The following is a 144,179-nucleotide window of genomic DNA, read 5'->3' on the forward strand; positions in this document are numbered from 1 at the left end:
CACTGAGCAAGGCCAGGGATCGAACTCGAAACCTCATGGCTCCTAGTTGGATTTGTTTCCACTGTGCCATGATGGGAACTCTACAGGAGACTGTTACATAGGCACGGTTGACTAAATCACTGGTCATTGGCAATTGATTCAACCTTCAGCCCCTCTCGCCTCCCTAGAGGTCCGCCAGTGCAACAAAAAGCCTAACTCTCTAATCACATGAGGATGGCTCCTCTGGCAACCAGCCCTCCTCCTTCCAAAAGTCACTTCATTAACATAAATACAAGTGTGGTTGGAAGGGGCTTGTCATGGTGAATATGATGACACCTTTGTGTTTCTTACCACACTGGAAATTACAAGAGTTTTAGGAGTTCTGTGCCAGGAAAGAAGATGAAGGCCAAACATATATTTCTTATTATAAATCACAGTATCAACACTTGAAACCTCCCTTTCAGGGAGTTCCCCTATGGTACAGAAGATTAAGGATCCAGCAGGCATCACTGCCATGACTCTGGTTATAGTCATGGCGAGAGTTTGATCCTTGGCCCCCAGGAATTTCTGCATACCTCCATGCAGCCAAATAAATAAATAAACAAGTCCTCCCTTTTGTTAAGGTTCAGTGAAAAACTTACATTTGTTCAGAGAGAGCAAATCAGAAAAGTAGAGGTTATATCATTCCTGAGAGCCAAGCGTGCTCTGGGCCTCCTCCTTGGGGCTGCATCTTCCCCCCAGATCTAGATATGGGTCCAAGGGAATCAGGACCCTCAGTCAACTTCCTAAACAGACGTTCTCCATGCAGAGTGTTTTTCTCTGGTTCTAAGATATCTAACCCAGGAGTTCCCATTGTGGTTTAGTGGGTTAAGAGCCCTATTAGTATCCACGAGGATGTGAGTTTGATTCCTGGTCTTTCTCAGTGGGTTAAGGATCCAGCATTGCCGGGAGCTGTGGTGTAGGTCAAAGATGTGGCTCAGATCCTGAGCTGCTGTGACTGTGGCATAGGCCAGCAGCTGCAACTTGATTTGACCCCTAGCCTGGGAACCTCCATATGCTGCAAGAGTAGCACTGGAAAAAAAAAAAAAAAATTAACCAAGCAGTTACAAATGCAGGCCCTGGAGTCAGGTGGGCATAGGTTGAATTCTGATCACCCTTTCTAGATGTTGATCTTGGGCAAGTTAATGTTTAAACTCTCATGTAGGAATTCCTGTCATGGTTCAGTTGTTAACAAACCCAAGTATCCATGAAGATGCAGGTTCGATCCCTGGCCTCGATCAATGGGTGAAGGATCTGGCGTTGCTGTGATCTTTGGTGTAGGTTGCAGACACGGCTCAGACCCCGCATTGCTTTGGCTCTGGTTTAAGCTGGCAGCTATAGCTCCAATTGGACCCCTAGCCTGGGAATCTACATATGCCACAGGTGCAGCCCTAAAAAGACAACCCCCCCCCCAAAAAACCCTCATGTATGTCCTTTGATAGTGGCAATAACCATATCATTTATCTCCTTGTGTCACTATGAGCATTAAATGGAAAACACTGACTACAATGGCTGATGTTTAGTAACAACTCAGTAAATAGTAACTGGCATTGTCTTTAGAGGTAATAGTAAAACTTTTCAAATTTACAGATTCCCAAACTCTGTCCCAAACTGACCCCAAAGAACAAAGATATTAAAAACTACGCTGAATAATGATCTTCTATTTGCCTCTAAAATTGAATCATAAGATCTCTCACCGGAATCCATCCTACATCCTCTGTAACTGTTAGTGTTAGAATGAGAAACTCTCCCATTCATTTACAAAGGCTTCTAAAGAAAAGAAAAACGCAGATCTCAAGTTTGGTGATCAGTCCCCATAATGTATCCAGTAAGTTTATTAGTTGCCTGTGGTGGTATCTTGCCAAATCCAATTTACAAAGACAACAGCTTTAGAGCCATTTCTTTTAATCTTGTTTGTAATATTGCCCATTAAATAGAAGATGCACTGTGCCAGATCTTGTTCATTTTAAAGCAAATTATAGGAGGTGACTAAACTGTGAGCCAGTAGAAAGAGTCCAATGTTCCCCAGCAGGACCACAAAATCAGACATCTGCTTTCTGACAAGCTGACAGATCCGAAGAATTGAACCTTGATGAATCTTAATGCTGTCTGTCATCTACCACAATGTTCTTCAATTATTTCTTTGTGAAAGAATGACTAATGATAATTCTTACTAGAGGTTCATTTGCATATTCAAACTCAAGTGTTAGCCAGAGGAGAAGAGACATGTTGAGCAGACAAACTCCTTTCTCTCCAGATTAAAATGCTTCTTTGCTACCCATGGCTGAGGTAAGCTCGCTATTGGAACCCAGGGAGACAGAAAATATAATTCAGGAGCTGAGTCCAAATCTGTTTTCTCATTTCCAAGAAAAAGAAAAAATAGGATCTCTTCCCCCAATTTTAGACTAGTTTTTTGGGTTTTGTTTTGTTTTGTTTTTTTAAATGTGCTCTGCAGCTGCCATTGTTCATAGGGGAAAATGATCTGGATACAATTAGCCTAATCAACTCTTCATCTGCAGGCCCAAGTGAATGATTGCACCCTGTGTGACCTAACCAAGCAGCTGCTGACCCCAGGGGCCTTTTGAAAGTGTTGCCCCTAACATCAGTGCCAGGTTGGTGTCACGGGAGACTTTAGGCTCAGGCTCAGAGAAGCTGAGTCATTGCATCTGGTGGAACCAATCACAGTGCCACAAGCCTGTTCTATTCTCCCAGTGAACCAGCATCAAGATAGTTGTGCCTCTGAGACCCGAGCAGCTGCTGGCCAAGGCAGCTGCCTCCCCAAAGGGAGAGTTGGAAGGAATGAACCCAGGTTCTGCCAATCTAATTTGTTAGATAATTTGATGCTGGGAGCAGATCGGGACTTGCAGCAGCTACTAGCACACGGTTCTTCAGGATGACCCGGGTGGGAACAGGGGGAAGGCCGGGGACAAGGAGAGGATATAACGTTAGAAGTAGCAGCACCAAGTTCCCATTGTGGTTCAGTGGGTTAAGAACCTGATTAGTGTTCATGAGGGTGAGGGCTTGATCCCCAGCCTTGCTCAAGGATCTGGTAACACAGCAAGCTGAGGTGTAGGTTGTAGATGTGACAGATCTGGCATTGCTGTGGCTGTGGTATAGGCCGGCAGATGCAGATCTGATTCAACCCCTAGCCTGGGAACTTCCATATGCTGCAGGTGCAGCCCTAAAAAGCAGCAGCACCACCCTCTAGCTTGCCGTGTTCTCCTTTCTGCCTGCTCCCTCCCTTGGCATGAGGAAACCCATCTGGCTCTAGGCTGTCAACAATGTTCACTTGGAAGCAGTGAGTCCGATGTGAAGGATGATAGGAAGTATCCAAGTGGACAAAGAGAGTGTGTTTCTTGTAGAAAGGACTCATGAGTCAGCCCCAGGGGCTTGAAACATCATGATATGCCTATCGGTTTCCTAGGGCAGCCGTAAAAAACTACTGCAAGCTGGGTAGCATTTAAAACAAGAAAAATCTGTTGTCTTCTGTCTCTGGAGGCTTAAAGTCTGAAACCAAGGTGTAATCAGGGCAACGCTCCCTCTGCAGCTTGTAGGAAAGAATCCTTTCTTGCCTCTTCCAGCTTCAGGTGGTTCCCGGCATTACTTGGCTTCTGATAGCATCATTCCTCCAATCTCTGCCCTGGTCATCACATGGCCTTCCTCAATTTGTCACTCATGGCCTTCTTAGAAGCACACTTTTCATTAGATTAGGGCCCACCCTAATTCAGCAGATTTCATCTTCCCTTGATTACATCTGCAATGACTTTACTTCCAAATGAGGTCACATTCATACACACCCAAAGTTAGAACCTCAACATTGCTTTTTGGAAGACAGTATTCAACCCACAACATTCATAGATGTAGAACGAATAGGAAACATCTAACTGGACATAGAGAAGATATTTCTGATAGAAAGACTATCATTAAGTCAGGCCCAGGGAGACTTGTAACACCACGATGCTTGTGCTGAAAAACAAGCAATGTAGAAACTTGGGTTCTGCTCCCTCATGCTTCATTCTCATCAGCACCTTTCTTCCCCTGTGCTAGGACCTATGACACTAGTGTTTATTTGCTCAAAGCGTATAGACAGGGAGTTCTTGTTGTGGCTCAGCAGTAACGAACCTAACTAGTATCCATAAGGATGCAGGTTTGATCCCTGGCCTTGCTCGGTGGGTCATGGATATGGCATTGCCATGAGCTGTGGTGTAGGTCCCAGACGAGGCTCACATCTGGCGTGGCTGTGGATGTGGCGTAGACCAACAGCTGTAGCTTCGATTCAACCCCTAGCCTGGGAACTTCCATATGCCACATGTGTGACCCTTAAAAAACAGACAAAAAAATAGTTTAGAAAAGTCACTAATATAATCACAGTACACCAACTCACCCTTAACATCTGCCACGCTCAGGATTAAATGACAAATGGGGTCCCACATAGCATGTGTCTAATTATTTTAAGTTATATTTCATGCCACAAATTGTCAAATAAGTTATAGTCTCCTATTTTTGACAAATATACCTTCTTCACTACAAACTTTAAAAAGAAATTGAAAAGAGATTGTTTTGATTTAATAGAAAGTCAACAAAATATCACTGACAGTCCACCTGAGTGTTCTATAGAAGGGCTGGTGACGTTAGGAAGAGCAATAAAAGGAAGACATACATAATTCATAAATTATCATATATTTATCCCATAGAATTTATTTTTCTTGCCTTAATTTCAGAAAATGTACTAATTATATTGTTATCAAGCTTTTCACATCATTTGTGTTTTATTGACAGTATTGACAAATTAGACCAAATTCCATGAGTGATTATTGTTCTTAAGCAGTTTTTATGAATTTTAATCTTGAGAAAATTTGCAGAGGCATGAGTGACTGGAATCTTCAACAAAATGCTTAAAGCAACGCCTCCATTTATATAGGAACTATTTTCCTGTGGCGAGAACACTCAAGATTTACTCTTTTAGTAAATTTCAAGTGATCAAGATAGTATTATTAACTATAGTCAACATTTTGTACATTAGGTCCTCAGAACTTATCATTTTTTAGTTAAAATCTGTACCCTTTAACCAACATCTTATTTCCCCCACCCTGAGGCCATGGCAACCACTGTTCGAATCTCTGCTTCTATGCATTTGAGTTTTTTAAGTTCTTGTGGGTGTGGAGAAAAGGGAACACTTGTCACTGTTGGTAGGAATGTAAATTGGTACAGTCACTATGGAAAACAGGATGCGGGTTCCTCAAAACATTAAAAATAGAGCTACTGGGAATTCCCACTGTGGTTCATCAGGTTAAGAGCCTAACTAGTATCCATGAGGATGTGGGTATGATCCCTGGCCTTGCTTAGTGGGTTAAAGGATCTAGTGTTGCTGTGAGCTGTGGTGTGAACTGCAGACTCAGCTCAGATCCTACATTGCTGTGGCTGTGGCATAGGCTGGCAGCTGCAGCTCCAATTTGACCCCTAGCATGTAAACTTCCATATGCCACAAGTACAGTCCCACTTCTGGGTATATATCAAAAAAAAAAAAAAAAGTCAGATTTTTTTTTTCCTTTTCTTTTCACTGCTGCACCTGCAGCATATGGGAATTCCCAGGTGAAGGGTTGGTTTGGAGCTACAGCTCCTGGCCACAGCCACAGCCATTAGATCCCAGAAGCATCTACGACCTATACCGCAGCTTGCAGCAATGCCATATCCTTAACCCACTGCAGGAGGCTAGGGATTGAACCTGCATCCTCACAGACACTATGTCAAGATCTTAACCTGTTGAGCCACAATGGGAACTCCAAGTCAGATCTTGAAGAGACATCTTTGCTCCTGTATTCATTGCAGCATTATTTACAATGGGCAAGATATGGATGAAACTGGAGGACATCATACTAAGTGAAATAACCAAACATGGAAAGACAGATACTGCATGATCTCATTTGTATGTGCTATATTAATTTCCAAATTACTTTCATATGTCTCGTTTCCTCCATGCAGCCATAGAATTTTAAACATTAAAATACTCTTATGAAGTTTTATTGGATTTAGCTTTGCGTGTAGCTAAAGCTTCCTCCTGGCTGGAATATAACCTCAAAAGTAGGGATTTAGGTGTTAGATTCATCATGGTCTGCCTTAGGCATTTAGGAGGCAAATAGATAAAAGAGCATAGGTCAAGCTTTCCTTTGGTAAACTAGGAAACCTAGGGACTAGGAGTCATGTGTCAAAAATACTGACTAAAATAAAGCGCCAATGATACCCTTTAATCCAGAAATTACACTTGCCATTTTCTACAGGGAAATATGCACAAAAAAGCAGTATGTACATGAAATTCATTGCTTATAACATAGAAAAGTTCAAGAAATCAAATGCGTGCTTGACCATTCTTTCACTGACAATCTGCAGTGCAGTCTTACAGAATTCAAGGCAGTTTACAAAGGATGAAGCAGGTATGTTTATATTCACAATATGAAATTTTTAATAATGCATTATGCAAAATAACAACACATTAAAATCAAAATATATTTTGATTTCAAAGTTGATGCTTGGGTTATTGTTTGCAATTAAATTTTTTTCTAGACTATCTACCTACTTCTTGTTCCTCTACCCCTTCCTGAACAATTCAATTCTGAAGTCCTTAAGTGGGACAGAACAAGGTAGGCACCCACACCAGAGATAGGAGAGGCTGTAGTGGCGCAGAGTGGGGTGTCAGGGTCCAAATGGGATGAGGTGGATGACCACGTGAACTTGGGGGATGGCAGAGATAGGAGACTAGGAACACTCAAGAAAACTGACAGAATAACTAAATATATTAAAGATAATGGGAAATATGTTTATCACCAGCCAGAAAAGGGTCTATAATTGTGAAAGGGAAAACATTAAAATGAACCCTGTTGTTTAGTGTTGGATTTGGAAGTACTAATGTGACCCTGTGGTTTTCAAAATACACAGATGGAGGAGTTCCCGTCATGGCGCAGCGGAAATGAATCTGACTAGGAACCATGAGGTTGCAGGTTCGATCCCTTGCCTCGCTCAGAGGGTTAAGGATCCGGCGTTGCCATGAGCTGTGGTATAAGTCGCAGACAAAGCTCGGATCTGGCATTGCTGTGGCTCTGGGGTAGGCCGGCAGCTACAACTCTGATTTGACCCCTAGCCTGGGAACCTCCATATGCTGCGGGTGCAGCCCTAGAAAAGACCAAAAACAAAACAAAACAAAACAAAAAAACAAAACCCAAAGTACACAGATGGAAATAAAATAAGCACAGGAAAAAGATCTAAGTATATATGCATACGACATATATATACATACATATATATGTATGTATATGTATCACGTGTATGTGTACACGTACATATCACATCAATAGACATGTCCATATCCCCTCACTCAAGCCCTTAGAAGGATCTGGGAACAGAGATACTCCAGTGGTAATAAGCATGCCAAGTTCTTAGTCCTGGCTTCTACATACCATTCTCCCCGAAAGGAACTGAAGTTACTTGAAAAAAAAAAATAATAACCTGGTTCTAGGGCAGAGGCAGAAATGTAAGTCTGTAACACCTTACTGAATCAGGAATCAACAAATGTTTAAAGAATGTCAAGACATAACAAAATGACACAGAAGTCAGCTTGATGAAGCCCTCAATAGCCAAATCAAGGACAATCCGATTTTTTATTTTTATTATTATTATTATTTTTTGTCTTTTTGCCTTTTCTAGGGCTGCATCCTTGGCATATGGAGATTCCCAGGCTAGGGGTCCAAATGGAGTTGTAGCTGCTGGCCTACGCCAGAGCCACAGCAACATGGCATCCAAGCCTCATCTGCAACCTATACCACAGCTCACTGCAATGCTAGATCCTTAACCCACTGAGCGAGGCCAGGGATCAAACCGGAAACCTCATGGTTCCTGGTCAGATTTGTTAACCACTGAGCCACGATGGGAACTCCTCAGGGACAATATGATTATCAAAACAAATAATGATAGCAGTAGATTATAACCTGGTGAATCAAACAGAAAATCATATTCATACAGATATAAATAAATACATAACCAAGCAAGTAAAAAAGTTTCATGAAGTGTGGGATACATACATGTTTCAAAGTAACTCCTCCAAAAATGCTTATTGATTAAAAAAAGATTTTTAAAAGTTACATCCAGAGGTTCCCTGGTGGCTTAGGGGGTTAAGGATCTGGCTTTGTCACACTACTGTGGCTCAGGTTTGATCTCTGGCCCCAGGAACTTCCTCATGCTAAAAAAAAAAAGAAAAAAAAAAGAAAAAAAAAAAGAAAAGGAAAGGAAGTTACACCTCATTGGAAGAACCCAGCAGACAGTACCTAAATGAAATGATCAAGGTGTATATAATCAGTAATGGACAAATGGAAGTAATGTGACACCAGATATGATACAATGAGAGGAACACAGATTTCCTTCTCTGATACTCTTTCCAATGTATTCCTGCATGTAGTCTGAATTTAACCATGAGAGGAAGAAGAAAAAAAATCCAACCAACTCAAATTGAAGGACATTTTACCAGATAACTGGTCAGTAATCTTCAAAACTCTAAAGTTCACAAAACTCAAGGAAAGACTGGAGAGGACTCAAGGCATTACTACAACCAAACGCAATATGCAATGCTCAACTGGATCCTTTTATCATGAAAAACATTACCCCAAGACAATTGGCAAAATGAGAAAGTGGTGTCAGTTTAAATGGGTTTAATGTACTGATGTTGATTACCTGCTTTCAATGATTTTATTGGATAATATCCCTGATGTAGGAAACTTACACTAAAGTATTCAGGGTTATGGATATGATATGGGAGAATAAATTCTTTTTTCTGTGCTTGGAATTTCTAAGCTTGCAATTGTTTTCAAAAACATTTTCTTAAAGAAAACTATACAAAAGGATAGTAAAATATATTCCAAGTATGAAAATAGAAAAAAAAAAAAGAAACCTAAATATAACTACAGAAACATGCAGAAAGAGCTTTAAATCAACAGCATTTACATTTGGGAAAGATAGGTGGCGGGGGAAATTAGGAAGGATTCTTGTTTGTAATCCAAAATATTTCTGTATTGTTTGAATATTTTTCGTTGATAATATATTCATATATTGTTTGTGTAAAATGAGAAGGAGGAGACACAACCATCACTATTTGCAGATGATACAATTATATACTTGGAAAATAAAATTAACTTGAAAACCACCTCATGGACACAGTAAGAAAATTCAATAAGGTAGCAGGGTAGAAAATTAATATACACAAATCAATGGATTTCATATGTACCAGAAAAAAGTTACAAAATGTAATAGAAGAAAAAAAAATCCCATTTCTAATTGCAACAACAACAAAAAGATATAATTTCTAGGGGGAAAAGTAATAAGATGTCAGTTCTTCCTAAATTCATTTAGAAATGTATTATAATTTCAAAAGTGCTAACAGGATACTTAAAAAATTTTTTTCAAGGGTGATTCTAAAGTTTATATGGGAAAATAACCAAGAAAAATAGCTTGGAAAGTCAGAAAATGAGAAACATTGAAAAGGGTCTATCTAGAACAATCAGATGTTAAAACAGATAATAAAGGCGCTCCTCTTGTGGTGCTGTGGGTTAAGCATCTGACTGCAGTGGTTCTGGTCACTGCAGAAGTGTGCGTGCCATCCTTGTCTGGCAGTTCAGTGGGTTAAGGCTCTGGTGTTACTGCAGGAGCAAGCTGCAGACTGGATTCAGTCTCTGGCCTGGGGAGCTTCCGTATGTCACAGGTGTGGCCATAAAAAGAAAAGAAAAAAAAATAAAACAGATAATAAATTCTTCATAATGAAATCAGTGAGGTATAGGTGCAAGAATAGACAAGGGAACAAAATAAATCTCCAGAGATAGATCTACATAACGGTGGCATTTGCAATGAATGGGAACAACATGGGCTTTTCAATAGGTGATTTGGAAAAGCTAGATAATCACTTAAAAGTGTTGGTTTACATCTTAAATTCTATGATAAATTTCATATGAATCAAATAATTCAATGCTAAAAAATATATAAAGTTACTAGAGGAAAACTACAGCAACATCCTTTGCAAACTTGTAGTGAGTCCTTTTTTTTTTTTAAAGTGCCGTACCTGCAGTTTATGGAAGTTCCCAGGCTAGGGACTGAATCCTTAACCCACTGAACAAGGCCAGGGATCGAACCAGTAGCCTCATGGATACTAGTCGGGTTTGTTACCACTGAGCCACAAGGGGAACTCCCAGTAAGTCCTTCCTAATTCACAATCTAGAACTTATTAAAAAGAAAAGATGGATAAATGGTTACATTCACTTCCATAAAAATAAAAAATTTCTACTCAGTAAAAAACAAAAATACAAGCAAAGCCAAAATATAAGTAAATGGGAGAAGTATTTATTTACAATTTATATTAGAAGTATAGTGCTAATTTTCCTAATATATAAAGGGCTTCTATAAAAGTGATGAGATTAAGATCTACAACTTAACATTAAAGGGAAAAAAGAGATAATTAGGCTCTTCAGGGGAAAATTTTTTCTTAAATAAAAAAATTCTAAGTTTTTGGAGTTCCTGTTGAGGCTCAGTAGTAAGGACCCCAACTAGTATCCATGAGGATGCAGGTCTGATCCCTGGCCTCCATCATTGGGTTAAATATTTGGCTTTGCAGTGGCTGTGGTGTAGGCCGGGAGCTGCAGCTCACGTTTGACCCCTATCCAGGGAACCTCCATATGCCGCACATATGGCTCTACAAAGCAAAAAAAAAAGCAAAAAGCAAAAAAAAGAAAAGCCCCCAAACAGAAAAATTCTAAGCTTTAGTCATGGTAATTCAAGACCACACTAAAACACGTCTTTCCTCATATTTGCAAAAATGCCAACAATTTAACAATGTATCCTATTGGCGAGGCTATAGGGAAATGGCACTTTCATCCATGGGCTGGAGCAAAACTGTGGAGGCAACATGACTGTAACTGACAGAAGTGTAAATATATTTACCACTTGATTTAGGAACTTCATTTTTGAGAATGCATTTTTTTTTTTTTTGCAAGAAATAAATTTATTAGGATAGGACACTTGTGAGAGATGCACGGAAGCTCTGCCCTGAGAATGTATCTTAATCATACATCTGCACACATAGGACATAACATCAGCATTATCCATTACAACACTGTGTATGACAGTGAAAGATTTGCCTGATGATATCATAGTCATCTTAAAAATATCAACTTGAAAAGTGCATCAATCAGGGCTGATGAAATAAGTCATATTACATTTTTATAAGAAGAAACTTACATGCTTGTTTTGAAAAAGGAAGGGCAAGGGGGATGGGAATCTATTGACACATAAAGTATATTATGTTTTTTTTTAAATCAAGGCCCTTAGTGAATATGGTATACTTTTTTTGCAAGGACAGAAAAAATACGTATTTTTTATTTGCTTACTTTGATGCAAAGATATTCTGGAAGGAGACACAATAAATCATTACAAGGACCATTCAGTTTAGATGGAGATAAGAGTGAGAATAATTTTGCTTTTATTACTAATCTTGACCCCACGAGGCATGGGGTTATCCCACAAGAAATTGGCAATATTTAACTATTCTCACTACAAAAATGGAAATGGTGATTTCTAATAGGTATACTGTTGTTATCATTTTACAGATTTTGAAAGTGAAAGTGTTGAAGAACATGGGAGAAGCCAGTATCATTGGAAAGTTAAAATCTGATCAATTGCATTAAGAAATCAACATTCAGAAAGATGTCATCTGAGGAATTGGTATGTTTCCTTCTATTGGATAATGTTTATTCACCAGCCTTTTCTTTTTGCCTTGACTACCTGGAATCTCAAAAATGTATTGACATTTAATGGTGGTCATGTTTTCTCTTGCTTTTTTCTTCTTAATTTTTGTGTATATTTAAAAAATCCCTATAGTACTAAATTTCCTTCCAAAAGGTTATAATATAAAAATTATTGTAGCTGGCAGAACTGGTTATTTTTCCTATCTAGGGCAAATAGAAGACCTAAACAGTAGTGGGTTATACCCTGATAAATTAAGCCTTGAGTTCAGATAGTCACATAAGAGGTACTGGAGGTCACTGATTATTGTTCAATCAGAATCAATAAACACAACATTTTTGGTGTCATTGGGACCTGTGAAGATGTTGCAGTGGTTCCAGGTGGCTGCAATAAAAACAGGAAGATGTACTAGACAAACTATGAAGGAAGAACCTTGAGGACTAAGTAAGGAATGTGGATGAAACAAATAAAAATGCAAGCTGGACTTCAGGTTTAGGGGGCTGGAGAGACATATGATCTAATTTAGGTGTTTTCAAGGTATTTTGTACCATGAGTGAATATGCTCTCAAAATGCTGTCTTATGCAGGATTGGGGTGGCAGCTCTCTCCAAAGCAGAGAGATACATCTCCATTTCACAATTCTGAGAAACATTTCCCTCCCTAAACTGACCATCCCTCATTGGGCATTGGTGGCTTGCAAGTCTTCTTTCCTTATTGTGAGGTTCTGATCTCACCATTGGTTATGATTCAGCATTTAAGATTCAAGTGGTCTCTAGGCAGAAGCTGTCTTCTGCCTGATGTCATCATAGTCACCTGTTCAGGTGGACAGAGTCTCCTTCCAATCCCAGCAGACAGGATGAGAGCCCATGAATAATTTCTCTCTCTCCCAGTTTTTCCTGAACAACAATGAGATCAAGGGGAAGGGGCCAGGGAGAAGAAGAAAGGACAGAGGAGTGGAGAGAAAAGGAGGTGGGAAGGACCAATTAAAAGAGACAGGTTTGAAGGCTCTAAGTCACTTAACCTGAGACAATTTAGGGAAGAAATTCTCAGTATCCTTTTCATAAAGCAAACTCAAAACCCTAAGAGGTACAAATATTGACCAAGAAGATGGGAAATCACTAATCTTAACATGTAGATAAGAGTCAGAGATATGTGTTATCACTCCAAGAGTTACAGAAGGAATAAATATAGCCATCACTTAAAGCCCTTTCTACAAATCCGAAAATCAAGAAATATTTTGGAAAGAAAGGGAAGGAATAAAATGCTGCCTGACTGGAAAACACAAACAAGCAGATGTCTGATCCAGGAGGAAGGAATATGGACCATATGAGCTGTGTTGAATTTACAGATTAGCAAAACATTCAGCTTCATCCATTTGCTCTGCTGGTTTTTTAGTCCCATGGCTTCTAGTTCAGGAGGTTGGTTTAACATGCTTTTTTTGAGAAACTAAAGCACAAATCTTTTTATTTAAAAAACCCATTGGTTCAGCCTCAATAAAGTTAAAGGATACTTTTAAAATAATCAGTTATTCCTCAAATTGATCTGATCTTGTCCACTTCCTTTTTCTTTACTATCTGTGGTATTAAAAGTCATTTTTCGGGGAGTTCCCATCGTGGCGCAGTGGTTAATGAATCCGACTAGGAACCATGAGGTTGCGGGTTCGGTCCCTGACCTTGCTCAGTGGGTTAACGATTCGGCGTTGCCGTGAGCTGTGGTGTAGGTTGCAGACGCGGCTCGGATCCCGCGTTGCTGTGGCTCTGGCATAGGCCGGTGGCTACAGCTCTGATTCGACCCCTAGCCCGGGAACCTCCATATGCCGTGGGAACGGCCCAAAGAAATAGCAAAAAAAAAAAAAAAAAAGTCATTTTTCGGGAGTTCCCGTCATGGCGCAAAGGAAACAAATCCGATTAGGAACCATGAGGTTGTGGATTCGATCCCTGGCCTTGCTCAGTGGGTTAAGGATCCGGCGTTGCCATGAGCTGTGGTATAGGTCATAGATGTAGCTCAGATGTGGCATTGCTGTGGCTGTGGTGTAGGCTGGCAGCTACAGCTCCCATTCAGCTCCCAGACTGGGAAGCTCCACATGCTGCGGGTGTGGCCCTAAAAAGACCAAAAAAAAAAAAAAATCATTTTTCTCCTATGGAAACACCTAGGGATTTGCTTCTAGGATATCAGAAATTGATAACCTTAAAACTCTGAAGAGGATCACAGGAAACTACATGAGCTAGGATGACAACTGCTCCTTAAGTGATCCTACTGTAAATGAGCGTATTGGGCTGGCTTGCTCTTTACAATTCCGAGAAAAAAAAGATCACAGTGGAAACATAGTTTGTTTCTTAGTTTCAATTTTTGATAAGTAATTAATGACAAGGATTATAGAAGTTTACAGAAATTTTTGAAGGTTAGTAACACAGTGAGGTGAACAAATTCTTAATAGCAATTTGAATTTGAATTACATTGTGAATATCCACAATATCAATATTTCATTTGTAATCACTGTAACAAAGAGTAGCTGGTTTTTATCTCAGAAACAATTCAAGCCCAATTTTGGATTTGTAAGACTTAGAGAGGATTTCCTAGGTTTTCCCTCAATTGGAAAAAAAAAAAAAAAAAGAAAAAAGGGAAGAGAGAAATTAGGATAAATCTTTTCCTTAGAGCAATAACAAAGGGAACATTACAACTTTTCTTTGGTATCGCAAGGTCCTGTGTCCAGACTGCTCCATACTGCTGGAAGGAAAAAAAAAGCTTGAAGGTCTCATGCTAACTAGAAAGAGAAAGTCATTAAGCACAAGGGTACCCAAAGGTTTTGGCCAACATCTGCTCTAGGAGGCAGCTGATTCATTACGGAGAATTAAGAGTCCGTAGCTAGGTACTAAAAGAAAAGTCAATTTCTGAGAGTATCCCCATCTGTGGAATGATTCATTTGAGTTTAGTGATTAACTGGAAGCTCTCAGTGGCATCAGGAGTGAACTAATATCAGGAGTGAACAGAAAAACTGTTCTGTCCTGTACTACTTACCTGTCTAGGATGGTGTCAGGTTTTGTGAGGTTTGAAGTTTACACAATTTGTGGGGAGAGGGCACTTTAGGAAAAAAAAAAACAATTAATTATTGCAAAATATGTTAGGAAAGTGAATAATTTGAATGAGAAATCACAATAAATCACACTTAAAATCCTGATATAGACATCAGGGAATCAATAGAAACATTTTTATTAGTGAATTGCCTAACATACACTATCCTTCTCTTTTTCCTACAATTTGCATAACTTTTGAACACTTCTTCATATTGAAACTTTTCTAATAGCTCTAAAGAAGTGACAGAAACATAATTCAGTCTGAAATATGGCTGGTGAAATTTGTTACAATACTAATAGTTTTTAGGAGTTCCCATTGTGGCTCAGTAGTAACAAACCCGACCATTATCCAGAAGGATTCGGGTTAGATCCCTGGCCTTGTTCAGTGGGTTAAGGATCTGGCGTTGCTGTGAGCTGCAGTGTAGGCCGGCAGCTGCAGCTCCAATTTGACTCCTAGGCTGGGAACTTCCATATGCTATGGGCTCAGCCCTAAAAAGAAAAAAATATACTGATAGATTTCCCTAAAAAGTTCAGCCTCACAACTTGTTGGTAATGAGATGCGCTATGTTGAAATACATAAAACATGATTTCATACTCAGTTGTACCAAATCTGTAATACTGCTACAGGTTTTGTGCCCTATACAGATATTTTGATACATTTTACACACATTCCATCAAGAAAGAATGGTTGTGGTATAAAGTCCTATGTTCTCACAGATCACAACTTCTGCTTTTTTCCTAGATATTAATGAGAACTCAATTCACCTCTTGAAAATTTACACGTTGAGGGTTGGAAGAATTTTTCACAGGCTATGTGACTCCATACATTTCAAATACTGTTTCTCCTTTATCACCCATATTACTTCAATGCCAGTTGTAGAAGGATATGTTTGTATCACAATGCAGCACCTGGCCCTATACTTTCTTCTACATTGTTTCAGGAAATTGGGATGATGGGTAGTAGGATTATTCCTGGAAGTCATTTCCACACTAGACAGCTAGCAATAATTAACTGTATAGGGATGTCTGTGATCCTTCACAGGTACCACAGAACTTAGTGTTTTCCAAACTTATGTTTCCTTGGAGCCTTAAAATGCCTAGAGCCACTCCAATACTCCCCACCTCCCACCCCCTCACCACCAAGGGGAGAGTGTTAGAAAGTTGAAGTGAAAGAGGCAACAGTCTTAACCAATTGCAGTCAAAACATCTTATTTTGCAAATATGAAAACACAAGAATATGCAATTGCATTAGCAAAATCTGTCCCAGAGCCTTGGAAGGAACTCATCTGGGCAACTGAGGGCTTTGAAGCAGAAGCTTTATTAACTCCTTGGTAAACCAATATTTACGCACTGGCCACATGAGGACAGTTTGGAAATGGCCATCAACCCCAGTTAGGACCTTAGCATCTTTGTTCCGCAATTGCTCTCACACTCTTCTTTTGATTTCCAACCTCCAGTTCTCCATTTTCCTAAATTTCCACATTAGCCTCATCTTTCTCCATTTTGTTTTCAGATTTCCCACATCAGAACCTTAAACTAATGGCCCATTGTCGAATTGAAAAGTTAAATTTTTTTTTTTTTTGGTCTTTTAGGGGCCACACCCATGGCATATGGAATTTCCCAGGCTAGGGGTGTAATTGGAGCTACAGCTGCTGGCCTATGCCATGGCCACAGCCACAGCCATATCAGATCCGAGCCATGTCTGTGACCTACATACACCACAGCTCATGGCAACTCTGGATCCTTAACCCACTGAGCAAGGCCAGGGATCGAACTTCATGGATGCTAGTCAGATTCATTTCTGCTGAGACATGACAGGAACTCCAAATGATTCTCTAAAAAAGCAAGTTTCCTTAAACTTAGATGAGTTGATGTTTGAGCTACTGATTGATCCTGCGGTGGTAATGAGAGCTACTGTGCTCTGGAGCGAAGTATGTGCCTGCACATGTGTCATTGTGAGAGCTGCATTCACACCTACTCCATCATTCGATCCTCACAACATTCCTATAAGGTAACAGAGTTATTAACATTTTAAAATTGGGGCAAAAACCTCAGAGTTTAAGTACTTTGCCCTAAACACACAATTGGTAAGCACTAGAGGATTCCACCGCAGTGACACTGATCCCATTATTGAATTAAATCTGTGTGTGCTGAGGGCAGGAAACTACAGCTGGCTGGCAGACCCAAGTTCTGATCATATGGCTTGGATTGAGCATCCCTTCACTGTCTAGACATTATCAATTTCCCACTAAGAAAGATTAAGGGCTTAAAATCAGAGTTTGCATGGAATCAGAGTTTGTGGTTATGGCAATATTCAGTGTAAAAACACTATTCCCAGTTGAGCCATGTAATATGATCTGATTGCATTTCCTCTCTGTAGAACTCTTAGTTTCCCAGAGTTGACAAATATTTTTGTTTGTGTATTTACTTAGTTTTCTAGTTATCAATCGTTAACTTATCCACAAACTCTCTCCAGAACTCTCTAAATAAGTGCAAAAACAGTAGATGGAAACCAGATCTATAATAAGTAAAGAGCATTGAAATAGTAAATATGAGGGTAAATAGAAAATATTTTATTTTCCTTCTTTCAATTTCTTTAAAATATACTGTCTAGAATAAGAACTACAACATGATATTATAGGGCTTATAATGTATGTAGAAATAAAATATATGATAAGACTGCTACAAAAGATGGCGGAAGCAATAAACGAAGTTAAATGGTTGTACTTTTGTAGAGCTTACACGAAATAATGCAACATTAATTATAAGTAGACTGTGATGGGTTAAGGATATGTATTGTAAGTCTAAAACAACTACTAAAACGCAAAGAAGTATAGCTTTAAAAGTAAACAAAGGAAATAAATATTAAAAACATTTAAAAAAACTACAAGAGCAGAAAAGAAGCAACAGAGGAACAAAAAAAAAAGGAAGAAAAACACAGAAAAGTAAAGGAAGTAGATGTAAATTCAAACATATCAGTGATTACATAATGTAACTTATGTAATTTTTAGTTGACAAACACCAATTAAAAGGCATAACTTACTAGACTAAATAAAAAAGTAAGATGAAACTATATGTTGTCTACAGAAAATCACTTTAGATATAAAAACACAAATAGGATGAAAGTGATGGGGGAAATACATGCAACATGCTAATTATAAGCTTTAAATAGCTGGTGTGGCTATATTAATATTACTAAGGTAGACTCCAAGACAGTATCATCAGAGATAAAGAGGACTTTTATTATGATAAAAAGATTAAGTCATTAGAAAAACATAAATATCCTAAGTGAATGTGCATCTAATGAAAAGAAACTTCAAATACAAGAAGTCAACACTGACAGGACAAAGGAGAAATAAATATACTATTATGGTTGGTAATATGGAGATGAATATCCCTCTCTCAGAATGTTTACCTACTGAATAAAAAAAAGAAACAAAAATTAGTAAAGGTATAGAAGATCTGAATATAGAAGGTAAAATGAAATATTAAAACATGTGATTCCCTTAAGAGAAAGCCAGCAAGGAAGAAAAGAGAAACAAATGGATGAGATAAATATCAGATATCAGGACGGAAGTTAAACTCAAACATATCAATAATCACATTAATTGGAAATGGACTAAAAACTCCAAGTAAACTGCAGAGATCTTCACAATGGAACAAAAGCAAGATCTACCGATATGCTATTTATAAGACAGAGGCAGTCTGAAAGTAAAAAAATGGAAAAGATAAAGGTTGAAAACCATGTAAGAAAGCTGATGTGAAAATATTAGTCATCAAAGTGACCTCAAAAGGAATAGTATTACTAGAGATAAAGATATTTTATGAAGATAAAAGAATTGCTAGAAAATAGGTAGACAAAAACTGGTGAACATATAGAAGGCTCGAACATTACCAATCATCTTGCCCTAATATGTCATTTATAGCACATAGTACTCAACAACTGCAGAAAATACATTCTTTTCAAATGCATATGGAACCTTCATTGATAGATCACATTCTATGCTATGAAAGAGGTATCAATAAATGCCAATTTACTGAAATCATATGGAGTGTATTTTCTGACCACATAGATTTGCTAGAAATCAACAGAAATATAATACCTATACCCCCCCACCCCAAATATATGAAGTAAGCCCATAGGCCAAATAATAAATCACTAGGGATATTAGAAAATATTTTGAACAAGTGATAATGAACATACAAAATACAAAAAAATTTTTAAGATGTAATTAAGGCAGTGTTTAGAGAAAAATCAGTAACTTTACATGATTACTAGAAAATAAGAAAAATGTAAGAATAAAAAATCTAAGTTTCTACCTTAAACAAAGAGAGGATGAATAAGTAATAAAGGTAAGAGAGGACATCAATGAAGTAGGAAATGGACTAATAACAGAGAAAATCAACTAAGTCAAAAGTTTGGGAGTTCCCATTGTGGCTCAGCAGAAGCGAATCTGACATTTGAATGTGGGTTTGATCCCTGGCCTTGCTAAGTTAGTTCTCAGTGGGTCGGGATCCCTTGTTGCCTTGAGCTGTGGTGTAGGTTGAAGATGAGGTTTGGATCCCTCACTGCTGTGGCTGTGGTATAGGCCTGCAGCTGCAACTCCAATTTGACCCCTAACCTGAGAACTTCCATATACAGCTGGAAAAGCCCTAAAAAGCCTTTTTTTTTGTTTGTTTGTTTTTTGTTCTTTTTAGGGCTGTACCCGTGGCATATGGAAGTTCCCAGGCTAGGGATCAAATCAGAGCTGTATCAGCCAGTCTACACTATAGCCACAGCAACACCAGATCTGAGCCACGTCTGCAAACTACACCACAGCTCACAGCAACGCCAGATCTTTAACCCACTGCGTGAAGCCAGGGATCGAACCTGAGTCCTCATGGATGCTAGTCGGATTCATTACTGCTGAGCCATGACAGGAACTCCAAAAGTTTGTTTTTCATTCATCCAGCAAGACTGATAATTATTGATCCATGACTGTTTCTCTACAGATCTATGACCAAAGTGCATAAGAGTAAAGGCCTGTATTTGCATTTGTTTTACCATCACAGCATCTTAGAATAAGGGTTCAATCATATAATTATGATTAAAGAAAGCATTTCTCCCTTCAGCCTAAAACCTTAAAGCCCAGGAGGAATGGATCAGATCAAGACTCCAATGTGCCAGATTCTCCTAAGTTTGAGTATTACATACTTTTACTGTGTTCTTACATTTCCCCCAGGTATGTTTTTAAGTATCTCTCAATTTTTTGTCTCCATCCCAGGGCCCCTCGCCTAGCAGAAAACACTAGTGTCGCTCACTTTTTAAGAGGATGTCCCCTCTCCTCTAGCTCCCCTCCAGTCCATTTGAAGACTGACTTTTCTTTCTTCTTCTTTTTTTTTTTGGTTTTTAGGGTCACAGATGCAGCTTCTGGAAGTTCCCAGGAGCTACAGTTGCTGGCCTACGCCACAGCCATAGCCATGCCAGATCCAAGCCACGTCTGTGACCTACACCAGAGCTCACGGCAATGCTGGATCCTTGACCCACTGAGCAAGGCCAGGGATTGAACCCGCATCCTCATGGATACTAGTCGGATTTGTTTCCACTGTGCCACGATGGGAACTCCCAAGATTGATAGATTCTTGATCATGACAAAGCGCGACTTAAAATCATTGGTTAGGTTCGTCTCCTCTAATAAGATCTTTACAAAAAAATCATGATCTTCGCTAACTGGTTTACAACATGACACTTTTCTTCCCTTTACTCACTGGGATATAGCCATACTCATTTTTATTCCTGTATGTTCCATATAAACCTTGGCCAACACACAATCCATTGGGGTTGAAAGCTACCACCCCTTAGCTCCGTAACTTCCATTCAATTTAAAATTCACATCACTTCCTCAGGGAGGCTCTCTACCCCCACTCCGGATTAGGTGTCCTTTTTGTTTTCCTATCACAGTTCACATGCTTGTATTATATAATTGTGCTTTCTTCAATAATATAGACTTCTCAAAGACATGCGCCATTTATAACTTGTTTGTCAGTATAAACAAGTTCAGCACCGTGCCTGGCACTCCATTAAACTAATTGTTGATAAAAATTAAATGGAATCATCTTTATTTTCATCTCTCTATCCCTGTGCTTGTGATCTGGTAATATTTCTGAATCTTTAAATTTCTGCTTTATCATTTCTGATTTTTATCAAGTTTAATGCATCTAATTTCACTACTTTTTCAACTGCCTACCACTTTCATTTTTTGTCCAATTTCATAATGACACATTTCATAAGTGCACATTTTGTGGGCACTTTATAAACTATGCATTCTAAAAACCTTCCACTATTATTACTATGGCAGTAATATCACAGTCCTCAGGACAGAAGTTGCCTTTTTGTGTGGGTGTGTGCAGGCACTGAGATTGTTATTGCTAAATTCCAACATTTTTTTCTTTGCATTTATCTCGTAAGGCCTGGTTTGAATTTGGACAAAAAGGGTAAGATTAGATACCATAGGAATTGTTTGGTTCTGATGTCACAGGCTGGACCAGGCATATACTGGAATCCTTTACAGAGGAATTATGAGTTGAAGTGAAGAGACAGAGGGAGAGGTGGAAAGGAAGTACTCATAACAGGAAGGATGAACTTTTTTGCTACTATCCTCTGCAGATGCATGCAAACTTCCCTGGTACAGAAGAAGTCCACAACAATATATGATGTGAAAGATTTCTACCAATGTCCTCTATTTAAAAATAATGAGCAAAGCAAATGCCAGTCTTGGCCTTCTCTTAGAAACAAATGATTCTGAGAGCAACAGAAACACAGTATCCTAAGTTTTAAAACAAAAGTATTAAGGATGCTGGCTGCTGCTGAGTAAGGCAGAGGTTTACATGAAGTTCATTTAGTTTAGAATATGACCACTTGTGCTAGCCTACTGTAATTGTATAGGTAATATTTTAAGTATTTCAACACTTCTTTTATTCTTTTAAGGATAATTCAGTGTGTATGTGTGTGTTGGGTACACTGAAGGTTTTCATTGTGCATTTCTGGCACTGTGGCCATAATTTTAAAGCACTAGTTATGTTATTGTTACTAAACTGGTCCAGGAATATACTACCTCAAATTTGCTTTTTGATAGCAGCAAACGATCAGCCTGAAATTAAGAAAGGGTAGGAGGAAGTTCTCTTTGTGGCTCAGCGGAAACCAATCTGTGACAGTAACCATGAGGTTGTGGGTTCGATCCCTGGCCTCGCTCAGTGGGTTAAGGATTTAGTATAGTGTTGCCACAAGCTGCAGCACAGGTCACACACATAGATGCTGGTTGGCTGGTTGGATCTGGCATTGTTGTGGCTATGGTGTAGGCCTACAGCTGCAGTTCTGATTCAACCCCTAAACCAGGAACTTCCATATGCCACAGATTTGGCTATAAAAAGAAAAAAAAAAAGGGTAGGAGGACCAGGGAAAGGTGATCTTTTATTTACTTATTTATTTGTCTTTTGTTGGGCTGCATCCGCAGCATATGGAGGTTCCCAGGCTAGGGGTCTAATTGGAGCTATAGCTGCCAGCCTACACCACAGCTCACAGCAGGCGACGCTGGATCCTTAACCCACTGAGTGAGACCAGGGATTGAACCTGAAACCTCATGGTTCCTAGTCAGATTCATTTCTGCTGTGCCAGGACAGGAACTCCAGGAAAGGTGATCTTTTAAGTGCTACATTAAATTACATAAAATTAGCATAAGCCATTCAATACTGATATGTTATTGATATTGATATGCATATATTAAAGCGCATATACATGTAGTATCTCAGAGTTAAGGAGTAAGTCTTTAGTAGGTTTCAAAGAAAAAACCCCAGTAGCTTCCTATGTAGAAAAGATGATTATGCATAATGCTACAAATTATTGTATCAAACACATGGCTATTTCTGTAGAGCATCATAGTAAGTTGAAAAAGAATTTTTCATACTTTTCGAATAAACACAAAGCAACTAATTCTGAATAAGTAGTAACAACTTTATTTTAACTCAACGTGCTGAAATGCAAAAAATATTTTCAGCAACAAGATACAAAGTATGTATCTCATCATTGACATCAGCTGATTAAAAATGAGGCTGAAAAGTTCAATATAAGTCTTTACACATTTTAATCTTGAAAATTAATTTCCCCCAGAACTAATTTTTAAATAATTCCAGCAGAATTTTATTTTCAAAATTGGGACTCACTTAAGTTATATCTTCATTCTAAAAAACTGAAAGAAAATTAACTGGGTTACAGTATACAATGATAAACTCTCAACAACAGAAAAAGGTTTAAATATAAGAATTCCTTTTTAAACACAAAGTTCACATATTGCAAACAGAAGACACGGTGTGGTGATTTCATTCCTAGTAAAGAGGAAGTCTTGCATGGTAGGCACTCAATATTTGTTCAGCTGGACCTAAAATTTACATCATTTCATTTAACATTTAAACAAAGTAGAGCTCATAATCTGTATAAAAGAGGTTTGCAAAATACTCTTAAGTGTGCTGAAAGTGCTGTCTTTGTAATCTGAAAACACTAAAATCCACCCATCCACCTTGTTCTGCAAGAATACACTGAATATTTTTACTTTATCCATGAAAGAGCATGAACATCCAACTCAGAATAACTCACCTCTTTAAGTAGACTTGGCTTTGAGAAAAGATTGTTGATTTGGATTTTAACAAAACAACTTACCAAAGTCCCTAGTGTTCTCTTTTAGTAACACTTGGTAGCATCTATGATCTACAACTTCATAAAGAATTCTGCTTAGGTTCTGAATTTGTGCAAAACTTAAACGGGGAAATAAATTAGTCATTATACTTTTGGCAATTTAAGCTCTAACTCAGGTCTAGTTTAAAAATAAACCAAGAATGTTCATGACACCTTTTAAAAGATCTTCGTTAATATTTTAAAACTTAATTTTAAAATTGATGTCCTAAAAAGGCACTGTTTTCACATTTCATCATGCAGTAAATTGGTCACATTTTTGAGAATTATAATTTCCTCTCAATTTACCCCCCCCAAAAGCACATTTAAATGGAATACATTTCAACTAATCTAAACTTTCAACATTTAACTGAGTCCTATTTTAAGAAATTCACTCTTTTGAACATACCACACACAAGTCCAAGTGAATATAAGTACGTGAACACACATATACTTACACACACACACACACACGCACACGCCCAAAATACCACGTAATACATGCAAGGGTCTCCAATTACTATTTCAAGACAATGACACATGAGTATGCAAGGAGGTAACAATGGCAGGCCATAATGTTATGGCACCTTCATATTTGTGCTCCAAGTATCGATACAAGATAAAATTAAAAATGAAAAAGGCACAAATATAGTGTTTCTGTATCTCAATCTAAAGAACAGCTTTCCAATGGTTACTTTTATAATACTCAACATTTAAAACCAGTTACTACTTTTCTAAGAAAAAGCTCTGTCTAGGCGACAAAAGGGAAACAGGAGTAGGCTTATAGTTCGAAGTCTGTGCCTATTGAAAATAATGTGTGTAGTTTAAAAATGAAAGAAAAAAGGCTATTAGAGCACTCATGTCAGAATACATTAACATTTTGTATCACTGCCTCAAGAACCCACAATACCAAAAATATACATAATAAATAAAAAAATAAATCAATGATCATATGATTCTGTTAGTATAATAGGCATTATATTATCTGAGAAGTGGACATTTCTACAAATGTGGATCTTCTTACAGCACAGTGTTTGACATTTTTGGTACAAAATGTGCTACTAAAACTAAAAAAAAAAAACAAAAAACCAAACTTTATAATAAAACCCTTCAGATCTGCAAAAACACTAAGTAAATAAGGGTAAGTTGAAATGTTCATTATGTGTTATTACTGAAGTCACTATGGTTAGAAATGTAGATTCAAGCAGTGAATTAATTCACAATGTGCCTGTGTGCATGTGATAAAAATGGATACACCAGTACTTTTTTGATACATGACAATAAAATTCTATAGCCTGAGGAATAAAATAGCCTTGTTTTCTTATAAGACCCTGGCAATTTTTTTTTTTTTTTTGCCATGGCATGCAGTGGCTTGATGTGGGATCTCTGTTCCTAGACAAGGGGTTGAACCTGGGCAGCAGTGGTGAAAGTGCCAAATCCTAACCACTAGACCACCGGGGAACTCCCTTGGCAAAAATCTTAAATTCTTGAAGTGTGTGTGTATGTGCATGTGTTTTTAAATTGTACATTGTAAATTTAAAGGGCTCAATCTTATAATGAAGTTAAAGAAGTAATTTTTGCTCCCTATAATACTCTTACACAGGATGGAGTCCATTCACGTGGAAGAATCTTTCTTCTATCTTAAGGGGAGTTTTCCAATTATCTGGAAATAACATTATATATGCAAATACATAGGTATATGCATTTTTTTCTTTTCCAGTGACACCTTTTCCCTTTGTGGTCATACATAAATCTTGCCCAAGAAGCATACTGCCACTGATTAACAAACAAACAAAAAAAAAAAAAATGCAGTGATTTGACACTGATTGCTCCTGCTTTCTCCAGGACACTGCACCAGAACAGACCTCTGCTGTGAACAGAGCTATCAAAAACTGAAGATGTCTATGTGTTTAAAGCTAAAATTCATTTATAATAAAGAACTGGCCCATGAAAAGCAGTTTATAAATAGTTTATCCTGTTCACATTATGCAGAATTTCAACATCATCCATAATGTTGGTATAGTAACTGAGACAGAAAGGAGAAAGCTAGGGATGAAAATAGGTTTTAGAGTGTAATCTGACATATTTCTAAGGGTTCTCTCCTTTTGTCTGCAAATAATACCAGTTCATTGTTGTTAGGAGTACAGACTGGCCAGGATTCATCTACTGTTCAGGTGCCTTCTCCAAAGTATGATAAAACAGGAGTTAATTCAATAATGAATATCTGAAATTCAAACCAACTTAACTATAATGAAGAAAATCGTTCTTATCTGTTATCACAAACATCCCAGTTGCCTCCATCTGTCTTAAAAAAATTCTTTCCGAAGTTAAGACAGTTAATTATACCTTATTAATTTCCTCAAAAGCAAAAAAAAAAAAAAGTACCATTCAGCATACAAAAGTTACACATTAAAAGTGCATATATATCTTAATTGGCCCACCCATTAAATTTACATTTGGTCATCCTTACTTTTAACATGTACAGAATTCTTCATATAAATGTAGGTCACTATAAATTTAAAGAAATTAATTCAGCATAAAACATGCTTTCTTCTTACTGAAATCAGTTCTTAATCATTGTAAACTTGGATAAACTCACAAAGAAACACAAGCAAAGGTTTGCTATGCTTCTCTTAGTAGTTGGACAGTTAACATATAAACATCACAAATTTTACTAAAAATTTGGGCCAACTCATTGCATATTTGCCCCCTGAAATGAAAAATAAGTTAGAATTGAAGCAGTGTATTGCCATAACTTACCTTGAAGGTAAGCAGGTTCTCCTGTATTTATAGAACTTAGACTGGAGACATTACAGTAATCTCCAATACAAGTGCTTTTATAAGGAGAACCTAGTTTTAAACCCTAAAAGATAGCATAGGACAAACCCTAAAAAATTCATTTGCCTTTCTCAAACTAATGGAAGATCTTTTTGAAACTAAGTATCTTCAGTTATTGATATTACTGCATTATGGAGCTAGTGCAATCCTGCATAGCCTTGGTCACAATGACAAGGCACAATAAAAAAATTAAAGTAATTATATGAACAAGAGAAGTCATTGAAGATAATTTAAGGCCTTGAAGTGAATTAGAGTATAATCAGTCTAATTTAAAGCTGAAGAATAAACCATAAATTATCCACCTGAAATGCAAGCAATATGCTTTTTCAGCTTCTGTTCTGTGGACAAGACAACAGAAACAACTCTTGCTTATGGTTTGTGTATTAGAATCCTTCTGGACCTGGAGGAGTAAAAGTCAATTCCATTTTTCTACAGTTCGTGGAAGATTTCAAGACTGTTTTAGCCGTTTTCGTGGAATACCAAACTGTGGACACTGTGCAGATGCTAGCGCTCGGAAGGCTTCTGCTACCAAATGAGGGTGAGACTGAATCATGGACTTCCACCCTGATGTTTCCATTATGTCCGCTGCTTGGCTGAAAAATAAAATGAAGAGATGTTTACTAAAGAGTGCTTTTCAAAATGGGTTGTTGCACAGTCAAATTTTGTTTTAAAATTTACAGATTTCAAAACATTGTGGAACACTCTGTCTGCCTCTCTATGTATTCAAACAATTTGAGTTCATTAAAATATCTTTACCTGATATTTTCTGTTGCAACTAAACTATTCAATTTTTCTGGCAGCTCTACTCTCCTGAAGTGTGTGACAATTGTCTCCGCAGCTCTACTCTCATTGTTGCCATTTCTGTACCCACTCTTTCAAGAGCTCTTCTCCCTGGCTCTTACTGGCAGATTTTCTCTCAGTTTCCAAGTTTTACCCTTACTCTTCTCCCTTAACATTCATTACTCATCTTAACTCATCCACTCTTGGCAACAGTAATATATTCAATGATGATAAACACTTGATTTGCTAAATCTCAGGCCTTTCTACAAGGTTTGTTCCCAACCACTGTTCTCTTTTATTTGGATGTGCTTGGAGACCCATAAACTTGGGACTGTCAGATAAGAACCCAACGTCTTTTCCCAAGCCCCAAATTCCTCCTTTCTTATTTCTAATCAGCTAATGCTTTCACTGTCATCCAGTGATTCAAGTCAAACAGCTGGGAGTCATCTTTCTAATCAATCATCAAAGCCCTATTTTAATTCCCAAAGGTATCCTGAATTCCTAGTTAAGGCCCACATCATCTCACATTTGAATTATCACAACCATCTGCTAATCTGTCTTCACTCCCTTATCTTGTTCCTCTCAAACCAGCTTCCAGGCTGCCTTAGTAACACAAACATGTCTTCTTCTACTGTTCTCTGTTGCCAGCATACAAGTATCCTTCCTTGTCTGCTGTCTTCTCTCTTTTGTACCCACTCACCATCCGAATAATATCCAAATATTATAGACTGACCATTCAAAATATTATTTCCCGCTAGCCTCACTGACACCAAGTCTAATTTTACCCTACATCTTGTGCCTGAACTACTCCAGTAACTTTCCAACTGGTGGCCAACCTACTTATAACCTTGTTCAACTACCACCACCACCTCAACTTCCCCCCAATCTATTCGCCACCCTGCAACCAGAGAGAGTGCTAAAAACATACACCTGATCATGCCCTACCCTGCTTACATCAAAACCTTTTACCGGATGTCTGTTACTCTTTGAATAGGTCTGAAAGCTCCAACATTACTTAGATGACCTTCTGTGAACAGATGTCTGTCTTCTTTTTCCAGCTTCTCACAGAACTCCTCACCCCTATCCCAATTCTCTATTTTTGTTCTCATCACCAAAACTTTGCAAACCTTATTGCCTTTTCCTGGGATATACTTTCCCATCTCTTCCCTCTTTTTTTTTTTTAGGGCTGCACCCATGGCATATGTAAGTTTCCAGGCTGGGGTTAAATCAGCGCTGCAGCTGCTGGCCTATGCCACAGTCATAGCAGCTTGGGATCTGAGCCATGTCTGTAACCTACACAACAGTTCACGGCAACACCGCATCCTTAACCCACTGAGCAAGGCCGGGGATCAAAAGCTCATCCTCATGGTTTCTAGTTGGATTCATTTCTGCTGCGCCACAACAGGAACTCCCTCTTCCTTCTTCTTCATCAGAGAAACTCCAACTAATGTTTCAGGTCTTCATTTATACAACAATATTTTAAAAGAACCCTAAATTAGGCTGGGCCCCTTTGCTATATGGTTAAATGGATACGCACTACCTTACCTGTTACTACATTTTATTTCAACTACTGTTTAATTCTTATCTATCTCCTGCTAAATCATAAACTCCATGAAGCCAGGGAAAACATCTGTCACATTCATCGTTTTATTCTTTGCACTAAGCACAGTGCCTTGGTAATTTGCCATATAATAAAAATAAATATTTATCAAATGAATGACCAAATACTGCTTTATGCTTTTATACTTTGATTCTATCCTATCTGTCTGCAATGCCATTTTCTTCTTAGCTCTGGCTAGTTCCTTTTCATGTTTTATGACTCAGTTCAGTTACCTTCTTCCTAAACCTACAGCCTTAGTCAAATGTCCTGAACATACATAAACTTCTTTATCACCTTACTTACCATATTATAATAAAATGATATATTTACGGATCAGTTTCTTTCATCAGATAAATTTCCAAAGAACAAGGATTTTTCCTCATAATTGTTTTTATATGCAGCACTCTAGCATGGTACTTGAAACACAATAGATGCTAGATAAATGTTTGCTCAACCAAATGGTAGCTAATAACAATTTTTAAAAAATTTGCCTGACATCAAATTACCAATATGTTTATAATTTTAACTAGTTGTTTAGGATCACATAGATAAATTCTTAACATACCTGACATTTTCATTTATTCAACAAATGTCTCTTGAAGGGCCCTACATATAACACAGCTTCTTTAGGGGATATAAAATAAGCTTATATTTTTTGTCAACCAAAAAGTTATACAATGTAAAATATTTTCTTAATAGAATAAAACTAGAGCTTAAAAGTGGTTAAGGACAAAGAATTACAAAACTGTCATTTGATTTTTTTCTTAGGACCACATACCATGATGATAACATATTATCACATACTGACAAATATACAGAATGACTAATATCTTAGTCACTAATATTTACTTTCAGAAAGCAGAATTCACGAACTGTTAAAAATTTAGTTAACCACATTCATACCTCTCAGAATAGATGAAGGCAAAGGGAAATAAGTCAAATATTCATTTTCTTGTCTCTAACAGTGTTTCCCCCCACCACTTTCTTATAGCAACTTTTGATAATTTGCAAAAATAGAATTTAAAGATTTACAGAGAAAAAATAATCAAAAGCAGAGGCAAACTCTTCAACCTACTGACTCCTCTTTTTGATTTTGGGTAATTGTGACAAGTGAACAAGTCACTCTAAACATGAGTGAATAAGAAAAAAGAAGGGACTAAGTTCTAATAGTTATGTCATATTCTGAAGGCGCAGGCTCAGAAAGATGTCAAAACTACCCCATTCCGTGTAGTTTTACCAGGGAAAGGAAAGATCAAATTGTACCATTTCTGGAATGCTAGGCAATTAACCTAATATAGCATGTAATGCAAGGTACTTGGCTACCCTAAGAAGCAATGGGTAGCATTCGAATGTAAAGACTTTCTAGGCAAATCTAGAGGGTACATTCCACATAGGATAAAATGGATATTTCCCAGAGTTTTAGAAATGCTTTCTTAAGGGGCAGGGATAGGATCTCAAGTAGCCACTGAAATACTTGGGACTCAGCTAGCTATATACTACATGAACACATGTGCTTGAGAAATTAGACTGTCCGTTCCAGTTCACATTAGAAGCTGATCTACAAGGGAGCATAGCCTCAAGAATCCACTAAGTAGTCAAATTATTATTTTTTTAAACTGGCAGTTTGCTTAATGTAAGTTAATGTCTGGATTCGTACTTATTATAGATGAAAAAAAAGGCTATGCAAACACTTAATTTCATGTATGCAGATCAACTTTAAGTCAGAAACTGATGTTATCTTACTTGCTGTTCCAGTTTTTCCCATCTTTACACCCAAGCTGTCGAAGTACACTGCACCTGCATTGAAGATTTAAACACACTTAAGAAAAAGTCCGGTAGAAAAATTGTTGAAGGTGTCATGCCCACTGAAATACAAGCATAGCTTACCTATTAATAAAGTCTATGGCTTGTGCTTTCAACTGTTCTGCACTGTGCAAATCTGCAAGGACAAGGGTATCAGCAACATTTTCTACTGAGAGGTTACTACACAAAGCTTCTTCACACATGACTTTCAGCCGTTCCAGTGCATACTATCCAAAAGAAAAGTATAAACATTAAACATTTACTCAAACTACCAAGTTTTTTAAATACATAAAATTTGTAACTTAGAAAATGAAGTTAAACCACATTACACTTTGAGGGTACTTTAAAAGTCTTTAAATTATTTTAAACATAAAGAAAGCATGAATTAATGCATTCAAGAAAAAGACTAATTTTTTTAGGAAATTTCTTTTTGTGAAAAGCAGTTTTATTTTTTAAAGGTACCTGATTATTCAATACTCTTAATATATTTCTCTGTTCCACTATTTTAAACACCACCCAGTACAATGCATAATTAATCTTAGGCTGTCACTACTTAATCTTGAAGAATAAGGCTAAACAAATCATATTCATAACCATTAAAAACTTAGTATATATGTTATCAGAACATCCTGATAAAGTGAGTTATAACTGACATACAATAAACTGAACACATTTAACTTACACTTCGATAAGTTTATATAGTCACATAACCATCATTAAATCAAGATAGCAAACATATTCATTTTCCCCCAAAGTTTCCTTCTACCCTTTTTGTAATCCTTCTTTCTCAGACCACCTCAGGCAACACCTTTGTTTTCTACTGCTACAGTCTGTATTTTCAGGAGTCTTCTATAAGTGGAATGATCAACTTATATTAATAAACTGAATAACTAATGATGTTAAACACCTTTTGATATACTTTATGGAATTATTTTAGGAAGAGTCTGTGCAAATATTTTTATTTTTAGAAATAACATTGTTTACTTATAACTGAGTTTTGAAAGTTCTTTATATAGTCTGAATATTAGTCCTTTATCAGATATATTCTAGATAAAAGCTGTTCATCAAATATATGCTTTGCAAATATTTTCTCCCAGTCCGTGACTGTTCTTTTTAGTCTCCTGTATCTTTTGAAGAAAAGAAGTTTTAAATTTCACTGAAATCCAATTTACCATTTTTCCTTTTATGTATTATGTTTTTGGTGCCATAGCTAAGAAGTCTTTGCCTAATATAAGATCGTGAAGACTTCCTCATATGTTTTCTTCTAGAAGTTTTAGACTTTTAGCTTTATAATAAACCATTTTGTATTACTTCTGTATATGGTGTGAAGTTCACGTTCACAGTTTTTTTCCGAATGAGTTCAATCACTGTTCATTTTTTTGGGCATAGGGTATTCAAGTCCTCCAGCACCATTTATTGAAAAGATTATATCCTTTCTCCATTGAATTGTCTTTGTTTGCACTTTTATCAAAAATTCATACATGTGACAGTCTATTTCTGTACTATTTTAGAGTTGTCTGTCTCTTGTCATCAATGCAACAGTGTCTTAAATACTGATGCTTTATGAGTCCCCCACTTTGATTATTTTTTTTTAAAAATTACTTGCTACTTAAGGTCCTCATAAATTTTCAAATCAGCTTGTCAACTCTCCTCCCCCCTAAAAAAAAGAAAACAAAAAAACCTCATGCTAGGATTTTGATAGGCATATGTTGGTTCTACTCATCAAATGAGAATTGAAATTTTAACAATATTAAGATTTCTAGCCCATGAACAAGATTTCTCTCTCCATTTATTTAGATCTACCTGAATTTCTCTTGGCAGTATAACTTTCAATATACAGGTTTTGAACATCTTTTGTCAGACTTATAGCTATATATTTAATATTTTTGATGCTATTATAAGGGCATTTTAAAATTTAAAGGTCATGCACTGTATCTTGAGTCTATCTGAAAATTGCAATAAATTATATATGCTATGTGTTTTCATAAAACAGAATAAAAATACGCTCAAAACCACTGAGTCTACAGTTAATCTCCCCTTTCTTCTATATACTCTAAATTGACCCAAGATATTTTCATGTCTTACTGATTTAAAAAAAATTTCATTTCCATATTATCCTATTGTGTGTTATTTAATACTCTCAAGAGCTCTCCATAAATAGGATAAATTATTTCAATATTTCAAATTATTGGGGGTTTTCATTTGAGGATAGTTTTCTAGATACATCAAGCTTGGGACATTTTTCAGCTCTTTAAGAACTAATTACTTACTTTGTCTGCAGCTGCCAACAAATTGTCAGCCATTTTGTCAAGGTTTGGTGCTTTCCCTGTGTAAATGAATCTCATCATTTCTTTAAAAACCTCAGGGTCTACATCATTTATTTCCACTCGATTCTGGTATAAAAACAACACAAAAGAGTTATATTTAAAGAATACATACACAAATAAACCAAAGCAAAACTTTGACAGTAATTTAAAAGCCCCAAACCAGTACTCATGTACTGTACAACTCAAATATACATTAAAGTTTATTTTATTTTTTAAGTTTTTGTCTTTTCTGTCTTTTTAGGGCCGCACCTGTGGCATATGGAGGTTCCCAGGCTAGGAGTCTAATTTGGAGCTGTTGCTGCCGGCCTACGCCACAGCCACAGCAATGCCAGATCCAAGCCGCCGCGTCTGCAACCTACACCACAGCTCACAGCAACGCCGGATCCTTAACCCACTGAGTGAGGCCAGGAATCAAACCCGCAACCTCATGGTCCCTAGTCAGATTTGTTTCTGCTGCACCAAGACTGGAACTCCTAAAGTTTATTTTAAAATTGAGGTAGGCAAATCTTCAGTAAGCTAAGCAGGCAAAGTGAAACAGGCAAGTCTAAGAAGAAGCACACTTAGTCAAGCACTACCATGTAGGAATATAAACCCCAATTTCTCAATTAACAATAGTTCAAACAAAAGCAAAAACCCAGAGTTCCCGTTGTGGCCCAGCAGAAATGAATCCGACTAGGAACCATGAGGTTGCAGGTTCGATCCCTGGCCTTGCTCAGTGGGTTAAGGATCCGGCGTTGCTGTGAGCTGTGGTGTAGGTTGCAGACTCGCCTCAGATCTGGCATTGCTATGGCTCTGGAATAGGCCGGCAGCTGTAGCTCCAATTCAACCCCTAGCCTGGGAACCTCCATATGCCACGGGTATAGCCCTAAAAAGAAAAAAGACAAAACACAAAACAAAACAAAAAAACAAAAACAAACAAAAAACACCAAACCAAAAACCCTGTAAAGCCAAACAAAATGCATCTATATTCAGTTTCTGATCTCTCTCTTAGAGGAAGATGGTAATTAATTTTTTCTTTGTTGAAAAAAATTAGGTCATAATACAATGCCTAAGACCCTATAACCAATAGTTCTAGTCCCAGCTTTAAGTAAAGATAGGGTCAGGTATTTGAGATCATAACAGAGCTTACTCTCTCAGAACTCTTCTAAACAATGGCATGTGATATTATCTACTGCACCTTACTTCTTTGCTTGAGACATACTCAAGTCCAAAGAAGACTACTTGCATTTTTACTCCTGTATCTTTGTATTTGGTTTCTCTCTTGAGATTGATGAATATCTAAATATCCAATGCTAAACAACAATATTGCTAACAATAACATCTGACATCATTGATCACAAGACTGATCATACTACTGGCCCAGACTAACAATCAAAGGAAAGAAAGCAGTTATTCTTGTTGTAGCCTCTGGGTTCTACATGGAGAATAAAGCTGAGTCACATAAATCAACTCAGGAGTTACCCATTTGGAGCAGTAAGGCTCACACGGAATGCAACCAGCAAAAAGCCACCTCTGGTCTTTAATCTGACTTCATTTCAAAATGACAGGTCCAAGAGAAATATGTAGGAAAACCAAATAGGTAATCAATACCTGGATTGCACTTAATGTATACTAATAGTGACATGATTTATGTCCTTTATTAAATCTAATAAATATCCCCTTAAAATAGTGGTAAAAACAATGTAGGCATTATTTTTGTCCTAGAAGACAAATTCCAAAATCAACTCATAAAGTCTAGAAACAAAGAATAGACATCTTAACTGGAGAACTCTCAAATAATTATGGACTAGAACATCTTTTTGTATAGCTACCCTCTAGATAAAAACTACTCATTTATTTTGCTACCAGAAGGGTGTCAAAATAGCTGTTATTTGGGATATTCACCCACATTAAGCTATCTCTTCTTTTCTACTATAGAACACATTTCCCCATCTTTCTTTCTAAAATCATAAGAACATGCACCATTACTTTTAAAATATACATTCCACTATTTTACATTTATACAAATTAAATATTAGCCCTTTAAACTATGTTTACCTTTTTGCTTTCTTCCATTTCATGTTCAAACATTGCATTAAAAACTGGGGATCGAGCTGTAACAAGATTAAGCATCATTATTTAATGCACAAATTTATGAAAGAAACATAGTAGGTTACCCAAAAGTAGAAAGTACCTGCAAGTACAGATTTATGAGCTTTAAATTCTTGTCCTCTCACGAAAAAACTGCAATCTGTAAATCTTGTGTTTTCCCAGAGATTACCTAAATCTTCTGCTAGTCGACATTCAGGCACCTTCAAAGTATTTGTATTAGTATGTCCTGATATATTTACTGAATCTTGGACCACACTCACCTAATAAAAAAAGGAGAGCAAGAAAAAACACTTTCATAAATTAATACCAATAATTAGCTACTTAGTCTAACCTTTAATTTCTTATTAAAATCATGTGATTATTGTACTCCTGATAAAAAAGGCTACCTGGGAACTGAATTTAAGGACACAATTTAGTTTTCTTTTTCTGGCTGAGCTCATGGCCTGTGGAAGTTTCAGGGCTAGGGATCAACCCTGGACGATATCAAATCCGTAACCCACTGAGCCAGCAGAGAACTCCAGGACATAATTTAAAGGAGGGAAATAATACAGAAAAAAATGAAACAAACTGTGTCATTTAAAAAAAATTAATTTTGGCTGTATTCATGGCATGTGGAAGATCCTGGGCCAGGGACTGTACCTACACCACAGCAGTGACCTAAGCTGCTGCAGTGACAACCCGTGGTGCCACAAGAGAACTCCTAAAACAAACTAGATCATTTCAAAGCAACGTTTTATGTAAATAAATGGCTTACTGACTTGCTGGAATGGTTGGTCATTAAAGTAATCATAAAAACTATTTCTCAGAGTTCCCTGGTTGCTCAGCAAATTAAAGTTCTGGTGCTGTCACTGCTGTGCTGTGGGTTCAATCCCTGGCCCAGGAATTTTCTAATGAGGCAGGCACAGACAAAAAAAAAAAAAAAAAAAAAAAAATCAAACTATTTCTCAACAACAAAAAAGTCATAATATGATGACAAATTCAAACAAAGAAGATATTTGTAAGGAGAAAGAAATTTAAGGAGTTCCTGCCATGGCTCAGTGGTTAACGAATCCAACTAGGAACCATGAGGTTGCGGCTTAAATCCCTGGCCTTGCTCAGTGGGATAAGGATCCGGCCTTGCCCTGAGCTGTGTTGTAGGTTGCAGACGCGGCTCCGATCCTGCGTTGCTGTGGCTGTGGTGTAGGCCGGCGGCTATAGCTCCGATTCGACCCCTACCCTGGGAACCTCCATATGCCGCAGGTGTGGCCCTAAAAAATCAGAAAAAAAAAAAAAATTAAATAAAATACAGCCCACATTATGCAATTTTGGAAGTATTTTAAGTGTTGTCCCTACATGTTTCAATGCTAACAAAATTGATTTACATATCTGACAATATTGATTTAAAATTTAAAGTATAAGAATTCTCACACAACCAATGTACTTACTAATGTTCATGGAAATACTTTATAAAAAAAGAAAAATATAAATATAATTTGTTCAATTTGTAGACCTTTTATTTACTTTGGAAATAATTAATAATAAAAGTTGGTATAATTGCAACACTGCTGTTATATGGAATCCAATATAATAATGGATTAAACTATACCTCATTAAAGATGACTACATAGCCACCCCCTGAAAAAAAGACCAAAAAAATGGAGTTCCCATTGTGGCTCAGAGAAAATGAATCTGACTAGAATACATGAGGTCACAGGTTTGATCCCTGGCCTCGCTGAGTGGATTAAGAATCTGGTATTGCTGTGAGTTGTAGTGTAGGTCACAGATGCAACTTGGATTCTGTGTTGCTGTAGCTGTGGTGTAGGCCAGATGCTACAGCTCTGATTCGACCCCTAGCCTGGGAATCTCTATATGCTGTGGGTGCGGCCCTTAAAAAAAAAAAAAAAAAAAAAAAAGACAAAAGACGACTATATACTGAATTGAATCTTAAAATATTAAGGCTGGCACATCAATTTTAAGAAAAGGAAAATACTATTATTGGAAATTTCAAATTACATTTAATAAACTTAAGGAACTACCTCAACTGGTAAAGCAAATGTTTCAGAGTAAATGAATGATTTGTCACAAAAAGTGTTATATTAGTTACCTACTGTTTTTTTTTTTTTTTGTCTTTTTGCCACTTCTTGAGCCGCTCCCTCGGCATATGGAGGTTCCCAGGCTAGGGGTCTAATTGGAGCTGTAGCTGCTGGCCTACACCACAGCCACAGCAATGCAGGATCCGAGCCGCGTCTGCAACCTACACCACAGCTCATGGCAACGCCAGATCCTTAACCCACTGAGCAAGGCCAGGGATTGAACCTGCAACCTCATGGTTCCTAGTCGGATTCGTTAACCACTGAGCCACAATGGGAACTCCTTTACTGTTTTAAGCTATTATGTTTTGTGGTTATTTTTTATGCAGCAATAGATGACTATATTCATTCAAAAGACATTTCATAAGACTTTTGTTAAATAAAAGTAGTATAAATAAAGACATAAACTATAAACTATATAGAAATTATAAATGAAAAATGGATAAACTGAAACAACCTAGTAACCAGCTAATAGTGGTCCAATATAAAATGTTTGGAGAATATGAAATCTCCTTAGTCCTCATTCAGCCAGATTTAATAACATCCATATCATATGAATAAATGGACACTTCTAAAGAAAAAATTAATTTTCTGAGGATGTTTTTATTAATCACTCTGTTTTTCCAACTACTGAGTTTTTGGAATTGTATGTCACAGAAAAAAAACTAATCCAATCATCTTTTTATAAAATGATTTGAAAAAGTGAGATCAAGAAAATATAACTAGGAGTTCTGGTTGTGGCTCAGCGGGTTATGAACACCTGACTAGTAACCACAAGGATGTGGATTCTATCCCTGGCCTTGCTCAGTGCGTTAAGGATCTGGTGTTGCCATGAGCTATGGTGTAGGTTGCAGACGTGGCTTGGATCTGACGTTGTTGTGGCTGTGGAATAGGATGGCAGCTGAAGTTCCAATTTGACTCCTAGCCTGGGAACTTCCACATGTCACAGATGCAGTCCTAAAAAGCAAAACAAACAAAACAAACCAAACCCCATATTTGTTTTGGGAGGGGCTACCCTCCAGCATATGGAGTTACCAGTCCAGGGTCAGATCCAAGCCATAGATCTGATCTATGGTACAGCTGTGGCAACACTGGATCTTTAACCCACAGGGCTGGCCAGGGACTGAATCTGTGTCTGGTGCTGCAGAGATGCCCCCCATCCTGTTGTGCCACAGCAGGAACTCCCAAGATGGGATCCATTAACCTACTGTGCCAGGCCTGGGATGGAGCCCATGACTCCACAGTGACCAGAGCCACTGCAGTGGGATCCTTAACTCACTGTGCCATGGTGGGAGCTCCCCCAGATTCCTATTTATTTATTGTAGCATTCTTTGTATTACACTGTATTTCTTTGTTTCTTTTTTTCTTTTCTCTCTTTTTTTTTTTTAAATGAGAGTTGCAATGTTTATTTCAGGTCCTCTTTTGGGTTCTTTTTTTTTTGTATTTTTTTTTTCTTTTTTGCCACAAAGGCAGTATGTGGGAATTCCTGGGCCAGGGATTGAACCTATGCCTCACAGCAGCAACCAGAGCCACAGTGGTGGCTAGGCCATCAGAAAACTCCCTTTCTTCAGATATTTTTAAAATCTACTAATTTTAAATGCAGTTATGATTTTGAAGGGATTTTTCCCAATAATCTTGTAAGATGTTTTTCTGAATATAGGACCCCAGATATTGCACACATAAATAAATCTACCAATAGATTCTTCTATTAAGTTTTTTATTATTTAAGTTTGTTTCTAAAATTTCACAAATTACAAAACAGAAAAAAAGCCTCACTAATCCTTACCTGATTGCTGGTACACCATACATTATAACTTGATAACATATAAATCAAAAGTACTGTCATTAATATTAAGAGTTTAGTTAGGAGTCAGTTTTTTAAAACACAAAGATAGTATTTACTTGTTCATGTCAGTAGTGCTTTGAAATTTCTAAAGAGCAGAAACTGGATCAAACTGAACAGTTTAATTACTTGCAGTAAGTATGCTGTGGATTCAAAAATGTGACCATATATTTAAATTTAGGAAAGGATTTCTTAAATTCTATTTACTATTTAATTATCCTAACTCAAAACAATGTATTTAATGTAAAAATTTGGCAAAAAATCAGGTGATAAAAGTAAGGATAAAAAAATAAAGCCATTATTGGATTATATAGATATTGATGCTGTTATACTTTGTATACATAATCATAATTCAGAAGAATTTATATTATTGGTATACACATCTATGTAGTACTATCACTGCAACCACAAAATTTTAAGTAAGACATAGTTAACACTTCATAGTCCGAAAAGAGTATTCAAGGGACTATTTACAGAGCAGAAATTAATGATCTAATTAAAAATTATATACAATGAATTCTGATGATTATTTCCTTGATATCTATAATTAACTGATAAAATTTTAGTTTTTTCTAGTACATATTCAAGTACAGGTAATAAACATTCTTACTAAATGGAACCTAGAGTAAAAAATTCAGAAAAAAGGCTGAGATTCTTTTCTCAAGTTAAACTTGTTCTTTCAAAATAAAAAGGCAATTTCCCAATACTCAAAACCAACATGTGCTACAAAGTAAAACCTCAAACTCATTTGACATCTCTTTTTCAAATTTGCTTTTGGCCCAACTTTGAGAATATAATTTAGACTAAATATGAACTGTGCAGTCTTTAATCAGCTGTGACTGCCTTGGAAATCTGGGTCTCTTCTAGTGTGGATTAAGATGACTATTAGTTCAAATTTTTAAAGATCTCAATTCTCTAAACTAACTCTGAAAGCTAGGAATTTACAAAGGTACACAGTACTACAAAATTTGCTGCTCTAAGCAACTACATAATCATCCCTCAAACTAACTCCAAAGTGAGCAATTTCTAATAGTCCAATTTTGCATCATCTTCTAGAATAGTGGGTCTTAGACTTTCTGACTTTCATAGTTGGGTATCACTTTTCAGGTAGAAATAGGGTTGTCAGTTTTTTCATTCTGTCATTTTTAGAGAGTAAAACCCAACTTTGATCCTTTATCACAAGTATTTTAAAATAGAAAGGCTAACTTGGCAACAGAAAAATAGGAGAAAAAAAAGGTATGCTCCTCCAAACAAATTAAGTTTATGAAAAACTCATTACCTATATTCCATTTGTGTATATATATTCTTTTGTATACTATAGAATAGCATGGATCTACAGACTAAGATTAATAAAATCGGTTGGATTCCAAAGGATAAAATTAATCTAACCAATTTTCTGTTTTTCCTACTTTTTCTACAATTCCTGTTTTCTGCATCACTTTGGGAAAAGTGCCAGGAACTTCCACCTCTGACTACTTGATTCATAGTCTGAAACTTGAAAGGGTAGCACCAAACTGCCTTACCTGTCTACAGCACCACTTGCAGGGGAGGGGGAGGAGGCAGTTCTTTAGGTAGGGCAGTGCAATGCTTCCTCCTCTTCTGCAAGCAGTGCTGGAGATGCTGTAGAAGGAAGGGCATCAATGAGAGGTATGGAAGAAATGGTGGAGGGCACGAGGAATGTTTGTCAAAGCACTTTTTGCCCAACTAAGTTAAATACAGTGCCCAGAGTATAAATGTCTACATCAATAAAAATACATATTACAAAATCCAAAACTGAATCTGATCAATGACAACTTAAAATGTATGTCACGTTGAGTTCTACTTTTAGGAGGTCATTAGCATATATAATTTAGCATGTGGATAAAAGGTATACTTCAGCATCATGTATAAAAAAAATCTTAAGTTCAGCCTTTATTCTGAATTTCTTGGTTGGCTAGGTTCCAATAAAACATACTTAAGGGAATATACTTAGTAAACAAAATTTCAATTCTAAAAATAAAAATATTTTTTAAAAATGTTTATTCACAAAAAAGACTTTTTTAGCTGTAGTAGGCTTTTTTTCTTTTATTTGATTACACAGCTTTTAAGGTTGTTTATTTATTTATTTTAAAGTAACTCAAAATGCTTTTCTTGTATTAAAAGAAACAGATCACGGACAGCCACATGGTTCACACACAGTAGGAATGCAAAGATTGGTCAATATAATTTGTCTCATTAACAGTCAAAAGAAAAAAAGTCTCCTTAAATGCCAATCTTATTAAATTTCAACATTTATTCCTGACTTTAAGGTCTTTTGAATTTTAAGATTATGTAATTTAAAAAAATAATATGCTGAAACATAAGTGCAAAATTAAGAATGCTTAAATAATATAATCTATAACTACTTGAATACTATTTAGAATATCTATTGGCAACAAATGCTTTAGTATAAATTTTTATCAAATTATTTAATGATAAGCCCTGCTTAAGACACTGATGATATGCATTTTATCAACCAAATAATTGTATTCATAACAAATTCATCATGCAGTTCATTTAATTTGTCTAGGTAGAAATAAGATGCAGTATATTTGCACCATGTAGTCTCTGGGGCCACATTTCAATTATTTTTCTGGCACAGCATAGTGACATACAATTAGTCTGTAATCTTGCCAAGTAATTTTACACATTTTCTATAAAAAGATTAAAGCTAACTTAGCAGCAGTTAAGGATGTTATTGTGCTTCCAAGACACATATATCTATAATAATCTATTGAAATATGTTGAGGTTACACGATCATCTCAACAATTTGTATAGATAAAGCTACATGATGATAACAATGACAGAAGCAAATTCAAGCCTCAAATTATGACCAATCGTAAGTATAAATTATTGGAAGGGGCAATGCTGGTAACTTTCAAAGAAGATATTTTATGCATATGATTATATCTTACAAGTTCGTCAACAGACACGGACATATCTTAAAAATTTGAGATGGCGTTGCTTATAATGCTAACAATGCTAACATCTATTTGACTAAACGAACCCAACTGCTTAAATGAACAAAAACTTTCTCAATCTTTTCAGGCACTTTCACTACTGTTGAAGTATGGATTAAAATTGACAAACTCCTAATAATATTTAATATCATCAATCTGAATATGACAAAAATTGACCATCTGTTCAGAATTACTCAGAATGAAGATGATATTTAGCAATTTTCATATAAATCTAGATCCAGTCACAATCTTCCTAAGAAAGAAGTATTTACTATGTACTAGTATAACTGTAAATACAATTTATAGCTAAAGATATGACAATATTTTTTTCAGGCTGGGCTACAACATTGATTTCCATGAAAATCTAGTCAGCTTCTACTGGTAAGACACTTAACAATGAAACTTTACCAATTACACCAGTTACTTAATTTTAATATTATTCTGTGTATTTTTGCTTCATCACTAAAATAAAACTGACCACTGAATTCCTTGAAATAAAAGTTGTACTCACCTCACAAAATAATGTAAGCTTGTCATCTGGTAAAAGACCATTAGCTTCATCAAGCAAAAAATCCCTTCGAATGAATTTTTTAAAACCCCAGTCCTTCCCTTGTACAAATCGATATGCTCTTTGGCTTTCTGGTGGAAAACAGAAGTTTAAACAAAACAAGCATCCAAGAAACATTTTATTAACGATAACACAGTTAAATGAATGTATAAAAGTAAGACTTGGCCAATACCTCCATCATAAAAATTAGAGACATGTGTGTTCATAAATAAAATGTCCTAAGAGTTACATTTGGTAAAACCAGATCATTTCACAGCACTACTAAAATTTGGCCATCATTAATAAGCTTACTTTCAGATTCCAAGATATCTAAGAAAAGCCAGATCAAATCTCAAAGAGACAGAAGAGATCTTTCAAACAATCTAAGCCCTTCAATAAAGAAGTAGAATCAAAATACACTGATAGAGGAATACTATTTCTCATTAAACGTTAGAACCGAATTAGAAACATACCTATAATTTCCTGCTTCTCTCTTTAAAAATGGATGCTCTAAATCACCAGGACATGTTGTAAGCTTTACTGGGATAACCATCCCACTGATTTAAGTTTTACTGAACTAGAGAAAAATCTATTAATTGGTGAAAAAGCTACATAAAGCCCCTTATCATTCCTAGGTCTTTAGACATAATCCCCTCACCTCTAAAAACAATTTTCATAAAAGTCCAGAAGAGTTTTAGTACCATTAGTTAAAAAAAAGATTTAATAAATGTTTCAAATGCCTAACATACTGGCTAACAACTGTTTACTATGATGTAAACCAGATACTTAACTGAAAATATTCACTATCTGTTATATACACAAGCTGGAGGTAGAAAACAAGTAATAATTTTAATGGAAACACTCCATGTAATGGACTGAATATTTGTATTCCCTTAAAATTTTTATGCTGAAGCCCTGTCCCAATGTGATGGCATTAAGAGCCAGTGATTGGGCTTAGATGAGGTCATGAAGTTAGAAATCCTCATAAATAGAATTTGTGCTCTTATAAAAGAGACCCCACAAGTTCCCTAGCCCTTTTCACCATGTGAAGACACAAGGAAATGCTGGTGGTCTGTAAGTCTTCACCAGAATCTGACCATGCTGCTACCTTAATCTTGGATTCCCAGCCTCCAGACTTATGAAAAATAAATGTCAGTTGTTAATAAGCCACCCAGTCTGTTACTTTGTTACAGCAACCTGAACTAAGACACTCCCATATCTTAAATGTCAAACAACGTGAAAATACATGTGAAACTATGTATTACTCAGCAATAAGATATTTAAATGTATTTTTGGAGGGTTTTTTGGTAACCATGTACTTGATTTTGTCATTTACTTCTAGAAATCACTTAAAATTTAACGTGGCAGTTCACGATGTATTTTTCTACTCTGTACACAGTACATTTCCTACAAAGTTCTTAGGAAGTACCAGGTTACATGGTTTCAGTCGGCTATATGTTTCAGCTGCCTGTAATTCAGAAGCTAGAACTGAATTAATAGATTCTGAGACTAAGAAAAGCTGATTTCCTTTCAGTGTTAAGTCTACTGCTCAAAAAAAAATTCGAGTGACAAAGTATTAGGACATTCAAACACCTTTACACTGTTCTTCAGATTTTATTACCTGGCAAAAATGGCAAAGGAGAAAAAGAAATATTTCCTGAACACTTATTCTATGTGCCAGGCACTGAAACAGGCACCTTGTCCTAACAGTAGCTATTTTTAGAAGTGAAAAGTAAATGTTACTTTAGGACATTAAAAATGCAAATTTTAATATGATTTGCATGCCTTATGAAGTCTAAGACTTAGTAAAACATCTATAATTCTATATTGGCATTTAAAATTAACAGGCTGGAGTTTCCGTTGTGGCACAGTGGTTAACAAATCCGACTAGGAACCATGAGGTTGCAGGTTTGATCCCTGACCTTGCTCAGTGGGTTAAGTAACCAGCATTGCCGTGAGCTGTGGTGTAGGTTGAAGATGAGGCTCGGATCCCGCATTGCTGTGGCTGTGGTGTAGGCCGCTGGCTACAGCTCCGATTAGACCCCTAGCCTGGGGACCTCCATATGCCATGGGAGCAGCCCTAGAAAAGATAAAAAAGACAAAAAAAAAAATAAAATAAAATTAACAGCCTAAATAAGATGTTTTGGATTAACCAGATTTTAGGGGGGAAAAAACCCTAAATTTTCCTAGGTAAAAGTGCAGAAATCACAGCACATAGTTAGAGACTTGCTCAAATCATTTGGAATTCACTTACCCATTGCTTTTGTTTCTTCCCTTTTAGCATTCAGAAGGGAAAATTTGAATTTTGCTCGAACTTCACTTTTTGGACAGCTGACTAAAAGCAAATATAAGGACAAGTAGTCTTTACTTTCATCATCTAATCCCTTTGGATTTACCCTCAGGCACCTAAAATAAAACAACAGACTCACATGGAGGAACATAATACTTTAAACATTCAAGAGAGAGGCAATACTGAAATCATTTGTTAAACAATCTATATAATTGAACGATGTTCCCCTCAATGTCTCCCCACAGTTCTTTATAATTCTCTGTACTATCAGGAGCTTATGTAATCTATATGATATATTAGACTAAAATCCATTCAGAAACAATAGCATAACTGTGAAGCAGCTGATGATAACATCAAAAATGAACAGCCAAAACAAACAAAAATCTTACCATTTCATTTTGTCACTTGGGCTAGATGAGAATGTTGAACTTTTTAACACTTCACCCATTTCCTCTCGACAAAAACTGAAGTTATTAATGGTCCACATGTAGGAAAATTTTACTACTTTAACCTAAAATATTGAGAAAAGCACTTTTACCATGATGATTTTTATGTTCCTTAATTGTCACGTTAAACAGCTTATGACCCACTCTTCTAATAGTTCTAATAACAATGCCAAAGTTCTTCACAATACTCTGAGTACCATAAAATTTTTAAGTGACATAAAATAAGGCATTTCTAATAGCACGTACCTGTGTATAACACCAGCTTTCTGCTATAGGACCAGTAGACATATCTCCAGAGAGAGGTGGAGTGGGTTCCCGAGACATTGCCACTTTATTGCAGTCTTGTAAGATTTATGCAATATCCCATACAGATGAGACTTCACTACAAAGAAAGAAAGTTTAATTTACTATTCCCAAAGTTTAACCGACTCAATCAAGAGGGAAGTATTTAAAGAGTCATAAAACAATTACTTTCCCAAATCAGATTATGAGGAAATGTGAGGATTTCATTATTTTTAGTATTTTTTTTTCCTTTTTTTTCTTTAGGGTTGCACCTGTGGCACATGGAAGTTTCAAGGCTAGGGGTCAAATCGGAGCTGCAGCTGCTGGCCTACACCACAGCCACAGCAACGTGGGATCTGAGCTGTTGTCTGTGACCTACACCACAGCTCAGCAACGCTGGTTATTTAACCCAGTGAGAGAGGCTAGGGATTGAACTCACATCTTCATGGATACTAGCTGGGTCCATAACCTCTTAGCCACAATGGGAACTATGATTATTTTATTAATTTTTTAAAATAAATAAAATCATGTCTTTATGCCATATGATACTTGAAATCTATATGAAATCAATACTTACAGCTGTTACGTTACAAAGGCATACTTTTCAAAATTATCACAAATAAAAAACAGCATAGTAAGACCGTAACCATAAAATCAAAATGACAGGGAAATGTACTATCGGATTCACCTTCTTTCATCTCTTCATTGTCTTATTTATGAAAACCACAAGGGTTACAAAGTTAGAACAGCCCTGGGAACTACAATATTAGTCACTCATTTGTCAGACCCCAAAGTTTGACCAACTAAAAACACAGAATGGGACCTAACAGGCAATGCTAAATAATTATATCCCACAGAAATCTACCCCTATTTCAAGAAGGTTCTCTGATAAGACTGTTCTTATTTTGGAGTATTCCCTATCAGATAATATGTACCATACCATAAAATTTCCTCCAATTAGTTGTTCTTGAACTACATCCATTTGGACACATAATCAGTCATCATAACCTGGCCAGGACATTAACGACTAGATGGTACTTTGCACTTGGGAAAAAAGTCTATTAAAAAAGAGGTAAAATCCAAAAGAGCTATGTAAGTAGTATACCTTGCAGGGATGTGGGTGGGGATGTTTCAAGATTACATTCCAATAAAAGGACTCAAGTCTGGAGAACTAATTTTTTTTTCATTTTATGAATAAGGGAAGAAAACCACATGAGTCTCATAAAAAGAAAATACTACAGGAAAAAAGGGAAGGATTCATTCAAAATGCAGAAGAAAATATTTGCTCTGTATCTATACCCAATGAAACAATAATATGAAATAAGAAAACAAAAATTGAGGAAAGCTACCTGAAAGATATATAAAAACAAAAAGATCTACAAAAAGGTATGAAAAATGTGAAACAAGAAATGAATTAAGCACATTAAAAATTTGCACTATGAGAGTTCCCATCGTGGCTCAGTGGCTAATGAACCCGACTAGTATCCAGGAGGTTGTAGGCTCAATTCCTGGCCTTGCTCACTGGGGTAAGGATCCGGCATTGCTGTGAGCTGTGGTGTAGGTCAAAGATGTGGCTCCAGCTTGGTGTTGCTGTGGCTGTAGTGTAGGCCAACACCAGCAGTTCTGATTTTACCCCTAGCCTGGGAACTTCCATATGCCATGGATGTGACCCTAAAAAAAAAAAAAAAAAAAAAATTTGCACTATAAATAATGAATCAAAATAAGAAATCACCACTGAGATACAGTTATGTGAAATTCAAAATAAGAAAAAAAGTTCTAAGTATCATGTTCCACTAAAGGAACAAAATTCAAGATAGCCCCATTTTTCTCCTCATTGTTAAATATGTACAGAAAAGAGGACATTTTCCACAGAGTTCTAAGGGGAAAGGGGCTGTAGACAAGGATTCTATACAATATCACGTTTTTAATTCTTATAAGATTTCAATAGTGATATCTATACTAATAGACTGACCCAAATGTATTTACGTAGGTTCCTCACATACAAGAGTTTCTATCATATGATATACTTGCAGTACAACACAATGAACTGGGGAATAAGCAAAGTAGCCAGGGAAGAAAGTCAGGATGATAGCATTGGGAATGTTCTACTAGGAGCACTTGACAGTCATAATTATCATTAAAGGAGAGGTGAAAAAGAGGGGATGTTCCTTTATTAAGCAAGAAAGAACAGAGGAGATAAATGACTAAAGTAAGAGTGACTCAAAGAAAAGTGAATACACAATTTAAAGTACACTGTCACTTTAACAAGAGTTATTCACTTCTACCTAAAAATTAGGTACTGCTCTTAAGTACCTCCAGTTGTTATCTTCAATTATTTTTATAAACCACAAACGGTTACTTATGTTTGAAAACAGAACAGCAAAGAGGTAGTCACAACAGCAAGCTGAGATCACTGATAGAATACTGTCATTTTAAAGATGTTGGTTTCCCCTCCATATTTAATAGCTTTATTGAGGTATAACTTATATACCACAAAATTCATTCACTTAAATGTACAGATCAATGATTCTTAGTGAATTATATAGTTGTACATGCATCAATATCATTTTAGAGTACATCCAGCATCCTGAAAGGTCCCTCCCAACCACCAATTTAGGCAGCCAGTAATCTGCTTTCCATAGTTATACTTTATCTAGAAGTTTCATGTAAATAACTTTGCACAATATGTAGTTTTATGTCTGGCTTCTGCTTTTTTTCCCCCTGAATATGTATTGTAGTTTCCTATCTATTTACATATCTCCTAATATCTGGCTGAAAGCTGGACATTTTAGTTAATGTAGCAACTGCAGCAATTCTGGATTCTGATTTATTTTTCTATGGGTGGTTGTTCTGTAAAATGAAATTTGCCAGGACTTACAGTATCTGTCTCCCCCATATTGTGTAGCTGATGATACCTGTTTGGATTTTATTCTCAACTTTTTTTGCCTGGTTATCATAGCTGTTTTCGTTCTTTCGAACCAAGTTTGCTACTTTTAGCTGACAAAGCCACAAGTTCCCTCAACTTCTTCCTGGCCCCAAATCAAGTCCAACTGATCTGGCAGCAAAGCTGCCCCAGGCTAGTAAAACTACCACTGCTATCTACTGGGCTGAAGGTGGAAACAGGAACAGAAATATGAGTTGGATACTTTTCTCTCTTTTTTTGGGGGGGGGGGGGGGGGAAGGGCTGTGCCTGTGGCATGTGAAGCTCCCAGGCCAGGGACTGAGCCCATACCACAACAATAACCATAGCCATGGAAGTGACAGTGCCAGATCCTTCACCCACTGAGACATGAGGGAACTCTGGATATTTCTCTTAAGCAAATTCACAGCTAATATACGTACCAAAAGGGCAACGATTATTGACTTACCCATTAGGAATATATGAAATGGCCCTGTCCTAGGCAATACTAGGCCAGTGGTTCTGAAGCAGGCTAATAAAATAAGCCATCATGACCAATTTTGAAAACAATAAACCAAGAAAAGCATTTGCAGGGCATAAAGCACATAGGAATTTCCCTAATATATAAAGAATTCCTAAAAATTAGAAAGAAAAAGAATACAAATAATTCACCAAAAAAGAACGTTTTAGAGTAATATAAATTAAAATTAAATTAAGAAGCCCCCTCCCCCTTTTTTTTAACTTTTAGGGTCACACCCATGGCATATGGAAGTTCCCAGGCTAGGGGTCAAATTGGAGCTGCAGCTGTCAGTCTATACCACAGTTGCACCAATGTGGGATCTGAACTGCGTCTGAAATCTACATCACAGCTCATGGCAATGCCAGATTCCCAACTCACTAAGCAAGGCCACAGATCGAACCTCATCCTCAAGGATACTAGTCAGATTTGCTTCCACTGTCACAATGGGAACTCCACGAAGCCATTTTTTAACCTAGCATACTAGTAATAATACAAAAAATAGTTGAGAGTTTAAGGATAAAGTACTCTCACATTTCTTGTGAGAATACATATAAATTGTAAAGTTATTTTATAACCTCCCTTCTCATTTTTTTATGGTGAAATTTCTGGCAAAAAAAAGGAAAGGAAATTATGTTAATAAATAAGCTACTAATTTTATAAGTATAAACACGCTGATATTGTTATTTGATGTCCATGAGAACCAATTAAATGGTTTCTGGCAAATAAGAATGGTTTCCAAAAAATTTAGAAAAAGGCAGTAGGATGAAGAAGCAATCTGCAGGAGAAGTGCTAAAACGTGGAAAAGTTCAACCTCATTTGTAATCAGTGAAACATAAAAACAATCCATACCATTTTCATCTACACTACAGCCAAAGATTTTTTTTAAACTGTCAATTTCTATAGCCAGGAAAACTGGAGAGATGCAAATATTATTCTACTGGCAAGTCCTATCTTTTAAGACAATTTTACAATTAGTATCAAAGGAAAGTTTTTGTCAGATACATGCTAGACATTCATCTTGGGACAACTGTGGAGAAACATAATTAAGTATAAGCACAGTATGTTTTTTGTTACATTTTTATATACACAGAACTAAGGAACCACTAAGAGTACATTCAATTTTCTTAACGATAGGGAAAGTATTCAAGACATGTTTAAATTAAAAAATTAGACAAAGTATATCTAAAAGGACCTCATTTTCAATAGCATATACAGGCATACCTCAAGATATTATTGAGAGTCCAGTTCTAGACCACCACAAATAGAGCAAATATCATGCACACAAAAAAGTGAGTCATGTGAAATTTTTGGTTTCTCAATGTATATAAAATTATGTTGACACTATGATGTAGTGGATTAAATGTGCAAAGGCATTGTCTAAAAAAATACATACCTTAATTAATTGCTAACAAAAATGTAACTATCACCTGAGCCTACAGAGAATCACAATTTTTTTGTAACAGTAACAAAGATCACCAATCACAGATCACTGTAACAAATGAAAATGTTTGAAATATTTTAAGAACTACCAAAATGTAACACAGAGACATGACGTTTTACCGAATGCCATTTTCCAAGAAAAAGAGATTGAGACATGTTAGGTCAAAGAAGATGGAAAGTCAAAGAAAACTTTTAGGGAGTTCCCATCATGGCTCAGTGGTAATGAACCCGGCTAGTATCCATGAGGATGTGGGTTTGATCTCTGGCCTCACTCAGTGGGTTAAGAATTCAGCATTGCCGTGAGCTGTGGTGTAGGTCATAGATGTGGCTGTGGCGTAGGTTGGCAGCTGCAGCTCCGATTCGACCCCCAGCCTGGGAACCTCCATGTGCTCAGGTACAGTCCTAAAAAGCAAAACAAAAACAACAACAACAACAAAAAAACAAACAAACAAAAAAACCCAAGAAAAAAGAAAACGTTTAAACATAATCTTCAATATTTAAGTTTCTGTAAGAAGATGTTAATTTAGTACTAATACAGTATATAAATAAAAAAGTCTACAAAATCTGGGAGTTCCTGTTGTGGCTCAGCAGGTTAAGAACCTGACATAGAGTCTGTGAGGATGATGGTTCAATCCCTGGCCTTGCTTAGTGAGTTAAGGATCTGGCTTTGTTGTGGCTGTGACACAGGCCAGCAGCTGCAGCTTGATTTGACTCCTAGTCCAGGAACTTCTATATGCCACAAGTATGGCCTTTGAAAGAAAAAAAAAAAAAAAGGATCTATAGAGTAAAGAAGAGAAAGTTCTTTAATGCCTCTACAAGAGTTTTTACTTTGCTCAAGTGTAACTCACAACTTAATCCACATATGTAAGTGAACTAAATAAAAACTCACAAAGATTTTTGTCTTTTTTCCAACTACTCCTTCAAATGATGTAGTTATGTGATGGGGGTATGGAGAATGCTGGTGAGCAGACTGCATTTGTGCACACTTAGAAGACATTATGTACCTTATTTATTCTTCCTCAACTCTATGAGATGGGTATTAATAACTCCATCTTAACCACAAGAAAATGATTAGACAGGTTAGAAAGCTTTAGACTACAAGTAACCGAAAACTGGCTGAACATAAATTTGCCTAGCTCCAAAGTCTATACTCTTTCATGCTGCTGCTCTTATCATAGAGCTGAAACAGCCCTTACCTATCTGGCCCAGCTCTTATTTTATAGATGAGGACCAAGATGAAAGAAACAGACTAGACAAGTAAAATAAACTGTCCACATTTACACTGTTAGATAAATATTAGAAGGACAAAGATCTCCTAATGTCCACTTCAGTGTTATTTCCAGTGTTATTTCTTTTAAAAGGAAAAAAAAAACCCAAACATTCAGGATTTCCTATCCTTGTTTCTACAAAAAACAGTTGCAGAAAGAGAGCACAACCAAAATAAAATATAGAGAATGACTTTATATAATCAGTCTACAAAATTTAAAAAATAAAGGTTTCATCCATATTCTAAATATGCTTTAAAAATTTTAAGTGTGATGTTTTCTAGTTTTATTTATTTAATCTTTTTAGGGCTGCACCTGTGGCATATGAAGGTTCCCAGGCTAGGGCTCAAATTGGACTTGTAGCTGCAGGCCTAAACCATGGCCACAGCAACATAGGATCCAAACCACATCTGTGACCTAAACTACAGCTCACAGCAATGCTGGATCCTTTAGCCTACTGAGGGAGGCCAGGGATCGAACCTGTGTCCTCATGGATACTATTTGGGTTTGTTACTGCTGAGCCAGGAACTCCATCTAGTTTTATTTTTAAAAGAGCAAGATGTTAATGGAATAAACACATAGGTAGTTTTCCCTTCCTTCTGCCCACCTGCCCGCTTGCCTGCCTTTTTTCCTTCTTTTCCTCTCTCTCTCCCTTCCTTCCCACCATCCTTCCTCCCTCCCTCCTTCCTTCTTTCCTTCCTTTTTTTCTTGCTTTTTTTAGGGCGAAATTTGCAGCATATGGAAGTTCCTGGATTAGGGGTCAAACTGTAGCTGCCAGCCTATACCACAGCAACACCAGATCCAAGAAAGTCTGTAACCTACACCACAGCTCACAGCAATGTTGGATACTTAACCCGCTGAGCGAGGCAAAGGATCGAACCTGTGTCCTCGTGGATACTAGTCAGGTTCTTTACTTACTCACTGAACCACAATGGGAACTCCTGGTAATTTTCTACTTTAACAAAATGTTTGAGTGCCAGAATTAATGTTCTACCACGTCATGTCACAGACACATTCAGCTACAAAACTCATCCTAAAGAATTTCAAATATTCAGAATGTGTATAATCATGTCAAACAATCATCTTCCCAATATCAAATCTTTTCTTCCCAACAGAAGCTATCTGCATCCTAAATTTACTATCATAGCAATGAATTTTTTTCACATTCATATTGTGTATCTGTGAATTCCTAAATGATATAGATAGAATTTTATAGATGTAGTCAAGTATATGCACACAGACCTCACTAAAAATGGCGGAAGTGGAAAACTCCCAAACTCCATCCCTCCACAATATGAGTGAATAAACTGGCAAAACCTGTTAGCATCAACTTATCTGGAACTCTGGAATGGGAAAAACAAACAAACAAACAAACAAACAAAAAACAAAAAAACCCCCAACCTCAAACTCACAACCCAGGGAATGCTTAATAAAGAATGCAGCTGCTGAATTTCAGTGAGAAAGAGTGGTGGTATTTTAACACACTCACTTATCATCCCCCCTCCCCAGTACAGCAGCAGCTGTGAAGACATCAGCCCACATTCCCAGTGCAGGTTGCTGGTACACTGGAAGCTATATGGATTTATTCAAAAGAACTGTGATGTGTGCTTTGTCCAGGCTGGTAAGTTCCCTGAATTATCAGCTTAAGGGCTTGTCTTTGTTTCACCTGCCTTGGAGCTTCCCCAGGGTAAAAGCAGCATTCTGACTGGCAGCATTTGACAAAACCATTTAAAGGTAAATGTATTATTATACCTGTCTGGTACAGGGGTAAACGCTGGGACAACCAATAGCCAGATAGGAAAGCCTAAGGAGAAAGAAGCTGAAAAAGATACCTGTGGGAGTCTCTAGTTCCACCCAGTTGCTGCAAATGTCATTATTTTGTTCTTTTTTATGGCTGAGTAATAAATATTCCATTATGTATATATACCACATCTTCCTAATCCAATCATCTGTTGATGGACATTTGGGTTGTTTCCATGTCTTGACTATTGTGAATAGTGCTGCAGTGAACATGCAGGTGCATGTGTCTTTTTTAAGGAGTGTGTGGATATATGCCCAAGAGTGGGATTGCTGGGTCATATGGTAGTTCTATGTATAGATTTCTAAGGTACCTCCATACTGTTCTCCATAGGGGGAAATAACAATTAAAAAAAAAAAAAAAAAAGGTGGGGAGGTGGGGGGATGTGCCTGGGCTGTGGGATGGAAATCCTGTGAAATCAGATTGTTATGATCATTATACAACTACAGATGTGACAAATTCATTTGAGTAATAAAAAATTAAAAAAATATATATGTAAAATAAAATTTTTAAATGAAAATAATACATTTTTAAATTCTATCTAAAAAAAAAAAAAAGATACCTGTGGGGAAAGGTTTTAAAAACTTTTCACAAGTCAGAAGGCCATGTGTATACCCGGGGCTAAACATATGCTTGGAAAATACGTGAGAACATCCTAAACTATCAACTGTGGCTGATCTTTAGATGCCACACAAGCAGAAAGTGAAGACTAAGGCAGAGCTGTAAATGACCTAGCTAAGCACTCAAGCATGGCTCCAAAAGAAAGCCTATCTCTATAAAACAGAGAAATAATTTTTTGGCTCCATGTATTTATGTCAATATTTCCCATCCTATTGCTAAAGCTAAGTTCTCAAGTGAATGTGGCCAGGAGATGGGAGGAGGGGGCTCTTTTCTTCTCTGCAGCCCCCAACTGGAGGGATGTAGGCTCTACCTTGGCTGTAGTGCTGCTGTGGCACTGACTGCTCTTGTTTTAACTTGGAAAGAGGGTGTTTCACACTGGGAGAGCCAAGCCAAGAAGAACAGGATACTGTTCCTCTTCTCCTGCTCTCCCCATCCCACCAAGTGTTTAGGTATTAGAGTAGAGATATGACTGGGAAAGAAATACACCACTGCACTCACTCCATACTCAAGAGATCTGACTTGGAGATACTGCCTATGGGCAGAAGGGGGCCATAAAACAGCTCCAAATCTCTTCCAGAGAAACAGTGATTCACTTGTAAGGCAATGAGCAAAGGTATTCCAAAAAACAGTAGAAGTCCTGGTGAAAGGTAATTGAGAGGATATTGAAGGAATCTATGGACATAAAAAAATAACCTGTAAGCTGGTTTGTTTGCCAGAGGACAGGAAACAGCCAAGAGGAGCCTTCCTACAGTCAGGACAAATCTCAAGCAGTGATTTAGGCCACTATTCCTAACTTTGATTACTTTGGCGGGTGAAGCAATTAATACCTGAAGGCATCACTAAAAATTATGAAGCAACTAGCATAGATTGGTGGATCATAACATTTTGAAGTTGTCAGGAAGATAGTTAAGAAGAGCCCTGCCAATACTACTGTCATCAGGGTTAACTGTGAAAACACAGGGCTATGGCCCTAAAGGAGCAACATCAGAGGCTGTGCACATGCACTGGGGATAAAGACTGGGGCAGATGGAAAGACAGGAAAATGGACTCTACTAAAATAACCAGCCAGTCATTAAACAAACAAGCAAGTTAACAATAATATGCACTGGGAGACATCAGCTCCAAGAATTTCTACTTTTCTACATGTGTAACTGGGTCACCATGCTATATAGTAGAAAAAAATAAATAAAAGCAAAAACAACTTGCAGAAATAAAAACAACATACCAATAAAGAGGCAAAACAATTTTTTAAAGCAACCTTCAAGTGAAAAGCATATAATAACTGAAGTAGAAAAATGACAAAAGGGGCCATGCTCTAATATACATATTTATGAACTAGTAGAATTACTCAACTTGTTGAGAGATCAACAGAGATTACACAACCCATAGATAAAAGAAAAAAAATGAAGAGAGCGTCAGAGAAATGTGGGACCTTATTAAGTTAAGCACATTGACAAACATATAATGGGAGGACTAAAAGTAAAAAAGATAAAATGGAGAAGAAGCATATCCTAAGAAATAATGACTGAACATTTCCCAAATTTATTCAAGAATACTACTATACACACATTTAGAAAGCCCAACTAACTCCAAGTAGGATGTACACAAAGAGATCCATAGATGCATCATAATTAAAAAATGATGAAAGCCAGAGACATGGAAAAACTAGTCACTAGGACAGCTATAATTAAAAAATAGAAAATTACCAGCACTGGAGAGAATATGGAAGAAAAAAAATTTTTTTTTTGTCTTTTTGCCTTTTTCTTAGGGCCGCTCCTGTGGCATGTGGAGGTTCCCAGGCTAGGGGGCCAATCGGAGCTGCAGCCACCTGCCTACATCAGAGCTGCAGCAACGCGGGATCCGAGCCGTGTCTGCAACCTACACCACGGCTCATGGGAACGCGGGATCCTTAACCCACTGAGCAAGGCCAGGGATCGAACCCGCAACCTCTTGGTTCCTAGTCAGATTCGTTAACCACTGCGCCACGACGGGAACTCCATTGCTGGTAGAAATGAAAAATGGGTCAGCTACTGGAAAATTTGGCAGTTCCTCAAAAAAGTAATTCCATTCCTAAGTATACATCCAAAATAATAACAAGTATTCAAATAAAAACTTGTACATGAATGTTCATAACAATACTACTCACGACAGACAAGATTATTGGCTGATAATCCAATGGCCATCAACTGATAATGGATAAACAAAATGATTATATAGCCATAAAAACAAAGAAATATTGATATATGCTTCAACATGGATGAACCTCAAAATATGGTTAAGTGAAGAAATTCAAGGAGTTCTTGTTGTGGCTCAGCAGGCTATGAACACAACTAGTATCCATCAGATATGGGTTCTATCCCTGGCCTCGCTCAGTGAGTTGAGGATCTGGCACTGCCATGAGCTGTAGCGTAGGTCTCAGATGCAGCTCAGATCTGGCATTGCTGTGGCTGTAGTGTAGGCTGGCAGCTGTACCTCTGATTTGACCCCTAGCCTGGGAACTTCCATATGCCCATAAGCTGCAGGTGCAGCCCTAAAAAGCACAAACAAACAAACAAACCCCAAGGTAATGGAAATAATTATAAAGTTTCTTCTATAACCACTGAGATTAAATTACTCACTATTACAGAATAAAGTACCATACAGTTTATTTTTAATAATTCTCAAGAGAGTAATTTTCAATAACTGTATAGCAGCCTTAGCTTACCAAGCTTTAAGACAAATGGAATATATAAATTATTTAACAAAGTTCAGTTAAAAAAAAATCATTCTGTCTGAAAAATATAAAAATTCTATCCAGGTATAAAATGTGACTAGCATGTGTATGAGATACCTCTTTTGAACTGCCATCTGTAATCAGCTCAAGTCTTCTAGAAGCTATCTTAATCAACTGTGATGTTAATCACTGCATTGTTTATTTAATTCTTCAACTAACAAAAATGTAAATCACTCTGTAACTGTGAAATACTACCATATTTATCCTAAAAGTTATTGAAACCGCTTTATGAAGTTGTAACTGAAAACACTGTCTGAGGTCAATATATATAGACTATCAGTATTAAATCAAAGGAAATGAGTTAATATGTAACAATATATAATGTTCAAACTTTTGCTAAAACCTATCAGGAAGAATAAAGGTGATAAAATAATAACAATATGTATATCATAAATTCCTTAAATCTATTTAAATTACGCATGTGATGACTTCATGGAAATGCAATAAGCATTTATTATGTGCTTAGATATATAACACACATAATGGAACTTGAAGCACTACAAAGATAAATAACATATAGTCCCTGCTTTGTGTAGGTGGAGAGAGAGATACATGCTAGGTTACTTTCAATATAGTAATATGATATAAGAATGTACAGAGTAATAATGAAGCACTTTCAGGACAGGTAGGATGTCCTGAAGATGGTCTCTGAGCTGGATGCTAAAGGAAGCAAACAAATTATAGGAAGACCACGAACTACAGCACAGATTTTTAACAGCAAGGGTTATATACTAAGACCAATGTGAATGAATCACTGTTTTTGTCAAATTCCATAATGTTAAAGACACTGGGCCTTTACTTTGTCTATTTAAAGATTAGAACACCTCATTTCCCTATGGTTGGTGAGTGGATAACATGAAATTTCATATATATATATATATATATATATATATATGTAAAATTTATCTGTATTTATGCTTAGTACAATATCTATATATCTGTGCTTCTGCTTACCACAATGTGATTATTAGAATAGATATACAACAAGGAAAACTTCACAGGTGATATCTGAAGATAAATCATTTGGGCAGTGGTAGTAAGGGTGGTAATTTACAAAATAATTAACGTATACAGAAAGTACTTAGAGGCTATCATGCGGTCTTCTGCTTCTGAGTATGATGAAATAGCTGGCAGGTAAACTAAATTCTACTGTGAAGTAGAAAAATCTGGGTAAAAATAAAATATCTGTTTAAAAGCCATCCAGAGCTACTCAAGCAACCAGGACAGAGGGTCCCAAGACTCCGAAGAAGAATGAATAATCTAATGGTAAGCTGATGGACTACAGATACTTTTTTCTAAGAGCATATGTTGATTCTAGCCACAACACAGAGTGAGAATCCAGGCTTTGCCCAAGCTGAGGGCTGCTGCCAAGAGGCAGAAATATCAGCAAAGATTCTGTCGGCCTCACGGGGTAGAAGATAAAAATAGGTACCTGAGAGGCTAAGATCCTGATGAAAAATGTCCTTCAAGATTTCTGTGGAATGCTGATGTGCACGGAGCAGGAAGCCAAGAAGCTTCCCAAAAGTACAGCAAAGTTTTCAGATTATCTCATACTGCTAAGAAGACAAGGATTAGAGTTTAGGATCTGCCAGAGAGAGGGGCCCAAGTGAAAACATCAGGCCTTTAGTTGGAAGGCCTGGGAAGCTAGGCTGTATGAGAAGAATAAACCATATATACAAACAGCCTTAATTCAGTCTTAATTCACTACAGTCTCCAACTAACTCAAAGTTATCAGCCCCTCTGCTTTATATCTAAGAGAGGAAACGATGAACCTTTCATGAAAGATGATATCATGTGCAACCTTTACAATTTTCATAATGGCCAGTAGTCAATAAACAATTGCCAGGCTGCCAAAAGACAGAGGAATATGACTGAAAACTAGGAGGAAAAAATCAAAACCAAAACCAGGCACAGACCCAGACTCACAGAACCTTCAGGCATTCAGAAATCAACAGGCAGAAACTTTAAAATAATTATGATTAATATGTTGTATATTAATAATATGTAGTAGAAAGGAAAATATGGCGAAAAAATAGATGAAGTTTTATCAAGAATATAAGTCCTTGGGACATCACCTCCCTGTGAGTCACTGGGCCTTGTCCTACCACAGGGGCCACACTGCTGCTGGCCCCTTGTCCTGGAGCACGGCGTGGCAGCTGCAGTCCTGGCTTCAGCCTGGGGTAAAGAGAAGCCTCAGTGTGTCAGAAGCATGCAACCTCTTGCCCGACCCAGTGAGCCCCGGGTGTGAACCGCGCTGATGGAGGATGGCAGCATCCGGGGTGGAGAAAAGCAGCAAGAAGAAGACTGAGAAGAAACTTGCCACACAAGAGAAAGCTAAATTGTTGGCAGGCTTCATGGACGTCATGAATAATAGGCAAAAACAGAAAACATTGTGTGATGTGATCTTTAAGGTCCAGGAAAAAAAGATACCTGCTCATTGTGTTGTCCTTGCTTAAGCCAGTCATTTTTTTTAACCTAATGTTTACAACTAACATGCTTGAATCAAAGTCCTTTGAAGTAGAACTCAAAGATGCTGAACTTGACATTACTGAACAACTTGTGGAATTTGCCTATACTGCTAGAATTTCTGTGAATAGCAACAATGTTCCGTCTGTTAGATGCAGCAAACCAGTACCAGATTGAACCTGTGAAGAAAATGTGTGTTGATTTTTTGAAAGAACAAGTCAATGCTTCAAACTGTCCTGGTGTAAGTGTGCTAGCAGTGTCTAGACTCTCCTGAATTGAAAGCAACTGCAGATGACTTTATTCATCAACATTTTACTGAAGTTTAAAAAACTGATGAATTTCTACAGCTTGATGTCAAACGAGTTACACATCTCAACCAGGACACTGACTGTGAGAGCAGAAGACCAGGTTTATGATGCTGCCATTGCGTGGTTGAAATATGATGAACCTAATCGCCAGCCATTTATGGTTGACATCCTTACCAAAGTCAGGTTTCCTCTTATATCAAAGAACTTAAGCAAAACAGTACAAGCTGAACCGCTTATTCAAGACAATCCTGAATGCCTTAAGATGGCGATAAGTAAGTTGCTTTAATATCCACTTATAACCTGATGATGTAGCCAGTTTCTCATGGGCTTAAAACCCTTGAGAGGAGTTCCCATTGAGGGTCAGCAAGTAACAAACCTGAGTAGTATTCATGAGGACACGGGTTTGATCCCTGACCCTTCTCAATGGGTAAAGGATCCAGTGTTGCTGTGAGCCTCAGTGTAGGTCAAAGACATGGCTCAGATCCTGGGTTGCTGTGGCTGTGGCATAGGCTGGCAGTTGTTCTCCAACTTGACCCCTAGTCTGGAAACTTCCACATGCCATGGGTGTGGCCCTAAAAAGACCAAAACAAACAAATAAACAAAAAAAACCCTGAGAATGGATCAGACTCAGCAGCCAGGGAGAAATAGCTGAAACTTCGCTCTAGGTAATTAATCTGTTCAGTTTTTTAACTGTCTATCTGGAGGGAACTTAGCCTCAACCCTTATTTTATAGGGACATATGTGATAGAAGGTAAAAATTACTTACACTTTGTCTCCTTTTGTGTACAGTAACTTTCATACACATTGTTATTAGTTTCCTTTTTAAAGTAACTCAGTATTGTACTGTGATCACATTTTCATTCTTAGAGAAAAAGGTTGGTTTGTTTGCACCTGGAACACAACATTTTTCACCACACTTTTTCATTTACTTAATAATTTCTTGACTTGCAGGTTATGTTTCAATCTCTCTGTAAAATACCATTTTAATAAAACTGTCTGTACAATTAAAAAAAAAAAAAAAAGAATATAAGACCTTGGGAGTTCCCGTCATGGCACAGTAGAAACAAATCTGACTAGGAACCATGAGGTTGTGGGTTCAATCCCTGGCCCCGCACAGTGGGTTAAGGATACAGTGTTGCCATGAGCTGTGTGGAGGTCACAGACTTAACTCAGATCCTGCGTTGCTGTAGCTGTGGCATAGGCTGGCAGCTGTAGCTCCGATTTGACCCCTAGCCTGGGAACTTCCATATGCTGCACATGCAGTGTCTGTGCCCCTAATTGAAAAAAAAAAAAAAAAGGAAAAAGAGAAAGAAAAAAGAATATAAGTCCTTAACAAAGGATCAAGTGGAAACTCTAGAACAAAAACAAATAAATAAATAAACCAGCCCTGAAATTAACAACTTAATATGTAAGCTTAACAGAAAAAAAGATAGGAATAGAAGTCTTTTTTAAGAGGTCAATAAAAGAGGAGATCCCACAGTGGCTCAGTGGAAATGAACCTGACTAGTATCCATGAGGATGCCAGTTCAATCCCTGGCCCTGCTCAGTGGGTTAAGGATCAGGTGTTGCCATGAGCTGTGGTGTAGGGTCACAGATATGGCTCAGATCCGTGTTGCTGTGGTTGTGGAGTAGGCCAGCAACAGTAGCTCCAATTTGATCCCTGGCCTGGGAAATTCCATCTAACACACCCAAAGTCCTAAAGAAAAAAAAAATATATATATACATACACACACACACATATCCCCCCCCACACCCATATGATGGAGGGGAGGGAGGGAGAGAGGGGTGGAAAGAGAAAGGGAGGAAGGAAGGTGGGGGGGGGGGGAGACAAGAGGCAAGATCTAGTGTTCCATAGCAAAAGAATGTAAGTTATTTTCAAGGAAACAGAAAACATTTATTAAATGACAAGTCTTCTATCTAAAAGAAGCTAAGAAAAAATAAGTCAAACCCAGCGAAAGTAGAAGAAATAATATAGGTATAAGCAGCAGAAACCAATGACTAGGGAAAAAATGAACAACAGAAAAAATACAAAGCCAAAAGGTGGTTCTTCAAAAAATTAATAAAATTGATTCAGTTAGACTAATCAAGGGAAAAGAGAGAGGACACAATTTTACAACACCAAAAATGATGCCGTAAAAGATAATGAGGCTATCATGAAAATGTTTAACCAACTTAATTGAAAATTTGAATAAAATGAGAAAATTACTTAAAACGCATCACTTTCTAAAACTGACACAAATATGAAAATCATAAATAGTCCTATTTTTATTAAAATTTAACTATTACAAACCCTCCCACAAGGAAAATTTATAGAGATGGCTTCTTGTTTGATGAAACAAGCGTAACTTTTTTTTTTTTTTGTCTTTTTGCCTTTTCCAGGGCTGATCCCGAGGCATATGGAGGTTCCTAGGCTAGGGGGTCTAATCGGAGCTGTAGCCACAGGCCTATGCCAGAGCCACAACAACAAAGGATCCAAGCCAAGTCTGAAACCTACACCACAGCTCACGGCAACGCCGGATCCTTAACCCACTGAGCAAGGCCAGGGATTGAACCCGCAACCTCATAGTTCCTAGTTGGATTCCTTAACCACTGAGCAGTGACAGGAACTCTGGAACAAGTGTAACTTTTGTACCAAAACCTGTCAAGCACATTACAAGAAAGAAAAATATAGAAAAGTCTCTCTTGTGAACATACACGTAAAAATGCTAAGCAAACTAATAGTAGGTCAAACCTAGGATTGTATAAAAAGTTTATTTCACAACCAATGAAGTTGTGAATAATACAAGGGTGATCAACATCAGAATTTATTAGTTTATCCTATTAAACTAAAGTAGTGGCAAAGAGATTACCTTGATAGATGCAGAAAAGGCATCTGATAAAATTTAGTACCCATTTGGGATAAAAGCTCTTTAACAAACTGCAAATAAAAGAGAACCTCCCTAGTTTTACAGTGTCTTAAAACACATGTGCATATCTGTATAGAGTTCCGGGTGAGATGAGACTAGACTTGACAAAAAGACAAGAAAGATCAGTTCTTTTCATTCAACATTTCACCTGAAGTCCCAGCCAGTACCTTAAGGTAGGAAAAATTAAAGGCCTAAGAAATCGAAAAGAAGAAAGAAAATTATCACTATTCCCAGCTAACACCATGACTGTGTAGAAACTAATAGAATTATATAACCAACAGTATGCTATATACAAAGTCAACATACAAAAATCTAATGTATTTCTATATGCTAGCAATGATTAGAAAGTTAAAAAATTAAAAAGATACCATTTATAATATAATCTAAAAATCCACTTTTCCTAGAAATAAATCTAATGAAAGACACTTATAAACTCTACATGGAAAACTACAAAATGGTATTGAAAGTAAAGAGAAATAGGCTACAGTTCATGAAATATAAAATAAATCTTACAAAGAATTCTCCCCAGATTAATACATAAATTCAAGGTAACCACTACTAAAATCCCAAAAGTGCTTTTTGTGGAAATTGAAGATGAATTCTAAAATTTATATGGATATGAAAAAGGATCAAGAATACTCAAAATATTCTGTTATTTTGCTATTTAGGGCTGCACCTGCAGCATATGCAAGTTCCCAGGCTAGGGGTTTAACTGGAGCTGCAGCTGCCAGCCTATACCACAGCCACAGCAATGCCAGATCTGTGACCTACACCACAGCTCATGGCAATGCTGGATTCTTAACCCACTGCTCAGGGCCAGAGATTGAACCTGTATCCTCATGAATACTAGTCCAGTTTGTTTCTGCTGAGCCACAATGGGAACTCCCACCCAAAACATTCTTGAAGAACAACAGAGCTAAATGATTATAAGTACACCAAGTATAAAATATCAAGACTTAAGTATAAAAAAATAAGTATAAAATATCAAGACTTAAATACTGCTATGGAAATTAAGACAGTGGTACTAATGAAAAAAATTAGAGAAACTGATCATGGAAGAAAGTAAAAGAGTCCAGAAATAGACACATGCATATTCAGCCAGCTCATTTATGACAAAAGTATAATAAAAGGCAGTATAGAAAGTATGGTTTTTATGGTCCTGGGTCAAATGGATAGTCATACAGAAAAATAAAATCTTGACTCCTACCTCACATCACATACAATGATCAACTCCTGATGTACTTCAGATATAAACATGAAAGCAATGGAATAAAGCTTTGGTGGGTGGTAATGGGAGGACATCTTTACAACTTTGGGGCAGGCAAATATTTCTTAAGCAGGATGCAGTGTATAAAAAGGTATCTGCAGTACACATATCTGATATAGGACTTATATCCACAATATATAGAGAATTCCTACAAACTACTATTAAAAAATGCAGGCAACTGAACAGAAAAATTGGCCAAAGACTTAAATACAGCATAAAAAGCTAAAAAAAACTTAAAAGGACAATATACTATGTGCTGGCAGATGCAGAGAAATTAATCTCTAAAATTACACTGATAGTGAAAGTAAAAATTAGTCTAGCTCCTCTGGAAAACTGTTGCAATATCAAAGCTAAACAACCAAATACTTTGAAACTCATCAATTTCACTCCTGAGCATACAGCCAATACCTTACATTCATATGTTCATCAAAAGATGTGTGCAAGACTGTTGATAGATGGGCTCTAGATACAAATATAAAAACAAAGGGAAAAAACACCTTGGCTGACTAAACGTGAAAACTACCCAAATGTTAAATAAGTGACAGAATGGATAAACTGTGAACATTCATATAGTGGAATACTATACAACGAGTGAATAGTCTTCTACAACATGCAACATGTATAAATTTCATAAGTTAAGCTAAAAAGCCAGACATGCTGTATGAATTCCATCTATACAAAATTTTAAACAGGTAAAACTAACTTATAAGAAGTGAGAATAGCAGAGGTATAAGTGGCAAGGTTTTGAGGGACTATAGATGATATCAAGATTTATAGATTAGAAAAAAGATTTAAGTCAATGATCAAAGGGGTTCATGTAAGAGGCACTTGGATAATTTAAGAGTTTGGGGGTGGGAGAAGAAGTAGAATTATAAACATATTCAAGAAGACTATAAAAACATACATATTTATTATAGCGCTACAGAAGTACACACACAGAAAAATACAATGGGATTAGTGTCATTTACTAGCTTCCTATAAGCCCAATCATGTAAAGAACCCTACTACTACTATTCCAGGAAGTGCTTACTAAATGGGAACAAGAGGAGTTCCCGTTGTGGCTCAGCAGAAATGAATCTCACTAGTATCCATGAGGACATAGGTTTGATACCTGGCCTTGTTCACTGGGTTAAGGATCTGGTGTTGCTGTGAGGTGCGGTGTAGGTCACAGACAAAGTTCAGATCTGGTGTTGCTGTGGTGTAGCCTGGTAGCTGTAGCTCTGATTTGACCCCTAGCCTAGAAACTTCCATATGCCACACCTGCGGCCCTTAAAAAAAAAAAATGGGAACAAGAATCTCTAGCAGCCAAACCCCTGCAGGTATGCTTGCTACTGATTCTACCAAGCCAACAAAATAACTTCCTCATTCAAAGTTTTCAACTCATGTAACAGGGATTTTTGGAGCCCTTGCCATGGCTCAGCAGAAAGCAATCTGACTAGCATCCATGAGGACGCAGGTTCAATCCTTGGCCTTGCTCACTGGGTTAAGGATCTGGCATTGCCGTGAGCTGTGGTGTAGGTTGCAGATATGGCTCGGATCCAGTGTTGTTGTGGCTGTGGCATAGGCCAGCAGGTACAGCTCCAATTCGATCCCTACCCAGGTAACCTCCATATTCCATAGGTGAGGCCTTAAAAAGACAACAACAACAACAATAATAAAATAGAGGGATTTTTCTCTGCCAATGCATTACCAGCATTACAAAGAATCACAGTGAAAACTCATTTTATAATCATCCACTTCATGACAGCTTAGCAGATACTGATCTGTCCCACAAGGAAAGGGCTACCTAAAATGTGTAACTTTTTTCTAAATAGAAGCAATCTAATAATAAGAAGAATAAATATTCTGTAAAGGCATTCTACACTCCAGGCTAAGAATTTGCCTGATTTAAGGCCCAAAATAACTATGAGGAGGGCAATCACTACCTCTGTCAATGTTACAGGCAAGTAGAGTGCAAAAGGCTATGTAATCTGCCCAAGAATATAATGCTAAAATCTGGCAATGTCTGCCAGCCTGTCTGGATTCAAGCCTAAGCTTATACTAAATTCTTAAAGATGATCTTACCAGCATGTTAGTAACAGAAACAAAAACAACCACCCACGACAAATGGGACTCATACTGTCTTCGAAACTCATGTGACAGACACATGGTCTTCTATCAATTTTCTAACTTCTAGATGCATGGATCATATTTTTAACCCAAGATGGAACTGTGAAAATAGTACATAGTCAAAGCAGTGAAGTAAGTACATATATCTGTCTCTTCTATTTCCCAACAAACCAATGAGATGACAACAAATTTTTACAAAAGAATGAAGTTATAATAGGGATGGAAAATAAATGATGATATTTGCAGGTCAAAAATTTTGAGAAATTCAATGAAGATAAATGGGAACATATTAGCAGAGAAATCAATTAGATAGGAAGAAATTAGCAAGGAAACTAAAGGAGAAAATCACAACAGACATTTGGGAAAAATATAAAACAAAATAACCCTGGTTAAAATGGGGTCAACTTGGGGATAGAATAGCACACTTAAATAAAACAAGAATAACCTGCTTTGAAAAAGTGTCAGGAAATAAGAATTCTTGTGAATTAAAAACATAAATGATAAAATAAATCCAATAGGGAGATGGGATTAAGATGACTGAGTAGAAGGACTGGAGCTCAACTTCTTTCCTAAAAACAACATTCATAACTAAAAGCTGAGCAATCTTCAACCAAATGGACCAGAAATCTTAAAAAAAATATCCTACCCCAAAAGACAAAGAGGAGGTCACATCAATAGGTAGGAGGGGTGATTACACAATATAAACAACCCCATACCTCGCAGGTGGGAAGCCCCATGGACTGGAAAGTAACTGGTTCACAGAGACTCACCTACAGGAGTGAGAGTTCTGAGCCCCACATCAAACTCCCACTGGGAGAAAGAGCCCCTGAAGCATCTGGCATTGAAGGCCAGTGGGGCTTGTGCACAGGAGCTCCACGGGACTGGGGGAAACGGAGATCCCATTCTTAAAAGGCGCACATGGACTTTCACATGCACTGGGTCCCAGGGCAATGCAAAGTCTCCATAGGAATGTGGGTCAAACCTGACTGCAGTTCTTAGAGGACATCCTGGGAAAACAGGGGTGAATGTGGCTTGTGTGGAGGAAGGACATTGGAAGCAAAGCTCTTGGAAGTATTCAGCACCTGTGCCTTTCTCTGGAAGTGGCCATTTTGGGAAAACCTGGCCCCACGCATCAGTCAGTGCTGAGAAGCCCCAGGCCAAACAACAATCTAAGTGGGATCACAGCCCCATCCTTCAGTAAACAGGCTGCCTAAAGAACCCCCAGGCACAGAGTAACCTCTAATGCCATACAGAGACAAAGCCCCACCCACCAGAGGGATTGGAAGGAATCAGCTCCACCTACCAGTGGGAAGCCATCAGCCCCTCCCATCAGGAAGCCTACAGCAAGCCCCCATACAGACTTCAGCCACAAGGGGGGCAGACACCAGAAGTAAGAGAGGCTATGACTCTATTATCTGTAAAAAGGTCACCACACCAAAAACCTATAAAAATGAAAAGACAGAGAACTATAACTCAGATGTGGGAGAAAGAAAAACTCCCAGAAAATCAGCTAAGTGATCAGGAGATTGTCAGCCTCCAGGAAAAAGACTTTAGACTGTTGATGCTGAAGAGGATGGAAGACATTGGAAATAAACTGGAGGCAAAGATGGATAATCTAGAGGAAACACTGGTCAAAGAGATACAAGATATAAAACTTAAACAAGAAGAGATGCAAAATACAATAACTGAAATAAAAAATTCACTAGAAGCAGCTAACAGCAGAATACAGGAGGCAGAAGAACGAATAAGCAAGGTGGAGGACAGATTAGTGGAAATTACGGATGTCGAAAAGAAAAGAGAAAAAAGACTGAAAACAAATAGAGTTTCAGAGAACTCTGGGACAACGTTAAACACACCAACATCCATATTATAGGGGTGCCAGAAGAAGAGAGAGAGAAGGGGACAGAAAAAATATTCCAAGAGATAATAGCTGAAAATTTCCCTAACACGGGAAAGGAACCACTCACTCAAATCCAGGAAGCAAAACGAGTACCATTAAAATAAACCCAAGGAGAAATACACTGAGACACATATTAATCAAACTGACCAAAATTAAAGGCAAAGAGAAAATCTTGAAAGCAGCTAGGGAAAAGAAACAAATAACATACAAGGGGACCCCAATAAGGTTATTGGAAGATTTTTCAGCAGAAACTCTGCAGGCCAGAAGGGAGTGGCATGATATACTTAACGTGATGAAAGGAAAAAACCTCCAACCAAGATTACTTGACCCAGCAAGGCTCTCATTCAGATTTAAAGGAGAAATCAAAAGCTTTCCAGAGAAGCAAAAGCTAAAAGAATTCAGCAACGCTAAACCAGTTTTACAACAAATACTAAAGGAACTTTTCTAGACAGAAAAGAAAAGGCAGCAAGAGGAAAAAGAAATACCACAAATGACAAGGCTCACCAGTAAAGGTATATATACAGTAAAGATACGAAATCATCCACACACAATTATGCCACCAAAATCAGAAATCATGAGAAGAGGAGGGTACAAATGCAGGACACTGGAGATGAACTTGCAATTAAGAGACCAACAACTTAAAACAATCTCGGATATATACAGACTCTTGCATCAAAACTTCAGAGTAACTGTAAACCAAAAATCTACAATCAATACACAAACAAATAAGAAAAACCAACTAAAATACAACACTAAACATAGTCATCAAACCAGAAGAGGAAAGAACAATAAAAGCGAAGAAAAAAGAGCAACAAAAATAAATCCAAAGTAATTAATAAACCAGCAATAAGAACATCCTATCAATAATTACCTTAAATGTTAATGGACTAAACCACGCAACCAAAATACATAAACTGACTGAATGGATACAAAAATAAGACCCATATATATGCTGTCTTCAAGAGACCCACTTCACTTCTAGGGACACATACAAATTGAAAGTGAGAGGATGGAAGAAAATATTTCATGCAAATGGGGATCAAAGGAAAGCTGGAGTAGCAATACTCATATCAGACAAAATAGACTTTAAAATGAAGAATATTTTAAGGGACAAGTAAGGTAACTATATAATAATCAAAGGATCAATCCAAGAAGAAGATAGAGCACCTTCTACACACACAACATAGGTTCACCACAATATATAAGGCAACTGCTAACAACCTTAAAAGGAGAAATCAACAACTACACAATTATAGTGGGGGACTTTAACACCTCACTTACAGCAATGGACAGATCGTCCAGACAGAAAATCAATAAGAAAACACAGGCCCTGAATGAAGCATTAGACCAGATGGACTTAACAGATATTTATAGGACATTCCATCCAAAAGCAACAGAGTACACATTCTTCTCAAGTGCACATGGAACATTCTCTAAGATGGATCACAAATCCAACCTTGGTAACTAAGAAAATTGAAATCATATCAAGAATCTTTTCTGAACAAAATGCGATATGACTGGAAATCAACAACAAGAGAAAAACTGCAAAAAACACAAACACATGGAGACTATAAACAACATACTACTAAACAACCAATGGATCAGTGAAGAAATTAAAGAGGAAATTAAAAAATACCTAGAAGCAAATGACAACAAAGATATGACACTTCAAAATCCATAGGATGCAGCAAATGCTGTTCTAAGAGGAAAGTTTATAGCAATACAAGCCCACCTCAGGAAATAAGAAAAAGCTCAAATAAACAAGGTAACTTTACATCTAAAGCAGCTCTAGAGAGAAGAACAGACAAGACCTAAAGTTAGTAGAAAGAAAGAAATAAAGATCAGAGCAGAAATCAATGAAGTAGAAACAAAGAAAACCATAGAAAAGATCAAATAAACGAAAAGCTGGTTCTTTGAAAAGATCAACAAAATGGATAAACCCTTAGCCAGGCTTATCAAGGAAAAAAGAGAGAAGACTCAAATCAGTAAAATTAGAAATGAAAAAGGAGAAGTAACAACAGACATCACAGAAATACAAAGGATCATCAGAGACTACTATATGCAACTATATGCCAATAAAACGGTAAACCAAGAAGAAATGGATAAATTCTTAGAAAGGTACAATCTTCCAAGACTAAACCAAGATGAAACAGAAAAGATAAACGGACCAATCACAAGTACTGAAATTGAAACTGTGCTTAAAAAACTTCCAACAAAAGTCCAGGACCAGATGGCTTCACAGGCAAATTCTATCAAACATTTAGAGAAGAGCTAATTCCTATCCTTCTGAAACTATTTCAAAAAATTGCAGAGGAAAAGATACTCCCAAACTCATTCTATGAGGCCACCATCACCCTGATACCAAAACCAGACAAAGATACCACAAAAAAGAAAACCACAGGCCAATTTCACTGATGAACATAGACAAAATCCTCAACAAAATACTAGCAAACTGCATCCAACAATACATTAAAAGGATTGTACATGATGATCAAGTGGGATTTATCCCAGGGATGCAAGGGGTCTTCAATACCCGCAAATCCATCAGTGTGATACCACCACATTAACAAACTAAAGAATAAAAACCATATCATCCTCTCAATAGATGCAGAAAAAACCTTTGACAAAATCCAACACCCATTTCTGATAAAAATCCTTCAGAAAGTGGGCACAGAGGAAACCTACCTCAACATAATAAAAGCCATCTGTGACAAACTCAGAGCTAACATCATTCTCAATGGTGAAAAGCTGAAAGAAATCGAGGTGAGATCAGGAACAAGACAAGGATGTCTGCTCTCCCCACTACTATCCAACATAGTTTTGGAAGTCCTAGCCACAGCAATCAGAAAAGTAAAAGAGATAAAAGGAAGCCATATTGGGAAGGAAGAAGTAAAACTATCCCTATTTGCAGATGACATGATACTATACCTAGAAAATCCTAAAGACTCTACCAGAAAACTGTTAGAGCTCATCCATGAATTTGGCAAAGTTAACACTCAGAATTAACACACAGAAATCGATGGCATTTCTATACACCAACAATGAAAGAGCAAAAAGAGAAATGAGGGAAGCAATCCTGTTTACCACTGCATCCAAAAGAACTAAATACCTAGGAGTAAACCTACCCAAAGAGACAAAAGACCTGTACTCTGAAAACTATAAGACACTGATGAAAGAAATCAAACATGACACAAATAGATGGAAAGACATACCATGTTCTTGGATTGGAAGAGTCAATATGATCGAAATGACTCTACTGCCCAACGCACTCTACAGATTCAATGCAATCCCTATCAAATTACCAAGGACATTTTTCACAGAACTTGAACAAAATATTTTCAAGTTTGTTTGGAAGCACAAAAGACCCAGAATAGCCAAAGATATCCTGAAAAAGAAAAATGGAGCTGGAGGAATCAGGCTCCCGGACTTCAGACTATACGACAAAGCAAGTCATCAAAACCGTATGGTACTGGCACAAAGATAAATAGAAAGATCAGTGGAACAGGATAGAAAGCCCAGAATTCAACCCATGCACCTACAGCCAACTAAGCTATGACAAAGGAGGCAAGGATATACAAAGGAGAAAAGACAGCCTGTTTGATAAGTGGTGCTGGGAAAACTGGACAGCCACATGGAAAAGAATGAAATTAGAACACTCCCTAACACCATACACAAAAAGAAACTCAAAATGGATTAAAGACCTAGATATCAGACCAGACACTATAAAACTCTTAGAGGAAAACATAGGCCAAACACTCTCTGACATAAACAACAGCAACATCTTCTCAGATCCACCTCTTAGAGTATTGACAATAAAAACAAAAGTAAACAAATGGGACCTAATCAAACTTAAAAGTTTCTGCACAGCAAAGGAAACCCTAAACAAAACAAAAAGACAACCCACAGAATGGGAGAAAATCTTTGCAAGTGAATAACTGACAAGGGATTAATCTCCAAAATTTATAAACACCTCCTACCACTCAATACCAAAAAAACAAACAAGCCTATCAAAAAATGGGCAGAAGATCTAAACAGACAGTTCTTCAAAGAAGACATACAGATGGCTAAAAAACACATGAAAAGATGTTCAACATCACTCATCATTAGAGAAATGCAAATCAAAATCACTATGAGGTACCACCTTACACCAGCCAGAATGGCCATCATCAAAAAGTCTACAATCAATAAGTTCTGGAGAGGGTGTGGAGAAAAAGGAACCAAATTACACACTGTTGGTGGGATTGTAAAGTGGTGCAACAGGATGGAGATGCCTCAGAAGACTAAACATAGAACTACCATTTGATCCAGCAATCCCACTCCTGGGCATCTACCCAGAGAAAACCATGACATGCAAAGACACATGTACTACAATGTTCACTGCAGCACTATTTTCAATAGGCAAGACATGGGAAACAACCTAAATGCTCATGGACAGAGGAGTGGATCAAGAAGATGTGGTACATATACACAATGGAATATTACTCAGCCATTAAAATGAACAAAATACTGGCATTTTTAGCAACATGGATGGACCTAGAAATTACCATGCTAAGTGAAGTCAGTCATCCCATGAGACACCAACATCAAATGCCGTCACTGAGATGTGGAATCTGAAAAAAAGGACAGAATGAACTTCTTTGCAGAACAGATACTGACTCACAGACTTTGAAAAACTTATGGTTTTCAAAGGAGACAGTTCGGGGGTGGGGGATGTGCTGAGGTTGTGAGATGGAAATGCTATAAAATTGGGTTGTGATGATCATTGTACAAGTATAAATGTAATAAATTCATTGAGTAATAAAATTCACATTAAAAAAATAAAAAGAAATATGCAATGATAAAAAATGCATTACTTAGTATGTTACTATCTTTAATTTTGTTGTCTGTAGAAATAATGAATAAATAAATGCTCTTCTGAAAAAAAAATAAATCCAATGGGAAGATAAACAACAAAACAGTTATAATAAATGTAAAACCAAAGATAAGGTCTATTTTTGAAGCGACAAATTAAAACCTAAAGAACTTAGGGACCTGAAGGTCAGAATGAAAAGATCCAATAGGTACCCTTGAAGGGGATAAAAACAGAAGTAACAGAGATATATAAAGGGAAAAACACTGATTATTTCCATGATCTGAAGGAAGACACAAGTTCCCAGAAAGGCCTCACTAAGTTCCAAGAATGCTTACTGAAAAAAGATCTATACCTAGATACATCCTGGTAAAACTTGAGTTCCACACACATACACACAAAGAAAAGAAAAGAAAAGAAAAGAAAACCCTCACTTCTCATGTTATCTAAAAAGGAACCAGTCACACTTAAATCTGAATGCTTATAGGGAGTGTACCTGGGCCTAGACATTTTCATATAGCAAATTGAAAAGTTTGCTATTCTACACTGAAAATTACCTAAGGAACCCAATGAGCTGCAAACTATTTTACATGGCACGCCTTTATAAGTGGCACGCTTATACTCTTGACATGTATGTCTATTTATAAACTAACATTATTACACTAATATTATGTACACTATAAAGCATATCAAAATAAACATCAGATAAAATTATTAATTTGTAATATATTGACACCCCCCCAAAATATCTTGTGAAACCCCTTTAACTAGATGCTTCATTTTGAAGATCACAGCTCTAACCAAATGAAATCTAAAGAAAAAATCCATGGGATTGAAAAGCAATAGAACTGAACAAGTCTCAGAAGAGAAGGAAACTCTAAGAAAACCTAAGAGAATCTACTAAAATTTGATAGTAAGAAAATTTTTGGTTGGTAGTTTTTTATGTACATAGGCTGATATTTCATTCCCTGTGAGGCCATTCTACTTTGTCCCACAGTGTTTTTATATAATCGCTTTTTAAATATTTCCTGGTTTAAAATTTTTAGAATTGTTATGTAAATAAAGCAAAAAAGACATCACTGTTACAAAACAAAATGCAAACACCTTGATGATATAACACTAACAATGAATTAGGAGACTGAGGAAGTGAAGAAAGGAACGTTATAGAAGTAGGTAGAACTAATAAATAAAAAAGAATATTAATCGAAACCATTAACTTAGAACCAAAAACAGGAGTTCCCGTCATAGCGCAGTAGAAATGAATCCGACTAGGAACCATGAGGTTGTGGGTTCAATCCCTGGCATTGCTCAGTGGGTTAAGGATCCGGTGTTGCTGAGAGCTGTGGTGTAGGTTGCAGACACGGCTCAGATCCTGCATTGCTGTGGCTGCTGTGGCTGTGGCATAGGCCAGCGGCTGTAGCTCCAATTCAACCCCTAGCCTGGGAACCTCCATGTGCTGCGGATACAGCCCTAAAGAGCTAAACCCCCCCCCCCAAAAAAAAAACCAACAAACTAAAGCCAGGTATAATTTACAGTGGGAAGTGGAACTGGGAGTGGGAAGGTGATTTCCTATTCTTTTTACTTTTATGTAGTATGAATCTCAATATAATTACAACTTCTATTTTTAAAAAGTATTACAAGCAGGGATGGGGGGAGTAGTACATAATACAGTATGCTCATTTAGAAAACGGAAACTGGTTACTACTGACTGCCACAGTTAGCTCATATTAAATTCTCCTACCACCTCTATCCTCCAGCTACTGCTTTTACTACTGAATTTTACATGCACAGTGTACCCAATCTGTGTTTTCCATGAAGGTTTTTCAGTGTTTTATTCATTTCTATAATGCAAAGCCTAGCACAATGTTCAAGTGTTGATTTTTTAAAAAGGGGGGGCTAAATTAAATGGTCTGAGGAAATTAACTCAAAACTAGACACAAAAAGAGAAAAGCAATCTTGTAGTTCCAATCACTTAAAACCAGTTTATCTCAAGTTTACTAAAGTTCACTAAAATGCATATAACATGGAGAGAAAGTCGCTTCTTTGAAGGTAGTTGTGACTCTCAGGAGAGTGATCTGACCCAGTGGCGGCACATCTAGACACAGGTCCTAGTAAAAATCCTAGGGGGCAGAACGGGGGTGATAAAGGATACAGCAATGGAAACGTTCTGAACTGTCAAAAATAAAAAAGGCTGGTTAGGTGTGGGAAGACCATTCCTTCTTCCTGACTATACATATTCCTATAGAAAGGGAAAGCCAAAAGAGCTGGGACCAGTTGGAGGAGAGGATAGGCACTCACGGGTCATGGCTGATGGGGATGTAATTACACAGGGTCTTAGTTTAATACACACACACACACAGGTTGAGCAAATACTTGCAATTACCTTAGTCTACTTACTACTTTGGCTACCATGAGGCATAAGAGAAACAAAAAAAAAAACAACTACAGATCACTTCATAACCTGCTTTTCCTAAAGCATTACATATTAAGGACACTCTGGATCTCTGGCAACCATTTAAAAAAATCATTTAAAAACAACTAGATTTATATGCCATACTAGTTGCTACAAGTTCAACTGTTTTCCTATCACTTACATAATAACATACATAAAGCACAATAAGAAAATTATAAGCATGTGTACATCTATATTAATAGCCATATCCCTTTAAAATATATTAAGTAAATATTTTGATTTTTAAAAGGAGGCTATTTCTAGAAATCTTTTAAGGACAATATTGGGATTAAAAAAAAATCAGCCTTATTTAAAGAGTTGTCAGAGTTCCAGTTGTGGCTCAGGGGAAGAAAGAACCTAACTAGTATCCATGATAATGCAGGTTTGATTCCTGGCCTTGCTAAGGTTAAGGGATACAGCGTTGCAGTGATCTGTGGTGTAGTCAGAGCTCGGATCCTGAGTTGCTGCGGCCCTGGTGTAGGCCATCAGCTTTAGCTCCAATTGGACCACAGCCTGGGAACCTCCATATGCTGTGAGTGTGCCCCCTCAAAAAAGAAGAAAAAAGATAGGTGTCATTAAACCCCATGAAGTAAGAATTTTAAATTATGATTAATATGCAAACGGTGGTTAACCAAAAAGTGGCAAGACTAGCAGTCAGGAGTCTATTCACTATGGCGAAGTGGCAAAACCCCTCCTGATGTTCTTTTTTTAAAATTATTCATATGTTCCTTTATTCTCTTTATTCTCTAATTCACTGATCTCTCGGTATTTTTGGGGGAATCTATGCTGAGCTAAGCCCTGTGGAAACAAGGAAGGATGCGATAAAGACAGCCCTTGACCTCCTAATTTGAACTAAATCTCAGAGGTCCTCCAGGTAAAATCTTCATAAAATTTATAAATTTATACTCTAATTTATAAATTCAAGCTCTATAAATTATGGTAACACTTCTTTTTCAACTCAGAGAAGGAAGTTATCTCAATTAACAGATGAGTAAAATGAGAATAATAAATGGTAATTATCTCAAATGACTGGTGTATTGAATGAAAATGTATCAAAGACATCTAGTATAGTATCTGGTACATAGAAAGCACTCAATAAATTAATTTAATGTGTATAAGTATCAAAATGAAACTCAAAAATAGAACTAGTTTACAAAACAGTAATAATCTCATGAAGAACAGAGATAAATTTGCCTAAATATGTTTTTGAGGTTTTATTTTTGCTTTTTCAACCTTTACCATTTGGATCTTCATCAGCTATTACATGAGCTATGAACTCTATCACTCTCACATTGCTTATCTCTAGCAGCTTCCATCTCTCTTCTAGTGCAAGTATGTGAAGGTGTAGTTGTGTAAAGACTGATGTTCAAAAATATCTCTTAGGAACTGTGTAACCTTCAAAATAACTTTCTGGAGTAATGGAAATGATCTATATATTGATTGGGCTGTTGTTACATAGAACTTATCTGTTAAAACTCACTGAAATACACCATAAGATCTGTGTATGAAACAATGGAAATTAAAAAAAAAAATCTTTTTTTAAGGTTTAATAACCTTTGAATAAGTAGCCTTCTCTTTCTGGCCCTTAACTTTCTTATCTTCAGAAAGGGTATAATTCTTCACTGAGAAAGATTACAGTAAGTATTAAAAGAGATAAGGTCTATAAAGTATTTACAGTAGTTTCTGTACAGTTAGCTGCCAATTCTGGATCCACTCACAGTAATATTCCTCCAAAATAAAAGCTATATTTTCTCTTCTCCTATACTCCCCCTCGTCTTTTTTATTTTAGGAAAAATATAAGTAAACATTTGATTAATGCTTTTGCCTCCATATTTTTTTAACAAAATCAAAATGGAGTCTTTTGCTTTCATATTTCTTCTCTTGCTTATTTAATTACGGTAAAAAATGCTTCAATTGGAATTCCCATCGTGGCTCAGTGGTTAACGAATCCAACTAGGAACCATGAGGTTGTGGGTTCGATCCCTGGCCTTGCTCAGTGGATTAAGGATCTGGCATTGCTAGGGCTGTGGTGTAGGCCGGCGGCTACAGCCCCAATTGGACCCCTAGCCTGGGAACCTCCATATGCCGCAGGTGCGGCCCTAGAAAAGGCAAAAAAAAAAAAAAGCTTCAATTACTGAAGACTTCTTTACCCATACTGCCCAAAATTAATCCACTACAGTTCCTTCCTCAAGAGCCTAAAGCTCCAATGAAAGGGAACAGAGTAAGCAGTTGTCAGAGATTAGAGGTATAATAACTGTTCAAAGATTTGAAAAATATTCACCAATTCTGCAATTGTCAACTTCTAAAAATCAAGAATAGCCCAAGTATCCTAATTACCTTTAAATAGCTTATTAAGAAACTACCATCCATAATTTATATAAAAAGTTATAATTCATTTCCTGTATTACTTTCAAAGACAAACATATCTAATTAAAATTGGGGTAATTAATATCATACCTTAAAAATACAACTGTATTAAAGTAACAGTTCCTTTTACTAGTTTTCAAATCACTTTTTTAAAAGTGTCTAAATTATGTTCTCTGTTCTAGAATTCCAGGACACTGGAACAATTTCACATCTGTCTAGCATTTACTTGAACAAACATTTATTAAGTATTTAAATAGGTCAAGCAAAGAGAAACAAAGATAAGGTCAGAAAGGCAAAAAACCAATAAAGCAGATAAAGTAGAGTTGCTAAAATCATATTCTTACATCTGTGAAGGATCTAGAACAAGAAGTTGTATATAGTTGAAGAATTCTGACTTATTGCTATTGTTTCCAGACCACTTTTCCAACCTAATTAAAAAACTGTATGGCAATTGTATTAGTCCACTGTTAACAAAATTCTCTATATACTCTTCTCCCTTGCTATCACTTATTCACTCTCTTCCAGTTAGGCTCCTTTATGGAGGAGTTCAACCACTGTCTTCTTCACTCCTCCTGCCATCACACTGGATGACTGCACTCCAGTGGACTTCAGACATACCAGCATAATCTTTGTGAATGATCTCACCTACTTAACATTTTAGCAATCTTTTCCAAAGATTCTGACTTGGAAACTTAAATAACATTTCACTATCTTCTTGGATAGCTTGACCAACTATGAAATAAACTTGAGAAAATTTTAATAACTTATTCCTACTCTGTCATTAATTTAAATCCCCCAGTATCTCTTATTACCAGTACTTCATTGAGTCCTTCACATTCTTTTTTTGGCCATGCCTGTGGCATATGGAAATTCCCAGGCCAAGGACTGAACATATGCCATAGCATTGATCCAAGCCTCTGCAGTGACAATGCTGGATCCTTAACCAGCTGTGCCACAAGAGAACACCATTCTCATTCTTCTTACTCTTTACCCCTTTATGGCTTCATTTCCTTCATCATCAAACTCAAATCCCCTGATGCATCACTTCAAGATGTCCCTAGCAAGCAGTTTAAGGCATTACTCCTTTGTTCTTTTATCATAACAATGCTGTAAATCCTCCATTCTATGTCAATCTAAACACCTACTGTCTGCTTTATTTGGGTTGCTGAGCAATGGTATAGAAAATCTTTTAAAGAAGCTGCATAGTAGCTTCTTAAGGTATGCTTTCATTACATAGTACTTCCGTTTTTAACTAATTGATTTCAAAAGTGTTAGCTGCAAAATAAGTCTTACCAAATGAAATAATTAAACTAGAAATTTAGCTCCTCACTTACACCAGATTCATTTTAAGTGCTCAACAGACACAAGTGGCTAGTGGCTACTATAACGGAAAGTAGGGATCACAGAACATCACACAAAGCTTTATTAAATAGTGCTGCTTACTTATTCTTTGGCAGGACTACTGCTCAGCCACTATTTCAGCTTACATAACCTACAATTTCCCACTGACACCACTTACTGCCATCCTTTTGACTTCATGAATATTGTAAGCTGTGTGAACAATGGTACAGGCTGGTACACAAAGTGGTCAAAAGGGCAGAGGCATCAAATCTATCTCTATCATCACCTGAGACCAAAAGGAGTTGGTTGCCCCTAATCATTTATGACCCAGCTTACCTCCAATCATTGATATTCCCACTTCCATATTATCATTAAAGGAAGGTACTGATTATATTTTATCTGAGAAGAGTTAGGAAAAAAGGTGTACTTAGATTCCTTTCAGATTTTACCACCTATTAAAAACAGAACTTATTATTACACATGTACCTTACCTATCACTAGACTAGACCATGGTAGTAATGGGAAATAAAAATTCTACCAAACCCACTAAGGCTTATTTTAATGTAACTATTAACAATGGTATTTCATTAAAAATTAAACAGCCATTACAAATGTTAAATTGGACAAGATACTGGGACAAAAGACATAAACTACTACTATCCTAGACAAAAGCAGGAAAAATCATCATCCTTGAAAAAGATAAGAGGATCTACCTCTTTTGGGACCATTAAATTATAAAATCTAGGGGGAAAAAATGGGCACAATTGCATGTCTTAGGATAAAGGGTAGTAGGGAATCTATATGTATCATTACATCCTGTGTGTCCATAACCATTAAAATGGCTTAATCATCCTCAAAGAAAAACATTTTCTTAATCAAAAATACTTCACACAGGTGCTTAGTTTATAGGAAGAAAAAAAGAATAAAAGAAAGAGAAAGGAGTTCCTGTTGTGGCTCAGTGGTTAACGAATCTGACTAGGAACCATGAGATTTCGGGTTCAATCCCTGGCCTCGATCAGTGGGTTAAGGATCTGGCGTTGCCGTGAGTTGTGGTGTAGGTCGCAGATGTGGCTCAGATCTGGCATTGCTGTGGCTGTGGTTGTGGCGGGCTGCTACAGCTCTGATTCGACCCCTAGCATGGGAAGCTCTACATGCTTTGGGTGTGGTCCTAGGAAAAAAAAGAAAGAAAGAAAGAAATTGAAAGAAAAAGAAATGAAGCAAAATGATCCATGAAAAGTAATGTGTTAGGAGACCCTGGATTTTTAAACTAGTCTTTTCTGAAATGATGTAACAAATGGTCAAACTGGACTAAACAAAAGCAGGCTATTGCCATCTACTTACCAGCCCTATCTCTCCAAGAAATGCTCTGTAAAATAAACTGAGTTGTACTCATACCTTACGGGAACACTTTAGGTACATGAATGCCATCTCAGCTCTTCTGAAGATGAGCTAATAATTCCAAGATTCTTATGACTAGCAATGGTCAGTAACTAGTTATGAATATGTAGAGCACAAATATTTAACAGCTGTGCGATCCACGAACAGTACTTTGTAGCAGTAAGAAGTAAGTCAGATATAAAAATACTAGTTCTAAAAAGGCATAAGACAATGTTAAAAAGGGAAAACTATGGGCTTACCTGCAGTTATGAGTCTATGTGTGGGGTTTTCTTCTGTTTGTTTTTGGCCATACCCCTGGCATACGGGTCTGGGGCAGGGATAAAATCCAAACTGTAGCTGTGACCTTCACAACAGCTGCAGCAATACTGGAACCTTAACCTACGGTGCCAGGCAGGGGATTGAACCTGTGTCACTACAGGGACAAAGCTGGATTCTTAACCGACTGTGCCACAATTAGAACTCCTGTATGTGTGTCTTAATAGAAGAAATCAACAACCAATTATGGTTCCCAAGAGGTACAGGGATGGTACTTCCCTCCATAAGATTCTAACATGATCTACATTCATTGGGGAATGAGAAGAGATTAACCACAATCCTAACCCTGAAAAAGATACACAGGCAAAAATATTTTCCACATCCTTGGTATTCATTATACAATTCAGTAATAAAAAAAATACATGTTAGCAACGTTTTCTTCTGCGACAGAAGAAAAACTCCATAAATAACAAGAAGCTAAGTATAAAGCAAGACATAACATGCTATGGGCATATGGTAACATCTGCTCAACTTTCAAGTTCTGAAAACTAAGTAAGCTTTGCTGTGTAAGCTACATTTCCCTTATTTAAGGAGTACCAAAACCTAACAAAACAATGAATGAAAATAACCTACAATCTGTATAGACAGTCACGTAAGAGCAAGTGCGTTCCAGCATTATATAATTAGAGCTCTGGGCCATGCTATGGACTTAACAAAAGGGCCCACAAAACTTTTCACCAGCTTGCAAAATCTTAAAACATTTCCCAGGTTTAGCAATAGTTAGACCAAAACACACTAGTTGTCAGAAAGTCAGTAAACTATGTAGCGAAGCTCTAACAGTCACAAAAGTCATTTTCCTTAAATTATATTTTCTTTGTATTCTGCATCTTATCAACTGACAAGGCAACCATAATCATTTGATGGGTTTTATGAAAATAATCATGTCTTTATTCTACTTTCTCTTGGTGTGTACGTACGAGTGAAGAAAGGAATCATGTTCATTTTCAAAAACTAGCAATATGATTTTTTTTTGTATTTTTAGGGACGCACCTGTGGCATATGGAGGTTCCCAGGCTAGGAGTCACATTGGAGCTGTAGCTGCTGGCCTATGCCACAGTCATAGCAACGTGGGATCCCAGTCGAGTCTGCGACCTATACCACAGCTCATGGCAATGATGGATCCTTAACCCACTGAGCGAGGCCAAGCAGAGATCGAACCCACATCCTCATGTATACTAATCAGATTTCTTTCTGCTGAGACACTACAGGAACTCCATGAGAACAGCTAAATAAATAAAACAATATTAAGCAAATGTTGCAGAGTATGTGGGACAAATAAAATTCTTACTACCGAAAAGACTATAAATTGGTACAACCTTTTTGGAAAACACTGGGTAACATAAAAAACTGAACAAAAGCACACACCATGGTCCAAAAATTCTACAAGATAGATACTGTATAGCAATATGTGCACATGTGTAGCAAAAGATATATGTACAAGAATACTCTGTAGGGACACTATTCACTGTGACTCAAAACTGGAAACAACTATATTTCATCAACAGCAGAATGGGTAAATTATGGCATATATACATATGTGTGTATATATACAGATAGATCACATAAAAATTGATGTTTAGGGTAAGAAGTCAGACACAAGGGTGTTGATGTCATACGATGTTGAATGTTACATACATGTCTCTCAAATGTGTGTTATATTTAAGTTTACGTAAAATAAAAAAGTAAATAAATATTTAATAAATAAAACAGCAACTTTGATGCCTAATAATATCCTATTCCCAGTGCCATGTCCCCTCCACCTTAAAATTGGGACAGAACACTTTAAAATCTTCCCTCATGCTAATCTAATACATTTTTATATTAAAGCAAAAAAGGCTCCATTAAGGTAAAAGAATGTAAGAAGAGGAGTTCCCGTTGTGGCTCAGGAGTTAACGAATCTGACTAGGAACCATGAGGTTGTGGGTTCAATCCCTGGCCTTGCTCAGTGGGTTAAGGATCTGACAGTGCCCTGACCTGTGGTGTAGGCTGAAGACGTGGCTCAGATCCCCCATTGCTGTGGCTCTGGCATAGGCCGGCGGCTATAGCTCTGATTTGACCCCTAGTCTGGGAACCTCCATATGCCACGGGAGCGGCTCAAGAAATGGCAAAAAGACAAAAAAAAAACAATGTAAGAAGAGTTAAATCCTTTTTAGGAGAAAACACTAATTTGATAAGAATTTTAACATCAAAGCTCTCCCTCTCCATCATTACCTTGTCCATTTGCAGATCTTCATCCTTCCATATGCCAAGAGTTCACTTTTCTCTGCTATTTATTTAGTAGAAGCATTTACAAAATAATGACTTACCCTAGCAAGGTAGTTATGGGAATTAAAACAAAAAGAGTGTGTGTATCAAGTTTTCAGCACTGTGTCTAATCACTCAATGACTAGACATTATTTATAAATCTCAAATAGTGAGTCTTTCTGTCAAGGGCCATTTTTAATTCATCACTGTAAACAGAGAACCCGCCATTTAATAGTTGGTCAATTTATGAAGTAAATGAATGATGTGAGCTCAAAACAAAAAGAATAGAATAAAAATAAGGCAAAAATAGGAATGGGGAAAAGTCAAGAAGTTCAAAGGCCTTAACCTAATTTTTTATCAGGGTAAATGATAAGATTTTAAAATCAAATGAAGCAACAAAATCATGTTCACATCAAAACCATTAAAATAAAAACAAAAAACTACACTACTTTTCCTCTATGTGGAAGTCGGATGTTTTAACTAAATTTTTTTTTGTCTTTTTTGTTGTTGTTGTTGCTACTTCTTGGGCTGCTCCCGCAGCATATGGAGGTTCCCAGGCTAGGGGTTGAATTGGAGCTGTAGCCACTGGCCTACGCCAGAGCCACAGCAACGGGATCCGAGCTGCGTCTGTAACCTACACCACAGCTCACGGCAACGCTGGATTGTTAACCCACTGAGCAAGGGCAGGGACGGACCCGCCACCTCATGGTTCCTAGTCGGATTCGTTAACCACTGCGCCACGACGGGAACTCCCTTAACTAAAATTTAAACGTGGTTCTTTAATATTGAAACCCTTTAAAAATATTTCTGAATAAGTTCCTTAAGAAGTCGACAGGAATCATAAGTATATCACGGGTTATTTTTAAGACATCCATCATAGCACATCAATATTCTGACTAAATATGTCATAACAGAAAGAAAAGAAAGCGGAGTTCCCGTCATGGCGCAGCAGAAATGAATCTGACTAGGAACCATGAGGTTGCGGGTTCGATCCACGGCTTTGCTCAGTGGGTTAAGGATCTGGCACTGCCGTGAGGTGTGATGTAGGTCGCAGACGTGGCTCGGACATGGCGTTGCTGTGGCTCTGGCTTAGGTCCTTGGCTACAGCTCCAATTAGACCCCTAGCCTGAGAACCTTCATATGCTGCAGGTGCGGCCCTCAAAAAACAGAACAAAAACAAAACAACAGAAATAAAAGAAAGTTTCAGCTGAACCTTTATACAAAGGGTATTATTTTTTATGAATTTAGACATCAATTTAGATATGAAAATGATCAAGACTGCAACCTTATATTAAACTTAAAAAGACAAATTAACAAAATATTTCAATCTCCATTGTGTGCACAAAATACCAACAAGCCTATGTGATAAGGTTCCTTTACCCTTCTTTACAAGCACATCACCTACTTATATATCTTAGATCAGAAATAGCATCACTGTTTTTAATTAACCAATATTTACACAAAGCATTTTAAGTGGGAAGCACTATTCCAAATAGGAATATCTCATTTGATTCTTACAATAACTCTTACAAGTTAGGCACTATTATTTCCATTTTACAGAAAAGGACACTGAGGCAGAGATGCTAAGTAACTTGCCTAAACTCACAAAGCTATTAAAAAAAAAAAAGCAGACTGGATACACTGTTTTAACCTCTATGCTATACTGCCTAGAGATCTCTGAAGGAAAGCAAAATTAAATTTCCTATCGTGACCCAGCAGAAATGAATTTGACTAGTGTTCATGAGGACACAGGTTTAATCCCTGGCCCCACTCAGTGGGTTAAGGATCCTGCATTGCCCTGGGTTGTGGTGTAGGTTGCAGACGCAGCTTGGATCCTGCGTTGCTGTGACTGCGGTGTAGGCCGATGGCTGCAGTTCTGATTTGACCCCTAGCCTGGGAAACTCCATATGCTGTGGGTGTGGCCCTAAAAAGGCAAAAAAAAAAAATTTTTTTTTTATCTAGACTTCACTTGATGTTCAGAGGTTAGTTATTGAGGACCTTGGGGGATAACTGTAAAATAAAGCACCACTAATGGCACATTTAATAAATTCTGACATTCATTCTTTTTCATATTTTAACATGTCTTAAATTGACAGTACTTTACAATTATAATTGACAGTGTTCTCTCTCTCTGGAGTACATAAATAATGGTGCATCTGATAATCAATAGAAAGTATGATTAAAAAGCTTATGGCATGACCTATCTAATGGGTTAGTGATAACAAGTAAATGAGGTAAAATATCTAAAGTACTTGACAAGCGTGATACAAGTGCTTACATTAATTTTTTTTTTAAATTTATAGTGGATTTACAATGTTGAGTTAGTTTCAGGTATACAGCAGAGTAATACAGTTATACATATACATACATTCATTCTTTTTCAGATTCTTTTCCCATATAGGTTACTACAGAATACTGAGTAGAGTTTCTTGTGCTATACAGTAGTTATCTATTTTATATATTGTGGTGTGTATATGTTAATCCCAAACTCCGAATTTATCCCTCTCCCCACAATTCCCCTTTGGCAACCATATGTTTGATTTAGAGATCTGTGAGTCTGTTTCTATTTTATAAATAAATTCATTTGTACCATTTTTATTAGATTCTGCATATAAATAATACCATATGATATTATTTGTCTTTGTCTAACTTCACTTAGTATAATCTCTAGGTCTATCTCCATGTTGCTGCAAATGGCATTATTCTTTTCTATTTTTCCTTTTCTGGCTGCCTCAGATTGGAGTTACCTCAGATTGGAGATGCAGTTGTGACCTACACCACAGTGGAGGCAATGCTAAATCCTTTAACCCACTGTGCTGGGCTGGGGACTGAACCTGTTGCTTCCATGTCTTGGCTATAATAAATAGTGCCACAATGAACACTGGGGTGCATGTATCTTTTCAAATTACGGTTTTCTCTGGATATGTGCCCATTAGTGGAAGAGCTGGATCATGTTATTCTATATTCAGTTTTTTGAGGAACCTCCATACTATTTCCCATAGTGGTTGTACCAATTTACATTCCCACCAACAGTGTAGGAGGGTTCCTTTTTCTCCACACCCTCTCCAGCTTTTACTGTTTGTAGACTTTTTGATGATGGCTGTTCTGAATGGTGTGAGGTGATATCTCATTGCAGTTTTGATTTGCATTTCTCTAGTAATTAGTGATGTTCAGCATCTTTTCATATGCTTTTTGGCCATCTGTCTTCTTTGGAGAAATGTCTATTTAGATCTTCTGCCTATTTTTTGATTGGGTTGTTTGTTTTTTGACATAGAGCTACATGAGTTGTTTAACTGTCACTGTTTGCAGATATGATACTATACATAGATAATCCTAAAGATGCTATCAGAAAACTACTAGAGCTCATCAGTGGATTTGGTAAAGTTGCAGGATACAAAATTAATACACAAAAATCTCTTGTATTTCTATACACTAACAAAAGATCAGAAAGAGAAATTAAGGAAACAATCCCATTTACCATCACATCAAAAAAAAATAGGAATAAACATATCTAAGGAGGCAAAAGATCTGTACTCTGAAAATTATAAGATGCTGATGACACAGAAAGATATACCATGTTCTTGGATTGGAAGAATCAATATTGTCAAAATGGCTACACTAATCCAAGGCAGTCTACAGAGTCAATGCAATCCCTATCAAATTACCAATGGCCGTTTTCACAGAACTAGAACAAAAAATTTTAAAATTTGTATGGAAACAAAGACTCCCAAATAGCCAAAGCAATTTTGAGAGAGAAAAATGGAGCTGGAGGAAATCAGGCTCCCTAACTTCAGATATATTACAAAGCTACATTCATCAAAACAGTATGGTACCAGCCCCAAAACAGTAATACAGATCAATGGAATAGGACAGAAAGCCAGAGATAAACCCATGTACCTATGGTCAACTAATCTATGACAAAGGAGGTAAGACTATATAATGGAGAAAAGAGAATCTCTTCAATAAGTGGTGCTGGGGAAACTGGACAGCCACATGTAAAAGAATGAAATTAGAACATTCTCTAACACCATACACAAAAATAAACTACAAATGAATTAGACCTAAATGTAAGGCCAGGTAAAACTCTTAGAGAAAAACATAGGCAAAACACTCTTTGACATGAATGGCAGTGATATCTTTTCAGATCCACCTCCTAGAGTAATGTAATAAAAATAAACAATGGAACCTAGTTAAACTTTAAAGTTTCTGCACAGCAAAGGAAACCATAAACAAAACAAAGAAAACCCAAAGAATGAGAGAAAATATTTGCAAATGAAGCAACCAACAAGGGTTTTATCTCCAAAATATATAAGCATCTCATGAAGCTCTATATTAAAAAAAAAAGTGCTTTAAAAAGGCTATTTCTTTTCTATAACTAAAATGACCTATGAGGAAATTCCATGTAAAGGTAAGTTTACACTGTAGTAAGTTGTCAGTTTCTCAGACCCATGTTTAACTTATCCTGGTTCTATTCTGCTAGGGAAAAATACTGATTTCTTGATACAGTTTGATGAAGAAACAAGAGACTCTGGGTGGCAGGTGAGGCAGAGAGACAAAACAGCAGTGAAAGTGAGACACCTGAGAAGATAACAATTATTAACAGTAAAGCATAAATCAAGATACCTTTCAAATAGCATTTGATTCAAAGCAGTTCTCAAATGCCACTGCTAAAAGGCTCACATGGAAATGTATCTTCACTTAAAAAAAAAATACACTTTAAATAAGTCAGAAATGACCAAGTCTGATTGGTGTGTGCCCATGCTCTATTTGAGCTTTTCTAATAAAACAGGACATGTTAAACTTAACCACCATGCTGAATACCTGGTTAACAAATGTTTGAACTAAGCTGAAACCAAAAAATTTTAATTAAATACAATTCAATTCATTTAAATATTCCTGTGTCAATACTTGCCTTGATAATTTCAGGATGAATCAATATTCAATTTTTTGGTTTGCTTTTGTCTTAAAGGATGAAAACTTGCTTTGGGGGGAAATTCCCATTAAAGTACAAAAAAACTATACAAATTTAACTGAAAAAACCAACTGCACACTTTACCTTAAAAATCACTTAATTTTGATAAGAAAGGAGGTACAAAGAAGGCATTTTCACAAGGAAAAACTGTGAAATTTGCTTCAGAAAACACAAGCAGACAGCAAACAATGGCATCTTCATTAACAAACCTTTTCGTCTTTTCTAGGGCTGCAACCCTGGCATATGGAGATTCCCAGGTTAAGGGTAGAAGAGCTCCTGGCCTATGCCAGAGCCATAGCACCTATGGATCCAAGCTGTGTCTGCAACCTACACCACAGCTCACAGCAACTCCAGATCCTTAATCCACTGAGCAAGGCCAGGGATCAACCCTGCAACCTCATGGTTCCTAGTCGGACTTGTTAACCACTGAGCCACGACGGGAACTCCAACAAATCTCAAATAACATTTTATATAAGCCAACTCTACTCCAATAAAATTAAATTTAAAAAAAAGAAGGAGCTCCCGTCATGGGTCAGGGGTTAATGAACCTGACTATTATCCATGAGGATGCAGTCCCATACCTGGCTTTGCTCAGTGGGTTAAGGATCTGGAGCTCCTATGAGCTGTGGTATAGGCTGCAGATGAGGCTTAGATCACCCATTGCTATGGCTGTGGTGTAAGGTTGGTGGCTGTGCTCTGATTTGACCCCTAGCCTGAGAACTTACATATGCTGCAGGTGCAGTCCTAAAAAAAAAAAAAAAAAAAACCAAAAAAGTATTTTTTAATGGCCACACCTGTAGCATATGGAAAAATTAATATTTTAAAAGCATCTTACTACTTTTCAGTTACACTATAACCTTTCTGATCTTGTATTACCTATTATCAGACTGAAGAAACCTTTCTTTTTGTTGCTGTTATTTTTATCCCTATATTACTTTCACTTCAAATGTATAAACAACTATCTCAAACATAGTTTGAGGCAATACAATTTTATATTTGTGGATAAATTTTTTTAAAATTCTGCTCTTTTTTACATATGCCAAGTTCTATTTCATGTAGTTATATAATACAATTCAGAATTTAATGCTAATAATTGTCCTGTCCCCCTTTAGAACTTGTATGCAAGTCTGAAGGCTATATATATAAAAGGTCTTGGAGAGTGTACCTGAAAAACCATAATAACATATGAAAAGCATATAGCTGTCATGCAAGAATTCAGTAAGATTTTAAAAACTAAAAACTAGGGAGAAGAGCAAAAGCCAGTAAGAACTAATAAAAATAAATTTTTAGGAGTTCCCATCGTGGCTCAGTGGTTAACGAATCCGACTAGGAACCATGAGTTTGCGGGTATGATCCCTGGCCTGGCTCAGTGGCTTAAAGCTCTGGTGTTGCAGTGAGCTGTGATGTCCACTGCAGACGTGGCTCAGGGGCTCGGCTCTGGCGTTGCTGTGGCTCTGGCATAGGCCAGCAGCTACGGCTCTGATACGACCCCTAGCCTGGGAACCTCCATATGCTGCGGGTGCAGCCCTAACAAAAAAAAAGACAAAAATAAATAAATTTTTAAAGTTACAATTTTCTTAATGTAAAATGTTAAGGAAGACTGCCTTAGCAGATCAGAATACAATGTTTCTACAAAAACTCTGGAAGGTATCTTAGAAGCTAAAGTTCTAGAGAGATCACCCTCCTGTTATTTTAAAGCAGATGTCTTCTAGAACCTTTATTTACTATGTTTTTAAAATCCATTTTAACATCATTTTCCCTTCTAATACACTTTCCTATGAGACCTTAATCTTTTCAATTATGGTTTTGCCAACTGCAGTATTCTTCATAAAGTAACCCCTAAATATGAACTGTGCTCTACTGTGGTGCAAGATTTATGTCTAGAGGCATTTAGACAACTATCTAAAATAGCATTTAAGATACAAGGAGACTGTTATTCCACTGAGCCCCAAAGTACCGTCATTGACCGTCTATCAGATGTTTAGAAATAAACTCTTAGCAATTCTTCCCAAGGCCTTAATTTTTAGTTCTCTAAATCTGAGGAAAAGTTGTACATTTAAATTTTCTCCCATCAAAAAAATCATTAAAGCATAGCCAAAATATTTAAGTTAAACTAATGATTCTATAAGTATAGGTAAAATACAACCAGCAAAAACTGAACACCATCTTAGATGACAAATACCACAATAAAGAAAATATTTACATCTTGAAGACATCAGACAATATCTCCATGTTTGGCGACTTATTGGGTGGTGATATTAATTAAAACAGCAAACAAAAAGGTACAAGTTCAAGAGAAAAACTTTTGAATGGTATGGCCAGCCTCTTTAACCTATCACCCATATGCTATAGCCACAATCCCTTGGCTTTGCAGGCTTTCAAAATAAACTCCTCTACCACTGCACCATCCTCTCTGTCTCTCCACTTGTCTTTCACTCTGCCCAACACTAACTTTCTTTAGAAAGCCTTCCCTACGGTCCCCTTCTCTGTGCGTACAAGGTAACCTGAATAAATTGCTATGACAGCACTAATCACACTAAACAATATTTACTTGTCTATTGCCTCTAGTTTCTGTGGTCTAATTCCATCCTCAAAAGTCTAGTATTCAGTGCCTGATAGTACTTAAAAGACATATTCTATTTGAATATGTTCTGAATGAATGAGTTTGAGAGGCTTACAGAATCAGATGGTGATAAACAGAGACATAGGTCTGAGTTCAGGAAGGAAGATGATGGCTCATGCCACAGATACAATTTTTCCCTAAATTTAGGATTGCTGCTTTGGCAGATTAAAACAAAATTCATTGTCAAATAATTTATGGATGGACTGACTAATGAGACATATAAAAATTTCCTTTCTCCATGTCGCTAAACACAATATATACCTTTTAGTTTCCAACTTAATTATTTTCTCAGCTTCATTCAAAACAATTGACTGCCACTACCTCTTTCTGTGTACTGCCCTGGCTTCAGTGATGCTAAGGAAAATTTCCTCTAACCTCTGGCTACACCTTATCTCCTTTGCTCCATTTCTTTTTCTCCATGTTAAATGCTGAGGAGTCATAGGAGACCACATTCCTTTATCTTCTCTCTCTACACTCTCTTAGACAATCTCATACCAATCCTTCCACATGAAGACATCCATTATCAGCTATAAACTGCTTTTTTTCCCAAATGAATAATGATCAATACTCCCAAGTTCCAGAAACTAACAAAAAACTGCTCCTCCTCCAGCATTCTGTATGTTAAAAGGAAATCAGTCTTCTCTCCCAGATCCCCAAATCTAATCCATTACTAGATCCTATCAACTTTAATTCCCCAATGATTGTCAAATCCAGCTACTTTATCTCTATCACTGCCAATCTGGACAGAGACTCAATCATCTCTTGCCTGAATTACTATAATAGCTGAATTCAATTCTATTCAAAGTGTGACCTGTGGACCAATAATGATCAATGAAACATTGCTATTGATTTGAGATAAGGTAAATATAGAAAGAGTGAACATTTAGAAATTTTTATAGCAATCTGACAGACACCGCCACATCCATTTTACTGTATGATACTAAATGATGAGCACAAACTAGAAAGTAAAAAACAAAACAAAACAGGTCTTTCACCACAGATAAGTTTAGGTAGCACTGGCCTAACTGGTCTCCCTGCCTTAACACTTGCCCTCCACTCTGGCCTCTACAGAGCAGCCAAGCGATGTTTTTAAAGCAAAAAATTAAGTAACTTGTTCAGTTGTTTAAGAGTCTCCAGTGGCTTCCCACTGTTCTTAGGATTAAGTACAAAATGCTTAGTAATGATTGGCTGCACTGTGATCTGCTCCTATCTCGTTTCACATCACCAAGCCTCATGTGCTACGGTCTAGCCTCTATGGGACTTTCTAATTCTAGAAAGTTGAAATTGCCAGCATCACTTAGGAAACTCAAGTTCATCCTTCAGGCTTCAGTCCAAAAGTCATTTCTTCAAACAAATGTTCCTTGATACATTAGTGGGCTTTCATTGTTTATAATAATTTTCCTTTGTGGCAGTAATTATTACTTTTGTATTTATTTGCTTAGTTTCTTTATTCCTTAACCGGAATAAAGATTCTTTTTTTTTTTTTTTTTGGTCTTTTTGCTATTTCTTGGGCTGCTTCCGCGGCATATGGAGGTTCCCAGGCTAGGGGTCGAATCGGAGCTGTCGCCTCCAGCCTACGCCAGAGCCACAGCAATGCAGGATCTGAGCTGCATCTGCAACCTACACCACAGCTCACCGCAACGCCAGATCGTTAACCCACTGAGCAAGGGCAGGGACCGAACCTGCAATCTCATGGTTCCTAGTCAGATTCGTTAACCACTGCGCCACGACGGGAACTCCAGATTCTTTTTTTTCAACCACCACGAATACAGATACATTCTTTTCCTAACATGTCACCAGAGCCTACCACAGTGCCTGTCACACATCAGGTGTTAAATAAACTCTTGCTAAGTGAACAAATCTAAGTTAGGAAACAAAAACAGTGAGCAGCTGGAGTTCTTGTTGTGGCTCAGGGGTAACAAACCCAACTAGTATCCAGGAGGTTGTGGGTTTGATCCCTGGCCCCACTCAGTGGGTTAAGGATCCGGCATTGCCGTGAGCTGCGGTGTAGGTTACAGACGTGGCTTGGATCTGGTATTAATGTGGCTATGTTGTAGGCCAGTAGCTGAAGCTCCCATTTGACCCCCAGCTTGGGAACCTCCATACGCCACGGTGAGGCCCTAAATTAAAAACAAAACAAAACAACCCCTGCCCACCCAAAAAACAAAAACAGTGAGCAGGACCACTGAAATGCATGCAAATGTCTTCAATATCTAGTCATATGTGAGACTTTGGGTAAATCTGTATACCAGGTGCCTTACAAAAGTCAAATCTCCTTGGCTTCCCTAAACAACCTAAAAAGATAGGGAAACTTCACTGTTGAGAGTTTTCTTTTTCTTCTTGTCTTTTTAAGGCTACAACCGCAGTATATGGAAGGTCCCAGGATAGGCGTCAAATCAGAGCTATAGCTACAGGCCTATGCCATAGTCACAGCAACGCCAGATATGAGCCACCCCTGTGACCTACACTGCAGCTCAGGGAAATGCCAGATCCTTAATCCACTGTGCGGGCCGGGGATAGAACCAGCAACCTCATGGATACAAGTCGAGGGTTGTTAAAACTGAGCCACAACGGGAAAAAAATTTTTTTAAAAAAGATTTTTCAGAAAGGTGAAGAATCTTGTCTAAAGTAACCAACAAAAAAAATTGGAAGGTTGGATGGTCTAAGAGGCAACAAAGGGTAACAGACTCTACAATTTTATTGCCTGGCTCGCATTGCTGTGCGATTTTCTGGAAGTTAAGTAATCTGTTTCTCAGGTTCCTCATTTGTGAAATGGAGTCTTCAAAGGACTGTTGTGAAGTTTAAACAAGTTAATACATATAAATCATCTGAAACTGTGGCTGGCACAGTGCTTTTTCAGTGCCACTCTAAATACAAATTACAAAAAAAAAGCAGAGTCTGTGTTCTCTGATGAAGCTTTTCTCAAAGACTTAAACCTTACAGAAACTGAGTTAAGTGACCATTTCCTCAGTTCTCTCTCCCTCTCAAGGATAAGTTAGGTGCTCAGGAGAGTAGTTAATTCATTACATACCTTGGATGCTTTAGAGCATTAAGGTGTATGAAGTAGGTGCTCATTAAATGTTTTGGGGAAGAATGAATATTTACAAAACAAAAAAAAGACAGTGCTCAGCACAGCATTGACACTAATTGTCAATTTTACTCCACTTCTTTTTACAAACTTTGAAAAAATGATTTGAAAGGAGGGAGTCATTTTTCTTGAACTGGGGAAGTCTGTCAAAGTCTTTTCAAAGCCCCAAATGCAGAATACAGACAGTGGGGAAGCCAATGCTGGCAGGGCCTATGTGGAAATAGTAAGAGGTAGAAGATAGGTAGAATTCGGATATGCAGGGGAAAGAGCAAAGGTTATTCTAGGCCAGGGATTAGCATAACCAAAGGCAATGTTACCCAAAGTTTAAGGTATATTCTATTGGTGACATAAAAAGAGATATTAAACTATACACAAACATCTGTTTTTTTGATAATTCCATATGCACACATTTTTATGTGTAATTAGGACAGAAAATTGTGATTTCAAACTTCTACTGCTTATAACAACATTAAAGTTAACAGTACCTATTTGGATTTTTAAAAGTGAATTGTTCAAAAAAAATATCAAGAAATTAATAATGTACAGGAGACTGAGTAAATATGACAGGATTTTAAAGAGTAAAATCTGGGAAACATCAAAGCATGGTCAAGTGAATAAGACATAACACGTTAATAAGAGAAAACCCACCAGTCTTCTGAATGAGGCCAAAGCTCTATCTTAAATCAATTTAAAATAAAGGACACTGTGTGCGTTGGTGGTATAGTGGTGAGCATAGCTGCCTTCCAAAATAAAGGACAGGTAAGGAGTGAAGTATCCAACCAGTTTTGCATATTTAATTGTAGTACTAAAATTCTTATTGGTAAAATCTTTATTTTTCACTATGAGAAATCTGCTACATAATTCAATGTGAGTTATTCTCAAAACAAAGATAAAATTTTTATACTTTTAAACAGGTACCTGAAAATAGTCCTGACCTGTTTGTAGCCTGGTTCACTTCACCTTAAAATAGGGAGCTAAAACTCTGTACTTTTTACATCAAAAGGAATTAATTTATACAGTAATAAAATACAAATCATAGCTAAATCACAAAAGGTGTTAAATAAAAAAGCACAAAAAGATAGCTTTCCATTTCCACCTTCCTCCCTCAAAATTAATCTACCAATAGCCACACTAAGGCAAGCTAAGAGATGATGATAGAGAACATTTATTTAACTCTTACCATGTACCTGGCACTGCTGTATTTTACCTGCCTTAAGTTATGCAATTATCGCCACCATCTTATGGAGTACATCACTATCCCCATTCTACAGCTGTAACAGTACTGAGGCACAGAGAGATTAAGATTAAATAACTTGCCCAAGGCCAGAGCTGGTAGATGGAAAGGCAGGGGTTTAGATCCTGGCAGTTAGGCTACAAGTCTGAACTTTTAACCAAAGGGCACCAGTTCTCTCAAGAACAACACAATGATAATTTGAAATAGTCCAGCTTGATCGTTATGGCAAGAGAAATATAATTTTCCAAGGTATGAATCTTTTATTACTTAAGTTTCTAGTGTAAGAAACAGGAGATTCAGCTACAAGGAAAAACTGGTAAGATGAATATTATCATGAAACAATCTAGGCCAGGAGTATTCAAATACAGACAAATCATCAAAAGTGTGGCTGAATGACACTATTCACAGAGAAAGAAGCCAAAAGTTGGGATAAGCAGAAGGTGAATCCTATTTCTACTGGATCTACTGCTTTGAGGGAGAAAATTCTACCTTGCCCTTCCCTGTCTGTGATTCAATACACAACTGCATAGATTCAAGAGGAGTAGTGAAGGGATAAGGCTAGCAAAAGAGAGTAGAAAAGGGGGAAGTCAGGACTTGGACCCTGAACCAGAGTTAGCTTGATGTCCCTGGTGAGAGAGAATTTATGAGACAGCAACGTGCGCCTGGAGGTAGGGAGGTTAAGGGCATGACCACTGGGGTGGAGGTACCGAGTGGTCTGGCTGGAGGGCAGCGGATTCATCCTAAAATGGGCTAAGATGGATAGTTTCGACGGTAGACGTTTGGGACAAGAGGTATGGAAAAGAATAGGGGGTGGGGGCCAGTTTCTCGTTTTGGGCAGTGCCCCGGGTGGGAAGAGACGTGGTATAAAGGGGCGGGCGTGGAGGTCTACAGGTATAAAGGGGGGAGACTAGGAAAGGAAAGGAGGCAGGGCTTGTGGGGGTAAAGTCGGGGGGATCCAGGTACGCGGAAACTGGAAAATGGGGGGGGGGTGATTCCCAGGGGAAGTAGAGACTCGCGAGGTTTGGAAGGTCCGGGGGCGGGGGTGAGGCTGAGAGACGGGAGCGTGAGGTACGCCTCAGGACCGGGGGTCCTGGACCCGGAGCGATGGGGGCGCCGAGATGAGGGAAGGGGAGGCCGCTAGGCTGCAGTGCAGGTGAGTCCTGGGGAACAAGGGGTAGCAAGAGGCCAAGCCTGCGGCGGGGACCCCGGAGGGGGGAGGGGCACCTACCCAGACGTGCGGGGCGGCGGAGGGCAGTCCCGGCGGAGGCTCCTCTCCCGCAGAGGCGGCGGAGGTGATGGCGGCGAGTCCCTGTGGCGGCCGCCTCCGCCGAACCGCATCCCTTCTCCCCGGCCCGCCCTCCTCCCTGTCTCCCGCTTCTAAACTTCTTCCTCGGGATAAACAAATCCGCCGCCAGGGGCGGCCGCCTCCGCCGCTCCCGCCCCCGCGCACCGCCCCCCCCCGCCCGGGGCCCGTCCGGGCTCCAGCTTCCGAGTTGCGACTCCAGCCTCAGCCCCCAGCCCGTGAGGGCGCGTGCGCGCGGCGGCAGCGTCGGCTGGCGAAGCTCTTCCTCCTTCCCTCCCGCGCCGGGCATTTCCGGGCCGGGCCGGATCCGCCGCCGGGTTTTGAATGTAGTCGCCGCGGTTTGCGCCGAGCCCTGGGCTCCCAGTCCGGCGAGCTCCTCTCGTCTCCCCAACTTTGGCCTAGCGTAAAACTTTCCTTACCTAAAAAGCCCAGTGACAGCGCCTTTTAACAGGTCTAATTGTTCCGGGTAGGGTGAGGGCGGCTGCCGTTTCTGCGCACGGTTTCCTTAGGGCCGTACCAAGTTAGAAAGCCAAGGTTTAACTTGTGCTGAGCTCAGAACTGTATAAACTGCTAAAACAAAAACAGCAGTATATAGTCTGGTAGACTAATGAAGTGCCACGGTCGAACGGTTTTCGGTTGGAAGAGATGAGCCTGCACTCTCGGACTAGGGAGGGGAGAGGTCCGCCGAGGGGCTTCTGAGGATGCTTATGAAGCACAGATTTAGCGGCATCCTGAGGCTGTGAGTTGGTAAATAGAGCTCCGTCTAAGCAAATGCCTTCAGAGATGAGGGGACTGCCTCCTGGAGTTCAGAGAAAGGTGACATCGGTGCTAAATTGGCAGTCTTATTCACAAAAAACGTGCGTGGAATACAATCAACGCCAGACAGATTTTTAGAAAGGATAAGATCAGCAAGATCAGAGTTCAGAGCTGCCTTAGGCCAAGAGTTAAAAAGCAGAAGTGAGCTTTGACGTGTTGAGGATTGTGGGGAGAGGAAATGTTAGTGCAGAATTTCACGTTCTCCAAAACAAAACCCCAGTTAAACAAAAACCAGTTAAACGGTGAAAATTACATGTAATTTCTGCCCAGACCTTTTAGCTGTGTCAACCCCTTATCACTCACTCACGCCTTGTCTTTTACTAATCAGTCGTTATTAGGCACTAATGTAATATGTTCAAGGAATCAAATTGCTATAAGTAGATTTCCAGTTGGGAGTTAAGAAGTGAGTGGTACTTGACTGACTTCTAGCTGGGGAGTGGTTCCATAAACTTCCACCACAAGGATGTCAAATTGCTGGTTGGAGTATTCTCATAAGAGTCTTTCCCCTAGGCTTGATCTCTTTACTGTGTTAGGATATATCATTTTTTTCCTTGCAGTGTTAGGTGACTATCCACTGATAAAATAATAGTAAATAGCAGTTCCTGTCGTGGCTCAGTGGTTACGAACCTGATTAGTGTCCATGAGATCTCCGGTTTGATCCCTGGCCTTGCTCGGTGGGTTAAGGATCCAGCATTGCTATGAGCTTTGGTGTAGGTCACAGACTCTGCTTGGATCTCATGTTGCTGTGGCTGTGGCATAGGCCCGCACCTATGGCTCCGATTTGACCTCTAGCCTGGGGAACCTCCATATGCTGCAGGTGCAGCCCTAAAAAGCCAAAAAAAAAAAAAAAAGTAAATAGTACTAGTAAATATGACTTGTAAATAATGCTAATAAAAAGATTGCAGTTTGGCAAAGTAAAAGATACTCTGTGGTCTTAAACTTGGATTACAGTTTGGTGCTGTATTACCAATCCCCTAAAGAACTTTTCTTGACTTGATTTCCTTCTTGCTAGATACCTTTAGGAAAACTAGACTACTGCAATAGGTTTTAGTTTATTGCTGCTGTAAATGACTTTCAAAAAATAGAAAAAAATAACAGTTTTATTATTGGTGTGAAGCATAGTGTGCTTCCAGTCATATATCAGGTTTGCATTGCTTAAGGCATTAGCCACTATGACCAACTTCTTAGATGCCAGGAAAGAAACTTTATTATACTCATTTTGCTGCTCATTGTCAAATTTCTATAGGAAACCATTCAGATTCCTTAACGGATGAGGGTGCCTTGGAAGTTCTACTTCGTGTAGATAATAGGTGGGTAGTTAGTAAAGATCAGAAGAGCCATTCTCTGAGCTTAATGCACACAGATGAGGACCAGAAACTGAGAACAGGACCCACCCAGAACTTTGAGAACAAGATCTTATAAGTCCTTCATTGACACCCTGATTTTCATGTCCCAAGCCACATTATATCAAATATTTCTAGATGCTCCCTTGTTTCAAACACATTCATATATTTCATGCTTTGGTTCTTTGGATAATTTGTCAGGAGATCTATAGGAGAGAGGATTTTTGTTGTTCTTCTATCACCAGGTGAAGAGTAAGGGTTGGGTGGCAGTTCACTAGTTGGCATACTGTTAAATTTTCCAGAAATTAATCTAACCAAGTTTGAAACACTTTTGAGGCTCTTAAAACATCAGTACTCCCTAGATTCTGGATCAGGAGTGCCCAGTGAATGAGAAATAGTAATACCTCTACCTACACAATATATCATCTTGGAAAAATCTCGATCACCCTACTTGCAAACCCTCTACTCATAATGTAATAGGAGAAAAACAACAAAAATGTTCTATTCTACAAAATTATCCAAAGCACCTACAGTATCACTTCAGGCGAGCCCTGAGAATTCTCATCCAAGGTCACTTACAGTTGTTGGAGATATTTTTACTGTGCCAGAATCCAGACCATTGCTGCTGCCATGATCTAGTAGTCCCCAATGACCTCTCCCTTCTTCAGCTTGACCAGCTAAGATCTCCCTCCTCTGCTAGTGCCCTGGCCCTGCCCCTTCTCTGCTTTTCAGGTAACCTGAGAAGTTGCAGTTGATTCTGGACCCTGGAGATAGTCCCAGGAGAATCCTGGAGTTTTTCTCTGTGCTCTCCAGCCGGGTCACCAGCCTCGGCAGCAGCCCCAAATGGCTCTAGTGGCACAGCTGCTCAGTCTCCTCTTTTATCTCTGCTAAGTTACCACAATGTCTCTGGGTCTTTAGTCCCCTCCCAGAAAGATACACCCTACTGCCTATCAGGGCAATTTCTGGCTATAGGTGTTTGTTTAATCCTCTGCCCCTGCAATGCCCACTGGGTGGGTTCCTGCCTCTTCAGCCTCCTTCTGGAAAATTGGGGTCACTTCACTCCACTCCCTTCTGATCCTGACTCAAGAAATGGCAGTTCCATGGCTGTTTCTCTGGACACTATAAAGGGGCCCTGCCTCCAACCTCCTGTTTCACCAAGACCAGGCACTCCTTTTCCAAGGGAAGCATGTAGAATTGGGTCCTGCTCCCAGACCAGCAATCTAGAAGTCCTAGAGGGCCCATTGGGTGAGCTCCAGCAATGTTCCTGGGACTGCCCTGCAGCCAATGGGACGCAAGGTGAACCCAGGAGCCTTAGAACCTCCAAGCCTTGATGTTCTTTGCCTTGCTGCTTTTTCCTGCTCTGCAGCCTTTAGAAGCACTGAGTTCTCTTCCCTTCCTTTCTGCCTCCTCCCTGCTTTAGAAACTAAGCCCTGCAGTCTGGCTGTTGCCAAATCTGCATTCATACCCCTACATAACACTGAGTGGCCACCTGCCTCCAGATGGTTCTCTCTGCTATTCAGAGCCCTTTGCTGCCAACCTGCCTGCTGGATTGGAAATCCTGGTATGGCCCTTTCCAAAATTAGAAACCAGACTGTGCCATCTCCAGGGACACTGCGCCTGCACTCCCAGCACCCTGTCAAGCCCAAGCTCTGTGGCTGTCCAGACAGCCTCCTTGCAAGCCTCCCTCCCCCTCCCCCCAAATTTCTGGCCTAGATGATTTGTTTTTTTGCCTTCGCCTTCCTGTCCATCTTTGCCAAGGTTTTAGCACCCTTGACCTTTTCTACCTGATCTTTTCCAGGCTAGAGAAGGGCCACCTTAAGGGCCATATAAACCCTGGATGCTATAGGTGTCTTAGAGGTTTTATCCCACATCCTATGAAATGCTGGTAAAATGTAGCTGTATCTTATATGAAAAATGCAATGCTTTGTTATGCAAAATAAAAGATCCATCTACTTTTCCTTTTTGAAATATTAACTTCATTTTGCAGTTTTCTTTGTATTTAAAGCCAAGATGTTTTCTTTTCCAGGTCTCAAACAATTTGATAAAACCTGGAAAAGCTTATGGGCCCTGGGCACTGTGCCTATAGTGAGAACCTGAGTCTTAAAAGGATAAATAAAATGGCTCTGGGAGGGAGGGAAGTAAGCCCTTCCATACTTGATCTAGCTCAGGGCTTCTCCCCACAACCCCATCATCACTTAAATTTCTCTTCTCCAGTTTTTATTTTATATTTTGTGTTATGTTATTTTTTTAGGGCCACAGGAGCGGCATATGGAAGTTCCCAGGCTAGGAGTCAAATCGAAGCTGCAGCTGCTGGCCTACGCCACAGTCACAGCAACCCAGAAGCCAAGCCATGTCTGCTTGGCTACACTACAGCTCATGGCAACGCTGTATCCTTAACCCACTGAGCGAGGCCAGGGATCGAGCCCACAACCTCATGGTTCCTGGTCGGATTCATTTCTGCCGCACCACAATGGGAACCTGTCCCCAGTTTTTATTTTTTATTTTATTTTTATTTTTATTTTTTATTTTTTCTCCCAGTTTTTAATAATGGGATTCTCTGTTGGATTCCTCCTTTAGTCACTCACCTTTTACCCATGCTGCTTACACATGCCACACCTCCTATTCCCAATGCCAGCTGGCCAGTCTGATTTCGCAGTGTCACCAGCCCCTAGATTCCCTTTCATAGCATTTCTTCCACCACTGAGGGCCCTGGGGTATTGTCTCAAAGCCCCCTCTGCCCCGAAACTGCAGCTTTCCACAATGGCATTTGTTTGCTTGACCCTGTAGATATGACAATATTCTCAGACTGAGCCCTTATAAATCTACAGCTAGATCCAGCTCTCAGGCATCTCCCACCCCACTCCACTCTCTGCTGCTTGAGACAGGTCCCTACCACATTTTGGATGTTTAAGTCTTGCCCTGTCTGCTAAGACTGACCAGTGAACCCACTTGTGTCTGAAACAGAATAGCTACCAGAAATCCTATTTTATGCTTTTCTGCTTTAGTACCTGCTCACATTTCTCTGTTTTGAGTGTTTCTGGCCCTAAAGAAGGTGCTGTCTCTGTATGCCTCTGCTAAACATATAGCCTCACTGCTATACTTTGGAGGTTTTCCTGATTACTCATTATTGCAGATTGAGTTTATATACAAGAAACCAAAATGTCCCCAGATTACCTCAGATTATATCTCTTCTAAATATTAAGTGTTATTTAGTTGAAATAGTTATTAGAAGTTTGGCTTTTCAATCCTGAGAAACAAAAACCAAGCAGGAGGCATAACTCTCTCAGGCTTCAAGAAATACTACAAAGCCACAGTCATCAAAACAGTGTGGTACTGGTATCAAAACAGACAGACCAATGGAACAGAATAGAGAACCCGGAAATAAACCCTGACACCTATGGTCAATTAATCTTTGACAAGGGAGGCAAGAACATCAAATGGGAAAAAGAAAGTCTCTTCAGCAAGCATTTCTGGGAAACCTGGACAGCTGCATGCAAAGCAATGAGACTAGAACACACCCTCACACCATGCACAAAAATAAACTCAAAATGGCTGAAAGACTCAAATATACGACAGGACACCATCAAACTCCTGGAAGAAAACATAGGCAAAACACTCTCGGACATCAACATCATGAATATGTTCTCAGGTCAGTCTCCCAAAGCAATAGAAATTAGAGCAAAAATAAACCCATGGGACCTCATCCAACTGAAAAGCTTTTGCACAGCAAAGGAAACCCAAAAGAAACCAAAAAGACAACTTACAGAATGGGAGAAAATAGTTTCAAATGATGCAACCAACAAGGGCTTAATCTCTAGAATATATAAACAACTTATACAACGCAACAGCAAAAAAGCCAATCAATCAATGGGGAAATGGGCAAAAGACCTGAATAGACATTTCTCCAAAGAAGATATACAGATGGCCAGCAAACACATGAAAAAATGCTCAACATCGCTGATTATAAGAGAAATGCAAATCAAAACTACCATGAGATATCACCTCACACCAGTCAGAATGGCCATCATTAATAAATCCACAAATAACAAGTTCTAGAGGGGCTGTGGAGAAAAGGGAACCCTCCTGCACTGTTGGTGGGAATGTCAACTGGTACAGCCACTATGGGGAACAGTTTGGAGATACCTTAGAAATCTATACATAGAACTTCCATATGACCCCGCAATCCCACTCTTGGGCATCTATCCGGACAAAACTCTACTTAAAAGAGACACGTGCACCCGCGTGTTCATTGCAGCACTATTCACAATAGCCAAGACATGGAAACAACCCAAATGTCCATCAACAGATGATGGGATTCGGAAGAGGTGGTATATATACACAATGGAATACTACTCAGCCATACAAAAGAATGACATAATGCCATTTGCAGCAACATGGATGGAACTAGAGACTCTCATACTGAGTGAGAAATGAGCCAGAAAGACAAAGACAAATACCATATGATATCACTTATAACTTGAATCTAATATCCAGCACAAATGAACATCTCCTCAGAAAGGAAAATCATGGACTTGGAGAAGAGACTTGTGGCTGCCTGATGGGAGGGGGAGGTGGAGGGAGTGGGAGGGATCGGGAGCTTGGGCTTATCAGACACAACTTAGAATAGATTTACAAGGAGATCCTGCTGAATAGCATTGAGAACTTTGTCTAGATACTCATGTTGCAACAGAAGAAAGGCTGGGGGAAAAATGTAATTGTAATGTATACATGTAAGGATAACCTGACCCCCTTGCTGTACAGTGGGAAAATAAAAAAAAAAAAAAAACATAAAATGAACAAGAAAAAAAAAACTTATTATAAAACATCAAAAAAAAAAAGAAGTTTGGTTTTACTTTCTAGGATTTATGGATTTTATACTAGTGATCCTCTAATTTCAATATACTTCTTAAAATTGACTTATGAGGAGTTCCCATTGTGGCTCAGTGGTTAACGAATCTGACTAGGAATCATGAGGTTGTGGATTCCATCCCTGGCCTCTCTCAGTGGGTTAAGGATCCCACATTGCCATGAGCTGTGGTGTAGGTTGCAGACGCGGCTGGGATCCCGAGTTGCTGTGGTTCTGGCGCAGGCTGGCAGCTACAGCTCTGATTAGATCCCTAGCCTGGGAACCTCCACATGCTGCCGGTGTGGCCCTCAAAAGACAAAATAAATAAATAAATAAATAAAAATTGACTTATGAATATTTAGTGCACACAGTGAACCAGTTAAGAGCAAGAGCCTGCAGCAATGCATTATTGCTTCTTTAGTCGTCTTCTTTTTTTTTTTTTTTTTGTCTAGAAAGAAAATTAGCCTAGCTTTTTAAAAATTGTGTTCTGCTGCAATCTACTTTTGAGAGGAAAGGTGATGATTGTTTTTATTTTCTTATTGTCAAGAGCTCAGCAAGAATTTGCTTCTGTTTTGAATGTGAAGCCTACTGTGTGCAAAACAGGTGTGACAAAACCCCAGCTTCCTTTCTGAATACCTATTAAAGCTGTTTTCTTTTGTTCTAATTTTTTTGTTTCATTTGGTTGTAATCACTTAACCATAAAGTCTCTGTATTTATAGAGAGCGTTATGGTGCTTTGTTTGTCAAATTCCTTTTCTCTTCTGAGTTTGATTTTTATTTGACTTATTTATTTGTTTGGTCCAGGATAGGCTTAAGATGTTTTCCTTGACTTGAAGGAAAACATGATTTAGGTCCTGGAATATTCATTTAATGGCTTATAGTAATTTGTGGTGCCCTGCCATTGGCATAATGCCCACAGGACATGCTGTGGTTCTGAACCTCTTTGCCTTCCCTTTCATCCTTTGCTTTTTCTCTTTGCTCCACACCTCAATCAGCTCCTGCAGAAGGTTTCTCAGGCTCCTGTGTCAGCTGGCTTCCTGCTGGGTTAGGCTGATAGGAAGCACTGTCAAGACCCAGGATGGTAGGAGAAAGGTCGAAGTCAGTTTGTTATTCCCCCTCATTTTCAGCCTTAGGCACCATCCCCTGCAGCAGCTATGTTTTCTCACAGGCTTCAACTCCTGCTAGTCTAGCCTCCCGCTGAATCATCCCTGCAATACTGCTTCCTCTCTCTGGCCTGTTTAATTTTTGTTTTTTTTTTTTTTTAGGGCCACACCTGGAGCATATGGAAGTTCCCAGAAGGGGTCAAATAGCTGCAGCTGCTGGCCTGTGCCACAGCCACAGTGACAGGGGATCTGAGATCTACACTGCAGATCATGGCAACACCAAATCCTTTAACCCACTGAGTGAGGCCAGGGATTGAACCTGCATCTTCATGGATACTAATCAGTTTCTTCACCTGCTAAACCACAATGGGAACTCCCCCTCTGACCTGTTTAAAAGGGTAATGGCTTCCTATATGGTTGCCAACGGCTGAATTCCTAGTATTTCCCTCACTTGTGAAATGTATTCCTTGCATCAAATATCTGTTGGAAGTAATGAGTATGGTTTCTTTTTTTCTGGTTGGACTCAGCACATTTGTCAATTTTATGTTTTCATAAGGGTCTTATCGTGTTTATACGGAAAGGAATGATTTTTCACAGAGAAGTAGTCATTTGAATTAGGGATCTGTCTGTGCTGCTCCATGTGACTTGACTAATGTCATTGTTCTTTTTGCTCCTTACCTCCCATTCTTGCTTCCCATTTCTGATAATATCCAAACCATGCCCATTCTTCTCCCACACTCCATCCTTAAAGCATATGATATCTGCACAATTTGCTTTTAAAAACTTTAAATCCCTTTTTATGTAGTGTTCTTAACAAGAGTGTCACAGCTATAGGTAAGCACTAGATTGACCATCAAGAATTTGAATCTCTATGACCTTGCTTGAATCCCTTTGCCTCTTGTTCCCCCTGTGCAACAGCACCCTTGGTATTAAAACAGGGAAAAAGATGACTTCTTCATCAGAGCTATGGAGAGCAAATGAGATGAAAACAGGGAAAAGATATTGTAAATGATAAAATGTAAGGAGTTTTTATTTAAAAATAATAAATGAAACTATTTTTTTAAACAAATGTAATTTTGAAAGTTAGCACAAAGGTATTTCTCAATTGGAATTTATACTGAAGTGTATTAGAATCCCACAGCCTTCATCTAACACAGGATTTCTCAATCCCAGTTCTATTGACATTTGGGACTGGATAGTTCTTTGTTGTAGGAGGCTGCTCGTACATTGTAAAATGTTTCGTGGAATCCTTGCCTCTATCTGCTAGATGCCAGTAATGCTTCCTCCTCAGTTTTGACAAACAAAACATCTCTAAACATTGCAAAATTTCCCAGGGAGAAAAGGAGGAGTGGAAAAAACAAAACAAAAAAAACCTCCAGGTTGAGAATCCCTCATCTAACCAAACCTTTCTTGGAAAAGTATCACCTCTTTTTAATTTAAGCTGTTAAAAAAATAAAAGAGTTTGGCTTTCAAGAAGATTTTGGAAAAGGACTTTGAAAAATGCAGTTCAGTCATGAAACATAACCAGTTTTAGAGATGCATAAACCCTGCAGTCAGTCATCATTATCACAGCAGTCACGTGTCTTAGTATTTATGTTAGAGAGACTAATCTTGCTGCTGAATATTGTGGTTAGACTAAATCTAATCAAGATGGACTTTCTTCATTCAATTAATATCTTTTGTTATTTTTACTAGGTGTTAAAAAACACACTAATACTTTATATCTGACTATCATACATTGATATCTTTTGATGTCCTTTAAGGCAAGGAAACTCAAATTGAGTATTAGTAGGAATATATACTTTAGTCATTATATGACTCAAATATTCTGTGTCTGTACTTATAGAGACTAGCTTGAGTAACAGCAGGAGTTAGAATTTTATAAGCTTAATCTGTATAATTTGTCATATGTTTATGATTCTTGATATGATACTCTTATTTGCCATTGGATTTCTAGGACACTGGAAACCATACCATAGCTATTTAAAAATCCAAAAATTATTACTATGAAAAGAATTGATCTCAGGTCTCCAAAGACTGTCTCTTCTAGCTTATATTCTAAAACCAGTTTCCCACATCCAACTGTATCATTTAGCTTTCTTACAAGCTTAAGAAAATATTGACCGAAGTAGATGTAAAACAGGAGAAACAGGTTGCAGCAATAGGGCTACTTTTGCTGGGAAGACAGAAAAGATGTACTATCCTTAACACAAATACATTGCTAAGCTTTGTGGTCACACAGCTCCAAGAGTGGTAAAAAAGATACTTACTGCTTTGGGAGAATTAGATTCATTTCCTCATCTATGATTTTGTATTCTCCTGGTTAATCCTCTTGGGAGACTGTGGGCCCTCTTTGAAGGATTTATCAGTGTCAATAATAGTATCACTACAATTATTAATGCCATATATTGTTTTTAAAGGTTTTTTTTTATGGAATAATTCAATAAAAAGTCTTACAATTGAGGTAAGTGGTGGGAATTTAGGATTAGACAGTGCCATTAAACTGGGCCTGAAAAGTCTCTTATTTGCCGTCATACTATTGAATTTGAATGACTTTGGACCCAGCCTACATTTACTGCCATTTCCCCAGTTTATAACATATTACTTGGGACCTGCAACTTCTCATCTGTCAGACACCTGAGCACACATTTGAATCTGCATACCATAAGAACAAAGCTTGGGCTAGCATCCTACACTATAAAGGAATATTCCCTAGTGGAAGTCTCTTGTGTCTGGAGAAGGAATCCATTTGAAGGATCAGTGTTTGCCTCATCTGTTTTTTGAGATGTGATAAACAAAAAAACTGTAAATATATATAGAAATGATCTGAGCCACATTTCTCATTCTCATCATAAATAAGGAAAGAAAGACATTGATGATGGGCCATTTCAGATTCCTTCCTGCTGCCTTTGATTAAGAAAAGCTATATGGCCAAGATGGAGTTGCAGGGACTGTATCTACCCTCACACCTGTAGCAACTAAAACAAACACAAAACAAACACTGAAAACAAAACCAAAACAGACAAAACACATGAAACAGTGGTTTTTAAGACACAGGCTATCAGGCAATGAATGACAAGTGATTTTTTTTTTTTTTTTTTTTTAGGGCCACACCTGCGGCATATGGAGCTTCCCAGGCTAGGGGTCCAATCTGAGCTGCAGCTGCCAGCCTACACCACAGCCACAGCAACACCAGATCCAAGCCATGTCAGCTCACGGCAACACTGGATCCTTTAACCCACTGAGCAGGGCTAGGGATAAGACTCACGCCCTTATGGATACTAGTCAGGTTTGTTACCACTGAACCACAGGGAACTCCATGACAGTGATTCTTGAAAGAAAGGAAACGTGAGATGAGACCAACCATTGCCCTAGTGTATTCACTTGAGAGAGTTTTCTGGCCGTGACCTATGGAAAAGGAACTGAGGTAAAACCCAGTTAGGACCATGGATTGATGAAACAGAGGTGAGAGTCCAAGGAGTTCAAGACAGAGTTGATAGGACAAGAGACAAAGAGGACAGGGCTGCACACAGGGAACAGTGGCAGTTTGCAGAAGGACCCCTGTCAGATACTCAGCAGAGTTCTGATCACCATGTGCCATGAGAAAACTACATGGGTGCCAGGAAAGAATCATCTGAAAGCAATAGAGAGAACCCATGCTGGAGCACACACATGGGCAGGAATAGTGCCTGTTCTCACCTGCAAGGCTGGGAAAACTCATAAGGCACTGTGTAGATTATTCAAGGAGGTACTGCCTCGTTAGTGGAGAAAAATTAGCCCTAGACTGAGAATTGCTTCCAGTATGTCAAACAGACCATTAAAGCAAAACTTGAAGGGATCAAACTGATTCCAAGTACCTTATTATTCCTGAACAAAGCTCCAGAAATTCTACTAGAGTTCAGAAGTATCCAACACCCAACAAAATAAAATCTAAAAAATGTGCATGTAACCAAAGATAACCAGACACACAAAGATATAGGAAACTACAACCATAATGAGGAGAATAACCAATAAATCAAAACTGACCCCAAATTGATAGATATTATTAGCACAGAAGAACATTAAAACAATTAACGTAACTATAGTCTACATATTCAAAAAGTTAAACAGACGTTAAAAAAAGATCCCAGGAGTTCTTGTCATGGCTCAGGGGTTAATGAACCCAACTAGTATCCATGAGGATGTGGGTTTGATTCCTGGCCTTGCTCAGTGGGCTAAGGATCTGGCATTGTTGTGAGCTGTGGTGTAGATCCCAGATGCAGCTTGGATCCTGCATTGTGGCTGTGGCAGTGGCATAGGCTGACAGCTGTAGCTCCAATTAGACCCCTAGCCTGGGAACCTCCATATGCCTTGGGTGCAGCCTTAAAAAGAAAAAAAAAAAAATCCCAATCATAATTCTAGAGATGAAAAGTATAATATCCAAGATGAGAAATACACTAGATGGGATTAACAGCAAGTTACATATAGCAGGGGATGAGATTAGTGAATTTGAAAGCATAGCAATGGGAACTATCCGAAATGAAACACAGGGAGAAAAAAGAATCCAAAAAAATTAAAAAAGCATCAGTAAGTTGCAGGACAACTTTAAGCAGCCTAATGTATGGACTTCAACTTAGAGTCCCCACAGGTGAAAAGAAGGTAGGAACAAGAAAATATTTGGGAAAATATGTTCTTAAACTTAATAAAAGCTATAAGGCTACACATCTAAGCAGCTCAATAAAACTCAGTCACAAGAAACATGAAGGGAACTACACCTAGGTCTATCATCACAGAATTGTCCCAAAAAAATAGGGATAAGGAAGAAGAACCTAAAAGTATCTAGAGATAAAAGACATGTTACTACAAGCAATAAAGACAAGAGTGACAAGAGATTTTTTTTTTTATTGGAAACAATCCAAATGAAAACAGTGGAGCAACGTCTTTAAAGTAATGAAAGGAAAAAAAAAATAAAGTAATGAAAGGAAAAAATTTGTCAGCTTAGAATTACATGTCCTTCTAAAATATCTTTCAGAAACAATGGCGAAGTAAAGATATTTTTAAGAGTTCCCATTGTGGCTCAACAGTAATGAACCTGACTAGTATCCATGAAGTTGCATATTTGATTCCTGGCCTCGCTCAATGGGTTAAGGATCTGACAATGCCCTGAGCTGTGGTGTAGGTTGCAGACATGGTCAGGATCCTGCATTGCTATGGCTATGGCGTAGGTCAGCAGCTGTTGCTCTGATTCGACCCCTAGCCTGGGAACTTCCATATGCTGAGGGTGTGGCCCTTAAAAAAAAAAAAAATGAAAAGACAGATAAAAGAATGGGAGAAAATATTTGCAAATTATAAGGAACTTGTGTACAGAATATATAAAGAAGTTTTACAACTCAAAAATTAAAAGATGAATAATTCGATTTAAAATTTATGGTTTGTTAATTATATCACAATAAAGATGTTTCAAAAGTGATTATAATCACTGGACAGCCACATGTAAAAGAATTAAATTAGAATGCTTCCTAACTCTATACACAGAAATAAACTCAAAATGGATTAAAGACCTAAATATAAGACCAGATACTATAAAACTCTTAGAGGAAAACAGGCCAAACACTTCTTCTAGCTCAATACCAAAAAACAAAAACAAAAACCTCTCAAAAAATGAGCAGAAAATGGGCAGAAAAAATGGGCAAAAAATGGGCAGAAAATCTAAATAGACAATTAATTCTCTGAAGAAGACATACAGATGGCCAAAAAACACATGAAAAGATGCTCAACATCCCTAATTATTAGAGAAATGTAAGTCAAAACTGCTATGAGGTACCCACATTACACCGGCCAGAATGGCCATCATCAAGAAGTCTACAAACAGGGAGTTCCTGTGGTGGCTCAGTGGTTAGTGAACTCGACTAGTATGCGTGAGGATGTTGGTTCTATCCCTGGCCTTACTCATTGGGTTAAGGATCTGGCGTTGCTGTGAACTGTGGTGTAGGTTGCAGATACAACAGCTACATGGGTAGCTCGATCCCATGTTGCTGTGGCTGTGGCTGTGGCATAAGCCAGTGGCTACAGCTCCAATTAGACCCTAGCCTGGGAACCTCCATAAGCCACGGATGTGGCCTTAAAAGACAAAACAACAAAACAAAACAAACAAACAAACAAACAAAAAACCCAGAAGTCTGCAAACAATAAATTCTGGAGAGGGTATGGAGAAAAGGGAACCCTCTTACACACTTGGTGGGAATGTAAATTGGTGCAACCACTGTGGATATTCCTCAGAAAACTAAAAATAGAATTACCATTTGATCCAGCAATCCAATTCCTGGGCATCTATCCACAGAAAACCATGACTCGAAAAGATACATGTACTCCAGTGTTCACTGCAGCACTATATACAATAGCCAAGACATGGAAACAACCTAAATGTCCATGGACGGAGGAGTGGATCAAGAAGATGTGGTACACCCCAGGTTCACAAGGATGGTTCAACATACGCAAATCAATCAGCATCATACACCACATTAACAAAAAAAAAGTCAAAAATCATATGATCATCTCAATAGATGCAGAAAAAGCATTTGACAAAGTCCAACATCCATTCATGATCAAGACCCTTACCAAAGTGGGTATAGAGGGAACATTCCTGAGTATAATCAAAGCCATTTATGAGAAACCCACAGCAAATATAATCCTCAATGGGGAAAAACTGAAAGCCTTCTCACTCAAATCTGGAATAAGACAGGGATGCCCACTCTCACCACTGCTATTCAACATGGTTTTGGAAGTCCTAGCCACAGCAATTAGACAAACAAAAGAAATAAAAGACATCCATATAGGAAGAGAAGAGATCAAACTGTCACTGTATGCAGATGACATGATACTATACATAGAAAACCCTAAGGACCCCACCCCAAAACTCCTTGAACTGATTCATAAATTCAGCAAAGTAGCAGGATATAAGATTAACATTCAGAAGTCAGTTGCATTTCTGTATACCAGCAATGAACTATTAGAAAAGGAATACAAAAATACAAGAAGATGTGGTACATATACACAATGGAATGTTACTCAGCCATTAAAAGGTAGGAAATAATGGCATTTGTAGCAACATGGATACACCTAGAGATTATCATGCTAAGTGAAGTTAGACAGTGAGATACCAACATCATGTGATATCACATGTGGAATCTCAAAAAAGGATACAATAAACTTCTTTGCAGAACCGATACTGACGCACAGAATTTGAAAAACTTATGGTTTCCAAATGAGACAGATTGGGGCATGGGGGGATGAGTAGGGGGTTTGGGATGGAAATGCTATAATATTGAGTTGTGTTAATTGTTGTACAACTATAAATATAATAAAATTCATTGAGTAATTTTAAAAAAAGAAAAAAATGATTATAATCAGAAAAGAACCAACTTACCTTCCTGCTGTCAAATTGGTTATATAAACTCTCCTCCATTTAACTCCCCTTATTCTTTCCTTCATTCATCCTACAACTCCACTGACTCAGTCTTCCCAAGGTCATCAATGACCTACATTTGTCTAATTCATTGTCAACCTCTGACCTGATTTTATTCACTCTTAGCACATCAAATGTAGTTTACCACTGCATCCTTTTCAAAACAGCATTTTAGTTTCTATTGCTCAATGAAATCACTAGTTTTCTCTTACCAGATTTGTATAACCAGTTACATATGCATAATCTTCACTTACATGTGTAGTAGGACCTAAAACCTAAAATGTACATGAAAGGTTTCTTACCTATTCATATAACCCCATCCATATACAAATCAAGCCCATTCTACTCTTCCCTTATCTTTCTTATGGAAGTTAACAGAAAACTATGTACCCAAATGCTCAGACTGAAAACTAAGGAGTCATTTACCATGTGTAATTGTTCCTCCTTCCCTTGTCTTTTTTTTTTTTTTTTTGGTCTTTTTGCCTTTTCTAGGGCTGCTCCCATGGTATATGGAGGTTCCAAGGCTAGGGGTCTAATTGAAGCTGTAGCTGCAGGCCTACGCCACAGCCACGGCAATGTGGGATCCGAGCTGCAACCTACACCACTGCTCATGGCAATGCCAGATCCTTAACCCACTGAGCAAGGGCAGGGATTGAACCCGCAACCTCATGGCTCCTAGTCGGATTCGTTAACCACTGCGCCACGATGGGAACTCCTCTTTCCCTGGTCTTAACACATCCAATCCATTGGCAGGTTTTAATAGTTCTAACCTCCAAATGTATGTTGAATCTATCCTACTCTCCAGTTATTTATTCTAAGACGTAAAAGAGGGGACATGTGGAATAGTGCCAGGGGGATTAGATTCCATGTGGTCTTGTGGGCCATTGTAAGGACTTTCACATTTACTCCAAATGAATGCAGGATTTTGAGCAACACACTAACATGATCTGAAGTCTCTAGAGATCACTATGATTTCTGTGTTGAAATTAGACTGTAGGATGGTAAAAATGAATATAAGAAACTGAATTAGAAAGCTGTTACTACAATTTTTAAAAAGCGATGGTTTGGACTAGAATGTTGGTAATGGAGCTATAGGTGCTGATTGAATTCTGGATATGATTTTAATGGAAAGCCAAAAAATTTTGCTAATAAAGTATATGTAGAGCATGAGAGAGAAATCAAACAATACCAGGAGTATGGTCTGAGCAACTGAAGAATGGGTGTGCCGTTTCCCAACTGAAGGAATGTTTTTTTATCAGAAAAGATAAGAAGTTTGACTTTGAACATTTGCAGTTAAAAGCATTTATCAGGGAAAGTTACCTTGTCAGCTGGTTAAGAATCTGGCTTACTGCAGCTGTGGGGCAGGTCACAACTGCAGTTTGAGTTCATCTCTGGCCCGGGAACTTCCACATGCCGTGGGCGTGGTCAAAAAAACCTAAAAAACTAAAAAGCATTTATCAGGTTTCCAGGTAGATATATCAAGTAGGGTTTTAGATATATGGGTCTAGAATTCAGAGGAGAGGGCTGGAGAAATAAGTTCTGGAGTTGTTCATGTGTATGGCATTTAAAGCCATTAAACTAAATGGAATCACTAGCATAGGAAGTGAAAAAGACCATGAACTGAGCCCTGGGGCCCTCCGATTGTTAGAAGTCAGGAGGATAAGGCAGAATCAGCAAGGAAGGCTATGGCAAAGTGGCCAGTAAAGTAGGGTAAAAACAAGGTGAGTATATTAACATTTCAAGATGGGTGGAATTGCAGTGTACTTGAATGTTGAAAGTAATAACCCAGTGGAAAGGGAAAAATTGGTGATGCAGGTGAGAGAAGTGATTTGCTCGAGCCATGTCCTTGAGTAGGCAAGAGAATATGGGGTTAGGATGCTAGAGAATGTGTTGGTCCAGATAGGTGCAGGGGCAGTTCATTTGTAGTAAAAAGGAAAGCTGTATGTGGCACAGAAACAAAGAAGTAGGTGGATGTTATAGTGGGAAGCTCTGTAGGTTCTCTTTTGAAGGACAGATGAGGTCACTGGAAAAGAGAAGAGAGAAAGTCAGGGAACTGAGGGGCCATGGTAAATATTACACTCACCAAGAATTAGGATAGAGTAGTGTTGGCTTGAATGATGATGAGTGAGGGCTAAGATCTTCAAGGAATTAGGAGGAGTCTTCACGGGATACCCCTGTGATAAAGGAAATCAGTACATATTATGGTGGGAAGAAATGAAATCAAAGCTAGAGTTTGGGGGAAGGAGCAAGAGAAAGGATCTAGAAGTAGTGAAAAGCAGTAGGGGGATTTTTAGCCCACCGCCAGGCCCAGTGGTAAGAGGCACATGAGAGAAGAAATTGGTACTACTTGTGAGGGCTATGGGGAAGCTCTTTTCCCTTATGTGGAAATCATGGATTAAGTTTTTAGTTGTCACAATGACTAGTAACTGGAGTGCCTAGTGTCCACGAGGGGGACCTGCAGGGAACTCTACCCAATATTCTGCCATAATCTATATGGCAAAAGAATCTGGGAGTTCCTGCTGTGTGCAATGGGATTGGTGGTGTTTTGGAGCACTGAGACAAGGGTTCTATCACTGGCCTGGCACAGTGGGTTAAGGATCTGGCATTGCCGCAGCAGCTGCTTAGGTCATAACTGGAGCTCAAATATGATCCCTGGCTGGGAACTCCATATACTGTGGGAAGGCCAAAAAAAAAAAAAAATTTCCAGAATCTGAAAAAGAATGGATGTGTGTATATGTATAACTGAATAACTTTGTCGTACAGCAGAAATTATCATATCTTGTAAATCAACTATATTTTAATACATTTTTAAAAAATGAAGAAAGAAAAGTTAGTGTCCAGGGAAGAGAGATGTTAAAAATTCCCAAAGGTAGAGGCAGGCCTGTACAACATAGACTTACTTATCCTTCCTAAATGCCAAGAGCACTCCCATTGGGAATCTAAAGTTAGAAAGCACATTCAGGCAAGAGACTGAGGACTCTTAGTTTGTTTCCTCCAGAAAGAAACATTGACTGTAAGCAGTTTATTTGGAGGTGCTAGAAAGATTAGTAAAGACATAGGAAAGTGACCCAGGGAAAAGGAGGCAACCAATAGTGCACTGTTAAGCCAGGTACTTCAGTGGGTAACTAGAGCTTAACCTCATAGGAAGTTAAAAGTGGGGAAATCTAAGAAGCAAAATACTCTTCTCCAAATTACTCCATCTTGAGAGTGAGCAAGAGGAAGTAAATACATACCAACATCTGAGAGTCACTGACTGAGGGCTGCTCAGGGATGTGGGCAGAGCACTGACAGCATATGTTAAATAAAGATGTACGAGTTCCCGTCACGGCGCGGTGGAAACAAATCCAACTAGGAACCATGAGGTTGCAGGTTTGATCCCTGGCCTCACTCAGTGGGTTAAGGATCCGGCATTGCTGCGAGCTGTGGTGTGGATAACAGATGTGGCTTGGATCTGGCATTGCTGCGGCTCTGGCGCAGGCTGGCAGCTATAGCTCTGATTAGACCCCTAGCCTTGGAACCTCCTCCATATGCCACGGGTACGGACCTAAAAGGACAAAAAGACCAAAAAAAAAAAAAAAAGGATGTAGAATGAAGGTTTATCTGTAGGATAAATTACAATAAGCAGGATTGCAAGGTCAAAGGATAAGTACATTTGTAATTTTGATAGACGTCTCTAACTTGTCCATCACACAGAACACACTAATTTCCCTGCATACCAGAAATGTTATGAGTATTTAAATGAGTATCTATTTCTTCATACCCTCCCCGAGTCTATGTTCTATTAATCTTTTTGCTTTTTGATAATCTAGTTAAACAAGTATTTTATTTTATTTTATATATATTTTTGGTCTTTTTGCCATTTCTTGGGCTGCTCCCACGGCATATGGAGGTTCCCAGGCTAGGAGTCAAATAGGAGCTGTAGCCTCCAGCCTATGCCAAAGCCACAGCAAAGCGGGATGCAAGCCGAGTCTGCAACCTACACCAGAGCTCACGGCAACACTGGATCCTTAACCCACTGAGCAAGGACAGGGATCAAATCCACAACCTCATGGTTCCTAGTCAGATTTGTTAACCACTGAGCCACACGGGAACTCCGTTAAACAGGTATTTTAGTGTAATTTTAATTTTCTTGTATTTTATTAGGGGTGGAGTTAAGCAGCTTAACTATATTTAGAAGCCTTTTTTTGTTTTTTTAATTATTAATTAATTAATTAATTAATTTTTTGCTTTTTAGGGCTGCCCCCGAGGCATATGGAGGTTCCCCGGCTAGGCATCGAATCTGAACTGTAGCTGCTGGCCTACACCTCTGCCACAATAATGCAGGATCTGAGCCGTGTCTCCAACCTACACCATAGCTCATGGCAACGCTGGCTTCTTAACCCACTGAGCAAGGCCAAAGATCAAACCTGTGTCCTCATGACAGATTCGTTAACCGCTGAGCTGCAATGGGAACTCTTTTATTTACTTCATTTTTTAAATATGCAAACTGCATGTTAACATTCTTTGTTCAGGCATTCCCACTGTGGTGCAGTGGGTTAAGAATTTGACTGGAGAAGAGTTCTGTTGTGGCTCAGCAGAAATGAATTTGACTAGTATCCATGAGGACGAAGGTTTGATCCCTGACCTCGCAAAGTAGGTTAAGGATCTGGCATTGCCATGAGCTGTGGTGTAGGTTGCAGGTGGGGCTCGGATCTGGTGTTGCTATGGCTATGGTGTAGGCCAGTGGCTACAGCTCTGATTCTACCCCTAGCCTGGGAACCTCTATATGCTGCAGGTGCAGCCCTTAAAAAAAAAAAAAGAATCTGACTGGAGCATCTTGGGTTGCTACAGAGGTTCTTGGGTTGCTTGGCCTGGCACATTGGGTTAAAGGATCTGATGTTACCGCAGCTATGGCATAGGTCACAGCTGCAGCTCAGATTCATTCCCTGGCTGGCAACTTCCATAGGCTGCAAGTGTGGCTGTTTTTAAAAAAAAAAAAAAAAAAGACACTTGGTATTTTATTTTGTTTCATTTTACTTTTTGCACTCCAACATTCTTACCTCCTTTCTGATTATAGCACCATTGTTTCCTTTTGGGAATTACTGCTTCTATTCCTCCTTCCTGGATACTTTTCTCTCTGTACAAGACAGAGTGGACTTTGTCAAACAGGAATGAGATCATACTACATCCCTAAAAATACCCCAAGGGCTACTTCTAGCACACTTAAATCTAAACTCCACAGCCAATATGACTTGGCATGAGTCACACCTTACCTACTCCTCTCAACTAATCTTCAGCTTTCTGTCCAGAAAATGACCTTCTTTCAGACTCTTGAACAAACTGAATTTGTTCATACCTTATGGCTTTTATGCTTTGTGCTTTACGCTGTCAGGAATGTCCTCTCCTTAAACTTCACATAGTTCTCTCTCTAGCTCACTTGGCTTTCAGCATGTGTAGCATCCCTGAGAGGGGCTTCCTCGTCCAGTCAGAGTCCAGGTGGCACATGCACCCATTGCCACACCCCCACTTCTCAAGTCTGTCTTTGCCTCTGTGTTATATCTTTGCTTTAGTACTTAACATGATGCCTAGAATTTAATAGACTTAATATTTTACCCAATAGTATGCCACAGAATAAAAAGATACTGTCTTATATTCAGATACTGTTAAGTCTTTCATATATTAGGGTATTTTCTAAGTTACTTTAACAAATACTGTTTGGGGAAAATGGTTAAACTGAGATGGCCAAAATCAATGCTGGTTTTAAATGCTTATATAAGTCAATTGACTGAACTGTTTTAATGTTTTAAGCGGGGAGGGGTGGGGGCGTGGTGAGGCACAATAATGTAAACAGCTGTAGTTTTTCTAGCAGGAGTGGGGGGTGGAGAGGGTGTGACCTTACAAAAATAATCATGTAAACATACCTTTCAAGTATCACTTAAAAAGCAATGTAGCAAGTATAAATACTGTGAAGATAGATGACAAATACTTACAGCTTAGAATAAAAATTACAGTTGATAGTAACATATAACACTTAAAGAATGCTTCACTCAAATAATTTTGATGAAAGTAAAAATATGCTCTGAAAACCATTAGAAGATGGTAAAAGCAGCCTCAGTATCTTGAGTCGCCGTATGAGGGATATTTGCCCGAAAAGCTCCCTTTTTTTTGATTGTTTTTTCTTATTAGGGCCTTACCTGTGGCATATGAAAGTTCCAGGGCCAGGGTCAAATTGGAGCTGCAGCTTCAGGACTACACCACGGCCACAGCAACACCAGATCCGAGCCTCACCTGTAACCTATGCTGCAGCTTGTGGCAACACTGGATCCTTAACTTACTGAGCAATAGCATGGATCATAGACACTGTGTTGGGTTCTTAACCCACTGAGCCACAACAGGAAGAGTTACCTTGACTCACAATAGACTTACAGTAAACAAGAAAACAAAGTTTTGATTTTATTAAACTGCTAAGATTTGGTGTTGTGTTGTTGTTTTTGCTTTTTTAGGGCCACACCTATGGCATATGGAAGTTCCTGGGCTCAGGGTTGAGTCAGAGCTACAGCTGCCGGCCTCTGCCACAGCCACAGCAACTTGGTGTCTGAGCCACATCTGCAAGACACACCACAGCTCATGGCAATGCCGGATCCTTAAGCCACTGAGCGAGACCAGGGATTGAACCCACATCCCCATGGTTACCTGTCAGGCTGAGCCACAATGGGAACTCCACAAGATGCATTTTTAATAGTAAACTGTATTCTCCATGTCACCATTTTTCACAGGTTATGAGGATTTCTCAAAGGCTGGTTTGAGATACTACACAAGCTTCTTGAGACTATCTGTGGAAATACTACTTCCCTCTTCTAGGTGCTTATTGCATGGTAATCTGCTTCCTTTGGAAAATTAGGGTATTGAATGAGCTAAGCTTGGAGAGTAAGGGCATTCTCTGGAGCAAGGGTAGGATAGTGTAAAGCTCATCATTCCTATTTAGCAATGTTTAATCCTAGGTTTCCCATATCCTTTTTTATTTTTTATTATTATATTTTTTAATTTAATTTAATTTAATTTTATTATTATTATTATTTTTTTTTGTCTTTTTGCTATTTCTTGGGCCGCTCCCGCGGCATATGGAGGTTCCCAGGCTAGGGGTCCAATCGGAGCTGCAGCCACCGGCCTACGCCAGAGCCACAGCAACGCAGGATCCGAGCCGCGTCTGCAACCTACACCACAGCTCACGGCAACGCCGGATCGTTAACCCACTGAGCCAGGGCAGGGGCCGAACCCGCAACCTCATGGTTCCTAGTCGGATTCGTTAACCACTGCGCCACGACGGGAACTCCCCATATCCTTTTTTATTCCAGAGATCCATCCACCAAAGGACACAGGGGCTCACAGCAAATTTCTTACCATATTATATCAGCATGTGCTACCACATCTTTCTGTATATCAGTTTTTTTATTTCTTTCTCCGATTGCAGGTCTTAAATCTAGAATCTTGTCTCAGACCAGAAAATAGTCGCTATGATATGTATAAATTCTATGATTATATGCATTGGTATGAAAATCAAAATAATTGCCAAAAATGCCTCCTATTATCATCTACCACTTTATATAAAAAAGGAGAAATGTATTTTATTGCTCACAATATTCTAGAGAGCCTTGTTTTGGTGTTAATTATGAAGCTATTATTGTGAAGACCCTCTTGAATCATTGTCATCTAACTGGGAAACTTCACAGAACTCAATTACTAAGTTAATATCTATGGCCTGGTTTATAATAATATGACTTAAATCGGCTACTATTCCTGGAGTGAAGCAGCATGGTTTAGTGGTAGATCAAAGCCTTCCACAAGAGGCATTTGTTCTGGATTCTCAGGCTGAGTTTGCATTGAGACCCCAGCATAACATGGAATTTCACTCCAATAAAATGAGGACATGGACATAATCACTTCTTAGTGGTTAGAACGCTAAGAAACAGGGGATAAGGCAAGATCATCTCTTCTGGCCTCTTCTGACCCTGAAACCATTGGTTGACTTAGAATTAGCGCCATTTTAAGAATTGAAAGTTGGGAGTTCCTACTGTGGCTCAGTGGAAATGAACATGACTAGCATCCATGAGGACTCAGGGTTGATCCCTGGCCTTGCTCAGTGGATTAAGGATCAGACATTGCCATGAGCTGTGGTGTAGGTCGCAGGCGAGGCTCGGTTCTGGTGTTGCTGTGGCTGTGGTGTAGGCCAGCAGCTACAGCTCTGATTTGACCCATACCCTGGGAACCTCCATATGCCTCAGGTACAGCCCTAAAAATACCCACCCCCCCCAAAAAAAATGAAAGTTGTAGAAATTACTTGACTATTTGGAGTGGAGTTCTGTTTATCTAGAAATAATGTCTATCCAAAACCCCTAGCTAGATAGAAAAAAAATTACCTGTCCTTTTAAAAATAAAGTAAAAAATACCCAAGCTACCAAAAGATCTTGTAAATTTTGTTGTTAAATACTATGACTTTGGGAAATAAAGAAAGAAAAAAGGCCAATGACTGGCTGAATGAATGAGTGAATGTTCTGTGAATACAGACAGCTCTCAAAAGAAGTGCCATCATATTTCCCCTTGTAAGTATGATAGAAGGATGGGCAAGGAATTATTCCAAGTTTTCCAGATCCAGGTGGCTTTATCTGTGGACTAAAGTGACTGGATTGCAGAGGAAAGCCTTTTTGGTACCCTGAAACATACTTTTATCCACTTTCTTAAAGAGAAGTAAAATTATAGCACATTTAGATTTAGAAAAGTGCTCATTGATAGAATACCCAGCCATCAACACTGTGGGATCAGTTGGGATGGAGAGGGTGAACATAACCCAAAACTTTCAGCCAGTTCATTAAAAACATATCTGTTTCAAATCTCTTTTTGATTTGTGGCTTTTCTTGATGACTTCTCTAGACATCTGCTTTTATTTCCCTACAAGTTATTTCAAAAGATAATGAAAGGTGGGTAAAAAATATTTTTTAGGCTCTACTGGAAAAAGAAAGTATAGATTATTTTTGTCCTTGCTTTGATCATTCTTTCCATGACTCTCCAGTCAGCTTTATAAACTATTACTGAGATCAAAACAACAATTCCTGTTATCACTCTGAATGAGTATCTGCCTGAGTAAATGTGCAAAGTTTCTTTTCATTGGCCTGCTTGGAGCAGGTTCTTAGAAATATACAGTATAGAACTCCTATAACCCTATTCATTAAAATCTCTGATTTGGGACTAACAAGGGTTCCTTGGACTCTCAGCAGATATAACAGCTTTGAAATGAAACTCGAGTGTCATTTCATTTTATGTAGCTACAGATATATATATACCTGTTGTCCTTAATGATCTCATCTTTTCCCTCTTTTGTTGTCTCTAGTTCCTCTCAGCTGGAGTCAGTAATATCCTTCTCATGCTGGACCAGGCTGATGCCGGTTCCTTAGCACATCCTGACCAGGTCAGAAGGTTAAAGAGGTTTTGTTAGCACCACCTATGGATAGAATCTAGAACTATTCTTCCTGGTTTGTGATTGGCATGGCTTTAGGAAGCTTTTGGATTGGAGCACATTTTGTTGCAGGATTTTTTTTTCCCGCTGTTCCCCACCATATTAATTCAGATCATGACTTTGCTCTGCTTTTCTTGCTAGAGTGAAGATAGTCCCTGAGCTGGAGCTTACTTGGCTATGACTCTCACTACCTCTTTGCCTCACACCAAGCCTCTTCCCTGTGGACTCTAGCTTCAACATTAGATGGATTCTTGATGCTGTTCTCTGCCTAACTGATGGGGACCTTAGTTACCTAGTGTTGAGGCTGCCATATCCTTTGGCTTTTGGACATTTGCCTTCCTGGCTATCCCAGAAGCTAGCTGCTCAAGACTGGTTGGTACCCTCATGCCCCGTTCTTCACAATCTCAGCTTCTCTGCCTTTCATGGTTATACATGTTGCTAAGGTACTAGCATGCCTCATGTCTTAGCCTGCCTAATTGATGATATATGGCATTTACTCCTGTGTGCATATAGGAATGCATTTGTTTTCATCACTTTAAGATAAAACTCACTAAAGATTTTGGCATTGTATCTCCAACTTTCTCTAGAATCCTCAGATGCTGATGTGAAAGAAAGTACTCTTAAAGCCCTTTGACACCCTTGAAGCCACTACTCAATTGGCCCTAGGGTACTGTCCTTACTATTGATAACCTATCCATCCACTTCTGGATCTATGACATAAATAAATGGCACTTCCTGTATCTACCTGAATCTAATAGAAATCACTCTCATAATTCTATTACTTGATAGTTATTGCACTCCCCAGAATTTCAGAAGGCATTCCTTCTCCTAACAACCCAATTTATACCTAAAATTGTTTTAAATTTAGCTTTGACCCAGGTTAACAAAAAACATGATGCTGATATCTAAATAAGTTGACTTTATTTTATAGTCTCTAGCAGCTGAGAGCTATCAGAGTGGTTATTCTGGCACTGGAGTTTTAATCCCCACAGTGCAACTTTAGTAGTACCAAGTTTCTTCTCATCTACTGAAAGCATTTTTCTGTCAACAAAAGTTTTAGTTCTCTTTTGCCGCCTAGAAATCTTTTCCTTCCTGGCGTCTTTCCTAAATCACTTCTTCAACCCTATTTGGAAACCTTCATTTTTTCTATACGAAATCATAGAGAAGCATTCACTGCTGAGACTTTTTTTTCTAACCTTGTTCTTTTGTAATGGAGATTAGACTTTTCTTCAGAACACAGAACACAAAATTGATAATAATTTCAGTCGAAAGAATAATTATGGCTGGAGTTCCTGTCATGGCTCAGTGGTTAAAGGACCCAACCAGTATCCATAAGGACAACGATTCGATCCCTGGCCTTGCTCGGTGGGTTAAGGATCTGGTGTTGCCATGAGCTGTGATGTAGGTTGCAGACAAGGCTTGGATCTGGCATTGCTGTGGCGAAGGCTGGCAGCTACAGCTCAGAGTTGACCCCTAGCCTGGGAACCTCCATATGCCGCAGGTACGGCCCTAAGAAGACGAAAAAAAAAAAAAAAAAAGTCTGGCTTTTGTATTCCTCTCAACTGCTAATCTGTTAATCTGACACATATTACTGATTTTCACCTTGCAAGGACAGTAATTCCCTGTTACCCCCAGTGGATGCCTGAAACTGGATAGTACCAAACCGTATACACAGTTGACCCTTGAACAACAGGGGTTAGGGCTGCTGACTCTTAGCCAGTAGAAACTCTGAGTATTACTTATAGTCTGCCCACCCTCTGTATCCATAGTTTCTCCATATCTTCAGCTCCAATTTATCCATGTTTCCTTTGTATTGGAGGTTCCAAATCTGCAGATTCAATCAACCTTGGATTGTGTAGTACTGTTGGATTTACTACTGAAAAAAAATTCATGTGTAAGTGGCCCTGTGCACTCTATACCCTTGTTGTTCAAGGGTCATCTATTTGCTATATTTTTTTCTCATGTTTCTATGATAAAGTTTAATTTATAAATTATGTACAATGAAATTAACAATAATAACTAATAATAAAGTAAAACAATTATAACAATATACTGTAATAAAAGGTATGTGAATTGGTCTCTGTCCCTCAAAATATCTTATTCTACAAATTTAATGCCTTCTCCATCTTATCTAAGGATGTATCACACATGGGCTATAACTTTTCGAATTTGCAAAACTAGCACATTGTTTTTTTCTTCACAATTTCATGGATGGAAGATTTGTTCTTACCATAGATCTTAGCAACCTCAGCATACATTTTGTTTTTCCTTTAAGTATTGAGAAGTTTCACCTTTTCTCTTAAAGGAAGCACTCTTTTGGTGTATCTGAATCACCATTCTCCTTTTTTTTTTTTTTTTTTTGACTTTTTTAGGGCTGTACCTGTGACATATGGAAGTTCTTGGACTAGGGATTGAAACAGAGCTACAGCTGCTGGCCTACGCCACAGTCATAGCAATGTGGCATCCAAGCCAAGTCTGTGACCTATACCACAGCTCGTGGCAACACCTGGATCCTTAACCAACTGAGTGAGGCCAGGCATCGAACCCGCATCCTCATGGATACTAGTTGGGTTTTTTGTTTTGTTTTGTTTCTTTTTTTTTTTAGGGCCACACCCGCAGCATATGGAAGTTCCCAGGCTAGGGGTCAAATCGGAGCTGTGGTTGCCGGCCTACATCACAGTCACAGCAACGAAGAATCTGAGCCAAGTCTTCGATCTAGACCACAACTCAAGGCAATGCTGGATCCTTAACCCACTGACTGAGGCCAGGGATCAAACCTGCATCCTCATGGATGCTAGGCACATTCGTTAACTGCTGAGCAACAACGGGAACTCCCCTGAATCACCAATCTTGTGCTTTGGGCAGTTATTAAGTAAAATAAGAGTGACTTGAACACAAGCACTGTGGTACCGTGACAGTCGTTCTGATAACTGAGATGGTAGCTAAGTGACTAAGGGCCAGGATGTGCTGGTCAAAGGGATGATTCTAGTCCTGGGCAGGATGGTACGAGATTTCAACACATCACTCAGAAAGGTATGTGATTTAAAACTTTATTTATTTCTGGAATTTTCCATTTAATATTTTCAGACCTCAATTGACCATGGGTAGCAAACCATGGAAACTGAAAATATGGATAAGGGGCAACTACTATATCCCTTTGTTTCCCTTAGGGATGTTAGATATCCTGTCCAACCTGGTCCACAGATAGCTGTTATCCTGGGAATGGTTAGTCACCATCATCCTGGGATTCCCTTTAACTCTCTCTTGAATCGAATTCCCTGTTTACTTGATCCTTGTCTTCCTCTTTCTTTATTGACTTTTTTTTTGGATAAAGTGCGTTCTCTGTTAGTTGCCTGAGAAAGGTTGTGTGGGAGTATGTCAGTCAGGGTTCAGCCATAAAAAAATAGAACTGGTAGGAAAGGGATTTGTTTCAAGGAATTGGCTTAAGTGATTGTGGGAGCTGGTTAGGCAAGTCCGAGATCCCTAGAGCAGGCTGTCAGGAAAGGTAGGCCTGAAGTCTCAGACACAGGCTGAGTTGGAGTCCACAGGAGGAATTCTTTTTTTCTTGCAGAAAACCTCAGATCTGTTCCTAAAGTTCTTTCTGATGATTAAATCAGGCCCACCTGGTATATCTAGAATAATCTCTTTTACTTAAAGTCAATTAATTAGAGATGTTTCTTTTCTCTATTTGTTGAAAGTCTAAAAGTTGTCTAAAGTCTGTAAGAAAAGCTTGCTGATCCATCTTTATTCAATGAGAGTTTATCTAAGGTGACTTAAATATAGTATCTCTTAGAGTGTTTTGAATCTTTATTTTTGGTTCCTCTTTTTTTAGCCTCAGTTTGAAATACTGCACTTCTATAAACACATCCCACCCTTTCTAGAGGTAATAAATGGATATAATTGATTAAATTAGTGCTTGTGTACATTTTATATCTTGCCTAGGTTTGGATCTCCTTGGGAAAAAGAAAAAAATCTCTTAAATATGAAACTTCTACAGATGACTATTTTCATCTACTGTGTTTTAATTCTCATTACTTTCAGTCTCATATTTTGGCCTTTTTCCAATCTTGCCTAAGCTTTTGAGGGTTTCTCATTGTAGCCAGGCAGATAACATAAGCCATATATAAATGTGAACTTCTGGTATGAAAAGTCTAAAAATACAGACATTCTGTTCTTTAATCATTAGAAAGCAAATTACAAAGTTTAGCCTCCAATTTTCTACTACTATGACAAATTCCCCCCAAACAGCATGGGAGAAAAGCATTCCAGCTTCATTTACATTAGCAGTGAATTTCAATTCATAACCAGTTGGCTTTAGAAGTACTAACATTCCTTTTCCACATCCTTATCTATAGCTTCAGCCTCCAACCAAGTCCCTGAGACATATGGTCCTGTATTTCTTGGAAGGTTTCAACAATTCATTACTACATTCGGAATCCCTTGAGTCCAGCTGCAACGTGGGGTAATTACTCCACTGTGGAGAAAAGTCAAACTGCTTGTGAATATGCTCCTCCAATAATTTCTAATCCAAATATTCAAAGCAACAGCTACCTTCTTGCTTAGATTTTAGAATTATAGAATGGAAGCTCAGTTGAGTGTTGGACATAATAACAGTTTGGACAGTAAGCACTGAAAGTACATGAGCTTTATTCAGCAGTGAATCCTTGGTAAGAATTTAAAAATATTTCTACACCCAAGAGAGGACTTGTCAGCATCAATGCTACTTCACAATAGTAGCTTTGTCAACAAGTGACTAGATCAACCAAAATGAAAAATTCACAGTCAGTCAGTAGTTCGGGCAATATTACTTACTGTCAGATTATTTTTAGTCTATGAAATTCATTTCACAAACAACCTTATGTGGAATTCCCATATCTAAAACAGGTAAGAAAAGCATAGCTCAAGTTGAGGAGTATGAGGTGCACAGAGAGGAGTGAGTTTACCTTTTCTTCATATCCTGGTGGCCAGCATAGTACATCTGTAGATGCCCAGAGTTCTGAAGATCATGCTAGGAAAACCTTAAAAATATATATTATTTCCAAGAATACTTTGGTTATTTTCTGAATAATACGTTGGTTATTTTTGCTGTATAAGATGCAGCCAGTAGGCACCAGTCAGTGAGCCAACTTTTTGAAGGACTCATTGTATATAGCCTTAAAATAAATGTCCAGGGGAAGAAATTGCCATGGAAAATGAAATCTTGGGGCCTGGAGAGAATCTGGAATAAAAACATAAGAAGGAAGAACACTTAGAGTGCAAATAAATGTAATCAAACAACAAACAAATATTTTAAAATATACTAGATAGAACACACCTGATCTTGTTTGATCTGGGGAACTAAGTAGAACTAATCTCGATAAGTAAGTAGATAGAAAATGCCTAGCGTTAATATGAGCCATCTATACACCAAATAGTTTTGGAGTAAGGATGTAGTTGTGCTTACCAGGAATTTAGTAAACAATGTTACTAGTAAAAAATGCTCTACTCACCAGCACTTTGGCACAGTTGTTTTGCTTGCTGAGAGCACAGATATAATTGAGACACACCAGGATCTTAAAGTGTTTTATGAGTCACTGAGAGAAGATTATATTATATCCAGCATAGGTATAGTTATATGATTATGATAAAATTAATAATAAACATAATATATAATATAATTATGTATTATTGCTGGATATATGTTGGAAAATTTACATGGCATGTCAGAAGCTAACTTGTTAGCATATTTGTAGAGCCTGCATATTGCATTAGCTGTCCATATCACATAAGAGAAGTTCTTGTGCACAAGTTATTGAAGAGACCGAAAACAAAGATATGAAAGAGGAATGAGAACTTCAGAGGCTGAAAGGTTTGGCAGAGAGGAGTAGAAATAGACATTAATTATATGATGAATAAATTCTGGAGATCTAATGTGCAGTGTAGTGACTGCAATTAACAATACTGTACTGTATATTTGACATTTGCTAAAAGAATATATCTTAAGTGCTTTTACCATATACACACACAAAATGCTAACTAGGGGTTGTGAAGGATGTGTCTAACCTTATTGTGGTAATCTTTTCACAAATATATATGAATATCAAATCATCCCATTGTACACCTTGAATTTACACAATGTTCTTTGTCCATTATATCTCAATAAAGATAGAAAAATTAAATTTAAATTAAAAAAAGAAGAATCTCTTCCTGCTTATAAACACACCAATTGAAAAACAAAATGAATTTCAGGTTGAAATTCATTTTGTTTTTCAATTGGTGTGTTTATAAGCCATTTGTCTTCCAAAAGTAGATTTGTGTTTCAGTGACAATGGCAATAATATTTCCTTTGTAGAACCTATCTAACCTTAGTCAAACCTGACCAGGCATAGTATAGAGCACACATTTGCTTCTTTGGATTGGTGCTTCAATTTGGTGGCTGTGCCACATGGATGGCTTTCAGAAATGACAGTTGTATGTCCATGGGGTAATGAGCCAGGCCTGGTGATTCTAAAGGCTGAATGTTTTGATTCTGCAACCAAATGAATACAATCATAGATACTTAGCCTATCTTAACTAGGTTTTCATCTTTTCATTAATTAACATATGTAGTTAGTTTTTATAGGCACTTACTTAGGTGATGCATAGCTGTTATAGGGCATATAAACTTTAATCCAGGATGGGCTCTCCCCTCCAAGGATCTTGTTATGGTTATTCTTATATCTTCCCTTCTGCCCGTCTCTAAAAATTTCTCACTTTTCTTCTTGGAACATTGTACTAGGGTTAGATTTGCTTCCAGGGACTGTCCATGGCTTAGGAAAATGAGTCTCTTGCTTGCCAGGATTTCCATACTGACTCTGCAGAATCAAGTTCAGTGCCAGAGGGAATGTGTGCTTTGTTTGATCAGCAATGACTTTTGAGCTGGGTCCTGGAAGAATAAAACATGGATTTTTGTCAGTATCTATGGGGCCAGAGATAAGGGTCCCGATTGCAGTCTGTCCTTATTACAGCTGTGCTGCTACCTAGTGTAGCACTCAGAATATCCACTGCGGTCTCATGGCAACCAAATTCAGTTTCTGCACGCAGCAAATGCTAGAGCCCGTTAAATAGTTGAGCTGTACAACTTGTAAAGCATCCAATTCTTGACTTGGAAGTGACTTTGTCTTTGATAACATCTCCTTCCTCAAGAGAATCATCTCCTACTACCCACCCAGAATGTCAGGTTTCTCCTGATCCCCATGATGATCCATAAATATCTACCCTGTACTCATGACGATAATTGAATTCAACCTTGTAATTGAGTATGCCTGACTTTTCAACTCGATCAACAGCCTCTTCCCTGGACTGTCTCCCAGTGTGCATGTCATATCCTGTTAGGTTGAAATTTTGAGCCTATAGGATTGCGTCTCATAGTTTTATGGAGCAAAGATCTCATTTAATTCTCTGTCATTTTTAGCACTTAACACATTGTTAGTGCTTTAAAAGGATAAAACATTTCCTCAACTATGTAGGTGTAGGATATTTATAAACTTGAAAAGTACTTTTAGAGGTTCCCACTGTGGCCACAGTGGGTTAAGGATCCTGTGTTGTCTCTGTGGTGTTGCAGTTTTCATCCCTGGCCTGGCACAGTGGGTTTAGGATCTAGTGTTGCTGCAGCTGTGGCATAGGTTGCAGTTGTGGCCCAGATCTGATCCCTGGCTTGGGAGCGTCCATATGCTGCAGGTGTGGCAAAAAAAAAAAAAAAAAGTACTTAGATACTCAAATAGATAATCAAGATATATTGATTATCTGCTGCAATTTCTCTAACTATCCTGAGAGGTGGGAAATCCCTCTTTGACAAATGAGGTAACTGAGGCATAAAGGTTAGGTGGCTTTACTGAAATCACCAGATAGTGATGGTACTAGATTTAGGGTTTAGTTCCCCTGACCTCTAGTCTCAGATATTTTTGGTTAAATATTGTTTAATCCCATCATTACTCTCTGAAAGCTATTCCCACCAGAAATTTCATTTTAATTAGGTATGTCATCCTTAGAAACTCCGAACTGTGGCTAGCATTTACAAAACCATGCTGGGTGGAGGCAGTGAATACTGCCTGGGTTGCCAAAAGTAGCTAAAAGATGTAAAAAGCCACCAGATGAATTTTCTTTATGATTCTTTGAGATTGGGATAGTGCAATGTCAGATCCACCTTGACAGTAAGTTATGTTGAAAGTGTCTTTATCATGGTACCACTGGGTGCCTTTCTCACAGCCACTCCAGCTTGGTTTTCCAACAATGTTCAAATAGTGAGACTCTGTACCAGAGCTTCATTGGGCTTTCTGCCATATCTATGGATCTGTGATCATGACTTTAATTTTAGAGCATGGGAAGGATCTTAATGAGGATCATGAATCACATTTTACAAATGAGTATAGAGGATGTGAACTTAAGTGACCTGTTTTATCAGGACCATGGAGCTGGGCAGTCTTCTTAATTAACTGATTCACTCAGAAAACATTTATTTGAAAACCTATTTTGATCCAGGGTACTGGAAATACAGCAGTAGGAAAAAAACAAAGACCAAAATTACTGTTTCAATAGTGTTTATATCCTAGTGGAGGAAGGCAAACCATGAATTAAAAAAAACTAAATTCTAGAGTATATTAAATTGGGTAACAAATGAAAGAAAAATAAAGCAGATGTCTTAGTCTGTTTGGGCTTCTATGACAAAATACCATAGACTAGGTAGCTTAAAAATAACAGAAATGTATTTCTTACATTCTGGAGGTGGGAAGTCCAATTCAAAGTAACAGTATGGTCGCATTCTAGTGAAGTCCCTCTTCCTAGTTCATAGTCAGCTCCCTCTTACTGTGTCCTCCACACATGCTAGAAGAGGCTAGGAGAGCTCTGTGGAGTTTTTTTTTTTTTTTTTTAACTTTTTAGGGCCTCACCTGTGGCATATGGAAGTTCCCAGGCTAGGGGTTGAATCGGAGCTATAGCTGCCAGCTTATGCCATAGACATAGCAATGCCAAATCTGAGCTGCATCTATGATTGATGCCACAGCTTGCAGCAATGCCATATCCTTACCCCTCTGTACAAGTCCAGGGATTGAACCTGCATCCTCATGGATACTAGTCATATTCTCAACCTGCTGAGCTACAACAGAAACTCCTGTGGGATCTTTTTTTACAATAGCATTAATCCCATTGGTGAGGGCTTCACCCTCATGACCTAAGAAGCACCTCCTGAGCTTCTCGTCCTAATACCATCACATTGAACATTAAAATTTCAACATTTGAATTTGGGGATTGGTGAAGAAGTGAGGACACAAACATTCAAACTATAGCATCAGGAAGGGAGAGTAAGGAGTTCTAGAAGTACTGGGCACATTTAGAATGGGGTCATCAGGAAGATATTGAGCAACAAGGTGATGTTTTTGAGCAATAACCTAAAGGAAGTGAACAAGTAAGTAATGAGAGGATGTGGAGAAAGTCTGTATGAAGCCTGGAGGCAGGAGTGTGATGACATCTGGAGACCAGAGCCAGGTGTCTGGGGCCCAGTGAGTAGGGTACTGAGTAGTGGAAATGAAGTCTCAGAGGTACTGGGGAAACAGATCTATGTTTAGGCCCATGGCAAGAACTTTGGTTTTTACTCCAGATGAGTGAGATGGGATATGATTTTGAGCAGTGAAGTGATATCTTTGGGTCTAGTTTTAAGTGGATCACTCTAGAATTCTTGTGTTGAGAATTGATTAGAATGGGTCTAGGGTAGAACCATGGAAACCGGTTATTGCAATATTTCAGACAAGAGAATATGGTGGCTCAGACCATGTGAGAGTGGTAGATTTGGTCAAAAGAGATTGAATTGTGCATATATTTGAAGGTGGAGCCAAGGGAATTTATTGAAGGATTGGATTTGGGGCGAAAAAGAGAAAAATTAAAGATGACTCCAAGGTTTTCAGCCTGAGCAATTGGAATGATAGAGTTGCATTTAACTAAGATGTCAAAGGTTGCAAGAGGAGCAGGTTTGGAGGGAGATGAAGAATTTAGTTTTAGAAATTCTCCTTTGAGACGTCTACTAGATATCCAAGCAGTGATGTCAAATGGACAGTTAAATACGAATTGAAAATTTAGATAGGAGATTGGACTAGACGATTGAGCAGTAATCAGAGTATTGATGATATTTAAAGGCATGAGAATGCCAAGAGAATGAATGCAGATGGAGAAAGAAGAGCGCTCCAAGGATTAAGCTCTCTGATAAATTCAGTGTTTTGGTCTAGAACTCAGTCTTCTGATGACCCTATATCATACATTCATACTTACTGGGATAGTGGTTTAAAGCTAATCTGATTGGTTTAATTCTAATGTGGGCTACCAAAGCCATCATTTTATAAAGCCATCTCATTCATACAAAGGTATCTCAAGGATCCAAAGTTTATTATAAAACAAGCTTGCCTTGGGAGTTCCTGTTGTGGCTCAGCGGAAATGAATCTAACTAGTATCCATGAGGATACAGGTTTGATCCCTGGCCTTGCTCAGTGGGTTAAAGATCAGGTGTTGCTGTGGGCTGTGGTGTAGGTTGCAGACGCGCTGGGATCCCGAGTTGCTGTGGCTGTGGTGTAGACCAGAGGCTGTAACTCTGATTCGACTCCTAGCCTGGGAAACTTCCATATGCCTCAGGTATAGTCCTTAAAAAAAAAAAAAAAAAAAAAAGCTTGCCTTAAATTTCAGATGTGTGGGATCTTGTTCCTATTCATGAGAAAAGATGAAGACAATATTTCACAGGGCTGTCTTCACCCCCAAGTACTCAGATCTGATGCTATCTTGCCCCTCATTATTTTCATGCATTCTCCACACAGACTACAACCTTTTGAACAATTAGCCCCCAGCAGACTGGGTAGGTACTAAGTACTGGATTCCTACACCCATGTATATCTAGTACTTTGTGCGACTAAAGAGCTTTCAGATGACTTTTTTTCCTTGTAAAACGAGGTTTTCTTTGAGTTTAAAGGATGATTGAATCCACATCTGCAATTGATACTTCCCAGGCACTGGATCTCACATTTAAGTGTATATAAGAATCAGAAGGAACTTATTTAAAATATAGCTTCTCTGATTTTATCTTCAAAGATTAAGATTCATTCAATTTGGAGTGGAGCTTTTGAATTTGCATAGTAGGTGGTTCTTATGCTAATTCAGGCTCAGAAGAGGCACTTACTTTTAACAGTGGGTGAATGATTCTGCTAGTCTTTTTGATTCAAGAAGAAGAATTTGTATGTTAGTGGAAAGTTAATGGATAGATTATTATCTTGAAAGAAACCCTCAAAGTGGATTGTATTAAGTCAAACAAAATGAATATTATGGAAGACAAGATGTGAGCCCAAAAAAGGCAGGTTTTACTGATAACTAGATTTATTAAGTCATGGGAAAGAGGCACGTGAATACATGTGGGTTTTGTCATTGAAATAAAAAAGAAAACATCAGTTTGAGATGGTGTGTACTTTTTCACTGAAAATATAATTTTGCTAGCTGAAAAAGACAAAAACCACATGATCATTTCAATAGATCAGAAAAAGCATTAGATAAAATTCAACATCCATTCATGATAAAAGAAAACTCTTATAAAAGAGGGTATAGAGGAAAAATATTTCAGCATAATTAAATCTATCTATGACACACCCACGGCCAATATACTACTCAGTGGTGAAAAGCTGAAAGCCTTCTTGCTAAAATCTGGAATAAGAAAGGATGCCACTCTTGCCACTTCTCTTTAACATAGTATTTGAAGTCCTAGCCACAGAAATCAGACAAGAAGAAGAAATAAAAGGTATTTAAGTTGGTAGGGGAGTGGTGAAATTGTCATTATATTCAGATGACATGATACTATATATAGAAAAGCCTAAAGACTCCATGCAAAACTTACTAGAACTGATAAAAGAATTCAGCAAGGTAGCAGGATACAAGATTAACATGAAGAAATTGGTTGTATTTCTTTACACTAACAGTGAAATATCAGAAAGGGAATGTTAATAAATAATCCGTTTCAAAATTGCATCAAAAAATACTTAGGAATTAACCTCACAAAGGAGGTAGAATACTTACATGCTGAGAACTACCAAACATTAATAAAGGAAATTGAAGATAACTCAAAGTAATGGAAAAATATCTCATGCTCTTGGATTGGAAGAATTAATATTGTTAAAATTGCCACACTGTCCAAAGCAATCTACAGATTCCTATTAAATTACCATGACATTTAGAAATAATCCTAAAATTTATATGGAACCGTGAAAGACCCAGAATTGACAAAGCAATCCTAAGGAAGAAGAACAAAGCAGGAGTCATAACCTTCCCAAACTTAGACAGTACTACAAAGCTATAGTAATCAAAATAGCATAATATTGGCACAAGAATAGACGTATAGATCAATGGAACAGAATATAGAGCCCAGAAATAAACCCACACACCTACGATTAATATTCAACAAAGGAGGCAAGAATATAAAATGGGAAAAAGATAGTCTCTTTAGCAGTGGTTCTGGGAAAACTGGACAACTGCATGTAAATCAATGAAACTAGAACACACTGTCACACTATGCACAAAAATAAACTCAAAATGGCTTAAAGACTTAAACATAATACATGACACCATAAACCTCCTGGAAGAGAATATAGGCAAAACATTCTCTGACACAAACCATACAAATGTTTTATTATGTCAGTCTCCCAAGGCAATAAAAATAAAAATAAACAAATGATACCTAATCAAACTTACAAGCTTTAACACAGCAAAGGAAACCATGAAAAAAAAAAAAACAACAATGAAAAGACAACATACAGAATGGGAGAAAATAGTTGCAAATGAGGCGAGTGACAAGGACTTCATCTTCATCTTCAAAATAGAGAAATAGGAGTTCCTGTTGTGGCGCAGTGGAAAGGAATCTGACTAGGAACCATGAGGTTGCGGGTTTGATCCCTGGCCTTGCTCAGTGGGTTGAGGATACGGCGTTGCTGCGAGCTATGGTGTAGGCCTCAGATGAAGCTCGGATCCTATATTGCTGTGGCATAGGCTAGCAGCAATAACTCCGATTAGACCCCTATACTGGGAACCTCCATATGCTGCAGGTGTGGCCCTAAAATATATATATATATTTATATAGAAACAACTTATACAACTCAAGAACGAAAAAAATGAACAACCAAATTTAAAAATGGGCAGAAGACCTAAATAGACATTTCTCTAAAGACATGCAGATGGCCAATAGGCACATGAAAAGATACTCAGCATCACTAATTATTAGAGAAATGCAAACCAAAACTGCAATGGGTTACTTACCACATTACACTGGTCAGAATGGCCATCATTAAAAAATCTATGAATAACAAATGCTGGAGAGGGAATGGAAAAAAGAGAACTCTCCTATGCTGTTAGTGGAAATGTAAATGGTTATAACCACCAAGAAAATAGTATGAAGTCTCAGAAAACTAAACATAGAACTACCATATCATCTAGCAATCCCACTCCTGGGTATATATCTGGACATAACTATAATTCAGAAAGATACAGGCACCTCTGTGTTCATAGCAATACTATTCACAATAGCAAGGACATAGAAACAAAACAAAATGTTCATTGACAGATCAATGGATTTAGAAGATGTAGTACATATATACAGTAGGATACTACTCAGCTGTAAAGAAGAATGAAATAATGCTATTTGCAGCAACATGGGTGCTACTAGAGGTTATCATAGTAAGTGAGGTAAATCAGGAAGAGAAAGACAAATACTGTATGGCATCACTTATATGTGGAATCTAAAATATGGCACAAATGAAGCTATCTATGAAACAGAAAGAGACTCACAGACATAGAGTATAGACTTGTGGTTGCCAAGGGGAAGGGGAGAGGGAATGGATGGACTGGGAGTTTGGGATTAGTAGATGCAAACTATTATATTTAGATTGGATAGACAATAAGGTTCTATTGTATAGTATAGGGAACTATATCCAGGGATAAACCATGATGGAAAATAATATTTAAAAAATGAATTTATATATATGTATGACTGAGTCACTTTGCTATACAGCAGAAATTGAAATAATGTTGTAAATCAACTGTACTTTAATAAAAAAATTTTAAGCAAAATATATAGGAGTTATAACTGTGGTATAATGGGATCAGCATCCTGCTGCTGCATAGACGCAGGTTCAATCCCTGGCCCGGCACAGTGAGTTAATGCTAGCATTGTGACAGCTGTTGTGTAGGTGGTAACTTAGGCTCAGGTCTGATCCCTTGCCCTGGAACTCCATATGCTGCAGGATGACCAAAAAAGAAAAACAAAAAGAAAATAATATACAATGAGGAAAAGAGTTTCTTTAGCAAGTGGAATTGGAAAAGTTGGAGAGCTGCATGTAAATCAGAGAAGTTAGAACAAACCTTCACACCATACACAAAAATAAATTCAAAATGACTTAAAAGATGTAAATATAAGACATGACAGCATAAAACTCCTAGAAGAGAACAAAGGCAAAACATTATTGGAGATAAGTCACACAGTGTTTTCTTGGGTTAGTCTTCCAAGGCATAGGAATAAAAACAAAAATAAACAAATAAGACCTAATCAAACTTACAAGATTTTGCAAAGCAAAGGAAACCATAACCAAAATGAAAAGAGAGCCTATGGATTGGGAGAAAATATTTGCAAATGCTGCAACCAATAGGATCTTAATTTCCAAAATATACAAATAGCTCATATGATTCAATAAAAAAATGAAACAACCCAATCAAAAAATGGGCAGAAGGCCTAAATGGACATTTCTCCAAAGAAGCATACAAATGGCTGATAGGCACATGAAAAGATGCTCATCATTGCTAATTACTGGAGAAATGCAAATCAAAACTATAATGAGGTACCACCTCACACTGGTCAGAATGGCCATCATTAAAAAGTCTATAAGTAATAAATGTTGGAGAGGGTGTGGAGAAAAGGAAACCTTGTACTGTTGATGGGAATGTAAATCAGTGCAGACACTGTGGAAAACAGTATGAAGGTCCTCAAAAATCTAAAATCAGAGTTGCTGTATGATCCAGCAACCCCACTCCTGGGCATACATCTGGACAAAACTATAATTTGAAAGGTACACCTCTGTGTTCATAGCCCCACCATTTACAGTAGCCAAGACATGAAAGCAACCTAAATGTCTATCAACAGATGACATTGGATATCATATCTGGATAAAGAAGATATGGTATGGTGTATATATATAAAATGGAATATTACTCAGCTGTATAAAAGAATAAAATAATGCCATTTGCGCTACACAGATGGACCTAGAGATTATCATCCTAACTGAAGTAAGTCAGAAAAAGAAAGGCAAATACCATACCATTAATATGTGCAATCTAAAATATGACACAATTGAACGTATTTATGAAATAGGAACAGACTCACAGACACAGAGAACAGATTTGTGGTTACGAAGACTTATGGCATAGGAGAATGGAGTAGGGAAGGACTGGGAATTTGGATTTAGCAGATGCAAACCAGTGTATATAGGATGGATAAACAACAAGGTCCTACTTTATAGCACAGGGAAATATACTCAATATCTAGTAATAAACCATAATGGAAAAGAATATGAAGGAGAATATATATATGCATAACTGAGTCATTTTAATGTATAATAGAAATTAATACAATATAGCAAATCAATTATACTTCAATAAAATTAAAGGTGAAAAGATTTCATTAGTTGATATCTAAAGCCACCATACATTACTTTTAAAAAACAAAGCAGGAAATGTATAAAGAGGTAACTTCTTGGTTCCTAACAACTCGCAGATTCTTTGAATGTTTTTCCTTTCTTTATTTTTATTTTTATTTTTTATTTTAGGGCTGCATCTGTGGCATATGTAGATTCTCAGGCTAGGGGTCGAAATGGAGCTGTAGCCGCCAGCCTATGCCACAGCCACAGGAGTTCCAAATCCAAGCCATGTCTGTGACTTATACTACAGTTCATGGCAACACTGGATCCTTAACCCACTGAGCGAGGCCAGAGATTGAGCCTGCATCCTCATGGATACTGGTCAGATTCGTTTCTGCTGAACCACGACAGGAACTCTCGAATGTTTTTAATGTACTTAAATACAGAGAACTAGCCCATATTTTCATCATGATCTTTCTCTACATTCTTCACCCCAGGGACTTCCTGGTGAGGTAGAGCAATTTGAAACCCTTTCCGGATATTCTAGTAGATGTTTCTTACTGGGGGTAATAAAAGAGTGAATCAGAGTTGATATGACTAGGACTGCTGATAACTTTGAGCAAGACATAAAGCACATGAATGAAAGGAGAATCTGTTACGTGAAGGATTTGTTCTGTATGATTTCTAAGCTCTCTCTTTAATTATAAGTTCTCTGCATTCTAAAACTCTCAGTTCAGACAGAATGCTTATCTTCCCTTATGAAAAACTGTGTCCTGTTCCGTGGAGAACTCACAGAATCACATCTTTAAAACCTCATTCCCTGAGTAAGTTCAGAGGCAACTCATCACACACCAATAACCTCAGCTCTTCATTCTCTGTTTTAAATGATTTATAGATATCAAATACTTTATTCTACCAAATGCCTCATTACAATCAAGGAAAACAGTTATGGCAGTTTTCAAAAAAGAAGGTTTTAATTTGCATGTAATATACCTTTCAAAATTCATTTCAAAATGCACTCACTGTCTTGTTTTGAATTCTTAGTGTCATTTTTTCCCCTCTGGCTGTTCTGTATGTAATGATTTGTCAGTCAATGGCATTCCTATAGGTACATCTCTGTCATAACTCTTATTTTTTTTTGTCTTTTTGTCTTTTTGCTATTTCTTTGGGCCGCTCCGTGGCATATGGAGGTTCCCAGGCTAGGGGTCGAATCGGAACTGTAGCCACCGGCCTATGCCAGAGCCACAGCAACGCAGGATCCGAGCCGTGTCTGCAACCTACACCACAGCTCACGGCAACGCCGGATCGTTAACTCGCTGAGCAAGGGCAGGGACCGAACCCGCAACCTCATGGTTCCTAGTCAGATTCGTTAACCACTGCGCCACGACGGGAACTCCTGTCATAATTCTAAAAGCACATTAGCAGTGGTAAAACAAAACCCTCAGAGGTAGGCATATTTTACTGTAAGATAACATTCCCATTTCAGGCATTGTTTGCCATGTGTCTTTGAACACCTAGGGGTTGTATTATCTCATTGTAGCAGAAGGCTTCTTGTTTTCTAATGTAATTGTGTGATGAAAAAAAATGGAGTTTAGAGTGAACTCTATTTTATTGCCTATGTTTTTAAATAACAGGTTTAATAACAATAAAACAGGTAACTATAAGTAATATACTAAGAATAATACAAAACCTCACCTAACTGTGAGTTACTAAAGACTTCCTAGAATAAAACTCTGTAGTGATTAAATGGGATAATCTTAAATCAGCTTAATTCATTGGCTTTACCTGAGGCAAGTTTTCCCCCTGGGAAATACAGTAAATCTATTTTTTTTTTGTCTTTTTGCCTTTTCTAGGGCTGCTCCCTTGCGGCATATGGAGGTTCCCAGGCTAGGAGTCGAATCGGAGCCATAGCCACTGGCCTACACCACAGCTCACGGCAACGCCGCATCCTTAACCCACTGAGCAAGGCCAGGGATTGAACCCGCAACCTCATGGTTCCTAGTCAGATTCGTTAACCACTGAGCCACAACGGGAACTCCAATACAGTAAATCTAAATAAGACATTCAAGGTAGTTTCTGTCATGGCTCAGCGGTAAACAAACCTGACTGATATCCATGAGGACGCGAGTTTGATCCCTGGCCTCGCTCAGTGTGTTAAGGATCAGCATTGCCATGAGCTATGGTGTAGGTTGCAGATGCAGTTCAGATCTGGCATTGCTGTGGTTGTGATGTAGGCTAGCAGCTGCAGCTCTGATTCAGCCCCTAGCCTGAGAACCTCCATGTGCTGCTGGTATGGCCCTCAAAAAGACCAAAAAAAAAAAAAAAAAGAAAGAAAGAAAAAAGAAAAGTAAGACATTCAGAATTCCCGCTGTGGCTCAGTGGGTTAAGAATCTGACTGCAGCAGCTCAGGTCACTGAAGAGGCTCAGGTTCAATCCCCAGCCCCGTGCAGTGGGTTAAAGGATCAGGCATTGCTGAAGTTGTGGCATAGGTCACAGCTGCAGCTTGGATTCGATCCCTGGCCTGGGGACATCCATTTGCCATGGATGCTTTGATTAAAAATAAGTAAAAAAGACATTTGGTATTTTAGAGTTTCGGTTTATTTTTAGCACAGCCCTTTTGATTATAGCACTATGGTTTCCCTTTTGGAATTACTTCTTATTCAATGTTTGCAGTCTTGTTAACTGTCAACCATAATGCCCACCCTCAGCTGGTTAAGGGATAAGTCCATGAGCCAATCAAGTATTCCTTCCCCCTAGAAAAGGCAAAAAGCCAAAAAAAGTATTCCCTCCCAAGATTTGGCTCTTAAAGAGTGATAGAGAAAAACAGAGGAGTTCCTTTTCTGGCTCAGAGGTTAAGGAACCTGACTAGGATCCATGAGGATGTGGGTTCGATGCCTGGCCTCACTCAGTGGGTTAAGGATCCAGCGTTGCCTTGAGCTGTGGTGTGGGTTGCAGACACGACTCGGATCTGGCGTTGCTGTGGCTGTGGCATAGGCTGACAGCTGCAACTCTGATTCGACCCCAGCCTGGGAACTTTCATATGCCACAAATGCGGCCCTAAAAAGAAAAAAAAGAAAGAATGAATGAAAAAAAGAAAAGATAGAGCTGATTCATCCCCAGAATGAACCTGGTAAAACCCCTGACTGGTTCCCCACACCTGGTTCTTGCTACCTGTATCACTGCAGCTCCTTGCCGAGCATACTTCTGCACTTATTCCTTTGGTCTGTGAGTCACCCTATAGCCTTCTATTAGGTCCTTTTTATTATTATTCATGTCTTCCAGAGCTGGACTTTGTTGTTGCAACTAAAGATCCCTGATTGATGCACAGGAACTTGTACTCCTCAATCCATGTAGTCCTTCTAAAGGATTACACAAAATTTAACACTTCATATTAGTATATAGTATGAATAATTTACTTCTTTCCATTAGTGTGTATGTGTGTGTGCTTGCATGAATATATGTTGGTATGAGAGACACATATACAAATACCCAGATTCTATCAACATCTTTAGGAGAACTTGATCTTTCCTAATTCAGGGGAGTTGCTGGACTCAAAGCAGAATACCGGTGTATTCTAAGGAGCTCCTTTAGGTACTCTCTCCAGTTCACTAGTGAAATTGCAAGCCCTATTTTTGTCAAAGGAAAAGAGAAAATTCTTTTACATCTGTTGCCCAATGCTATGCACATACTAATCCCATAACAAGTTTGTACTTAGTATCTGGAGAAAGGACTTAACTAAGTTCTATTAACTACCATGAATTTTCTTCAAGGGAATGTCAAAAGCTTGTATAAGATTGGCAATAATACAATTCTGGAATGTCAACACAGATTCTTCAAGAGGTTCAGGAGAATCTGGAAAAAGGTGTTTTGGTCCAAAGATCTGAGGCGTGGGAGGACTGAGATTTGGGGCTTAGTTTTGCCTCTGTTGTTGGGTGACCTTTGATATTTATTTCATCTTTCATGGTTGTAGTTCTCCTAACAGTAAATTTCTTTATCTATCTCACAAGATTGTATGAAGATCAAAGAAGATGTTCTCCCATTATGCTAAGTGGAATAAGTCAGAGAAAAACAAATACTGTATAACCTCACTTATATGTGGAATCTAAAAACACATAGCACTCATAAAAACAGAGAGTAAAGTGGTGGTTGGCAGAAGTTGAGGGGTAAGGAAAATTGGGAGATGTTGATCAAAGGGTACAAACTTTCAATTATAAGATGAATAAAATTCTGGAGCTCTAACATACAGCATGATGACTTTAGTTATCAATATTCTATTGTGTACTTGAAAGTTGCAGTAAGAGAAGAGCTTTAATATTCTCACTGCAACAACAACAAAATGGCAATTATGTGGGGTGAAGAATGTGTTAACTAATATTAGTGGTAATCATTTTGTAATATATACATATATCACATTATCACATTATATATCTTAAACTTACACCATGTTATACGGGCATATCTCAGAGAAAATATTGTGGGTTTTGTTCCAGGCCACAACAATAAAGTGACTATTTCAATAAAGTTAATTACACCATTTCTTTGGCTTCTCGGTACATATAAAAGTTAAGTGTACACAATTTTAGTCTATTAATTGTGCAATATCATTGTCTAAAAAAGCAATGTGTATACCTTAATTAAAAAAATACTCTATTGCTAAAAATGCTAACCATCGCCTAAGCCTTCAAAATTTGTAATCTTTTTGCTGATGGAGGGTCTTGCCTTGGTGTTTTGCCTGCTGACTGATCAAAGTGGTAGTTGCTGAAGGTTGGGGTGGCTATGGCAGCTTCTTAAAACAACAATGAAATGTGCTACTTTGATTGACTCTTCGTTTCCTAAAAAATTTCTCTGTTGCATGTAGTGCTGTTTGATAGCATTTTACCCACAGTAGAAATTCTTTCAAATTGGAGTCAACTAAATTTACATAATATTCTAAATCCTATGTTGTCATTTCAATGGTCTTTGAGGTATCTTCACCAGGAGTAGATTCCATCTTGAGAAACCACTTTCTTTGCTCATATTTAAGAAGAAGGCCTCATCTGCTCAAGTTTTACCACGAGATGCAGCAATTCAGTCACATCTTCAGGCTTCACTTTTAGTTCTCATTCTCTTATTTCTGTCACATCAGCAGTGACTTCCTCCACTGAAATCTTGAGCCCCTCAAAGTCATCTATGAGGGTTAGAATCAACTTCTTTCAAACTCCTGTTAATGTTGATATTTTGACCACTTCCCATGAATCATGAATGTTCTTCATGGCAACTAGAATGGTGAATCTTTTCCAGTAGGTTTTCTTTTTTGTCTTTTGTCTTTTTGTTGTTGTTGTTGCTATTTCTTGGGCCGCTCCCGCGGCATATGGAGGTTCCCAGGCTACGGGTTGAATCAGAGCTGTAGCCACCGGCCTACGCCAGAGCCACAGCAATGCGGGATCTGAGCTGCGTCTGCAACCTACACCACAGCTCACGGCAACGCTAGATCGCTAACCCACTGAGCAAGGGCAGGGACCGAACCCGCAACCTCATGGTTCCTAGTCGGATTCATTAACCACTGCACCACGACGGGAACTCCTCCAGTAGGTTTTCAATTTACTTTGCCCAGATACATCAGAGGAATCAGTATCTATGGCAGCTACAGCCTTACAAAACGTTTATTCTAGATAATAAGATTTGAAAGTTGAAATTACTCCTTGATCTATGGGCTGCAGAATGGATGTTGTGTTAGCAGGTATGAAAACAACATGAATCTCATTGTATATTTCCATTAGAGCTCTTGGGTGACCTGGTGCATTGTCAATAAGTAGTAATATTTTATTTTATTTTAATTTAATTTATTTTTTCTTTTTTTATGGCCACACCTGTGACATATGGAAGTTCCAGATTAGGGTTGAATTGGAGCTGCAGCTGGGGCCCATACCACAGACATAGGATCTAACACCGGACTTAGGCATCAGCTAATGCATCAGCTTATGTAGCAGCCTGTGGCAACATTGGATCCTTAACCCACTGAGTAAGGCCAGGGATTGAACCCACATCCTCACAGACACTGTGTCAGGTTCTTAACCCGCTGAGCCACGATGGGAACTCCAGCAGTAATACTTTAAAAGGAATCTTCTGAGAAGTAGGCTTAAAGCATTCAGTAAACCATGTTGTAATCAGATGTCTGTCATCCAGGCTTTGCTGTTCCATTTACAGAGTACAGGCAGGGTAGATTTAGTATAATTCTTAAGGGCTCTAGGATTGTCAGAATGGTAAATGAGCATTAGCCCCTAATAGGGAGTTAGCCTCTTCTTTGAATCCAGTCATTGACTTCTCCTCTCCAGCTGTAGAAGTCCTGGATGACATTTTCTTCCAATAGAAGCCTGTTTCATCTACATTGAAAGACTTTTGCATAGTGTAGACACCTGCATTAATTACCTTAGCTAGATCTTCCAGATAACTTGCTGTAGCTTCTGCAGCAGCACTTGCTGCTTCACCTTGGACTTTTATGATTTGGAGATGGCTTCTTACCTCAAACTTCATGAACCAACTTCTAGCTTCAGACTTTTCTTCTGTAGCTTCTTCACCTCTCTCAGTCTTCATATGATTGAAGAGAGGGACTTGCTCTGGATTAGGCTTTGGATTAAGGGTATGTTGTGGCTGGTTTGATTTTCTCTCCAGACCATTAAAATTTTTTCCATGTCAGCAATGAGGCTGTTTGACTTTCTTATCATTTATGTGTTCACTGGAGTAGCACGTATAATTTCCTTCAAGAACTTTTCCTGTGCATTCACAACTTTGCTAACTGGTACAAGAGGCCCAGCTTTCAGCCTCTCTCAGCTTTTGACATGCCTTCTCACTAAGCTTAATCACTTCTAGCTTTTGATTTAAAGTGAGAGATGTGGGACTCTTCTTTTTGCTTGAATAGTTACAGTACATTGTGTGTTTATTAACTGGCTTAATTTCAATATAATGTATCAGGGAATAAGGAGGCTAGAAGAGAGGAGAGAGGGTAATGGTAGATTGTTGGAGCAGTTAGAACACACAGCATTTATTAAATTCATCATCTTATATTAGTGAAATTCATGGCATCCTATTACAATTACAATGGCAACCTCAAAGATCACTAAGCACAGATCACCATAACGAATATAATAATAGTAAAAATTTTGAAACATTATGAGAATTACCATAATGTGACACAGAGACAGAAAGTGAGCAAATACTGTTGGAATAATTATGCCAATAGGCTTGCTCAGCACAGGGTTCTCACAAACCTTCAATGTGTAAAAAATGCAGTATTTGTCAATCAAAACAAAGTGAAGCACAATGAAATGAGATGTGCTTGTATATTAGTTATATCTCAATAAAGCTGGAAAAGAGTGAGATACCCTTCAAGTAGTTCAAGGGAAATATTCTTTAAATTAAAAGCTCCCCAAAATAAAAGATGACAAAAGAAATAGAAAGTAATAATCATTGCATCTAAGGAATCACACAGTTTGCATAGGGAACCAAAATAAACAAAAACATTGAAAAGCAGATTTAAAACAATACTCATCACAACTGTACAAAAATGTGAGGCTTATTCA

At 38.1% G+C, this 144,179-nt stretch overlaps 1 protein-coding gene and 1 pseudogene across 4 annotated transcripts; one reads left to right on the forward strand and one right to left on the reverse strand.

The window, feature by feature from the left end:
* Positions 1-24,922: 24,922 nt before the first annotated feature.
* On the reverse strand, positions 24,923-96,003 carry SPOPL (speckle type BTB/POZ protein like). 4 transcript variants are annotated; one of them, XM_047772018.1, is made up of 11 exons: positions 95,846-95,998; positions 45,427-45,562; positions 45,124-45,245; positions 44,699-44,850; positions 42,409-42,536; positions 35,089-35,266; positions 34,953-35,008; positions 32,859-32,981; positions 30,673-30,815; positions 30,529-30,582; positions 24,923-26,998 (listed from the first exon to the last, which is right to left on the reverse strand). In XM_047772018.1, the coding sequence occupies exons 2-11, from the start codon at positions 45,502-45,504 to the stop codon at positions 26,854-26,856; spliced, it is 1,179 nt and encodes a 392-aa protein (XP_047627974.1). In that variant the 5' UTR covers positions 45,505-45,562; positions 95,846-95,998; the 3' UTR covers positions 24,923-26,853. The 4 variants fall into 4 exon arrangements, with proteins under 4 accessions (XP_047627974.1, XP_047627975.1, XP_047627977.1 ...); XM_047772019.1 differs by lacking the exon at positions 30,529-30,582 and having other exon boundaries at positions 95,846-96,003; XM_047772021.1 differs by lacking the exons at positions 45,427-45,562; positions 95,846-95,998 and adding an exon at positions 40,442-40,538 and having other exon boundaries at positions 44,699-44,779.
* On the forward strand, positions 59,043-60,526 carry LOC125121925 (kelch-like protein 7; annotated as a pseudogene).
* Positions 96,004-144,179: the final 48,176 nt, after the last annotated feature.

The sequence above is a fragment of the Phacochoerus africanus genome, chromosome 3, assembly GCF_016906955.1.
Source record: "Phacochoerus africanus isolate WHEZ1 chromosome 3, ROS_Pafr_v1, whole genome shotgun sequence".
NCBI lineage: Eukaryota > Metazoa > Chordata > Mammalia > Artiodactyla > Suidae > Phacochoerus > Phacochoerus africanus.

What these genes read in the sequence shown, in the direction of transcription:
- SPOPL (XM_047772018.1), bottom strand. Translation starts at nt 45,504, where the DNA reads ATGTCTCGGGAACCCACTCCACCTCTCTCTGGAGATATGTCTACTGGT. An exon ending in CCAAGTGACAAAATGAAATG is followed by an intron (nt 44,851 to 45,123) that starts GTAAGATTTTTG and finishes GTTTTATTTTAG; the next exon opens with GTGCCTGAGGGTAAATCCAA. An exon ending in GGGAAAAACTGGAACAGCAA is followed by an intron (nt 26,999 to 30,528) that starts GTAAGATAACAT and finishes TTTATTTTTCAG; the next exon opens with CCAAGCAGCGGACATAATGG.